This window comes from Aedes albopictus, chromosome 2 (assembly GCF_035046485.1).
Source record: "Aedes albopictus strain Foshan chromosome 2, AalbF5, whole genome shotgun sequence".
Classification (NCBI taxonomy): domain Eukaryota; kingdom Metazoa; phylum Arthropoda; class Insecta; order Diptera; family Culicidae; genus Aedes; species Aedes albopictus.
The window spans coordinates 114337869-114482047 of NC_085137.1; the positions used below are offsets into that span (position 1 = coordinate 114337869).

The window sequence follows — 144179 nt, forward strand, 5'->3', positions numbered from 1 at the left end:
GAGTTACGACAGCGCAAGTTTTGGTTGTATAGAAGTTTATTTTACGTGATTCTAACATTGTGCTGAAATAACGTAAAATAAACTTCTATACAACCAAAACTTGCGCTGTCGTAACTTTTATATAACATGTGTGTTACTTGGGGAGAGTTCCTGCGAGAGCTATTCGAGTCAACGAACCAACCACGTCGACCTCGGGTACCAGCTAGAGCAATCGACCCGGATGAAGCGCTCCTGCGTCGCTTCTCGAGACAGCGGCATACACCGGTGCGCTACGAACCGTACCAGCTCTACTAAAAGGGGAGGTGTTGGGGTACCACCCTATTCGCCTTCGCTCCCGGCTGTCACCCGACAGCGAGCCCGAGAGATGACACCCAACCGGGTGCTTTGTGTTAACGTCATCAGTACAATTGTATCACTACACGCCGGTCGCACATTTTTAATACGTTTATTGTTTCTCGTTATTATAGTTAATAAAAGTATATTTGTTTGTTACGTTAATCATCTCGGCTTAATCTCACATCGTAACAGTTTCTGTAGTTCAGGAAAAAAAAAACATTAATTAAGCTTGCATGCATATACAGCCATTCCATTGAAAAACGATATAGTGCATCTCCGATTGTCGTGAAACTTGGTGGGCTTATAGATCATCGGAAATAATTAAACCCATATTTTATTTATTTCGTCATTAGGGTGGCCGATTTTCATATAGAGTGGTCCAAAAAATCAAGGTTTTTCATAACTGAAAATTTTTCAAAAAATCGTAACTTTTGAACCATTTGGCCGATTTTAAACTTCTTTTTTTTCGTTTGAAAGCTATTGAATTGTAGTTTTCAGGAAAAATACGTTAAAGGGGCTAAAATGTATAGAGTACTATAAAATATGCAAATATAATAGTTTTTTCACGTTTTCATGGTCTCGGAACCAAAGAGGTACCCTGGTTTTATCTTTTTTATCAGAAAATTCAGGAAAATTGGCGTAACATATCAAAAAATCAAAAATGTGTGTTGTTTTGTTTGGAGGACATTGGTGTAGCAAGCTTTTTTTTTCTTTTATTTTCCTTGATAGGGCTGCAAAACGGTTGGTCGATAAGCAGAGCGTCCAACATAGCTCTGGTCCTCACACTACTTCCACGGGTCAAGCGATGAATAGCACACCGCCAGCTTAGAGTTGTGTGTTTAGCTGGTAGTGCAGCCTGGTCACTGATGTCCTTCTGACTTCAGCTAGATTGAGGAGGTACATCCCGAGCGTCTTGTTCACCAAGGAGCCCGAGCAGAAGGGAATAACAACAGCATAAGAAGTTGTGTTATTTTGGCAAAATAACTGAATAATAAAATTGATTATTTTCAAGTTATTACCATAACATATTGTGTTATAAACTTGTCTGTCATAAGCGGCAAAATAACAAATTCCATAACAAAAAAATGTTCCTGGAAAACCATTTCAATAACTTGTTTTGTTAGTTTCAATTACAACTTAATAACAGTGAATGCGGAAAATATTTTGATAACAAATTTTGATATTAATATGTTATTGATAATAATCGGAGAGCAGAATTTGCTATGATATCAAACTCGTTACTAAATAAGTTATAATACTTATTATATAAAATTATTCGCTTTGTCTCACAAAAATAACATGAGGTTCATCACTCTGACGTAAGAAATATTTTCAAATGATTAAAAAATACTGTATTCAGCTTTTAATTCAGTCTAAGAGATTTGAAGTCGCAAGATAATCGAACTTTAGTAATTTCTATATTATCAAATACGACGAGCTTCGATTTCCACCTGTAATTTATAAACTGTTGTACTTTAATTGTTTTCGGAGCAAGGTTTTGAAATCAGCACGTGTAAAAAGTTTGATCGTCGATAGCAATTTGTGACTTTTGTTTTGTTTTTTTTTTTTCAGCATGGAAACTGATTTTTTTTTAGAATGCTCAACAGTTTTGCAGAAAATTTTTGGGATATTGGAAAGATTGTTTTAATTCCTCCGATTTTTCCCTGGATTCAAGAATTATGTCGAATATTCCTCCTGGATTCTACAAGGATTCCTGCAAAAAATCTATATATATAAAAATGGATTTCCGTCTGTCTGTCTGTCTGTCTGTCTGTCTGTCTGTCTGTCTGTCTGTCTGACCGCTATGCATTCGGAAACTACTGAACCGATCGGTGTGAAATTTTGTGTGTGGGTATTTTGGGGGCCGGGGAAGGTTCTTAGCTTGGTGTGAAACCTCTCCGGTCCCTGGAACGGGGAGCTCCCATACAAATTTTGTGTAATGACTGTTACAGTACAGTACTACATCCCCCAAGAACTTTTCTTGGTGGGTCGGCCATGACTTTCACCAGAAATTTTTGCAATATTTTTTTTCTAGAACTCTAAAATTCTTCCAGAAATTTGTCGACAGATTTGGTCATGAACTATTCCATAAATGACTCCAAGAGTCTTCGCCGAAAGTTCTTTGATGGAATCTTTCATGGATTTTCAAAGACTCCTCCAGAATCCTGCATAGAATCCCTTCAAGGGTTTCTCCAGAATTTCCTGTGATCATTAGTCCTGAACTTCATCTTAAGATTTCTCTGAAAATTTCTTTGAAGATTTCACCAGAAGTTTTTCCGATGGATTCTCCAGGAGTTTTTCAAAAGATTCTGCCAAGAATTCTTATAATTGCTCAGAAGAATTACATTCGGAATTTCTAAGAAAATTGCGCCAGTAATTCTCTTGAAGATTTCTCCAGGGATTTATCGAAAGGTTCCTCCAGAGCTTCCAAGTGCTTATCCAAAAATTACACAGCGTAACAAAAAATAACTTTTTGTCTGTCTCAAGAGCAAACTTATGTGTCTCCGAAGGATTTTGGGCCGCTGAATCCGAATCCGGGCTCAGATTTGCTCTAACACGTCACAATTTTGAGCTATACCTGAATTTATAGGGCAAAATATGCGATTTTGAGCTTTTTTGACTGCAAGCCATTAAGCAAGGAAATATTTATTTTAAGCAATCAAAAGGTTAATTGGACAATTAACATCTAAATTAACGACTCATGCAAAATATTTCGTTTTACCAAATCGAATTTGATAGTTTTAAAGGATTTATGTTAGGTACGATATTTCCCATACAAGTCATCCTTCAATAGTTGCATGCAAGTTTTCATACTAACATAAAATGCTTAAATCTATCAAATTTGATTAGGTAAAACGAAATATTTTGCATGAGTCGTTAATTTAGATGTTAATTGACCAATTAACCTTTTGATTGCTTAAAAAAAATATTTCCAAGCTAAATGGCTTGCAGTCAAAAAAGCCCAAAATGGCATATTTTGCCCTATGAATTGAGGTATAGCTCAAAATTGTGACGTGTTAGAGCAGATCTGAGCCCAGATTCGGATTCAGCGGCCCAAAATCCTTCGGAGACACATAAGTTTGCTCTTGAGACAAAAAAATATTGCGCTGTGTTATGTAAGGAATTAAGGAGTCGTTTAGAAATTTCCTTCTTAACTGAATACAAAAATGGAACAACACAAAGGGGCAAGTCATAATTGTCGAATTGTTGCTGTGATTTCAAAACTTGTTACTGTTTTGCGTGGTTTTGCTATTGCTGTTAAGTTGATCAATATAGTACAACAATAACTAAACTTGTACTTCAACAAAACATGTTATTCTCATGTTATTTAGTTAATGTATATCAATAGCTTGATTATAACAATATGAGATTGTCCAACAAAATTTCTTATGGAAAAGCTATGCCTTGATAATTTAATAATAACAAAACAAGATATAAAAACAGGTTATGTTATTTCGTAGTTAATAACTTGCTATTCTCATCTGCTCGGGAGGTGCGGCTCAGACATAATCTGTTCTGGCATTCAGCGGCTGAGTATGAAATGCTTTTCCATCGGAAGCTATCCCTAAGGTTGCAGCCCCACCATGGTGGATAGGGGACCTTAGGTCAACAACCTGCTGTTCTCGAAATTCAAAAACCGTTACAGAAACCGAAAATGAAAGATTACGAACTGATTTACCGGCAACGACTTTTACACGAAACAACGGACAAGAATTGGAATTTGGAATTGATTAACCCTAGCCCAGCAGGGTAACCTGGCACAACTAGCCAATGGGGTATGCCGTATGAAGCTTGAGAGCTAGGACTGAGCGAAGTCCGTTGGCCGAACTTTGGAGAACACAGATTGGTGTTGGGTCAAATTCTGCTATACTTGGTCTACGAGAAGAACACGCTTTCGCCACCGTGAAGTTGGTTTCCTGATCAGCGCTCACGCCCACGCTGCGCTAATGAAGTGAGAGGATAATTGTAGCCAGTTTCAGAAAACGGGTTCGAAACCCTACCATGATCCAATGTTACGCACCTACCGATGCTGCCGAATTGCAAGATAAAGAGCACTGCGGTGAAAAGGACCTTCGTCGGAGAGCTAGAGAACCGAATATTCCAGAAGGTGGAAGCGTAGAAGATCACTGGAATTCCAATCAAGAATGCCTTCATCGCCACCGGCGAGAATAATTTGGGTGAGCTACGCACCCGGAGAAAGCAATGGATCACTGATGATACCTGGAGAAAGATAAAGGAGCGAAGGAACGCTAAAGTCGCGATAGAGCGAGCGAAAACACGAGAAGCCAAAGCCGTAGCCCGTCAGCTCTAATCCACTCTCGAGAAGGAAGTAAAACGCTCATGTAGACAGGACAAAAGAGCTTGGGCGGACTCCCTAGCCGACGAAGGCGAGAAAGCCGCAAACACCGGCAACATCCATCCTCTGCGATGTTTCACGTCGCCTTTGTGGGACTAAGGTGAATGCTACGATGCCCGTGAAAGACACGTCTGGACAGTTACTGACCGACCCGGCTGACCAGTTCAAACGCTAGTTCGAGCATTTTGGAAACCTTTTTCAAGTGTCGGTCACGCCATCGACACCTCAGCATGATCCGCCAAGAGTTCGACGCATTACCCGTGTCAACACCGAAGCTCCCTCAGTGCAGGAGATAGAAACAGCCATCCGTTGTTGCATGAAATCAAACTGGGCCGCAGGAGTCGATCGCATATCAGCTAAGATGCTCAAAACGGACCCCGTAGTATCCGCACAACTACTGCATCAATTATTCTGCCACATATGGGAAACCGCAACATTTCCGGCCGACTGGATGCAAGGCATCTTAGCAAAGGTACTCAAAAAGGGTGACCTGACTTGTGATAAGTGGGGGGCATCATGTTACTAAGTATCGTTCTCAAAGTCCCCTGCAAAGTGATCCTAAACCGGATACAGGAGAAGATTGACGCAACTCTCCGACGGCAGCAAGCAGGATTCCATGCAGGACGATCCTGTGTGGACCATATTGTCACGCTCTGTATTATTCTGGAGCAAATCAATGAATTCCAAGACTCTTTCTACCTTGTGTTCATTGATTACGAAAAAGCTTTCGACCGTCTCCATCACGAAAACATGTGGGAAGCCCTCAGGCGCAAGGTTCTCCTTGAGAAAATCATTGGCCTCATTGAAGCACAGTACAGGGCATTTTCGTACAGAGTACTATACAACGGGGTTTGCTCAATCCCATCCGGGTCGTTGCTGGAGTGAGGCAAGGATGTATACTATCACCGCTACTGTTCCTCATCGTAATCGACGAGATCCTGGTAGGTGCGATTGACCGTGAACCAAATCGTGGATTGCTGTGGCAACCCATTACTATGGATCACCTAAATGACTTCGAACTGGCTGATGACGTTGCTCGTTGCTCGATGATCTTGCCAATCGCTCCTCAGCGGCAGGTCTTACCATCAACGTCAACAAGACCAAATCGTTGGATGTAAACACGGTCTACCCTTCCAGCTTTACGGTAGCTTGGCACTCAGTGGAGAATGTTGAAAGCTTCCAATATCTTGGTAGCCAAATGGCGGCCGATGGCGGTACCAAGATCGACAAAGGTGCACGGATCAAGAAAGTGAAGAGCTGCTTTTGCGAGTTTAAGAAATATATGGAAAAACAAACAGATCAGTTGACGCACCAAAATCCGAATTTTTAACTCGAACGTGAAATCTTTGCTGCTATACGCCTAAGATGCCTGTGGTATATAATTCCTGCATGGTATCCTCACAATGTCATCAAAAGCCGATAGCGACAGATATTTGGGAGCGCAAGTGGAGGTTGGTTGGCCACACTCTACGCAGGGGCGGAAACGAAATCTGCAACCAAGCGTTAGACTGGAACCCAGCAGGACATCGCAGCAGAGGCAGACCCAGAGGCTCATGGCGGCGCAGCCTCATCAACGAAATCAAGCAGTCGACAAAAATTTGACCTGGCCACTGGTCAAGGCGATGGCTGGCAATCGCCCAGGATGAAAATCTTTCAATTCGGCCCTCTGCACCACCGTGGGAGCCCAGGACTGAAAGTAAGTAAGTACATCAGCGTACGCACTCAATCCTGAATAGGCGAATCTGATGGAGGCTAACGATCCCTCCGCATCTGGTGGCAGAAATGAGAACCCTACAAAAAACGTCCGGCGGAGTCCAAAAAGTACCATGGCGCAGCATAGGCAAAGTGTACTGTTTTCACTTTCTCGTATCGAATTCCGCATCGTAGAGAAACAAACGAGCACTTTTTGGAAATAAAATTTAATTCTCGTTCAGATGCACTTAGATCCGGTAGGTACTTACGAACAATTTATGTGATTAATTTGAGGAACTCTTGCTATGCCTCCGGCGGGCGATCTTCCGGATTTTTTGTTAGCTGGCCAATCCGGTATCTGTCGGCGTGGGCATCAAGAATGATGCACGGTGTCAAAATTTCGATTATTATCGAACATTCATGTACCTCGGATTTTTCTTCGAAAATGATAAGTATTTGGGCTATATAGTCATAAACGGAAAACTAGAAAATATTTCATCGGCGAAAATTTTTCCATACATTTTGTATGGGGCGTTTTTTGGGCTAAAATAGTAATTATTGATTTTTAGTATGGAAAATAGCTAAAAACTCATCTAACTCAAATTTTCCCCGATAGAATATTTTCAAATTTTGCACATATAAATTATAGCCGAAATTCTATCATTCTATGAAGAAAAATCCGAGGTACATGAAAGTTCGATAATAATCAAAATTTTGACACCGTGTGATGATAATGGAAGCCATTGCAAATGGAAAATAGCAACTTCTAGAGCAAAAAATGAGCAAGAGCTCCTCAAATTAATCACATAAATTGTTCGTAAGTACCTACCGGATCTAAGCGCAACTGAAAGAGAATTAAATTTTCTTTCCAAAAAGTGCTCGTTTGTTTCTCTACGATGCGGAATTCGATACGAAAAAGTGAAAAAAGTGCACTTTGCCTATGCTGCGTAATGGCAAATTTTGGCGGAGCCACGTTTTTCATAGGGTTCTCATTCCTGTCACCAGATGCGGAGGTATCGTTAGCTTACGTTGGATTTACCTATTACCTGTTCAGCACTTTTTTGAAGAAAATAGAACAGCAGAACTATTTCGGTAGCTTCGATAATCAATTTTACTGAGGCTCAGTACATCAACTGTCAAAACCAGGTGCAAAAGGGAAACAATGTTCTATTTTCGTCAAAAATTTATCAAATTAAGTGTGTAGCGAAGTTACGGCAGGAGGAGCAAAACAATCAGGCCTCAAAAAATTCAGGTTGAAGAAGTCATCAGTGATGTTTTCTCAAAAGCAGTTTTCTTGTTTAAAACTCCAATCTTTGTAACGAAAATATATATTAGCTGCATTCCAGATGGAAAATGTCATGCAGTGATTATATTGTCATTACGAACATTTACGTTTTGAACTAGAAAACTGTTTACGAAATTTCAATAATGATGATGATATTAATCACGATTTCTTCAACCTTAAAAGATGGAAATCCGGCCAATCTTTGTGTGTAATCCTCATACATATTTCAATTTTTCGATTACACCTCGTCGTAGCCCAGCATAGTTGAGAATAAGCGATTTCCACCAACACCGATCACAAACATTGGCAATGAAAGCTACGTACATACCATCAAAGCAAACCACGTGCACGTCACATCCCCCTGGTGCCTGGTGTCGAAAACAAATCCCACATGGTGCTATCAGGGGGCTACTCAATGGTATTATACATTTTTAAACATATTGTCGGAATGGACGTGATACACTTGCAAAAATCCATTGTTAAGTGCAACAGTAAACCAATAGATCGCAGACGGGTGACCATCCACAAACCCCTCGGTTGCGCACCACTACAATCAACAAATGACTCACGCGCTTTTGCTCTGACGTTTTCCCAAACATCATCATCGTTAGACGATTCGCATCAAACAACATCACAGCACTTGACACTCGCGCGAATCGTTCCTCATTGCCACCAGTAGTGCCAGTTTACTTACGTCTTTAGCTCCGTTGTTCCTTACATAATGAAATAGGCAAACAGAGTGATGGTGCAAACTTGACCCGCAGTCGAAAATCGTTCTAGCGCGCGAGTTCCTTCCCGTTGTCTGTGCAGGATGCTGTTCTTGACGAGAACCTCGATCGGTGCCGTCGTCGCAGGTAGGCAATGTTCCTGTGTCCTGGCCAGGTGGTACAGCCAGCAGCAAACAACGACTACGACGGCAGGCGGCCACTCACCACTGGATGTGTTGGACGATAAAATCTCCCGCAATGAAATTCAATCCGATGACCATCAGAGGCGAGTGACGGCGGCCTTGCAGACCGTGTACGACAGTATTCAGGGCTATAGCCCTCCGAAGGCTAGTGGTGGGCTGGGGAAGTGGTTCAGCTTCGGAAAAAAGGAACCCAAGGTGCAAGCTCCCAAGGGGTTGTACATCTACGGTAGTGTTGGAGGTGGAAAAACCATGCTGATGGATATGTTCTACGACTGCTGCTCGGTGAGTTTGATGGGAAAGGGGGTGGAGGGTATGAGGGGTTGGGTTGGGTGAAGCGTTAGCGGATAGACACGGCAAGGCAAGCAGCTGATTCAGTGACGATAGAAAGGTGTGTGCTTTGCGAATGGGGTTGCTTATTGAAAAGATTAAAGTAGGAATTTGCGTTTTTTTTATTCCATTCAAGATAACCAATATAAATAAAAACTCAAAGGCTGAGTAACCAAGGCTAAGTACAATAGCATTGAAAAATGATATCATAAAATGCGTTTCTAAAAAATAAACAGAAATGTATGTTCATTCATTCATCCATTCATTAGAGTCAGTATATTTCAATACAGAGCCAAGCATAGTTCAGCTTTTAACAATATGAATTTTAAGTTTGACTAGATTTTTCTTCTAAACCAACATGTATTGCATCTGCTTATTTATTTTCAATATAAGCATTTTCTCATGATGATCGGCAGTGTCTAGAGATTTTATTTGTATAATTTCCGATACAAATGTATTCGGTTTGCTTTTTGCTCATTGATTACTGATTGTACTGTATTTGCCGAACGATCTTTCCGTACGAATAATGTAGGTTTGTACCCCTATCTGCTCGGTTGTTGCAATTATGCGATGTTCAATAAAAGTAAGTGAACCCAAAATTTTCAACATTATTATCACGGTCTCCGAAGAAAACTTCACAATCCAAATAATCATGTAACAGATCATCAGAAAATCTTCCATGTGTTCCTCCAGAAGTGTCACAAGGATTTCTGTTATGAAATTTGCCATGAATTGCTTCACCAATTCCTCCATGGTTTTTCACATATAATTTCAGAGGCTGTTTGAGATTCGTCCAGGGACTACTTCAAAAATTCATCTGGGTATTTTTCAGAAATTTCTCTACGCATTCGTTTGAAGAATTTAATGGAGATTCCTTTAGAAAATCTACCAGAAATTTCTACGAAAATTCTTCTGTAAAATCTTTCAAAAACAAATTCTTTCGAAAATTTGTCCGAGTATTCGACAAAAAAAATCCCTCATGGATTCTCTCAAAAAACGTTTCATGGATTCATTCGGAATTTTTTTTTAGTTATTTGTTTAGAAATTTATCCTTTTCTACAAATGCCACAAAGAATTCTTTCAAAACATCTCGCATGCTTTACTTCTAAAAATCCAATTTTTTTAAAAAAAAAGCTATATATGAATTTAAGCAGAAATTCTTCCAGAGATGAAACAACTCGTTCAAAGATTCCATCGGCAATTTCTTTGGGCGTTTATTTAGATATTTAATAAAACTTTCAGCGATGCCTTCAGAAACTATTTTAGAGTTTTTCAAAAAATATTTCAAAAAGTTCCGTAAAAAATATACTAAAATATTTTGGCAATTCTCCCATGCATTTCACCAGAACCTTTGGATTTCTTTGGAAATTCCACAAGAGATTCCTCCAGAAGTTTCACATAGAGTTTCTGCAGAAATACCTCATGGGATTCCTTTAAAAAAATCTTCAGATTTACCCTGTTTTTACGGGACTTTACTAGATTTTATTTCCACAACATCCTTCGGAAATTCCTTTACGCATTATCTCAAACGGTTTTCTGAGGATATATTCCAAAACTTTCTCCGAAGATTGCTTTAGAAACTGCTCCAGATATATATTTTTTTTAATGAAAATCTGTATTTCTGTCAAAAAATCTTCCTGGGATTTCTTTAGAAATTCCCCCAGGGTCTCTTTTCCAAAAAATGTAAGATCCATTCGGGAATTTCCGCAGATTCCTTAAGAAACTGTTCTAAGGGTTTCTTCACGAATTTTTCGAGGGATTTCTTCAGAAAATCTCCCAAGGCTTTTATAATGAATTCGACTAATATTTTCTTCAGAAATATCTCTTGATTTTCCTCCAGAGATGTTTTTACAAATTTCTCCAAGAATAACTTTGAAAAAAAAATCAACAGATTTTTTTTTTGATTCTTCAATTGACCCTTGCTGAAATCTTTCACGAGATCCTGAAGAAAATTCCCAGGAATTCTTAAAGAAATTCTTCCAGGAACTCCTTTGGAAACTCCTCGTAAATTTAGTTTAAAAAATCACCCAAAAAATCAGTAAAATATCTTTCATAAAGTCTTCTAGGGATTCCTTTAGAGTGTCCTCAAGAAATTACTCCAAAAACTACTTAAGACAGTCTTGCGGGCTCTTATGAAAGTCCTAGATAATCCTCCAAAGATTCCTTCAGAAATTTTACTACTGATTCCTTCGGAGATAATTATAAGGATTTTTTTCGGAAACGCTGGAAGACAATCTTGCAAAGATTCCTGTAGAAAGTCACACAGAGATTTCATCAGAAATTCCGCCGGGTATTGCTCTATGTATTTTCATAGAAATTCCTCGAGGATTTACTCAAAGCGTACCTCTAGGAATTTCTCTATGGATTCTTCCAGAAATTTATTAAAAAACCCATATTAATCCACCTAGTGGTGATGGTGTATACTCATAACCTTTCTCTCGAAGAAAGTCGGTGTTGCTGAATCCTGAAAATACTTTATTTAGAACAGCACGAATTTGATCATTGAAAGCTTTTTGATGGCACATATTCCGACGTTATGTTCAATGTATAGGTAGAGTTGAATAATATCATACCTCTTAGTGGACACCAAGACCACCTTCATTATCACTGGAGGCCGAACAATATCAAGACGATAACTTTATACCAAGATATCTTTTTCGCAATCTGCGGTTTTCGACAAAACTGTTTCTGTACACTTTAGGCTATATTTTACATAAATCTTGGAACCAACAATATTGCAAGATTTATGTAAAATATAGCAATCAAAATGCAAGCAAGTAAATTTTCTGATACTTAAATACTTTCAAATTTCAACCACCTTAGAGAGCGCAATCAATCGCATCAAAATATGCAGTATTTTAGATACAAAAGGGGTTCGAAAAAACTTTGTTCTAGTTTGATACAAATAAATCTTAATTTTCACATACAACATTGACCCATCATACGATCAAAACGATCAATTCTGACTATACATGTCAATGATTGCTCCTCCGTGATTGATCTGAACTGGTACCAGTTGCACTGTGATTCAACTGAATAAGGGGCTGGGACATTCCACATATTCTCAAAGTGCAATTTTAGCAGCTCATGCATATTTGATCAATAACGGCGCCGGCCAAGTCCTTATAATCAGCTGGGAAGGGAAAGGAATGTTAGAGTGTACTGGTTGTTGCTACTAGAGACCGAGAGCCCTCTGCGTCCCCACAACCCGCACGGACTGGGGTATTTGTTAGACGGAAAGGATGGGAGATCTGGGAGTCACCGATGGGTCGGTGATGCGATCCATGGATAGGGTTATTTATAGTGTTCGTGATAGATTGTGTGGTGAATAAGGTGAATAAGGTCAAGCGGCACAGCACGCTTTGGTTGCATAACTTATAGGCGTTATATATACACTGTGCTGTGAGTGGAAGTTTGAAGAGAGGGAAACGACTTTTTTTCAATTCGTTTCTGGTTCTAGCGATGGCTATGAACATATGAATATACATGAGTTGTATATGTAGAGAAGAGAGAGAGAGAGAGAGAAAGTGGATAGAAAGATACAAAGTAGGATGAAAAGGACGGGCCAGGGATTGAACCCATGACCTTCTGCATACGAATCAGAAGCGGTAGCCACTAGACCACCAAGCCCCTCTCCATACAACATTGACCCATCATACTGTGTATTAACACCTTAGGAATTTCTACAGCAGCATGTAACTAGATGTTCACTTGTTGTAATCCAATCATTGGAAAGAAGTTAACTTAGTTCATTGCAATCCGTGCATTAGGTTATCAAAAAAGTCACTATTTATTGTGCCGCATCCGCATGTATGGGTTTGGTTCACTTTTATATTTTTCCACTTTCGACGGGACACTCGGAATCGGCTTGGAACACTATTGGTTTTCCCAAATGTCGTCTGAATTGTTTTTCTTAGGTAACCATTCATCAGGCCACCTGGAAAGCCATTTGGCATGTCGCATCAATGGGTTTGGTTCTCTATTACATTTGACCACTTCGGGCGGGACACCCATATCCGGTTCCGAAACACTACCGGTTGTCCCAAATATGGTCTGGAACTATGTTTTTGCTAAACATTGATTAGGTTCTCTAAATCGCCACGATTTGATGTGTCGTATACATGTTTTGGCTTTACTTTTATATTTGACCATTTTCGGAAGCACACCCGGAACCGGTTCCGGACCACTACTGGTTCAGATATGGTCTGAGACTATTTTACCGCTTACCGTTCATCAGGTTATTGGAAAAGCCACTATTTGATGTGTCGTATGCATTGGTTTGGTTCACTTTTATATTTGGTATCTGCCGGAGGGACACCCGGAGCTGGTTCCGGAACACTACCGATTCGGATATGGTCTGAGACTATTTTCCTGCTCACCGTTCATCAGGTTATAGAAAAAGCTACTATTTGATGTGTCGCATGCATGGGTTTGATTCACTTTTATATTTGGCCACTTACGGAGGGACACTCGGAATCGGTTCCAGACCACTACCGGTTCAAATACGGTCTGGGACTATTTTCCTGCTTACTGTTCATCAGTATATCACAAATACCACGGCTAGACGTGTCGCATGCATAGGTTTGTAGTATTTTCATATCTGGCCCCTTCCTGGGGTACCGGTCCGGAACACCTAAATGGCCATAACTCCAGAACGGCTATAGACCGATCCGAATCATTTTCAATAGGAAACAATGGAACACACACAGACATCAACTCAATTTGTCGAGCTGAGTTGATTGGTACATTGGTTCATTGATTGATGTAATGGTGGACAGTGTAGTTTGTTTCTGCCGTGCAGCTTCAAAATTAATTAATTTACGTGTGAAATAGTGCAAGTGCCGCGGGAAATAGTGTTTTACCGTGTGCCAATTGGATAATTACGACGACGACACCAGGTGACCAATTGTCGGTGGGGTTTGTTCGCCTTTAATTTGTGTTTTTCTGCCACCCCAGCAGCAGTAATTGCTGGCGGGCGGCAAAGCAAATTTGGCATTTTTTATTGCTTCTCTGTGTTCTGTGTTGTGTTGTGTGCATGGTTTTGCATTTGTGTATAGGCTCCAGCGATGGTTGAGTGTAGTCTATGTGGTGGTAATGTGCTTCCAAGCGATTTACCCTTGTGCTGTTCGGGATGTGGATGTGCAAAAGTAGTCCACTACAAATGCACATCTCTGACCAAAGCAGTGGCAAAGGTAATAACGGAGAACGAAAATGTAGCGTTCAAATGTGATGATTGTTTATCAAGCCAGTGTTGTGGCGAGCAGAATGTACTGCTTTCTAACGTCCAAAAGTTTGAAGAGGAGATGAAGAAGATTTCTTCACTCGCCGATTCGCTTAGTGGCGTTCGAGAGCACATTGCTGCTCAGATAAACGAGACAATGAAATGCGGATTTGAACAATTGAGGAGAAATCTAAATTGTATATTGGATAGGGCGATTTCTGGCTTTCGGGATATAGTTAATAAAGAAATGGAAAATATGAAATGTTCATTTTCACAATTTAATTCGGTTAATGCTGCAATGAATGTAAGACAAGGTACTTCTAGCACGGCTTCGGAGCCGAACTCGAATCCCAGAGGTAAAAAGCGTAGAGTTCAGGATGACGGTGCCGATACGTCAGATGATGTTTTCATTGAAAAAGTTAGTTTTGCGGATATTGTTAAGAACAACTCTGGGAATCAAACTAACGGTAAAATTAGTAGAAAGAAAAGCGTGAAGTCTAATGACGCTAATGTCACAAAGAAGGTTGAGGTGACTCGTAAGGCTCGTCCAGTCATTGTGATAAAGCCGCAAGAGTCCAGCCAGAGTAGCGATGATACTCGAAAATTTTTGTACACTAAACTGGATCCAAAAATACACAAGATCAGTAACTTTAGAAACGGGAAAGATGGCTCTATTATTGCTGAGTGTGCAACAGGATATAACGTAAATGTTGTTAAAGATGGCATTCAAAGTAAATTGGGTGAAAACTACAAAGCTGTTGTTCCCTCATCGGTGCCAAGACTTAAAGTGATGGGCATGTGCGATCAGTTTTCTTCCGATGAATTCATTCAAATCCTAAAGGACCAGAATGAAGACATCGCTATCAATGAAGTGAAAGTCATCCGTATGTTTGAAAATCCACGTTTCAAGTACAACAAGTACAACGCGGTGATTGAAGTTGATAAAAATACGTACAGTTGCATGTTGACCGCTAGGAAGGTAAATATAAGGTTTGATCGGTGCCTTGTTGTCCCAGACAATAGTATTGTACGATGTTTCGAGTGTGGAGAATTTGGACACGTGAGCACTAATTGCAAGAACGGCACTAAGTGCTCTAAGTGCAGTGAAAGTCACAAGACATCTGAATGCACGTCAACTGTATTGAAATGTGTTAATTGTTGTAAAATGAATAACGAACGTAAACTTAACTTGGACGTTAACCACGCAGCTTTCAATGTTAGTGAATGTGAAGTCTATAAGAGACTTGTTCAAAGAAAAAAAAAGCAGCTTGCATTTCAATGAATAGCAACCAAGTTCCGGTAGTAATGTGACACAATTTGATATTTTATATTTTAACATTGCGGGTTTATCTACAAACTACGTTGCACTACGTCAGATTGTAGAAGTTAAACGTCCACTTTTAGTCTTTTTATCAGAAACACATATTGTTGATATGGATGCGTTTGAACAGTACAGTATTCCGGGATATAATATAGCTGCTTGTTTGTCACATTCAAGACACACTGGCGGTGTTGCTATTTATGTCAAAGAATCAATTCAATTCAAGCTTCAATTGAACGAAGTTTGTGAAGGTAATTGGTTTTTGGGCATTACAGTTGTGCGAGGCATGAAGGTGGGTAATTATGGTTGTTTATATCATTCTCCCAGTTCAAGTGATCACCATTTTATTGCTATTTTAGAAAACTGGTTTGAGAGTTTCGTAGATCCTAGTAAATTAAACGTACTTGCTGGTGATTTTAATATTAATTGGTGTGACATTCATAATTCGAATCAGTTGAAACGATTATCGGAATTTTTTAATTTAAAACAAAAAGTAAATGAGTATACGCGTATTTCCAGCCATAGTAAAACTTTGATTGATCATGTTTATTCTAATTTTGACTCTGTTAGTACAGTTACGTGTTTAGATTTAAAAATAACCGATCATGAAACATTAGTTATTAACGTTGAGGATACTCAAGAAGACGATAATGCGGTGAAATTGAAGTGCTGGAAAAAATACTCGAAGCAAGCAGTTTCAAGGCTTGTCGAGAGAAACATGGATTTTCAAACAACGGATTCCCTGGATAGGAAATCAGCTGTTCTTACCGACGTTTTGAAAACCTGTACCAATGAATTAGTTGAACAGAAGATTGTTTCTTTGAAAAACTATAACAGCTGGTACAATTTAGATCTACTGCGCCTTAAACGCACAAGAGATAAATTGTACAAAAAGTTACGTAGAAATAATAATAATTATAATTGGAAGAGGTACTGTGTTGCGCGTAATAAATATTCGCAATCGTTAAAACAAACGCGTTGCGAATATAAACAGAGGAAAATTGATCAGCATCAAAACAACAGCAAAGAGTTATGGAAAATTTTAAAATCTTTGCTTAAACCTAGTAATTGTAAACCGCGGTCTATAACTTTTAACGGCACATTAGAAGATAATGAACAAATAATAGCATGTAAATTTAATGAGTATTTCATCAATAGTGTTTCAGCAATTAACCAATCCATTGAGTTAGTTGATGAACCTGATGAAATAAAACAGCCGATAAACAATAATTGTAGATTTGAATGTTTTCACCCAATAACGATTGAAGAACTTAGGAATACTTGCTTTTCTATGGGAAAAACGGCTGGCGTAGATAATGTAAATGCAAAGATAATACAAGATTGCTTTGATGTCATCGGCCACAACCTGCTGGACCTGATAAATGAATCTCTGCAAACTGGGCACGTGCCTCAGGTTTGGAAGGAATCTTTAGTGATTCCTATTCAAAAAGTTGCTGGGACGATTAAATCCGAAGAGTTTCGTCCCATCAATATGTTGCACACATTAGATAAAATTTTAGAACTTGTAGTTAAAGGCCAGCTATTAACGTATTTAAATAGTAATAACTTGCTTATACCAGAGCAATCGGGATATCGGGAAGGTCATTCCTGTGAAACCGCATTGAATTTGGTATTAGCAAAATGGAAAGAAAGCATAGAGCGAAAAGATACGATTGTTGCTGTATTTTTGGATTTGAAACGTGCCTTTGAAACAATTTCTCGGCCCTTATTGTTACAAAAAATCAGGCGTTTTGGAATTTCGGGTTCTGCATATAAATGGTTTGAAAGCTATCTGTGTGACAGAACCCAAAGGACTGCATTTAACGATTCTGTTTCGAGTCCCTTGAACAATAATCTTGGTGTTCCACAGGGAAGTGTATTAGGGCCCATTTTATTTATTATGTACATTAATGACATGAAACGAGTCTTGCGATATTGTGATATAAACCTTTTTGCAGATGATACCGTGCTATTCATTGCAGCTAAAAGTTTAGGGGAAGCCATATCCCATTTGAATGATGATTTGCGTTCTCTGAGTAGATGGTTAAAATACAAACAGTTGAAGATGAACATAGATAAAACTAAATTCATGGTAATTTCGCGTAGCCGAGTAAATGAGAACGTCTCAGTGAAAATTGATGATGAGACACTTGAACGCGTTCGGGAGATTAAATATCTTGGCGTGATTATTGATGATAGATTAAAATTTGACTCTCATATTGACAATGTCATCAAGAAAATAGCCAAGAAGTATGGAATTCTTTGCCGACTCAAAAACGATTTAACTATAGCTAGTAAAATACATTTGTATAAATCAATCATCTCTCCCCACATAGACTTCTGCTCTTCCATTTTGTTTTTAGCCAATGGAACACAAATATCGAGATTGCAGCGATTGCAAAATAAAATAATGCGTTTGATTTTGAGATGCAATAGATTCACATCCTCCTCTTTCTTATTGGATGCCCTACAGTGGCTATCAGTGAAGCAAAGAATTGTGTTTTTAACTTTGGTGTTCATTTTCAAGATAGTAAATGGTTTGCTGCCTCGATATTTGTGTGATCGAATTGAAAGAGGAAGTGACATTCATAGGTATAATACTAGAAACGCGGATGATGTAAGAACACCACATTTTTTAAACGGTGCTTCACAAAATTCCCTATTTTATAAAGGTATTAATGTTTTCAATTCGATGCCTACACACATAAAACTAGCACCAACATTATCACGGTTCAAGAGACTATGTATTTCACACGTCAAAGCTGCCTTTTGAACAGCTACCCTGTCAAATTTTAAATACTTGACTAAATTTGTATCTTGACGAAGTTCCTGCAAACGGATATTTTTGTTTGAACAATTTTGTATTACCTTTTAATATTTATTGAGGCACCAATAAACTATAATGTTCGCCTCGATGATGATGATGGAATTTTATTGTATTGACGTAATTTATTCTATTTTTTGTGTAGTCTACAAAAGTTTGAGTCTCGCGCGCGGTGACAGGTATAAATGACTTTTTTGTATTTATTTATCATATGGAATATTTGTACTGTTGAAGGATTCTGTAGAGTAGTAGTGAGTTGTCTAGTTGAATGTCGGGAATTTCATGAGAATGAGAATATTGCCGACTGTTTTGACATCGCGCGAACGTTATCAATCCTCGCAATATTTTTGATTTTCTGATTTTTCATGATCACTAGTAATGCTTGCAAACATCTGTAGTTGAGAGCATCAGTATTTTAAAATTTATGTTTTTGCTGTATAGTATGACAAATTATAAAGTTGTTTATATCTGTGAAAATAATCAGACCGTATTAAGTTTGCAAATCTGATTACATTGTTTATAATTAATAATTATCTTAAAGATATATCGTCTTGCTCAAACCTTTGTAGGGGTATGTGGCGGGACCATCATCATCATCATCACATGTGACTCGACGCTCTGGACCTTCTATCAAAAAGTCATTTTTTGGAGTGAACACTTAGTGTATGAAAAGGGCAAAAATGGTTTAGGATTTTTATTAGGGGATTTCTAGAAGTTTTTTTTTTCAAAAACATCTTAAGAGATTTTGCTAGGTATTCCACCACAAGTTTTCCAGGTTTCCTTCTGGAATTTCTTCAGAAATTTTACCAGTAGATTCTTGAAATATTCTTTTTTATCAGAAATTCTTTCAGGGATTTTTCTTATTTTTTTGTGAATTGCTTCTGAAGCTTCTTCAGCGATACTTTCAGAAATATCTGTAAAGGAAGTCTCCAAAAAAATATTTCCGAAAGTATCGATGAAGAAATTTCGGAAAGAATGTTCCCAGAAATTTCATCAGGGATTTCTTCAAAAGTTGTTCCAAAGATTATTTCAGAAGTTGTTCCAGCGGTTCCTTCACAGATTCCTCCAGGAAAAATGTATGAAAGAATTTCTGGAGAAATCAATATGAGAATTCCTGATTGAATCCCTTAGTTACCTCCTGAAGAAACTGCAGGAGAGATTGCCGAAAAAATCAGTGGAATATTTTTAAGCAACTCATTGGAGAAATTTCTACATTAATTATTCTTGAAAAAATCCAAGGATAAGTGTTAAAACAATCGCTGGACGAATCCATCGAGACATACTCGGGAGAATTGCTGAAGAAATCCCTTGGCATTTTTTAAGTATCCCAGAAAGCATGAAGGGCTTTCTCAAAACACACTCTCAAAGCATCCTTGGAAAAAAAAACTCCTAGATGAATATCTGGAGAAGTTCCTGAAGAAATCCACAAATAACTTCTTAAAAGATTTCTTGGAGGAAAAAGAAACTCAGGATATATGGCTCAGGAAATCATAGGACGGATTTCTGAAAAAAGTATTCTTAAAGTAATTAGAGGATGGATTCCTGAACAAATCCTTGGATGAACTCCTAATGAATTTCTTGGAGAAAATTGTGAAATAATTCTTGGATGACTTCTTATACAATTTACTGACTTTTGTTCGCATCCTTGTGAAATTAGGCTGACACACATTATCTTATGTCGTTACCCCCACCTCCCCCCCCCCTCCTCTCCAGAAAATTTTGATTGGGCATTTTCAGGTGGGATACAAATAATTTATTCAAGAAATTTAAAAATTTTAAAGTTAAGAGTCGTCGAGAAAATTTCTTAACAAATCCGATGAGTTTTACAGTTTTGTCTAATTGTTAAGGTAATTTTTCATCAAGTACAGTTATTATTTATCATCCCCCTTGACGAGTCAACGAGCAAAGTGACAAAAGGAGATAATGAGATTTGTTGAAAAATACCAATATAAATCACTTGAGGAATTCCCCTAGAATATCTTGAAGTTATTCCAATTAATGTGCAGATATTCCTGAAGGCATCCTTGGGGAAAATCTTGGGTTCATCCTTGGAAAAGAAGGATTTCCAAAATATTAGAAGGAACCCCTGAATAAAGTTTTGAAGTGAGCCCAAGAGGAAGTTCTGAAAAAATCACAAAAGGAATTTCTGGAGCAATCCCTAGAGAAGTCTCAAGAGGAATGTCTGAAGGAATCCTTGGAGAAATTGCTGAAAAAATCCTGAAGAAATTCCTGGAGAAAATCTTGGAGGAATTTCTGTAGGAATCTTTGGGAATCCATGGAAAAATTCCTGGATGAATTTCTGTAGGAACTCCTGGATAAATTTTGAAGGAATTCCTGGATAATTTCCTGGAGGAAATCCAGAAGAAATCCCTAAAGGATTTCAGGGAGGAATCCCCCTCAGAAATTTCTGAAGAAATGCCTTGAGAAATTCCTCTGGAGTAATATCTTAAGGAACCCCTGGAATAATTCCTGAAAAAATCGCTGGACCAACTCCAAGAGGAATCCCTGAAGGAATTCCTGGAGAAACCCCTGGAAGAATGCTTAGATGAATCCCTGGAGCAATTCCTGGATGAGTTCCTGGAGGAATCACACAAGAAATTTTGGAAGAAATCTCAACAGAAATTTCCGATGAAATTACTTGTGGAGTTTGTGGAGGAATTCCTAGAGCAATTCTCAGAGGATATTTTGGAGGAATTCCTGGAGGAATCCTTGGCGGCATTTCTGGAGGAATCTCCAAAGAAATTCCTGCAGGAATCCTTTGAAGAGATCCTCAGAGGAATTTCTGAAGAAATCACAAAAGGATTTTCTGGAGCAATCCCTAGAGGAGTCTCAAGAGGAATGTCTGGAGGAATCCCTGGAGAAATTCCAGAAAAATATCCTGGAGAAATCCCTGGAGAAATTCCTGGTGGATTTTTTTATTCTTCAATCACTTAACCTAATTTACAGCTCTATTGTCCACTAGGGCACTGCATGAGCGATTCAAATAGGAAGCATTACTTACACTTTGTACAGCGCCTAAATGTAATCCATTCTAATTGTATTTACTATATCGAACTGGTTGCCGTTGCGCTGCTTTCACTTTCTACCCTATGATGGTAGAATGATGAGCACGAGGATGTTGATGTGTGGCTGTTGGTTATCCCTGTTTCCAGTCCGATTGGGGGTCCATTATGGATTGCCGTTCGCCGATGCCCAAGTATCCGAGTCCATTTGAGCCATGGGCTCAGAAGAGGGTCAGTGTCAGCTGCTCTCAGGGGGAAAGAGCAACTGACGAAAGTGCCGGGGCTGGGATCGAACCCATGACCATCTGCTTATGTAGCAAACGTGTGGACCACTGCGCCACGGGCCCCGACGTTTGGAGGAATTTCTGGAGGAATCCTTGGAGGCATTTCTGGAGGAATCTCTAAAGGATTTCCTGGATGAATTCCTGGAGGTATCCTGGGAGGAATCGCTACAGAATTTCTGATGAAGTACTTTAAGGATTTTCTGGAGGAATTCCTAGAGGAATCCCCTACATATTCCAAGAGTAATCTGGTACACCTGGAGGTATCTCCAAAAGGAATTCCTGATGGATTCCCTGGGGGGAATCTCTGGAAGCAATTCCAGGAGGAATCCCTGGAGGTATTCCGTAAGGAACTCCTGTAGAAATTTCTGCAGGAATTCATAAAGGCATCTCTGGAAGAAAAAAACTGGATGAATCCCTGGTTTTAACATATCGATTTCATGGTAGATATTGCTAGGAATTGGGATGCGGCTATAGAAAGTGGCCGCAGTAAATTTGAGTGTTTCCGGAAGATTTGGCAGGCCCGGAGACTGTGGAGGACCGAGGCATGCAGTTAGGTTAGACCAAAAGGAAGAAATGTGAAACGTTCAGGACTCAAGACGTTATCGCTGTAGGCAGGCTCATTGGAGAACTGTAAAACAATATCTTTTCTTTCTCCCTCAACAGATCGATCGCAAGCGGCGTGTTCACTTCAACTCCTTCATGACCGATGTCCACACCAAAATTCACGAGATAAAGTCGAAACAGGTCCGTGACGCGAGCAACACCAAACCGCAGCCATTCGACCCGATCAAACCAGTCGCCGAGATCATCACCCAAGACTCGTGGTTGATTTGCTTTGACGAATTTCAGGTGAGTAGAGCCAAACCTCCAACCATATGATTGTGGTTACCGGGTCACACGTCATTATAGCGAGATTACCTCTCGATGCCATGCATCGGCCAACACGCCCATGGACACGCGACCTTATCAGTATCAGCGTTTCGCTGTGCAATTTGATTAGCACACTCACGGCAATCAATTATCGTAGGTCACAGACATTGCCGATGCGATGATTCTGAAGCGGTTGTTTACCTATCTGTTCGACAGCGGAGTCATCGTGGTGGCAACAAGCAACCGAGCCCCCGACGATCTGTATAAAAATGGCCTGCAGCGCAGTAACTTTGTTCCCTTTATCGGGGTGCTGAAGAATCACTGCCGGGTGGTGACGCTGGACAGCGGCGTGGACTACCGGACGGCGACGCTCAAGGGCGAGGGGATGCACTACTTTGTGTAAGTTTGTCGCTGAAATTATAGTGGGCAAACAGTTCTAATATATTTCGTACAATTTCAGTAAATCTCAAGTGGACGCAGACGGCGCCATGGATAAGATATTTAAGGTTCTCTGCTCGCAGGAGAACGACATGATTCGGCCGAAAACTTTCACCCATTTTGGGCGCAACATATCCTTCGCCAAAACCTGCGGACAGGTGCTGGATAGTACATTCGATGAGCTTTGTGATAGAGTATGATTTCTGTAATGCATGTTGATTGTCGAACCATCCGACTGATCCTTACGATTATTTCAGCCCCTCGGCGCATCGGATTACATTCAGATATCGCAGTTCTTTCATACCGTACTTATCAGGGACATCCCGCAGCTGAACCTGAAGCTGAAATCGCAAACCAGACGATTTATCACGTTGATTGATACGCTGTATGATAATCGTGTTCGGGTGAGTAATAAACTGCGCGTTAGATATAATGATTATTGCTCCACTCAAAATTGCGTAGTTGTTTTCAAGGAAATGATTCAGGCATTTCAATAGGCCCCATCTGCATTTGAGAGGCTCTCTTTGTTTACTTTCTCTTTCAATTATTGCAATGTAATGGTACACTTTTCAACTATTTTTGCAGTAAATCAATACAAATCAAAAGACGATTGTTTTGACCATCGTTCAATGCAAGGAGACAATCATAATACAAATAAACAGCTGAGATATTAACGAAACAGAAGCAAACCAAAGAGTGCCTCTCTTCTGCAGATAGGACCTTTAGACATGTATGGCCTGAAAAAGAATCGATTATGTGTGATTAAGGGCACACTTTCACTAGATTTATATCTCTGTAAAAACGGTACTTTTTCATCACATTCGATTTCTCGAACCTCTGAGGATTTCAAACGAAGTGTGCGGCACGGCGCCGACGGCTCCCTTGGGAGAACTGTGGTACGAAAAATCAGAGGATTTTGGACATTCGCCAAAATTTAGGAATATCCTCTTGACTAGAAAATCATACAGCTAAGTATAGTTTTTATTGTTATTTTTCCAATTATTGCCTTTTTTGTAATCGTTCTGTGACGGAGTGTTCAACCTAGAGGAAGCGAAGGATTTTCTCTTTATTGCCGTCGAGCAGATACAGAATTACCGTATCTCAAAAACTCTCACGGCAATTACCAACCATCAAGGTCAGTGGCCTCCTCTAAAAGGGACTGGCTCCCCGAAATGATACACTGATTGTTCCCTGAGAGGTAATCGATCGAGATTCTAACTTGCATACATATAGTCTTGCTATAATAATTTTCGTCCTATGAATTAGCAATGAGAATTTTTGAATAGATGTACGCAGCATCGATGTTTTGAATCGACGTTTAAGCTTCTCAAAATTGTTCGAATCGATTTTTTTTATTCTTTTTCTAATTGATTAAGTTAGTATTTTGATTGCTTATTCGCTATTGGAACAAGTAGTGAACGTTAAAGTTTTCCAAGTAAGTTTACAATCATGTTTTACAACATTTGCATCATATTCATCTAATTTCGTTTGTTTCGAGTTCGAAGAAACTCTATGGTGCTGTAGAGCACACTTCGGAAGTAGGGAGCTTGGTAGGTAGTTAAAGGGGCACAAATGCGTCATAAAAATGACATGATTGAAAATTTATTCTTAATACTTTCTATTTCAGCGGTTAAGGGTAAATTATTTTTATTGATGTATTTAAAACTTCACCTATGGGGGCGCCGGTGATTCGCTGGCCTTTCATAAAGTAGGTATCATATCAACACATCCTTTCTTATCCTCGTAACGGAGAAGATGGGCGTGGCCGGCAATGGAAGTTTTCATGTCTTTTTTACTTCAACCTCTGATTGGATAGCTGTTCCTTCCCAAATAGCATTCCATAAGCAATCGGAATAGGAGTATTAAAGCTTTAGCATGACAACTTTCAGTATGCAATCTACGAATTACTCCGTTACCACGCAACGCAACGCAACGCAACATTCGATTTCTCGAACCTCTGAGGTAACAAAACAAGATCTGTACAGAAATCGATGCTCCATTGCCTCTCAATGACAATGCACTAAGGGCCAGAATCGCAATCTAGCGGAACTAAATTAATTACTCCAAAACGAAGCATTTCCGACACATGGTGTCTTCGACAAAGTTTTTTGCCGTCAGCAGAGGCATCTATTGCTTAGAACGTAATAGTTCGCAACACGACCGCATAGGTGGCGCCACCATCTAACTTCTTTGTTTTACGTTCTAGAGACTTAGTTTCTTCGGCAAAGTTGTTTATTTTGGCAAAATAAACAACTCTTTCTCAGACGTCAAAATTCCACAGCCTACTGTTTTCGAGTTATTTAAAAAATAGAAACCAATCAATGAAAAAACAGTTTTTTAAGCTTATTTTGACATTTTTTACTAGAAACCACGTGAGTTTAATTTTTTTCCTAATGCATGTGTGTCAAACCAAACACATTGTATGGGAATATGTTGAATATTATCATTAAAAACTCAAAATAAAAATACAAATTCGTAAAAATAGTGTGAATTTCAAGCCTTAATATCTCACAAAGCGCAAAAAATCGCAACTTCAAATTTTCAGCAAATACGAAGCAATACTAGGTGAACATACTGTAAAAAATTTGGAGAGGTATTTTTTGGTGTTTTTGAGATAATAGCTTTTTAGTAACAGTATAAATATATGTAGTGTCAGCATGTAACTTTTTACTGTTACACATTAGAGAGTTTATGTCTTCGAAAAAGTTGTTCATTTTGACTAAATAAACAACTCTTTCTTAGACGTCAAAATTCCATGGCCTACTGTTTTCGAATTATTGCATATAAATTAGATTATATTGAGAAAAAATGACAATTAAACACATTTTGATGCCATAGTATGAACTATTTTTATTGTTTTTACTTTTACGATACATAGTAGGTCATGAACATGTCCAGTTTCGTGGAGCTACAGTTTCACAATCTTCGACCAACGTCCTTTCCATCCAGGAACAGATCCACGAGCTTTCGACAAGATATTTCGCGCTCTAAAATTTAAAAAGGTTGACAAAATTGGTTAAGCATAAAACATTTTGAAAAAGACATGCCAAAAATTAAAAGATATCTTGACCCATGCTGAAATAGTAAACTGACATTTGCTTGACCTACTATGTATCGTAAAAGTAAAAACAATAAAAAAAAAGTTCATAGTATTGCATCAAAATGTGTTTTAATATAAGTTTTTATCAATAACATCTAGGTTATATACAATAATTCGAAAACAGTAGGTCGTGGAATTTTGACGTCTAAGAAAGAGTTGTTAATTTAGTCAAAATGAACAACTTTTTCGAAGACATAAACTCTCTAATGTGTAGCAGTAAAAAGTTACATGCTGGCACTACTTATATTAATACTGTTACTAAAAAGCTATTATCTCAAAAACACCAAAAAATACCTCTCCAAATTTTTGGCAGTATGGTCACCTAGTATTGCTTCGTATTTGCTGAAAATTTGAAGTTGCGATTTTTTGCGCTTTGTGAGATATTAAGGCTTGAAAATTACATTATTTTTTCAAATTTGTATTTTTATTTGGAGTTTTTAATGATAATATTCAACATATTCCCATACAATGTGTTTGGTTTGACACACATGCATTAGGGAAAAATTTAAACTCACATGGTTTCAAGTAAAAATGTCAAAATAAGCTTAAAAAACTATTTTTTCATTGATTGGTTTCTATTTTTTAAATAACTCGAAAACAGTAGGCTGTGGAATTTTGACGTCTGAGAAAGAGTTGTTTATTTTGCCAAAATAAACAACTTTGCCGAAGAAACTAAGTCTCTAGGACGTAAAACAAAGAAGTTAGATGGTGGCGCCACCTATGTGGACGAGTTGCGAACTATTACGTTCTAAGCAATAGATGCCCCTGCTGATGTCAAACAACTTTGTCGAAGACACCATGTGTCAGAAATGCTTCGTTTTGGAGTAATTAATTTAGTTCCGCTAGATTGCGATTCTGGCCCTTAGTGCAATGGAGTAGTACAACATGCACTTAATACTAAGGATACGGGCATTGCCACAAAAGATCTAAATACTGGTCGCAGTGACTCATCCGAACAGAAAAAAGCACCAACTCTTAGCTGGCGGTCTTTGTCATGGCTTGACCTATGGAAGTATGAGGTAGGAACTTGTGAGGACCAGAGCTATTCTTATCGACTCATCGTTTTGCAGCCCAAATTTCTTTGGCAACTTCTATCAAAATTTCCCGGAGAATTGATTAGGAAACTTTCTAGGAGTTTATTTTCATTATATTTTTAACAATTCCTTCGTAAACTGCTTCAGCATTTTTTTCAAGCACTTTGCTTGGAAAACCATTCTGCATTTCATTAGAGAACGCATCCAGAATTATTAAAGATTTGATTTGTATGCTGCCGATGATCTAGTTGATCATGGCATTCTAGAAATTGATTCTGTTTTCGGTTTGGAAATGCAGAAAGTCGGAGCGATATGTTGAAACTTCTAAGGATCGCGGGGATCAATATTTATCTTAGGAATAAGATCGACAAGGCTCTCGCTCCATTCCGAGAAGGAGAAGTTTTGTCATCGAGGTTGCTCCAAGTTACGCACTGAGTAACCAGCTTTTGAGATCCAAAAACAAAGTGTTTTAGTTCCCACTAGAGCGTCTTTGAAAGTAATTAGAAGAAAAATAACCTTTGTATTTTTCATTTTTTGCGCTTCTATACATGTAAGAAAATAGTTTCTCAGTCTCAGTGAAATAAGGAATTGTTTCCGCCCGACTGGTAATTTTTCGAAATCTTTGCGTCCTCATGAATATTAGATTAAAAAATGCTTTCTAATTGCATTCGCTCTTCCTTATTTGTATGAAAAATCGGTTTTGTTACATTTGAAAATTTTCTCAAGCTCAGTTTAATATAGGACTTTTTTTTTAGATTTTTTACCTATTTCAACTTTTTGCGTCTATAAACATTGAAAAAAAAGTCTCGTTTATGATAATGGAAATATCTCTTCCGCATTCCGAGTATAAGTACATGTAAATCGATATCAAATTTTTCATACTGATTTTTTTTTATTTTGCGCTCCTAAATTTAATAAAATCACAGAGAACTGACATCCAAGCTACAACATATTATCTCTTGAAAGCTGTGTAAGAATTCAAATGTTTTTAGCTTTGACAATACTAGCGCCACTATACAGCAAATTGCTACAATCAGTGGTGAATACGCATATCTAGATAAGTTTTATATTCACCACTGACAACGGCATGGGAACTTTGTGGTAGCAGCACCGCTTCGAAATTGCCACTTATGTTGCTATTTCCATTAACCGTTAAATTCCTTACATAGTTTCGACACTGAACTTGGTTGTCTGTTCTATGAAGTGGCCTATTCACTTTTTCTAATCTTTCTGTGCTCTCACAAACACATCACTCAATGTTACAATATAACAATTGTTTGTTCCTCCATGAAAATTTCACTTCCATAATATAAAAAAACATATACCTATGAGAGTTTTCTTTTATTTTTTTTTTGTGTTTTGTTGCCCTCACACGTGCAAAAAAAGCAACTCTGTGATACTGGGACACCTTTGAAGAACCTGTTCTGAATTCACTCCAAATAAAATAAACATTTCAGGAAACCTTTCAGAATCCGTCCCGGGATTTCGTTACGAATGTATTCAAAGAATATCCCACAAATTTCTGAACGGGATCTTTAAGAAAAATCGCTGAGATTCATTCTTCCAGGAATTAGGAATTCAGTTTCTTATAGAGATTATTTCTGATATTTTACCAGACATCAGTGCTTGAAATTGAGTGAATATGAATGGTACGATCAGTCATCAGCGCCAACCATCACTACGAACGAACACGCACAGGGAGCAAAGAGAAACCGAACCAACCGCGACCACTATTCCTCATCGGTCGGTTGGCTGGTGAAGCATACTGACTGGAAACCATTATTTCTCGCTTGCTGCGGTGAGGCTGAAGATGCGTAAATGATTCAGTGGATTTATTGTTTGCTCAAAACTTGTAAAAATAATCAATTTATCCATAAGAGAATGATGGATGTGACTATTATAATAGATTTAATTCGAGTATACAGGGGTTAGACAAAATGATCGGGACAGTCAAAATTTTTATTTTTCAAAAAATGTTCAACTAGTTATAACTTTTTGAAACGTGCATCAATTATTCTCAAATTTCTACTGTAAGTTGATCAACTAGTTGTGTATCAGTGGACAAAATTTGGAAAAGATCGGGCTATTCTGTACGAAGTTATAAAGATTCTAGAAAAAGGTAAAATTATCCGAAAGCCAACTTTGAGCTGTTATATCTCCGGATTGAATGAACCGAATGCAATGAAATTTTGACTATTTATGACTTATATAATGAGCTTTGAAAAACTTTTGACACAACTTAAAATTCTTAACACGGAAGAAAATTATAACGATTAGTTTATTTTTCTAATAAAACACCAAATTTTCTAAAACTTCAACATCGTTTCAAAATTCAAGATGCTAATTATAGTTCATTTAAATTCCTTCTAGTTGTCTTGAATATAAATATGTTTTAAAGGAAAGTAACAACATAGCCTTCAATTAATATAAAAAGTATTGGGATGCATATTAAAAATACATCAATTTACTAAAAAATCATAAAATAAATAAAATCGCTTTAACTTTTTCTCTTGTTAATAATTTAAAGTTGTGTCAAACGTTTTTCAAAGCTCATTATATAAGTCATAAATGGTCAAAATTTCATTGCATTCGGTCCATTGAATCCGGAGATATAACAGCTCAAATTTGGCTATCGAATAATTTTATCTTTTTCTAGAATTTTTATAACTTTGTGAAAAATAACCCGATCTTTTCCAAATTTTGTCCACTGATACACAACTAGTTGATCAACTTACAGTGAAAATTTGAGAATAATTGATGCATTTTTCGAAAAGTTACAGCTAGTTGAACATTTTTTGAAAAGTGAAAATTTTGCCTGTCCCGATCATTTTGTCTATCCCCTGTATGTCATTTGCACTGTAATTACGAGATAAAAATCAAGTATATTCATTGCCGTATACACCGGCGAAGAGAGAGATTCAGAGAGCCGCACGGCGCTGAATCGTCGTTCCTCACTCTCACTCATATTTTTTATTGCTCCCGCTCCCACTTGCTTCTGAAGCATGTTAGCCAATGAAGGCATATTGCTACCGCTTTGGGTTGAAAAGCGCCGGTCAAAGAAGAGCAAATTTTGATTCGTCTGAGGTAAAACGCTTCAATTTTCAAGCGCTGCCTGACATCCCTCAAAATTTTCAAAATATTATTTTACAAAAATCCTTAAAATATTCTATCAGAAATTTATCGAAGGATTTATTTTGAAAACCATCCATGGATTTCCTCAGAGATTCCTCCATGAATCCCGGAAAAAATCTAACATTTATTCTAGAAATTACCCTAAAAAACAAATTTAAGATCTCGTTTGTAAAATCTTCTTTGGAATCCTTCCGAAATTTCGCCATAGATTCCTTTAGGAAATCCCCCAGGAATTCCTTTCAGAAAGTCTTTCAAAGATTCTTTATGAAAGCTCATTTGAAATATCTTGGCTGATTCAGAAATTCCCCTTGAAGTTGATTCACAATTTTCTAAAGAGGATCCTCCAGAAATTTCTATGAAAATTCCCTGTTTAGATATCTTAAGAGTTTTTCTTCTAGGGATCTCTACAGAAGCTTATCTATTATTTTTTTGGAAATGCGTCCACGGGTTTCTCCAGGAATTGTTTCAGAAAATCTTCCAAATATTTTATTAAAGTTTTTCTCCAGGCATTCTCCTTCATATTTCTCAATATTTTTTTTTCTTTCCGTAACGTGGGTAGATCACCTTAGAATGGTGTGTTGCGGCGTAAGATCTACCAAATCAAATTTTGATCTTGAAATTTTCCTGCCTAAGGTAATCAGGTAGTAGTTTACATATACTCCAAGATCAAAGTTTGATGTACTTTTTTAATGTTTATGTAATACTAGCTGTCCCGGCAAACGTCGTTCTGCCTGCCTACTGTGTTTTTTGACATGCAGCTCCATAGGGACGTCCCCGGCGAAGTCATCTGTATGGGAGCCCCCCGTTCCAGAGACCGGAGAGATCCCGCACCAAGCTAAGAACCTTCCCCGGCCCCAAAAATACCCACATACAAAATTTCACACCGATCGGTCCAGTAGTTTTCGAATCCATAGCGGTCAGACAGACAGACAGACAGACAGACAGACAGACAGACAGACAGACAGACAGACAGACAGACAGACAGACAGAAATTCATTTTTATATATATAGATATATATATAGATAGATATAGATTTTTGTTTCAATTTTGCTGCTAATCAACGTGTTTTATTTCAGCAGGATACAGGTAAATTTATTGTATGATACAAAATATTGTAAAAATATATAACTGTAGCGAGCGTATCACTAATATGTAGCTTATTCGACGTCAAGGTTAATATTATCTAATATTTTAGATTCTCAACCGAAAAATCAATTAACACAAATAAATGCCATTTAGATGAAGAGGAAACCAGGACGTATTGGGCAGATAACTAATTCGAAGCAGTTTAATAATAGTGTGTCTGAACGTTGGAGGATTGCGTAAGTCTTGTCGAGAAGTCACAGATAAGTCTCCAAACTTTGTGTTTTGGTATCCGACAATCCTCATAACTGTGGTCTAGGACTGTACTACGTACGAAATCTGTGCGATTTGCTTATGTTTACTTTTTGAGTGGTAACCAGATAAATTATTAAACCATGACAATTTCTCATACGCTTTTTCGCCAAGGAAAGTACCCCATTAAACCCTATCCAATTTCCAACTCCAGATATCTACGAAGTGGGCCGAGTTCATGGAAATTTTCTGAGTAGATATCTAATCAACATTTCCTCCCCATACCCGCTGATCGTAAGGTCCTGGCCAGGTGTCGAGAGTTCGTTAAATGAAAGGTTTGTCAAGTTCCAGGCAACTTTTCTGGCGCATTAAACGTCTCTATCGACAGCCAACCTGGGATGTGTACGGTCGGCTATGCTATGCTATGCTATGCTATGTTATGCTATGCTATGCTATGCTATGCTATATTTCTCAATATTTTTTTATCGACAAAGGTGTTTTTACAACTATTTATCCAAGAAGTACTTTACAAATGCCTTCAGGGATCCTTCAAGAATTTCCCTGGAATTTCTTCAGGTCTTTCTAGTTTAGAGACCCATGCAAGTATACTTCCGGAGATTCCAGAGGGATTCTACTGAAGATTTCTTCAAAAATTGCTTCAGAGATTCTTTTAAAAATATCTCCAGAGATTCTATCTGAAATTTCTTAAGAATATCCATTAAACATATCTCCAGAGACTTCTTAAGAATTTCAAGGATTTTTTTTAAATTTCAGCCAGCAAATTCTTACAAGGTTTTTTTTTGCAGGAATTATTTGTGTGGTTCCGTCAGATATATATCCTGTGATTTCTTCAGAGATCCCTGCTAGAATTGTTTCAGATATTCCTCCAGGATTTTATTTTAAGTAATCCATCCACTTTTTTTATGGAAATATATAGAAAAATTCTTGAAAGAATCTCTGAAATAATGTTTCAATGAAAAATCTAGAGGATTGTCAGAAGGAATCCCTTAAAAGCTTCAGATGATACCTTCAGAAATTTCCTAAAGAAATTCTTTAACATTTTTTGGGGGGATTTCTGGACAAAATTCCAGAAGCGATTTCTGAAGTTATTTGTGGATCATGTTCGAGGCCGGCGAGGCCGCGACATCAGTGACGAAACCATCCGGCTCCAAAGGTTAAGCTACCTCCTGAATTCCTAGTGAGAAAGAAAAGGAAAAATTGCTTGAGAATTTTTTTAATATTTCTGTTTGAAATATTTCTGTTTATATTCAACCTTCCGTAATTCGCGCGTTCGGATACCATCGACAGCACTGCGCTGGTGTAGTGTATAACAAGCGAGCTTTTTTCAATGTGAGCGCCACTATTGGAGAGTTAATAGTATTTTCTAAGAAAACTCTAAAAAATGTCTCCATAAATTGCAAACAAAGGTACTGATGGAGCTCTTGAAAAGATCCTCCAATAAATCCCTAAAGGATCACTGCAGTTGCAGTTATCTTTGGAAAATCATCATAAGAATATTCTGAAGGAATTTATTGCAGAATTTCTTATACAATTTCTGACGGAAATCCTTATTTAGGATTTTTAAGAGAACCACCAGAAACATTTTTTTTTTAAGAAAGCTTTGAAAAAATACTAGAAGGACTGGAGAGCCCTTTGCAGGTATTTATGGAAGAATTTCTTGAAAAAATGATGAGGAATTTAGTAACTTTTGCAGAAATTATTGCGATAGTTTTTGGAGAAATTTGTTAAGCATATTCTAAAGAAACTCTGAAGAAAGGTTTTTAAAAATCCTGAGCAATTCCTGGAGGAATACTTAGAGGAACTTCTGGGGAAAATCTTGGAGAAAGTTCCAGAAGAATCTTTGATTATATCGAATAATAACTGAAGAAACCTCTGGAGTACTTCCAACAAACAAAAGAACTCTTGAGAAAATTTTCTCTTTCAAAGTTGTAGGATGAGTCTTTCGAGAATTTCTTGAAAAAATCCTTAAGAAAATTCCTGGTGAAATTCTTGCCAGAATTTCTGGAGAATTACCTGGACAGAAATCTAAGAAATACACGAACATGAACGGATTCTATAGTAATACTTGGAGGAATCTTTGGACGAATTCTTGCTGCAATCATTCTAGGAAATCCTGCATGAACCCTTTTTCTTGACTAGGCGCTATATTGAAGTCAATCCTGGGGGTGTACCAGTGAAGAAGGCGCTGAAATGTGGGAACCTTGAGTAACCGGCTCTGACGTTACTTTGATAGCACTGGGGGTTTCGGTAGTCCGTGATTTGTTAACTAGCTTCAGTAGATGTAACTTTCTCGAAGGGGGAATTTTTTAGGAAAGGATTGTCGATATTGTCCAGGTCAGTGGATTTAGAGCATTTCAGCGCGAAAAGGAGCTTACCGAGTGAGAAAGGTTGTTTGAAGCTTGATTGTAGGCTGTGTTCGGCCTTGGTTAAGGGAGGTCTGTTGTGGCGTGTTTTGGAGATAAAGGGTCAGGGGTTTTGTCTGTCGTTTCGCAATGAGAGAGTTTATTCGACATTACCTTCTTGCGTTCAAGGTGCGAAAATCAGTAATTCGCAGGCGTCTATAGGGATGCGCTTAACGGCACGCAGTGTTTTCCGTCTGGCTTTAACAGCCCTTCGACTTTCGTCCTCTCACCAATGGCCTTATGACCTGGTCGGTTATTTGACCGAGGAATGGAATGCTTGGGAGCTATGTACATTAGCCTGGTACACGGTTTATATGGGAAAATACAAAAAATGAAAAAAAAAAAACTCAAGTTCCTGTATACTTTTTGATTTCCACTTTGGTCCCATATCAACTGTGCAAAATTTCAGATCGATCGGAAAAACTATATTTTAGCGCCCGCCATTCTTAGTTTTCATACGATTTACTATGGGGAAATTTTACTCCTGCAAAGAAAAATCGCTAGGAGTCACCCCTAGATCCCTAAAAGTAAGTCGATGAATGATTTCTGTAGAAAACTTCACTAGGAATCAGACCTCTAAAGACAGCAAATCGATGCGACGTTCGTGGAAAAAGTTATTAGGCCTCATCCGATCGATAAAATAACGAGATTTTATTATTTATTGTTATTCCTTACATTTTAAACAGCGTTTGCATGCCATTCGATTTTCAGTCAATAACTTTTTTCACATGCCTCAGATCGCTTTGCGGTCTTCGAAGGGTTGGTTCCTCGTAAAGTTTCCAACAGAAATCATTCATCGATTTATTTTTAGGGGTTAAGGGGTAACCTGTGGCGATTTTTCTTTAAAAAAGTGATTTTCCCCATACTAAATCGACTGAAAACCTTAAATGGCTGGCGCTAAAATATAGTTTCTCCGATCGATCTGAAATTTTGCACAGTTGATATGGGACCAAAATGGTACTCAAAAAGTGTACAGGAGTAAAATGTCTGTGTCCCACGCTAATGTACATATATTGACTGTATTAACGTAGACTGTCTAATTCGTTTGCTCGTGATTTCGAGCTAGTGCCTTTTGATAGTTATCCCAATCGGAATTTCCGTATATTCACCTCGAACGATGAGTTATCACCGGCGGATAATAACACAAGTTTACAAAATAAAACGAAAGTCGTGAACTTCTGTCACCGACCAAAATTTTTGAAGCACAATTTAGTGCCGATTTCGAAACCGACCTTCAAAAAATTTTAAGTAGAACAGTTTTTGAGTTTAAGCTCAATATCGAGTTTTGAAACTTTTCAAATTATGTAATTTACTAAAATCCAAGTATATTGCGTTTTGTTCAACCAATTTTAAATCTTTTTCCATAAATTAAAAGCTGAATTCGATACCATTCGATCATCTGAATACAGGTTTTGCGTCAGATTGATAAAATTCAAGATACTGGCGAGTTTAAGGGACCATCTTCTTAAATTTTAGCAAAATTCCCAAAAATTTTTGAGGAAATGTATTTTTTTCAATAAGAATAAAACAACTTAAAAATTCTTTCTCGACGTTTATTTGACATATCATATGTAGGCGAGTTACAGTAAAAATTTCAGCTCAATCGGAGCATTGATTACGGAGAATGAGATGTTTGAAGTGAGCGACTTTGCTTAAAAATAGAACAAAAATCGATTTCAAATCATCAACCTTACCTTGTATGGAAAGTCGAAAAAAAATCCGCTCTGCTGTAATTTTTTTTCTTTCGCGTTTTCGAACTCAGGGCATTATTCTACACCAAAAATGATCATCAGCTTACCGAGTTCAGAAATGCTGTAAACTAGTGTGATTTGTATGGGGAAATGATCACTACCGTGTTCGCAAAATCGAATACTGGATTTTTCATATCAAGTATATTTAATAAACCCCTTCTTTCTTTTTCATCTCCTTATCCCCAGTTGGTCGTCTCGTCGGACATGCCGTACAAGAGCCTTTTCTCGAACGAGAAACCCGAAGACCTGCACACTTCGGACGAACACCGCATGCTGATGGACGATCTGAAAATCACCAAAGACTCCACCGACGCCACCTCCAATATCTTCACCGGCGAGGAGGAAGTGTTTGCCTTCGAACGGACCGTATCCCGACTGGCCGAGATGCAATCGGCCGAGTATTGGTCCCTGTGGGAGAAGCACCGATAGAGTGATGATAACGATAACGATGCGCACAATATGGCTACCATCGCTGCTGCTGGGCAGTTACGCTTACAGGCGGGTGACATTCGTCATCGCCGAACTTGAGTCACGAGTAATAGAATAATAAATTGAGGGACAAACTTGGAGAAGACCTGTACATATATTTATTCGAATAAAGAAGTATTGATGAGAGAGACGGAACAGCAACATTTTGTGGAAGTGTTTTATTGCTTAATGGGTTTGATATGAAAGTGCATTTCATTCATATTTTCTGTGTATAAACTACCAATACCTAACAAGACATAATTGATTGAACAAACGCTGATTTTCATACAGATTTGTTGACTTTGAAATGCAGGAAATAAAAAAAGACTGGAGAATTAAAGAACTCAGCCAGCAACGGCTTAACTATTCAGCAAGATCACGTTAATTTATTGTATCCCTACGATTGTCTTAGGAAAAAAAATGTTGTTAGCTTAGACAAGATAAGACAACTAATCAGCCGAAAAGGGATCAATTTGATGAATAGTTCAAGCGCTGAAAAACAAAACAAAAAGCTATAAAATGAGAAAGAGTCCGGCCCAATGTACCCTCAGAGGTGCTCATGATTGATGAGTGGCAGTGTGATATACTCTCGCTGGGGAATCATGCCACTGCTCTGTATATTTTTAATGTCAAATTGTTCGATAGACTGGAAACATAAAGAACACAAATCTTCCTTCTGCTCTTTTGAGATAAATATGTACCTAATACATATTTTTTACCTAGGTTTCATTTTTTTTTTTTTCAATGCTTAACATTTTACTGAGCTCATATAATTTTCAATAAATTGAGTCCAATAACAAAAGGAATTCCCTTATTCCAATCCATCTAAACAATTCCAATTGGAAATGAGCATTGTATCGCAGATGACGAATCCCTCGCTTTAGTGCGTACTTCTAGCTGGCATCACTGTCCACAACTTTAACGTCACCGTATAGCAGGTACATTAGCTGTTGATGTTGATAAGCTACAGAAACATTCACCATTATCGCATCTGTTTAGTTTGCGGATCGCTTTTACTATAACTTGCTATCAGTATTGCTTCAAGTTCAAGAACAACCAGTTCAGTGTAGTACATTCCTCTCAGTACAAATCATCTACCTCATTAGCAATATGGTTGAAAATAAGCAAATCCCTTTCGGTAAGCTCCGTGCAGTAGGAACGATCAGAAATGGTGCCGTTCACAGCAACGATTTTATTCATTTTACAGACCCCGTTCCGCTGGAAAATGTCTACGTCAATCTACGCAGCGTCGAGCAATCGGTTGACCTTTTGACGTCGTCGCTTATCAAGCGACAAACTCCGGCACAAATGCTGCACTGGACACTGAAGGCGCTGCGTCTGACGGATCTGACCACCCTGAGTGGCGATGACACGCGGGCCAATGTGGAACGGCTGTGCTTCCGGGCAGCCCATCCGTTCCCGGAACGGCACCTGGTCGGTGCCATCGAGGGAAGCATTCATACGGCGGCCGTTTGCGTGTACCCCAATCGGGTACGCGATGCGTACGAATCGCTGAAGGCTTTGGGCAGGGAGAGCGAGATCGGAATCGCTGCAGGTAAGATAGGGAAAACGAGTTTGTTGTGCGAAGTGCAGATGTGGTAGATGTGTTGATCTATGCTTACAGTTGCAACCGGCTTTCCGTCTGGTTCGTATCCGCTGAAGACCCGTTTGGCAGAGATCGAATATGCCATTGAGCAGGGAGCATCGGAAATTGATGTAGTCGTAGATCGCAGCCTGGTGCTGACCAACAAGTGGGAGCAGCTGTACGACGAAATTGTGCAGATGAGACATGCTTGCGGAGATCGTGCTCATCTGAAAACGATTCTGGGGATTGGAGAGTGTGGAACCATGGTCAACGTAAGCGCTTTCGAACAATTTTGAAGACAACAATGAACTTGTAACCATTGGAGATATTTTAGGTATACAAAGCATCCATGGTCGCCATGATGGCCGGATCGGACTTCATCAAGACTTCGACTGGCAAAGAAGCTGTTAATGCAACTTTGCCAGTAGGTTTGGTCATGATCCGTGCCATTCAGGAGTTCCACAGACTAACCGGAAAGAAAATCGGACTTAAACCAGCAGGAGGAGTTCGCACTGTAAACGATGCCGTAGCTTGGATGATTATGATTCAGGAAACCCTTGGCGACGAATGGCTTCAACCGGAGTTGTTCCGTTTCGGAGCTTCGGGGCTTTTGGATGACGTCGAAAAGCAATACTACAAACTCGCAGCGGAATACATAAGGATCGCTCACGAGAAAGCTGCCGCAGCAGAAACTGCCAGTATGAAATAAGTAGCATTTAACCGCTTTGACATAAGTGATTTGTTCACAACACACAGTTTCCAAGATTTGACGAGTTTTTACTTTGTTTTATTAAAATTTGTACAATGCAATAACAATAAATAAACTAGAAAAATTGCCTCTAGCTCTCGACTCGAAAGCCCTTCTCAGGTGATGAACTATATTTCACTGTCCGGAACTTGCCGCTCTTGGTGTAGTATCCGTACCGACCTCGCACATTCCCATCGTTGTCGCGCTCCTCTACGTGAAACTGCCGATTCTTCCTATTAAAGAATAATAAGAGCATTATATCGATATTCCAGCAAGACTAATGATAACACAAATGTCACACAAACTCCCAAACAAAAATGAAAACATGAAGAATGGCCACTCTTACGATTGCTTGGCAGTATTACGAGGGACCTCCGAAGAAAACTTCCCAAATAAAATCATCAATTCATTATGTTACAGATTATTTCAGAAAATCTTCCTTCAGAAGTGTCACAATGAATTCTTTTACGAAACCTGGCATGAATTGCTTCACCAATTCCTCCATGATAATTCACAAATCATTCCAGAGATTGTTTGAGAAATTCGCCCAGGGATTACTTCAGAAATTCCTCTGTTTATTTATTCAGTTTTTTTAGGCAATCGTTTGGAGAATCTACCGGAGATTCTTTTAAAAAATCTAACAAAAATTTTTTTCTTCAGAAATTTTTATAAAAATTTTTATATAAAATGAAAATTTGTCCGAGTATTCGGCCTAAAATTTCCTCACTGATTCTTTCAAAAAATCTTCCATGGATTCATTCGGAAATTTTCTTAAAATTCCGCCTATTCTACAAATTCCACAAAGTATTCTTTCAAAGCATCGTGCATGATTTACTTCTGTAAGTCCTTGATTTTTTCCCAAAAAAAAAAACAACCATTGATTTGAGCATAAATTCTTCCAACGATTCTTTTAAAAATTCGTTCAGAGATCCCTTCGGAAATTTCTTGAGTAATTTATTCAGAAATTTCTTCAGAGATTCCTTCAATAAAACTTTCAGCGATACCTTCAGAAACTATTCTTTGGATTTTTTTCCAAGAATTTCTCCAGAAATTCCCACAGCATCTTACAATTTCTTCAGAAATTCCACCAGGGAATCCACCAGAAGTTTCCCAAAGAGTTGTGTAAGTGAGTTTCTACAGAAATTACTCCAAGAATTTCTTTAGAAAATCCTTTTATTCTATTTCTCCGGGACTTTTCTAGATTGTATTTTTCGAAAAATCTTTCGGAAATTCCTCGAAACGATCTTCCAAAGATTTTTTCGAAAATTTTCTCCACGATTCGCTTGTTTTTTTTTTTTTTAAATTTGAATTTCTGTAGTTTTCTAACAAATTTTTTAGAGGGACTCTTTAAAACAAAATGTGAGATTCATTCGGGTGTTTTTTACGGGGCATCCCCTAGGGGTACTTCCACAATTATGTCCTGCGGCATTGAATATAAATTAGACTAATGATTTCATCAGAAATGTCTTCAGATTTTCTCTAGAGCAGCGTTTCTCAAACTATGGGTTGCGACCCACTGGTGGGTCGCGGGCTGATTTTTAGTGGGTCGCGAAGTCTTTCTTAACTTATATCGAATGTTATTGTTAGCCATTTTCTAATTTCCAAATACCTCCTTGAAGAATCCTCCTCAATTATATTCATAACTAGCAGACCCGGCAAACGTCGTCCTGCCTGCCTACACTGTTTTCTGACATCCGATTCCATGAAGAAATGCCCCTCAAAATGGAATTTCAGATTTTCCCGTTTTTCTTGCCTTCCCGGTCACTTTTTCTATTTATTTTTTCGTACGAACACGTCGGAGCCCTGGCGGAATGCAACAGCGAAAGAAATATGTCGATCTGTTGACCCGTTCCCGAGCCTATTCGTGATATACAAACACCATTCCATTTTTATTTATATAGATTTTGGATTATCAGTCTTGTCTGGAGAATATTGAAAGTTGAAACTAAAGACTGTATTCGATAAAATTTGGACACAGAAAATATTGTATAAATTTTGATTGCCTTCGTCGCAAAAATAGCTAATTTTTTACCATGAATAGTATATAAGGTGTAGCTATAGACTGTTTCAGAAATTATAAATACGCTTTGTTTATTAAACTATATGAACTGTTCTAATAATTTTTACCAACTTCTTTCAGAGTATAGCATATTGTACTCCATATTTTTATGTTTCCTTTCAATTGTCTTGATATTTTAAATAACAGTCGAGTTCTCTAACAAATAACAAAATTTTTCATTTGCATTTGCACAAAGGTGTTTTTCAATGATTTCAACATAATTTATCACTAAATAACAAAAATTATCTAAATTTTTATCACATTCGCTTTCTCAAGTTGTCTGAAGAATGCCTTCATCAAAATTTGGGAAAAATCGATTAAGGCATTTCTTCAACATTTTTTCGGAGATCAAGTTTCTTATTTTTTAAGGTTTTCTACGGAACATAAGAACTACCACACAGTTTCTTAGCTTTCCTGAACGCATTTAATCTAAACAAACTTATTTTTTCAGCTCATCGATCCTTTAGATGCCAAAGCTTGTCATACCATAAAAACGAATGCAGTAAGCAGTAATTAAGACATTCGTTTGCTTAACGTTTGTTGCCACTGGTGTTGTTGAGAAATTTGAAACAAAAAATATTGTTTTGAGGAGGCCCGTAATGATGGTTCTTGATCAAATATTCCAGTAAAAGTTACTCTTACCATTCGAGAAATATCTTTTATTATCGATACAGCAATTTTTATTGTGTATGGAAATTAAATATTTTATCTGAGATTTTTTTCCTTTCTACTATGCTACATTTTTTGACCACTTTGTGCAACTTCAAATTTTAATCATCTAGTTTACAGAGTCCTATTTTTTAACTTTTACCAGAAACATCCACAAAATTGGTATTATTTGCTTCGTTAGCATGTTTACTATAAGAGCTAGAAGAAACTTTCTTGGATATTGTGCTCAAATGGAAATGGCAGTTAATCGTTAGTGTATTTATAATTTCTGAAACAGTCTATAATACCATAAAATTTTCATTTAAATTAAAATGGCGCAGATATTTTCGATATCATAAAATGAGATTTTAGAAAATTCTGACACCTATTTCAAAAAATTGCTCAGGCTACAACTTTTTTTGTTACCTCGTTAAAACATTTGAAATTTCACTCGATATCTTAACATAGTATCAATTAAGTGGTAAAAATTTGATCGAAATCGGTTCAGTACTTTTTCTAGTGAATATCCAAAGCTCAAATCGCTTCAAGGTAGATTTCAGGTATTTTTAACCCTTTTTAGTTACGCGTGCACTACTTTGACTGCTTTCCGTGAAAATTTCAGCCATTTTCGTTGAGTACTTTCGAAGTCAGAGCAGTTTGAATTTCACTATACCAAAAACCACATCTGCTTCTTGTGACATAGTGCGACATATATGGCTATAACTTTTTAACGGTTAGATGAAATTGGATGAAATTTTGACACAATACTTCTACTCACATACTTCACGAACATAAAAATTTTCATTGAAAACGGTTCAGTATTTTTGGCTCCAGAATTGAAACGGCAAAAAAGTGATATTTTCCAGAATGTTTGTTTGTCCAAGATTCTCAAATGGCAAGTTCCTTGTTTCAACGATATCTCCGCCAATACTCAACCGATTTTGATAAAAAAAATTTACAGTATAAGCTAAGCATTATATACTATCCGTGATAAAAAAATAGCCATTTTTGGGAACGCTAACAAAAGTTATATATTATTTTCTATGTCAAAATTTCATCGAATACAGTCTGCGTTCTTAAATTGATTCTAAAACTATGAGTTTTCAATCGGAAGTTTTAGGATTAGGGTAAACTTTCAGATTTTACTGGCGTTCTGAAAAAAAAAAGAGTTCAAGTTGTTGCTTGCAGTTAGCATTTTCTGTTAGATGTCACGCCAGTTTCATCAGTTAAAATATCAAAAAAAAAAATTGAAATGCATATCAAAAATCAGAAAAAAAAAATCAAACTTCGCCAATAAACCCTATCTTTAACCCGGGAGCGGTCGCGTCGTGTACTGAGTACACGCACCATGAAAAATGCACGCATGTGGTACACAGCGTGAGCGCGGCGTCGCTGTAGGTAGTCGAAGACGCGACTGCTCGAGGGTTAACGAACTTCAATAAAGCTAAACTTCTGTGAAATTCAGATGAATATCGATAATCTGAACTTTAACGGAACAACTGAAAATGGAAATAAAATAAGTGTGTATGAGGAATATCATTAAAAATATCAAAAGGACTCATCTGACCATTCGGCAGTACTAAAATTCTAAAAACTACTTGATGTTCACCCACTCGCTGTAAATATGTATTGCATTTTCAACCGATATTTCATTTTAAAGTTGATTTTAAAGTTTTGCAGAAGCATAACATAACCACTATATCTGGAGCCAGAAAGGGTAAATATACCAGAAACGTATCATCTTATCTCAAATTTTTAATACTAAGAGTTAACTGATGCTGCAAACCTGGGCACCTTAACCTTACTTAGACATTAAAAAATAGCACTATAAATAAACAAAAACTTGTTTTTAGTTAGAGGGCTACGTAAAGTAAGTTTATCACAACTTATGAAAGTGATAAAAAGTATTTATTTGAAAAGGCAGTGCAATTTTTCAAAAAAAAGGCTTATTTTTGTGCTGGTGGGTCGCCAAATTCAAAAGTGGGTCATAAGCTGAAAAAGTTTGAGAACAACTGCTCTCCAAAGATTACTTTAAAAAAAATTCACAGATAATTCTTTCATGGATCCTTGCTGAAATCTATCCTGGGATTCATTTAAAAATCATTAACGAGTTCCTGAAAATAACTACGATGGATTCTTCAAGTAATTCTTTCAGAAACTTTTTTGGAAACTTCTCGTAGATTACCTTAAAAAATATCCAGAAAATCCTAAGGAAATTCAGTCAGAAATGCATTCACAAAATCTATTAGTAATTCCTTTAGATTTTAGAATGTTCGCTATAATTTTTTCCTAGAAATCCTTAAAAATGTCTTGCACGGATAGCTTCGAAAAACGTTGCATGAATTCCTTTAGAAAATACTTCAAGAAATCTTTTCAAAAAAATCTTGCATAGATTGCATCCACGAATTTCTTCAATTTTTTTTCTATAGAGATTCCTCCAGATATTTTTCAAACCTTCCATGAAGTTTCTCAAAAATACTCCATGATTTTTTTTTAGAAAATGATTCACAGATACATTCTGAACTTCTTCAAAATTTTCCTAAAAGTTTCTCCAAGGATTGCTTTAGAAAATCTACAAGAAATTATTTGGGAAATTCCCAAGACTTCTTCACATTCCTTTAGATATTCCTTCAAGACATATCTCTTCCGGAAATTACTCCAATGATTTCTTAGGAAAGTCGTGGGAAATCCTCCAAGGATTTCTTCAGATTTTTTTTTCTACATATTCTTTATCACCCTTATTAAAACTCTGGAAGACATTCTTGCAGAGATTCTTCATGCAGGTATTCTTAATATTTTCTCAGAAATTCCTCCAGGATTTCCTCCAAGCGAACCAAGGAATTTCTCTATGGATTCCTCCAGAAATTCATTAGAAAAATTGTTTAGGTTTTTTATCAGGGGATTTCTCTAGATTTTTTTCAAAAAATATCTCAATGGGTATTGGTAGGTATTCCACCAGAGATTTCCAGATGTTTCTTCAGATATTTCCTCTGCAATTTTTTTTTTCAGAAAATCCATCAGTTTTTTTTTTTTAGAAATTCTTTCAGGAATTAGAATTTAGAATTTTTTTCAGATTTTTTTTTATTCCTTCTGAAATTTCTACAGCAATACGATCAGAAATCTTTTTACCCGAGCAGAAGAGAATATCATTAGCATAATAAAATATGTTTTTGGCATAATAACTGTATAATAGAATCTGTATTTTTCATGTTATTAGCATATCTTATTAGACAAGTGTCATAAGCGGCAAAATAACAAAAATCATAACAAAAAATTGTTCCTGGAAAACCAATTTAATAACATGTTTTGTTGGATTCAATAACAACTTAATAACAATGAATCTTGCAGTGAATTTGAAAACTCTCCTCTGCTCGGGTAGAGACTTCTTTTACGAATTTCTTCAGAAATTTCAGCAGGAATTTCTTCAAAAGTTGTTCCTTGGATATTTACAGAAGTAGTGCCAGTAGTTCCTTTAGGAAATGCTCAACAAGTTCCATTAAAAATTCTTCCAGTGCCAGTGAAGAGGCGCTGAAATCGGGGTAGCCTTGACTAACTAACTCAGATTTTACCATGACAACACTGGAAATAATTTATCACACATCTTGTCAGTAATCTGCCGAACCATTACAGACTTTTTAATGGAATTTGCTATACATTTTTGAATTTCACGCCATGATAGTATAAGGCATCTACTGAAAATAACAGAGATATTAAACAATTCTCGGTGAGGAATTCATAAGATATTTTGAAAGAAGTTTGTGAGAAAGCTTTGAGGGGGTAGTTTGAAGGTATCCGCTAAAAATGCTGTCACTGCCAAGGGATTTACAATAAATATAGAAAACGAACCAGCCAAGGGCTGAAAGTCTCTATACTAAAGATAAATTAATCAATTATAATAAATACCGCCAGAGAATCAACCCATATACTCCGCTCATCGTGATCATCGACAAAGCGAGAGATATGTATAAAATAAAAAATGAAGTCAGAAAGGAAAGTATAAGATAAAGCTAAATATATGAAACTAAGTATGTCATGCGGTATGCTTTAGCGGTATTATGGGTGCTCCACAAAACAATTTCATTATATGAAGTGCTCCGCGTGTCAAAAGGCTGAGAACCCCTGCATTATAAGTCATGATACAAACTGCGAGTTTTGAATTGATTTGATAAAAAAAATGTACATAAAATCGAGGGTTTATATAATCGAGGCTCCGCTAAATCGAGGTAATCCTGTATTCTTAAAAAAAATATTCAATTCAAGCTTTCGTTTTGCGTTTTACAAAATAGTAGAGTATGGAAAACTTGCACAGCTCTGGAATGACAAGACTTAGCAACATACAAATTTCGGAACAAATATGCGATATTACTATCTCTTCTATTGTACTGAAGGTCACATCCTTGAAAAAAATAAAAATAATTTATTGTAAAAACCCTGTTTTTAAAGGGATCACACTTAGTCAAAACTCAAAATTAACCTACTACGTTCCAATTAGGAGCTACATAAAATGTGACTTCAGCAAATTTGTTCGAAATAACATTGCCAACAACAGCACTGAAGACACCAAGCGTCTAAAACTAACGATAAAAATACAGGAAGATTTTTCCTTCTAAAGTGTGCAACTAAGGAATCTTTCTCTGTGGCTGTGAAATACCATGTTTCATATGAGGAAAATATACGCACACATTTGCTTGTATCCTCGCTAGCCGAAAACCAATTGTTAGGGGTGATACACAAATTATGTCACGCAAAAATCGACGTTTTTCAACCCCCCCTCCCCCCTATGTCACACTTTTTGTATGGGACCTCAAATTTTTTGTAAGGGTCGTCACGCTCTGCAAACCCCCCCCCCCCCCCCCCTCCCCCTTAAAGCGTGACGTAATTTGTGTACGACCCCTTATTTACATTTTACGAACGGGAAAAAAATGATTTATTTGATTTATTAAATCGCTTTTGCTGTATTCTGTAGCAGAGAAATCCAATTTTGAAGTGCCACAGAGCTTTTGTGAGGTATGAATTGAAGGTTTGAAGCATGACAGGAGGGTCTAAATCTAAGACAGAAGGTTCCTAATTTGGATTATCTGCAGGGCCGGATGTACGGGGGGCCGGGGGGGCCCGGGCCCCGGGCCCCCACATTTTAAGGGCCCCCACAAAGACCTTTTTTGGTTATTACACGCCAACTTTTTGTTTCATATTGCTCAAATACTGTTTGAAAACGACGAAATTTTGTTTAAGTCCTTCGCCAAGGGGCCTCCGCATCCGCTCGGGCCCCGGGCCCCCACAATCCTTAATCCGGGCCTGATTATCTGTAATTATTGGCTATTTTCCGTCTGATATGACGGGAATTGGCGCATAAGTAAATGTCTACTTTAGATGTTTTTACGCAATGTGTTTTTGAAAAGTTCGAACATATTGTTAAGGTGATTACAGAACGAAGTCACACCTTGAATTTGCAAAACCACAAATCTGAGGACCTAAACATTGCACCAAGCTGTAAAATTGATGGATTTATCACCCGCTGGTGGTGACCAATCGATCAACTTTTCAGCTCAGTGCGTTACTTGGTTCTTCAGATTTGTGCTTTTGAAAATTCATGGTGTGGCTTCGTTTTATAATCACCTTGGAAAAAAAATCTATCAGAGGTGCCATTCTACCTATTTCCATTCTCTGTTCCCGCCCTAACTTGCTACCATCCACCGAAAAACCCCATGTGCCATTAGTCATCCACGCACACACAAACCATCCTCCAATTTACCCGCTACCCGTGTCATATCCAAACGCATAGCTGTCCGGCCCCTTGTGGCCGTGCAGCTGATAATCAACTCGGGCACCTTCGTTCTCGCTCGGCAACCACCGGGTGTTCTCGTCCATCCGTCGCTGCTGACTGGGCATGTACTCGCCGGTGTTCAACTCGGCCACCGGCGCCGGTTTCGCTGGTTCTTTGGTAGTGATCTTTCCCTTGGCCGCTTCGGCATCAGCATCCGCCTGCGTCAGCCAAGCGGATGCCAGCAGCTTCTCCAGATCCAGTCCTCCGAGGAAGTCAACCTCGTCGATTTCGCCGCTGCTCGGTAGCCCGGCGTTCTGTCTGGATCGTTCGTTCTCCGTCTTCTCGATGTCCTCAATGTGTTCCGTGGTCTTGATGTTCACTAGCTTCTGGTTGGGGATGTATTTCTTACTCTTGCTCTTCCTTGGCTTGGCACTGTAATAGTTTGGTTCGTTCTGTTCGACCGGTGGCGGCAGCAGTGGTTCCGTGAGATCATCCTGTCGGGGACTATAGGAGCCGTAAGACGTCTTTTGGGGAGATCCGGCTAACTCGCTGGGCGAATCGATCTCCCCAACTGCGAAAAAATCCATCAAACGTTCGAATTCGTCCTGCTCCTTGGGGATCACGCGGATGAAGTACCCGGTGCCGGGCTTCGTGGGTGGGGATATGTCCTTATTGACGGGGCCGCCGTTGGCTATCGGGGCTACAGGGCTAAGGGAGCGGTCTTCGCGACTGGTGACCAAGGCTTGTGGCTTGCTGACCTTCATCGGTAAAGCGATGGTTTGAACGATGATGCTGAATAAGCACACCGTTGACTGAAACGAAACAATGGCAGTTGTTCAACATCAGGAAGGTTGTCAGGTAATTACAAAGGTAAGCATTTCATTCGATCCAGCACAATGGTGTACAGTATTACTCCGATGTGAGACGCACTTCTTCTACGCGGTTCTCATTATGATTATTCTCGGGTATCTTACATCCTATAGAGCAACGTAAAACAATCACAATAAATTTGTTGGTTTAATCTTAAATCAATAATAATTTAATTATTTCAATCAATAAACATTTATCAAATCTTTAGGAAACCTTATTACGAATAATTCCTCATGATTATCTTTTTGGTAAAAATGATAAAATGATAATTGTTCTATTTCATATGCTATATTAGATCTTCATATACACGATTCCCATCTCTTTGAATGTAGCACAACATAGCATTCCTACATCGAGGAATTGCTGTACAACTAGGTATTTAACACCCCAATGCATCGTGTTTCAAGGTAGTAAACATCATATCCAGATCAAAGACTGACGAGATCAATTAATATCAGTTCCATTTTCATCCATCTATCATCATTCGTCATCATCTACAACGCCAATGAAGGCTTTCAGGTGGAAAATTATGAAATTATGGCCATTGCATAAGGCAATTTTCGCCAATGAGTTTTCAATGAGGAATGCATGTGTTAGATTGTTGTGAAAAAAAAAATGTCTGGCGTTTGATTCGATTCTTCTCTTGCTGTCAGGTGGTTCTTATTTGGCGAAATGAAGGGTTCGGTACAAGGTTCCACAGGATTATCATTTTATGTTCAACCAAGGGTGAATTCAATCATTCAGGAGTAATTTGAAGAAGCAGTAAGTTATTAAATTATTTCATTCTGAAAGTTATAAGTTATTTCCCATTGTAGCGCGAAAGCACCATACCCGACCAGAAAGTAATATCAAGTTGGTGTCATATTGTACCATGATCCTATAATAATCCACCTATATATTTAAAAATGCAGTTGCATACGTTGGACCGCGCATAACTTGCGAACAAAAGGTCCGATTTTGGTAGTCTTAGTTTTATTCTGTTAGTTTTCAACCAAGCAAGAAAGGTTTATGAGTCAAAAATCATGGAGAAAAAGCGATTTCATGAAAATCGATTTTTCATACATTTTGACCGGGTACCTGAATTTAGAACGTCAAAAAACGCAGTAAGCAAGACAAAATTTGCCGAGGACAGCAAGTTTTCTATAACGTATGATGTTCTAAATATAAAAAGTACATATACTGGTGTAATCAAGAAAATAACTTAGGTATTTAGGGGATTCACAAAACAGGGTAAATGACTGCGTAAGCCCAGTGCCGCATTTAGGCCTCGGGGGGCCCGGGGCAAACACTATAAAGTGGGCCCCCAGACACAAAATTTCGAAAAAATGAACCATACAATTAAGTTTTTTTTCTTATGCGAGGTATGCACTTCAAACGGAATCGCTCAAGTAATTTTCGTCCAGTGATTATTTTTCCGTGACCGGAATGGTCAAGAAATTTAACACAGCAAGCCCCATTTGATTTGACGTTTCGTTTCAGCTCCGTACTAGGATTCGGAATAAAGCGACGCTTTCTCATTTCCTGAGCGATTGCTTGCCTGAATTTTCCACGCATCGAGATAGGCCAAGAAATTTCTGTTTTAGGCCTAATATTGAAAACTTTTAATTTCTGAACTTCTCCAAAATTCCGACAATTAGAAGATTATTCGAACATTTAATAGGATTTTGGCTCAAATATCAAAATGCTAGCGTAAATGACATCTTGTTCAGATAGTACATATATTTTAAATTTTGTCCGAATTGATTACATTTATGCAAGTTTAAGAACTTAGCATTCAGTCAAAAATCTACTAAAACATGGAGCAACTTTATTTGAGATTGCACGATATCAACGAGTATTTCAAGATTCAGATTATACAAATATTCACGCAGAAAAAAGCATGGTCAAATCAAAAATATTTCAGGTAAACTCAATTAAATTGTCAATTTGTTCTGGCAACAAAAATAAAACTGTTTGGAGCAAATCGAACGTCACATTTGAAGCAAATTCAATCCATTTTTGAATCAAACATGTATCTTCTGACAGGTTATGTTAGAAGCAAATGTAAAATTTTTTGTTTTTTTTGTGGCAGGTCGGCCCTACGGAAATATTTGTTTTCCAAATGAATTTACAAAATCATTTCCTTCTCTAGGAAAATCCACTTCCCGCGTGGCACTTTCAATGCCAACATCATGTAGATAACATACGCTCCCGAAATCAATGGGATTTCGTGGAAACTTTTGGTGAAGCTTGCCTTTTTGCAAGAGGAAATTTTGTTTGGTGATGCAGCTGGAACTTGAGAGTTTTGTTTATGTTCTTGACGGCGGAACGGGGGGCTCTTCAATGGGTATTGTAGAAATCAATATATAAATGAGTTTGTTTTAAAAATTAATATTTTAGTTTTTAATATTTTATCAGTTTACCGAATAAACATGAATATTTTTGTTTCAAACGAACGAAATTTGTCTCCGTGTTAGTCTCTTGGGAGCAACTGTAGCAATAAATCTTAATATCTTCAGTAAAACTCAACATAAAGACATGGAAAGCTACTGTTTCGAGGACACTCGGTTTTCAAAACTAGCCTTAACTCCTAAACATCTCCAGAATTCATCATCTTCTTTTTCCCATGAATTGATCGCGTCACCCTTATTATGGTCATGCTGAATATCCACGCGTTAGCAGCCTTGGCTGTAGGGGCCCTGTTTAAAATATTAACGCCCATTGACGTGAATTTCATATGGTTTCGTTGAAAAAAAAAATGAATTTCGGATTCTTGGGAGGCCCCCTTCATCGGCTTCAGGCCCGGGGCACTTGCCCCCTTTGCCCCCCCTTAAATCCGGGCCTGCGTAAGCCATGATTATCTGATTATTGAAATGTTTCATGAAATTGCGAATAACATAATCCAAAAGTACCTTGGTGATAACGACGTTTAATCAAGATAATGATTAATCAGCGATTTACACTGTTGAGTGAATTGTGTTATAATCAGATCAGATTTAAAGCAAAATGTGATATGAGTCTTACACCTTTAGTATAACTAGTTTTTATCTTAATTTGTTGCACATTTCTAACAATACTTTGTGAATGCCAAACAGTTGAAAATGAAGTACGATGACTTTGATATTTTCAGCAGTTCCCTTTTTCGTAAAGAGGGGTTTTGTCCTCCCAATTGTCTGAAACTATGTTTTTTTATTCTTAATCACTTAACCTAATTAACAGCTCTATTGTCCACTAAGGCACTACGTGAGCGATTTCAATTGACAGCTGCATCTACAGTATTGTGCAGCGCCTAGATGTGTTCTATTATACTTTATCGAACTGGTTGCCTTTCTGCTGCTTTCACTTTTCTACTCTACACATGGTAGAATGATGAGCACAAGGATGATGGATGGCCGTTGTTCCTTTCCAGTCCGATTGGGGGTCCATTATGAGTAGCAGTTCGCCGATATCCAGGTATCCGGGTCCGTTTGAGCCATGGGGTTCAGAAGAGGGTCAGTGTCAGTCGCTCTCGGTGAAGAGCAACTGACGAAAAATTGCATGTGCCGGGGCTGGGAATCAAACCCATGACCATCCGCATATGAAGCGAACGTGTGACCAATTGTCTTGTGTGGTTGTGTGTGGTTGAGAAAGATTTTTTTAAAATTTAAGTGGCTTTTCGCCGAAGGCGAGTTCACCACTATGCTGTTGATACTTATATGTTTTTTTTAAATATTTGTTTCTGATACAATAATGCTTCACTTAACAGCGTAAACCGCTGATTAAATATTTTTCTGATTAAATGTCTCGATAATCAAAGCAATCTTTGATTATTTCGTTCGAAATTTCAAAAAACATTTCAATAATCAGATAATCATGGCTTACGCAGTTGTTTAATATGTACCCTTACCTAACTAGCTCTTACTGTGTTTCGAGCTTTTCATGTGAATTGCTGTCCTCCCGTTTGAGTTAGAGAAGGTCGAGTTCTAACAGTGGAGGGCTTTCACTAAGATCGCACTGCATAAACCCGCGTCCTTAAGGCAAAACTGGAAGCATTTCCTCATTTTTTGGTTTTTGATTTTTTATAAAATAACGAAGCAATATTTTCAAAATCGGTTTTCGTACACATGTAGAGTATGGATCAAGGTATTTCCTGATTTTTTTCCGGGTGGAAAATGTTTTTCGTTTTCGCAAAAAAAAAAAACATTTTTTTTGTGAAATTTTGTTTTAAAATGGTTTCTGCAAAAACGAAAAACATTTTCCACCCGAAAAAAAATCAGGAAATACCTTGATCCATACTCTACATGTGTACGAAAACCGATTTTGAAAATATTGCTTCGTTATTTTATAAAAAGTAAAAAACCAAAAAATGAGGAAATGCTTCCAGTTTTGCCTTAAACCCTGATATTTATAACTCATTTTGTTATTAAATAAATTCGTCATGGGGTGTTTACTGAAGTTTGTTAAACTCAAAGTTTGCCTCAAATCTTTTCTTTCTGAAGGCGGCGGTACCGACTTCCGAAAACGGAATTCACAATTATGTAGAGCACTTTATCTGCAACTGCCTATCCAACGAACACCGGAAACAACAATACTGAATCATCCGTATCAGAACAGCTCTACAGAACGAACGAAGCAGCGAACCTTTTGGTGGATCGACTGAGGATTTCAATCTACAATTTAAACGGCTACGCACAAAACCTCAGTATCGAAACGTCTGGCAAATAATAAACTACGTTTTCCTGAATTCTAAGACTGCGTAGTCGTTTAAATCGTAGGTTTTCATAACTTTCCTTAATACTTGGTTTAATATAATTAAGTAACATTTTTGTTAGAATCTTCTATTCAAAAGATTACCTTAGACTGACTGCATATTTGCATTGCAAATGCGTTTTTGTATTGTTTATTAAAAACGGGCTCAATCAAATTGTTTGCTTTACGGAGAAGAAAATCATCATTTTGCAGTTTCGGTTACCAACTGATTTGTGTTTACTAATGTGTAGTTTAGGCGGTAGTCAAAAATGCTCAAAAACCAGTAAAACACCCATAATGTGATGGATAGATACGGTGACATTGAGAATAAGTGTTCCGGCTGCAAATATGGGAGATATTTGTTAGTTTTTGAGTATATTGAAGGTATTCGCTGTAAATCATTGTTTATGATTAAAAGGAAGTTTTATAGAAGAACGTCTCGAAGGGAAACATTTTTTCCTGGCTTGACGAAAGTTTTCTGTTTTCAATACTTTGTGGAGAAAGCATCTACTTCAGTCAAACTCATTCAAATAAAATGCATACATGTATAGTAGCTATGTTTTGTTTTCTCGTTATGCTGTCCAGTGTACGATTAGATTAGATGCGTCCACTACCAGGGGGTTCAACTTGAGCTTTTTGGTGTGGAGGATAGCGGCGGGTAAAAAAAAATGAGAAAGAATGACGATTGTACGTCGTTTCCCGGAAAACCATTTCCCGGAAACCCGTTTCCCGGAAAGCCATTTCCCGGAATGTACCATTTCCCGGAAAACCATTTCCCGGAATGACCATTTCCCGGAAAACATATTCAAGATCAAAAAACAACATTTTTATTATTTTCATTATTTTGTAAATATTTCTTTGCATAAAAATAATTAAATTATGTACTACTTTCAATTTGTATTAGTTTTTTTTATGACGAGTATTATGAATAATTGAAAGTTCTAAATATGCCACCACAGCTAATCGGAGGGACAAGAACATTGCCATTGTCTCTTTTCCAGTTTTTTGATCTTACAAATATCAAAGACTCCTTGTTGGTAGCCTAAGTATTTGTCAAAAGTATTGCGTTCCTCTTCTTTGAAAACTAAAGTTTGTTTCAAATAACTATTATAGCAGTGATGATGATGATTAACCTGTGCTTGTTAGGGGAATATCTGTAAGTAAAAAGAAAATCGTGTTAAGTACTGTTCCTTTGAATTCCACTAAGAATTTGCATCCTTTGACATGTCAAAGGATGCAAATTCTTAGTGGAATTCAAAGGAACAGTACTTAACGCGATTTTCTTTTTACTTATTATAGCAGTATAACTTTAAGTAACAGCCTATGTTTAACCCTCTAATACCCAACCCCGCCTTTAGACGGGGTATAGTTTGAGCATTTTTGTAATTTTTGTTTCGTGGAAAATCAAAATTTTTATATTTTTGGCTGATATTTAGGACAGTTTTGTATATCTCAAAATAGTTTTCGTGAATTTTAAAGCGTATTTACAAATAAAAAAGAAGAAAATCGGGTTAAGTACGGTTCCTTTGAATTCCACTAAGAATTTGCATCCTTTGACAGATACGTATTTCGACCTCAACTGTAAGGTCGTCTTCAGTGTCTTGTACTTGACTCGACAGTCGAGTCAAGTACAAGACACTGAAGACGACCTTACAGTTGAGGTCGAAATACGTATCTGTCAAAGGATGCAAATTCTTAGTGGAATTCAAAGGAACCGTACTTAACCCGATTTTCTTTTTATTTACAGATATTCCCCTAACAAGCCCAGGTTAATCATCAGCGTAGTTACATTTTTTTTAAATCATTGAAAAATTGATGTTTTGGTCACCTTTTAAAAGTCATTGTTTATTTTGTATTGAATCGCTACAATTAACATATTTTAAATTTTTCCCAAATCATTCTACACTAGTTTAATAGTTTAAGGGAATCGAATACACTCTAAAATTATTTTCCCTAAAATAACAGGGAAAAAAATTTTCTATGAAAAAAATTTAAAATAAAAATATTTCAACAATAATTATAGAATCTCAAAATGTTTTCATCTCAAAAAATCCGTAACCCAAATAGGCTTCCAGGAAAAATATAAAAGTGTGGGGATGTTCAAAAATAAAAATTAGAAAAATCAAAAACTAAAATTCACGAAATCGAGACTTAAAAAGAATCATCTTCCAAAACATGTTTAAATCGATTTTAGATGACGAAAAATGATATTTAGATCAAAATCAAAAATTTTGGTATTAGAGGGTTAAAAGAAGGGAAAATATTCGATGAAATAGTTAGCAGTTTGATCTCGATAAACACGAAAGAACGGCATATGCGTAAAAGAAGGGAATATATCATATGGAAATATTGCTAGCTTAATGTCAACTACTATTCTAACTGTGTAACTAGAAAGAACAGCCTATGTTTAAAAGAAGGGACAATACTTAATGAAAACATGGACAGGTTAATGCCGACAACTATTTTGAAAGATATCTCGGAAGAACAGCCTAGGTGTAAAAGAAGGGAAAATATCGATTGTGTAACATTTCGCCGAAAACCATTAGGCGGAATTCTTATTCGCGGTGGAACATTTCTGAAAATCGTTTTGCGGAAAATCGTTAATATGATACAAAAATTTAACTGATCGAGAGACTACATCATGATAAGATCTAAGATTCAAAACTCAAAACAGCAAATGAAGTGTGGAATGTTTCGTATCAACAATTAAATTTTTGTAAGGGTATACTTCGAAAGAACGGCTTATGTATGCAAGAAGGAAAATTCTTCGATAATATTAATTCAGCAGTTGTTATTCTAAAATCAGCATAACGCATAATATTTATCAAAAAACTGCCTTTGTTGAGAAGAAGGGCTGATATCTGACATCTGATTAATAGCATATCTGTAAAAAACAGCGTATGTTTGATAGGTAGGAAATTCTCTGATACAAAAATGAGATTTGTTTTGATTTATGTTATAATAGTACAAGCTAGTTGGAACATCAAAAAAAAGAGAAAACCGATCAAGTTACCCCTAAGGAGTGTTCCCAAGAGTGTTCCTTGACTTAAGGGATACGTGGTCACGTGGTTTACAAAAAGCAACATTTTAACATATAATGCTTTCAGTCAATAAGGGCGGACGTGAAGAAGCTGAGAAGTAGGCTCAGTGCGAAAATGATGATGCTGGGAGATTAGGCTCGATTGACATAAGGCGATTAATCACTGGGCTGAATAGATGTTAGACCAATTGGATTGAAAGATCTGCCTATTATTAAAAGAAAGAAAAATCTCATTCGAATGAGTTAGTTGCTGGTTTACTAAATAATACTGTAGCACTGCAACATATAAGTTAACAACTTATTCTTTAAAGAAGGCAAATTTTTAAATGTAGATATCAGTTTAATCACCACCAGTGTTATTTGAAAGGAGACCACATTTAAAAAGAAGGACGAACCTCCTACGGAGTTAGCAGAGGACCACCAATAAACAACATCACTGGGCAACTCGAAAAAAAACTCGATTTAGAGAAGGATACATTTCTGAAGGTAAAGTCAGCAGCCTGGGCACCAAAAAACACATTAATAGTGTTACTCTAAAAAGAACAACCCATTCTTAATAGAAGGAAACATGTTCGTTTTATTATCAGTTTGGTCGCTGGCCAAAATTTTCAACAAAGTAACTTGAAAGAACAGCCTATTATCAAAAGAAGGTGAAATCTACTATAGAGTGCCGGATTTCATCGCCGCAAACTTAACAACACATATACAGTCTTTGACGAAGAAGACAAATGATGGAACATTTAGCAATTCGGTATTTTGCTGGAAAGAACAGCCTTATTTGAGGGAAGGAAGAATCTCTGATGGAGTTACCAATATAAGCGCTCAAAACAACAATCTATGTGACAACGATTGCTTATTGATTATTGCGCCTAATGCCCATTCGTCCTGATGACGTTTGGCCTAATGGCCTTTGGCCTAACGTTCGATATTCTTGAGAACAGATTACTAATCAAACAAGGCAAATTTTTATTCAGGAAGGTATTAGATTTACGTTAGCGTTAGCGTTAGCGTTAGTTTTACAATCAATTAGTATAATCGGAGAGCTAAAGTTAAGCAGAAAAAATAATTTGTCATTCTTTTATTGTCAAATGTTAATTTCTTGATTTAGCTTTGGCTGACCAAGCCATGCGGAAATTACACTGTTGATTCTTCTATCGTTTGTAAAATATTAAATTCCGCGAAAAAGTATTCCGCGAAATGGTATTCCGCGAAAGAGTACATTCCGCGAAAAGTCATTCTACGTACTGATATTCTGCGAAATTGTTCATTCCGGTAAATGTTACACTGCAAATGTAATTCCGCGAAATAGTGTTCGGCGAAATGGTATACATCCAAAATATCCTATGAAATTATTTGCAGCTGGCTTCCAAGCTTAATGTCAACAACTCTTTTAGCAATTTAACTATAAGGAACTGCCTATGCTTGGAAGAAGGGAAAATATGTGATGAAAACTTGGCAGTTTGATTTCGTCGGTGGTTTGATGCCGACAACTATTTTATAAAAACTCTCAAATGAATAGCCTTTGAAATAAGGAGAAACTTACTATTTGTGAGAATTACAATAATTGTAAAAATTATAAACCCTTATGTATTCTGCAGTCATGCGCGTAAATAGAGCGCATTTAGCCCCCCCTTCAGCTACGATGTCGTGCTCGCTTGTCATACACTACAGGCGACGCGCTCGACATTACGGCTGGAGGGCTAAATGCGCTCTATTTACGCGCATGTCTGCAGTAAATGATTTTGTGTCCTTCTTATCGATTACTGTTCTTTGAATATCAATACTGTCAAACATTATACAAATATAATTCACTGCCATTATTTACAGAATACAAACGGAAAATTATTCTTATTTTTTTCCGGGAAATGGTGCATTCCGGGAAATGGTGCATTCCGGGAAATGGTACATTCCGGAAAATGGATTTCCGGGAAATGGTCCATTCCGGGAAATGGATTTCCGGGAAACGTCTTTCCGGGAAATGGTTTTCCGGAAAATGGGGGACAACCAGAATGACATCTAACATAAGCAACAAAATACATGTTGGATGATAAAGACTTTTTAGTAGCGTGATGAATGCATAGGACTGAAATTACAAAAAATCAATTAAAATGTCTAACCAAGAACATCTACTTTCATGAGCTCTGTGGAAAAGTTAGGGATAAATTTAATAAAAGTAATGATTGAACTTAGTTATCAAATCATTAAACTTTACGTTACCGAGATGATATTACTTGATTGAGGTTGAATTTGCTGCATTAGTTTTCACAGAGTTTCAAAATAAAAAAAAATCTGCACGAAAGAGCATTAGAAATTAATTTTCTTTAACTAAAATTAATTTATAGCTTTCGGCTTATAGCGACTCAGGCCTTCAGACTCTAGTTTAATTTAAAAACACTTCACTAATACTTCACTTTTGCAAAAGAAAATAAAAAATGAATAACTCTTTTAAAGAAAACTAGAAAGGACGAGCAAATTCCTTTTAATTCTACTACTGTGCTTATCTTCGGACAGATAGGCCTATTTCGTCTGTGACTTACAGACTTCTTCAGTGTCAAGTGCTCGACTGAAGAAAAACCTCGCATTCGTTGTGGTATTTATACTAGGAGTGTATGTGTAGGTACGTGTGTGGGTAAAAGTGTAGGTATAAAAATGTAGGTACAAAATTGTAGGTACAAAATTGTAGGTACAGATTTGTAAAAAAGGGGGTGTATCTACCTGTTAGAAAACAGGGTGTCAATAAGATACCTAAAGCTAGGAAAATTCCTACCGATTTGGTAGGTAGTCAATTGGTGTTTGTTGTGTTATTTTTTCCTGCCGATTTGGTAGGTAGTCAATTTGTGTTTTGTGTATTGTGTAATGTTTTGTGTGTGTTAGGTAAAAATTTAAACAGCCACGTGTATCCATTGCCCTGATCCTTGTTAAGTAGTTTTTTATTGTTTTGTTTGTAAATTTCTAAACTTTCTGCAACATCAAGTTTCCATGGGTTTGTAATGTGTCGTAAGAGTTTAATATTTGAAGTATTCAAAAAATGTCCTTCATTGAAAATATGTTCAGCAACTTTAGATTTAAAATGATGAATGAGTCCCTTGTCTGTGTCTTTGTGTGCTTTTGATACTTCCGTTATGTGTTCTTTGAATCGTGTGTTGAGTGTGCGTTTTGTTTGTCCTATGTATATTTTGTCACAGTGATTACATGTTACTTTGTAAACACCAGATTTTGTTAAGTTGTCCAACGGGTCTTTCGTAGATCCTAAGAGAGTTTGAAGTTGGTTAGCTTTGCTTGTGAAAACTAATTCAAAACCAAACTTTCTGAGAATTGGTCGGAGTTTTTTGGTGTCATTGTTGTAGTTCACAGTTATCCGTTTAAGTGTAGGTTCTGTCCGTGTCAGTGTAGTCAAAGAACGTCTGTATTGTTGTTGTGTCTTTTTGTTGATGATCTGTTGTATTGTTTGTTTTGTGTAACCGTTCAACTGTGCTGTTTCGAAAATGTAATTAAGTTCTTTCGTTTTTCCTGTTTCACTAAGTGGAAGTGTCTGCATTCGGTGTATCATGTGATTGAAGGATGCAATTTTGTGTTGATGTGAGTGATTTGATGAATTCGGAATAGTGCGTTGAGTGTGTGTCGGTTTTCTGTAAATTTCGAAGGAAAGTGTTGATTCTTGTTTTACGATGAGTATGTCCAAAAATGGTAGTTGGTTGTTCTGTTCAATTTCACAAGTGAATTCGATGTTTTTGTGTGCATTATTGATATTGTTCAAGATTTCAGGTAAAAGATGTTTCTTAACAATGCTAAACACGTCGTCAACGTATCTCCACCAGACTTCAGGAAGCTGTTTGTTGTTTTCTAAGCGTTTTTCCAAATTTGCCATAAAAATTTCACTTAAAAATGGAGAAAGTGGATTGCCCATGGGGGCACCATTAAGTTGTTTGTAGGTTTCATTTCTGAACGAAAAATAATTTTCTTCCATACAAAGTTTGGTTAATTTGATGTATGTACGAACTTTCTTAATCCAATCTGAATCTTCATATTGGTTCAGAAGCCAATCTTCTAGTAGGTTAATGGCCTCTTTAACTGGAATGCTTGGAAATAGTGATTTAACGTCGAATGAAACTAAAATGTCATCGTCGTTAACGGATAAATTCTGTACTAGTTCTGTGAATTGTTCGGAATTCTTGATAGATCTACTGTGAAATTTTTTAGGCATGTTTTGGAATTCTTGTACTAAATATTTGGCAATTTTGTGTGTAGGTGAACCAATGGCTGAAACAATCTCACGCATTTCATTTCCAGGTTTATGAACTTTGGGAAGTCCTTTTATTCTTGGCAATGAAGGGTTAGATTCTTTCAGGCTTTTAATGACGCTTCCTAAAACTGGTGTAGACTCTTTGAGAGTTTTGTCAACACGTCTTACTAATCCTGGAAGAGGATCAGTATGTTGTTTTCGGTAAGGTCCATTTTGAATCTTGTTATTCATTATTTCATCATAGTCCTCTTTGTTCATGATTACTGTTTTGTTTCCTTTGTCAGCTTTCAGATAGAAAACTGGTTTCTGGTTAAGTTCTTTGATTATTCGTTGTTCTTTCAGGTGTTCTTTGTTCAATTTGTTTTGTTGTGTGTTTTGAATAGTGTTAGCTGTTTGTGTTCTGATTTCTTGAATCTGTGGTGTCTGTAAATTGTTCGTGTTGATAGCTGTTTCAATGTCGATTATGGTTTGTGTTGAATCTGGTTTAGAGTGTACTGCGTAGTTAAGACCTTTGTTGAGAAGGGTCAACTGTTCTTCCGTAAACTGTTCGGAAGAGCGATTGACCACTAACCCAGTTAGTTCTTGTGTTGTGTATTGTGGTTGTGTAGAAGAACATGTAAACTTCGGATTTTGCATCTTTAATGCTTTAAGTTTTTATCTAGTAATTTCCTTTTTCTTTCTGATTCACAAAATTCTGCAACTTTTACTTTTGTTAGAAAATTAGGGAAAGATTCAGGATAATCTTTCGCTAACTTTAAATGGAGAGAATAACATTCCAAAGTTTTCATGTTGATCTTGTTGTGTAGTTTTTTGATGCTTTCTTTGATGAGTGTTTGTTCAAGTGTCTTTACTATGTTGGGGTTTGTGGCTGTTTTAACTTTTACCTTGTGACTTACGGGAGTAAGCCTGTACTTTATACACTCCTTGAGAAACGCGATATCCTTGTGTAATCCTGCGATGGTCTTCTTCAACTCGATGAACTTATTCGGCTCTGACTTTGGCTTGGTTGCCATCTTTACTTTACTATTACTTTAGAGCTTTTAGTAGAACTTGTTACTTCAGACTCTAGTTTAATTTAAAAACACTTCACTAATACTTCACTTTTGCAAAAGAAAATAAAAAATGAATAACTCTTTTAAAGAAAACTAGAAAGGACGAGCAAATTCCTTTTAATTCTACTACTGTGCTTATCTTCGGACAGATAGGCCTATTTCGTCTGTGACTTACAGACTTCTTCAGTGTCAAGTGCTCGACTGAAGAAAAACCTCGCATTCGTTGTGGTATTTATACTAGGAGTGTATGTGTAGGTACGTGTGTGGGTAAAAGTGTAGGTATAAAAATGTAGGTACAAAATTGTAGGTACAAAATTGTAGGTACAGATTTGTAAAAAAGGGGGTGTATCTACCTGTTAGAAAACAGGGTGTCAATAAGATACCTAAAGCTAGGAAAATTCCTACCGATTTGGTAGGTAGTCAATTGGTGTTTGTTGTGTTATTTTTTCCTGCCGATTTGGTAGGTAGTCAATTTGTGTTTTGTGTATTGTGTAATGTTTTGTGTGTGTTAGGTAAAAATTTAAACAGCCACGTGTATCCATTGCCCTGATCCTTGTTAAGTAGTTTTTTATTGTTTTGTTTGTAAATTTCTAAACTTTCTGCAACATCAAGTTTCCATGGGTTTGTAATGTGTCGTAAGAGTTTAATATTTGAAGTATTCAAAAAATGTCCTTCATTGAAAATATGTTCAGCAACTTTAGATTTAAAATGATGAATGAGTCCCTTGTCTGTGTCTTTGTGTGCTTTTGATACTTCCGTTATGTGTTCTTTGAATCGTGTGTTGAGTGTGCGTTTTGTTTGTCCTATGTATATTTTGTCACAGTGATTACATGTTACTTTGTAAACACCAGATTTTGTTAAGTTGTCCAACGGGTCTTTCGTAGATCCTAAGAGAGTTTGAAGTTGGTTAGCTTTGCTTGTGAAAACTAATTCAAAACCAAACTTTCTGAGAATTGGTCGGAGTTTTTTGGTGTCATTGTTGTAGTTCACAGTTATCCGTTTAAGTGTAGGTTCTGTCCGTGTCAGTGTAGTCAAAGAACGTCTGTATTGTTGTTGTGTCTTTTTGTTGATGATCTGTTGTATTGTTTGTTTTGTGTAACCGTTCAACTGTGCTGTTTCGAAAATGTAATTAAGTTCTTTCGTTTTTCCTGTTTCACTAAGTGGAAGTGTCTGCATTCGGTGTATCATGTGATTGAAGGATGCAATTTTGTGTTGATGTGAGTGATTTGATGAATTCGGAATAGTGCGTTGAGTGTGTGTCGGTTTTCTGTAAATTTCGAAGGAAAGTGTTGATTCTTGTTTTACGATGAGTATGTCCAAAAATGGTAGTTGGTTGTTCTGTTCAATTTCACAAGTGAATTCGATGTTTTTGTGTGCATTATTGATATTGTTCAAGATTTCAGGTAAAAGATGTTTCTTAACAATGCTAAACACGTCGTCAACGTATCTCCACCAGACTTCAGGAAGCTGTTTGTTGTTTTCTAAGCGTTTTTCCAAATTTGCCATAAAAATTTCACTTAAAAATGGAGAAAGTGGATTGCCCATGGGGGCACCATTAAGTTGTTTGTAGGTTTCATTTCTGAACGAAAAATAATTTTCTTCCATACAAAGTTTGGTTAATTTGATGTATGTACGAACTTTCTTAATCCAATCTGAATCTTCATATTGGTTCAGAAGCCAATCTTCTAGTAGGTTAATGGCCTCTTTAACTGGAATGCTTGGAAATAGTGATTTAACGTCGAATGAAACTAAAATGTCATCGTCGTTAACGGATAAATTCTGTACTAGTTCTGTGAATTGTTCGGAATTCTTGATAGATCTACTGTGAAATTTTTTAGGCATGTTTTGGAATTCTTGTACTAAATATTTGGCAATTTTGTGTGTAGGTGAACCAATGGCTGAAACAATCTCACGCATTTCATTTCCAGGTTTATGAACTTTGGGAAGTCCTTTTATTCTTGGCAATGAAGGGTTAGATTCTTTCAGGCTTTTAATGACGCTTCCTAAAACTGGTGTAGACTCTTTGAGAGTTTTGTCAACACGTCTTACTAATCCTGGAAGAGGATCAGTATGTTGTTTTCGGTAAGGTCCATTTTGAATCTTGTTATTCATTATTTCATCATAGTCCTCTTTGTTCATGATTACTGTTTTGTTTCCTTTGTCAGCTTTCAGATAGAAAACTGGTTTCTGGTTAAGTTCTTTGATTATTCGTTGTTCTTTCAGGTGTTCTTTGTTCAATTTGTTTTGTTGTGTGTTTTGAATAGTGTTAGCTGTTTGTGTTCTGATTTCTTGAATCTGTGGTGTCTGTAAATTGTTCGTGTTGATAGCTGTTTCAATGTCGATTATGGTTTGTGTTGAATCTGGTTTAGAGTGTACTGCGTAGTTAAGACCTTTGTTGAGAAGGGTCAACTGTTCTTCCGTAAACTGTTCGGAAGAGCGATTGACCACTAACCCAGTTAGTTCTTGTGTTGTGTATTGTGGTTGTGTAGAAGAACATGTAAACTTCGGATTTTGCATCTTTAATGCTTTAAGTTTTTATCTAGTAATTTCCTTTTTCTTTCTGATTCACAAAATTCTGCAACTTTTACTTTTGTTAGAAAATTAGGGAAAGATTCAGGATAATCTTTCGCTAACTTTAAATGGAGAGAATAACATTCCAAAGTTTTCATGTTGATCTTGTTGTGTAGTTTTTTGATGCTTTCTTTGATGAGTGTTTGTTCAAGTGTCTTTACTATGTTGGGGTTTGTGGCTGTTTTAACTTTTACCTTGTGACTTACGGGAGTAAGCCTGTACTTTATACACTCCTTGAGAAACGCGATATCCTTGTGTAATCCTGCGATGGTCTTCTTCAACTCGATGAACTTATTCGGCTCTGACTTTGGCTTGGTTGCCATCTTTACTTTACTATTACTTTAGAGCTTTTAGTAGAACTTGTTACTTCAGACTCTAGTTTAATTTAAAAACACTTCACTAATACTTCACTTTTGCAAAAGAAAATAAAAAATGAATAACTCTTTTAAAGAAAACTAGAAAGGACGAGCAAATTCCTTTTAATTCTACTACTGTGCTTATCTTCGGACAGATAGGCCTATTTCGTCTGTGACTTACAGACTTCTTCAGTGTCAAGTGCTCGACTGAAGAAAAACCTCGCATTCGTTGTGGTATTTATACTAGGAGTGTATGTGTAGGTACGTGTGTGGGTAAAAGTGTAGGTATAAAAATGTAGGTACAAAATTGTAGGTACAAAATTGTAGGTACAGATTTGTAAAAAAGGGGGTGTATCTACCTGTTAGAAAACAGGGTGTCAATAAGATACCTAAAGCTAGGAAAATTCCTACCGATTTGGTAGGTAGTCAATTGGTGTTTGTTGTGTTATTTTTTCCTGCCGATTTGGTAGGTAGTCAATTTGTGTTTTGTGTATTGTGTAATGTTTTGTGTGTGTTAGGTAAAAATTTAAACAGCCACGTGTATCCATTGCCCTGATCCTTGTTAAGTAGTTTTTTATTGTTTTGTTTGTAAATTTCTAAACTTTCTGCAACATCAAGTTTCCATGGGTTTGTAATGTGTCGTAAGAGTTTAATATTTGAAGTATTCAAAAAATGTCCTTCATTGAAAATATGTTCAGCAACTTTAGATTTAAAATGATGAATGAGTCCCTTGTCTGTGTCTTTGTGTGCTTTTGATACTTCCGTTATGTGTTCTTTGAATCGTGTGTTGAGTGTGCGTTTTGTTTGTCCTATGTATATTTTGTCACAGTGATTACATGTTACTTTGTAAACACCAGATTTTGTTAAGTTGTCCAACGGGTCTTTCGTAGATCCTAAGAGAGTTTGAAGTTGGTTAGCTTTGCTTGTGAAAACTAATTCAAAACCAAACTTTCTGAGAATTGGTCGGAGTTTTTTGGTGTCATTGTTGTAGTTCACAGTTATCCGTTTAAGTGTAGGTTCTGTCCGTGTCAGTGTAGTCAAAGAACGTCTGTATTGTTGTTGTGTCTTTTTGTTGATGATCTGTTGTATTGTTTGTTTTGTGTAACCGTTCAACTGTGCTGTTTCGAAAATGTAATTAAGTTCTTTCGTTTTTCCTGTTTCACTAAGTGGAAGTGTCTGCATTCGGTGTATCATGTGATTGAAGGATGCAATTTTGTGTTGATGTGAGTGATTTGATGAATTCGGAATAGTGCGTTGAGTGTGTGTCGGTTTTCTGTAAATTTCGAAGGAAAGTGTTGATTCTTGTTTTACGATGAGTATGTCCAAAAATGGTAGTTGGTTGTTCTGTTCAATTTCACAAGTGAATTCGATGTTTTTGTGTGCATTATTGATATTGTTCAAGATTTCAGGTAAAAGATGTTTCTTAACAATGCTAAACACGTCGTCAACGTATCTCCACCAGACTTCAGGAAGCTGTTTGTTGTTTTCTAAGCGTTTTTCCAAATTTGCCATAAAAATTTCACTTAAAAATGGAGAAAGTGGATTGCCCATGGGGGCACCATTAAGTTGTTTGTAGGTTTCATTTCTGAACGAAAAATAATTTTCTTCCATACAAAGTTTGGTTAATTTGATGTATGTACGAACTTTCTTAATCCAATCTGAATCTTCATATTGGTTCAGAAGCCAATCTTCTAGTAGGTTAATGGCCTCTTTAACTGGAATGCTTGGAAATAGTGATTTAACGTCGAATGAAACTAAAATGTCATCGTCGTTAACGGATAAATTCTGTACTAGTTCTGTGAATTGTTCGGAATTCTTGATAGATCTACTGTGAAATTTTTTAGGCATGTTTTGGAATTCTTGTACTAAATAATTTTAAAAAATTTCACAGTAGATCTATCAAGAATTCCGAACAATTCACAGAACTAGTACAGAATTTATCCGTTAACGACGATGAAATTTTAGTTTCATTCGACGTTAAATCACTATTTCCAAGCATTCCAGTTAAAGAGGCCATTAACCTACTAGAAGATTGGCTTCTGAACCAATATGAAGATTCAGATTGGATTAAGAAAGTTCGTACATACATCAAATTAACCAAACTTTGTATGGAAGAAAATTATTTTTCGTTCAGAAATGAAACCTACAAACAACTTAATGGTGCCCCCATGGGCAATCCACTTTCTCCATTTTTAAGTGAAATTTTTATGGCAAATTTGGAAAAACGCTTAGAAAACAACAAACAGCTTCCTGAAGTCTGGTGGAGATACGTTGACGACGTGTTTAGCATTGTTAAGAAACATCTTTTACCTGAAATCTTGAACAATATCAATAATGCACACAAAAACATCGAATTCACTTGTGAAATTGAACAGAACAACCAACTACCATTTTTGGACATACTCATCGTAAAACAAGAATCAACACTTTCCTTCGAAATTTACAGAAAACCGACACACACTCAACGCACTATTCCGAATTCATCAAATCACTCACATCAACACAAAATTGCATCCTTCAATCACATGATACACCGAATGCAGACACTTCCACTTAGTGAAACAGGAAAAACGAAAGAACTTAATTACATTTTCGAAACAGCACAGTTGAACGGTTACACAAAACAAACAATACAACAGATCATCAACAAAAAGACACAACAACAATACAGACGTTCTTTGACTACACTGACACGGACAGAACCTACACTTAAACGGATAACTGTGAACTACAACAATGACACCAAAAAACTCCGACCAATTCTCAGAAAGTTTGGTTTTGAATTAGTTTTCACAAGCAAAGCTAACCAACTTCAAACTCTCTTAGGATCTACGAAAGACCCGTTGGACAACTTAACAAAATCTGGTGTTTACAAAGTAACATGTAATCACTGTGACAAAATATACATAGGACAAACAAAACGCACACTCAACACACGATTCAAAGAACACATAACGGAAGTATCAAAAGCACACAAAGACACAGACAAGGGACTCATTCATCATTTTAAATCTAAAGTTGCTGAACATATTTTCAATGAAGGACATTTTTTGAATACTTCAAATATTAAACTCTTACGACACATTACAAACCCATGGAAACTTGATGTTGCAGAAAGTTTAGAAATTTACAAACAAAACAATAAAAAACTACTTAACAAGGATCAGGGCAATGGATACACGTGGCTGTTTAAATTTTTACCTAACACACACAAAACATTACACAATACACAAAACACAAATTGACTACCTACCAAATCGGCAGGAAAAAATAACACAACAAACACCAATTGACTACCTACCAAATCGGTAGGAATTTTCCTAGCTTTAGGTATCTTATTGACACCCTGTTTTCTAACAGGTAGATACACCCCCTTTTTTACAAATCTGTACCTACAATTTTGTACCTACAATTTTGTACCTACATTTTTATACCTACACTTTTACCCACACACGTACCTACACATACACTCCTAGTATAAATACCACAACGAATGCGAGGTTTTTCTTCAGTCGAGCACTTGACACTGAAGAAGTCTGTAAGTCACAGACGAAATAGGCCTATCTGTCCGAAGATAAGCACAGTAGTAGAATTAAAAGGAATTTGCTCGTCCTTTCTAGTTTTCTTTAAAAGAGTTATTCATTTTTTATTTTCTTTTGCAAAAGTGAAGTATTAGTGAAGTGTTTTTAAATTAAACTAGAGTCTGAAGTAACAAGTTCTACTAAAAGCTCTAAAGTAATAGTAAAGACTCAGGCCTGTTAAATAATTAAACAAAAAAAATATACATAATTAGCTTTGCAAAACGTTTGACGTAACTTAAAATTGTTTATAAAAAAGGTAAGGTGATTTCATTACATATAATATGCTTTTTAGTAAATTGGTCTGTTTTTAACATGCTCCAATAACTTGTTTCAATTTACTATCGGATATTTTGTTACTTTATTTTAATACATATCTATATTCAATTCAATATGAGGGAATATAACTGAACCATAATTACCATCTTGAACTTTGAATCGATGTTGAAGTTTGGCTAATTTGGCGCTTATCGCTATAATTTTCATCCATGTTAAACATTTTAAATAAAGTCAAAAGTTTTTTTAAAGTTCATTTTATACGCCATATACGCTCAAAATTCCATTGCACTCGGTTTATTGAATCCGGATATATAACAGCTCAAAGTTGGTTATCGGATAATTACGCCTTTTACTAGAATCTTTCTAACTGTAATTACATTCAGAATAGCCCAATCTGTCACAAATTTAGACTAATATAAGAATATTAGTTGACCAACTACTCACAGTTACAATTTTAGATTTGATGCACTTTTCGAAAAGTTACAGTTTTTATTTTTGAAAAAGTGAAAATTTTGCCTGTCCCGATCATTTTGTCTTCATTTGTTCTTCATTTTTAAGAAAGCAGTGGATCACAGATGACACCTGAAGGAAGATAGAGGAGCGAAGGGACGACAATGCCGCGAAAGAGCGAGCAAAAACACGAGGAGCCAAAATCGTAGCCCGTCAGCGCTATTCGGCTCTCGAGAAGGAAGTGAAACGCTTATGTAGACGGAACAATAGAGTGTGGGCGGACTCCCTAGCTGACGAAGACGAGAAAGCCAAGGGTTCAACGCATTACCCGTGTCAACACCAAAGCTCCATCAGTGCAGGAGATAGAAACAGCAATCCGTAGCAAGAAATCGAACAGGGCCCTAGAGGTCGATCTAATATCAGCTGAGATGCTCAAAGCTGACCCCGTATCCGCACAACTACTGCATCAATTAATCTACAACATATAGGAAACCGCGACATTTCCAGCCCACTGGATGCAAGGCGTCTTAGTAAAGGTACCCACGGAAACATGTGGGAAGCCCTCAGGCGCAAGGGTCTCCCTGAGAAAATCATTGGCCTCATTGAAGCACAGTACAGGGCATTTTCGTGCAGAGTACTGCACAGCGGTGTTTTGTCCGATCCCATTCGAGTCGTTGCTGGAGTGAGGCAAGGATGTATACTATCACCACTACTGTTCCTCATCGTAATCGACGAGATCCTGGAGGGTACAATTGATCGTGATCCAAATCGTGGATTTCTGTGGCATCCCATTACCATGGAGCACCTAACTGACTTCGAATTGGCTGATTACGTTGCTCTCCTAGCTCAACGATGCTCTGATATGCAGAGCAAGCTCGATGATCTTGCCAAACTCTCCTCAGTGGAAGGTCTTACAATCAACGGCAACAAGACCAACTCGTTGGGTGTAAATACGGTCAATCTCTCCAGCTTTATGGTAGCTGGGCAATCGGTGGAGAATGTTGAAAGCTTCATAGGTGCACGGATCAAGAAGGAGAGGGCTGCTTTTGCGAGTTCAAGAAATGTATGGTAAAACAACCAGATCAGTCGATGCACCAAAATCCAAATTTTTAACTCGAACTTGAAATCTGTGCTGCTTTACGCCAGTGAAACCTGGTGTGTATCAGTGGAGAACACTCAACGGCTGCAGGTCTTCATCAAAAGATGCCTGCGGTATATACTTCGTGCATGGTGGCCTCATAATTGGATCTCCAACGCGGAGCTCCATCGTCGATGGAATCAACAGCCGATAGTGACAGAAATGAGGGAGCGGAAGTGGAGGTGGGTCGGCCACACTCTACGCAGGGGCGGAAACGAAATCTGCAAACAAGCATTAGACTGGAACCCAGAAGGACATCGCAGCTGAGGCAGACCCAGAGGCTCATGGCGGCGCAGCCTCAACAACGAAACCAAGCAATTCGACAAATCAAGGCGATGGCTGGCAATCGCCCAGGATGGAAATCTTTAGCGTGAAAATGCATCACGCTAATTGTTCAGTGATTGTCAACAGCGTGATGCATTTTAATCCAAATCCGTTCAACGGTTCTAAAAAACGGTGCTCTAGAAATTTTGAGCAATGTACTCCAAATACCTTGTCCTTAAATTCGGCCCTTTGCACCACCGTGGGTGCCCAGGACAGAAAGTATGTAAGTAGATCATTTTGCTCTTGGGATCTTTTCGGCGTATCAGTCTTCTCGTAAAAATCAAAAACAACGGTTTGATTTCTTTCTTCAACGTTTCGATCCTTATTGGATCTTTATCAAGGATTCGAAATAGTTTTCGTTTTTTCGTCAAACAGAGTTTTAATTTTAACCGTCATTTGATGCTTTAGAACCGTTTTTAACCGGAAAACCATACTTTTTTACAAAAATTGACAGTCGGAATTCGGACCACTGTTCGCTACTCCTTGAACACTTTTTCACAACACTTTGACATAAGAGATAAAAGTCATCATCAGCAGCGAGCCATTGGTTTAATCTTCATACATCAAATTTTAATATTGGGCAGATGTTCAACGAATATTTTTTCGAAACTATTTTCAAATCTTTTATCTCATATCAATCAAATCAATATCACTTTTTGATCGTCAATATTTGACCTCTACCCGAGTTGGTACCAATCGCACTTAGATTCAAAAAAATAAGGGCTGGGAAACTGCTTTGCTCAAAATGCAATTTTAGCAGCTCATACATTTTTGGTCAATTACGGCGGTTCAGAAACAGATTACAGAGCTTATTGTATAGTTGTAATTTTACAAGTTTAATCTAACAAAGTTTAATATAACCTTGTTATGATTATAACCCTGATTGTAGAGTGACTCGAACTGGAAATTTTATGGCCACGCATCAAGAGAATGTACTATTTGAGCCATCATTGAATAAGAAAAGATTGATATTCCCTATTACTTTCCCGAAGACTTCAGCACACATATTCAAATGAATTTGTATTAATTATAAAATCTTTTAAAGAAATACAATGAAAGTTCCAGGAAGTATCCAAACAATTTCCAAATACAGTGTAAATTCCTATTTATCGAAATACTGAATAAATATTAAACAATTTTTTTTTCAATTAACTCTTAATACATTTTTTTGCAGATTCTTGGTCTTGGTGGAGTCCGTGCTTCCAGGGCCTGTGAGGAATAAGCTCTTAAGATTAAATTCACAAACATAAAAAATGTAAAAGCAATAATGAAGAAACGGTCACAATATTAAGTCCATCCGATTAAAACCCGTCACTCTAGAAAAGCAACAAAAATCCGGATATATTTTAACACATATTGTTGAAAATTTATTAAATTTTTTTTATGGCCATGATCAATGTCAGAAATATTATCGTCCGCACTTAGATGATAATTCAATTTAAAAGGCAATTTTCAGGTTGAGGATATAAATCATAAAACGAGACTATTGATTTACAGTTTTGTTTTGATACAGTCGCGAAGCTGAGTACAATAATGGCACCATTCATTTGCGACAATCACTTTTTGCTAGCTCACGTATGCACAGTGGTACCGCTATTGGCCAAAAATCAAAAAATGATTTTCAAATTCATGAATTTGAACGATTTTCATAATCCCAAGGATGCAGAAAAAAACATTTATGGATGTTTCTGTCGCATATTTTGTTTGAGAACGTGAGTAATGTAATGCTGTTTGAAATTCTCAAAATCTGTCCAAATATTACATTACATTTCAATTGTATGTCTCGTCTTCGTATAACAAAACTAAGTGAATTTTCGTATTTCGTCTAACTGTGACTGTCCTGGTAATATTTTGTTGGTACATGTGTCAGTGGATTATTTTACCTTTAAACGAACAATTTTCCACTAATAGTTCAAAACAATCCCCTGAGTCTTGTTCTAGCAAGTTAAACAAATTACAAGACCAGGACAACCAAGTTAATGCCCCGCTGAAGAAGACACCCATGCCGTGTAAGAACTTTGGGCAGTTTATAAACACCGTTTCTTTTTTAAAAGATTGCGCCGCCATTTCTAACATAAAGCCGAAACTATACACTGGACCCAAAAAAAGAATAATTATTTTGTTTAAAAATCCTTATTGAAGAAAATAAATCTAATGTCATTGAACTTTCAGCTTTTTAAAGTAGTTTCTTCATCACTTAACTTCATTTAAATAATAAAACATTGTACGCTCATTGCATTGTGAAATTCCCAGTAAACGATGCCAAATTGTTTCGAAGCACCCCACGTGCTGCCGGTGCGACATAGTTTTCTACAAGCTCAGTTCTTTTTTTTCGCCAAATTGAAAACTCACTCTCATTGGACCAATTAAACCCATTCACACCGCACACTTTCATTGCACAATAATGTTCTTCATCGCCGTCCACACAATAATCCACGAAACGAAACCGTTTCGATGCTGATGACGATCATAAACGGCGGGTAAACATTGGCCCAACCTCCATCACATAACCACGCTTACGTCCAATTACACGCAATAATTCGATCAAGCCCATCGATCGACACGCAGCCCGAGGTACGAGTCAACACCACTCAACTGGATCACTACGCCGCACCCGAAGAAACAAACAAATTCAAAATTACCAGAAGTATAAGCTTCATCTTGCAAGTTGCAACCCACTGCGCCTCTCCGGTTCAAGATTTTCGTTACTGTTTTCCTTCACAACAAAAGCACAACTGAATTTTCTTCCACTCGAGCACCACAAAGTCAATAAACTGTAGCACCAAACTCCAACTCCCGTCAGCGCAGCGCTTTCGGTTCTCCTTCTCTCTCCCGGCGCCGACCAACCGACCGATCGACCGACCGATCACTCTGAATTCGTGAGCTCACACGTGATCTCGGCGATCTGGCGAGGGCACGTTTTCAGGCTCTGGGTTGAACTGAGTCTGCTGCTGCTGTTGATTTGCTCACCATCGATCGACGTCCATCACTTTTCACCGAAGACATGTAAATAATCACGCCGATCAGCAGTTCTACCTTACTTATATAGATTAAAAGGCCGGCCCCGGGTGGTCGGCTGTTGGACACACGTGCACGATTCGTAAGGTGGAAAACCCTACCACACCGATCCGACGACTGCAGTATGCCGAGAAAACGCACACGAATGATTGATGGATGAACGATCGTAGAATCGCAGATATCGGGCCGGTACATATCCTTGTCGCGGAAATTGTCAAATTTCTCTTATATGGATATTCAACTAATCGAATTAATCATTGATAATCGCCCAATTATTAAAAATTAGGTGATAAACTCCATTCTCTAATTGTTTTACTGGCATTGTGTAATCCGTCAAGAGATGTTTGACCATTGACAAATACATTTTCATTTGCAAATTATTTTCTGTGTGAATGATTTACCGAAAATAAGGATGATCCTAAGCCCGTGTACAGTAAAGGCAAAGAGGGAAATGAATTTAATCAGTGCATAAAATGAATGAAATTCATGCAAAAATTGAATCAATGTGAGTTAATAGGGGAACTTACGTATTTTCGGAAGTTTTGTTCACTTCGTCATGGGGTGGTTTTTGAAACCTGTTGATCTCAGAGTTGACCTGAAATCCATCCCTACCAAGCTGAGTTGAATGCCCAAACTTCAAGCAATCTGGCCCACAAAAAAATGCCATGACGAAGAGAACATACCTGCCCATAATACCTTTTGTCACCCTATGTAAAATAAAAGATTTTAGTTTTGTTCCAGGAGTTTGTTTCTAAAACAGATTTTACTTCTGGTGTTTCGAAATGTGTTAATGAGGTTTTAGGTGGATGGTGGTTGGTTGAGGGACAAAGAAGTGCGAGTCTTCAATGGAAGACTAAGACTACACTGAAAATAAATTTTGTTTCATTGTACGAAAACGCTCGTCATGTTTACAAATGCCATTCGTTGTTTTCTGCAACGAAAAGCTTCGTAATGTGCATGAGTTCGTTTCGTATAAAATTGATCCGACAAGTTTTTCTGTTTCTTTTTTTTGTCGGAATAACATAAAACATGCTTTAAAAAAATACCACACGTTCATCCACTTGGATAACACCGGCTTCGATTCACGTATCTTCTAATTTATACCTACCAGTGCTAGCCACCCATCTGTGGACGCTTGTTGAAGCCGTCCGAAAACAACCAGAACGCTTTCTACTTTGGTTCTGTTTATAAATAACTTTAACTTCCAACCGAGAGCATGTTTCCTTTCCTCGTCTCGCAAACGCAACGTCATATGCTCATTGACACATGTTGCTTTGTTTTCGCTGCGATCCAATCAATCGTCAGTGATAACTGCAAAGCTTTGTTGCATTCTACGAAGCGAAATTTTCTTTTTACGCATGGTTGGTAAAAAATGTTTGACATTTGTTTATTTTGTTTCATTCTACAAAGCGGGAGCTAGAATCTACGAATGAGCAAGTTTAGCGTCTGTCGGATTTGTGATTTCGTACATGATACAACTCCATTTGTACTGTTTCAGCATGGTGGTACGAATGGACCGTACATTTTACGCAAATTGCTTCCAATTTACGAAAACTGGTTTTACGAAGCATATTCGTTGAGGTTTAACGAAAGAATATTCTGAGTGTAAGAAGTTTCAGGGAGATTGAAGAGAGAATGGGAGCTAAAAGTGGTCTCAGAGCATCTATAGACAAGCAAATTAGGTGGGAATGGGGGAATCGGAGTACAAAGGGTAAAAAAGAAGATGCAGGAAAGTTTTTATGGAAATACCTAGAGAGATTTGGCACGCTAAAATCTGACACACTGTCGGGGCCCGTGGCGTAGTGGTCCACACGTTCGCTTCATAAGCGGATGGTCAAGGGTTCGATCCCAGCCCCGGCACTTGCAATTTTTCGTCAGTTGCTCTTCCCCCCGAGAGCAGCTGACACCTGACCCTCTTCGGAGCATATGCTCCAACGGACCCGGAAACTTGGATATCGGCGAACCGAAACTCATAAAGGACGTCCCCCAATTGGACTGGAAAAGGAACAACAGCCACACATCAGCATCATCTCGTGCTCATCATCCTACTGTGGACAGGGTAGAAAAGTGATAGCAGCACAAGGCACCAGCTCGATATAGTTGAATTAGAATAGTATACATTTAGGCGCTGTACAATGTCTAAGTGCAGCGTCCAATTGGAATCGCTCACGTAGTGCCCTAGTAGAAAGGAGCTGTAAATTAGGTTAAGTGATTAAGAATAAAAAAACTAGGGGTGGGTAATGTCTGAGACATAACCGCAAGCTTGACGTAGGACAACTTTTAGCGTGTAATAAACTTTTTTGAAGCTTCTACCCTATCTGGTGAATGCGCAGCTATCTAGCAACAGCAAGGGTGTCTGGACATCATTTCCGTTACGGTCGAGGATCTTGACTTCCGTGTTTGTGCGTACGAACATGGCAGATTTGAAAGAAAATTCTCAGTTGTTAATAGTTGTTTAAGTGATGATTAAACGCTGAGCTGAGAGGCAGGCTCCGTTTCAGTTTGGATTTCTGCCAAGAAGAACAAAAAGAAGTAGAAAAAGAAGTAGAGAAGAAATAGAAGAAGTGTCAAGAACAGGAATGAAAATATTTGGATCTGGAATTCTCCAATAACTCTTGTGGACTATTTTTGGTGGTCCTGAAAAGGACCGTTTGGTGTTTGGTGGTTCTGATGTTCCTGGGAAGGTTCTTGTGCTACCGATGATTGTTAGCGACCAGGTGTTGTTTGTGGTGAGCATTTGCTGTGTATCGTATCGAATAACGTTGCATTCCGGGCTCCGGTTTCTTGAGCGTAGCGATGTATTTCCTGTAGATTAGATGTTTGATAGTTCGGGCACTTCTACTGCGAGCACAGACAAAATTGGACGGTGATAAGAAAAATAAGAGCAATAGCGTCTACACTCTGCGCTAATGTTTTTAATGAAGGTTAAATCAATACACGAACCACCTAGTGTGGTTGCTTCGTTATGAGGATTAGCTAATGTTAAATTTAAATGCTTCTTCATGAAGTTAAGGAAATCAAAATTTTCTTGTTTGGAAACGTCAATATTAAAGTCTCCAGTGACAACCATTGGTGTGTCCAGTCTAACATATCTGAACAATTTCCGCGTCATGAACAACTTCGTATTTCTTATGGTTGTTCCTGGTGAAATGTAAACCGACATTAGAAGTACTTCGGTTCCCATAACATTAACCTTTGCTGCACATATGTCTCCATAGTTGATCACTTCGGCAAACGTCTCGTCTCGATCCTCACCGAGTTGCTTGATGGGATGCGGAACAGCCACGGTTGATGCCGTTTCCTTCTGATAGATCGCGACTCCAGCCGCTCTCATACCCATTCGCTTGCACTGGGTGATGCGCTTATATCCATCAATCTCTATTGGAGAGGTAGCATCCATCCAGGTTTCATTCAGAGCGAGAAATTCTACGCTTGAAAGGATTCGATCAGTCGCTATGTCCTGCGCGTGAGCGTTCAAACTCTGTACATTGAGGCTCATCAATGTGCATGCAGAGCCGCTGTTTTCAACTACTTCACTCAGTTCATCTCCTAGTGTACGCAGTCGGTGATTACTCAAACGCAACAACTCGTTCCTTAAATCCACCATCTTTGGTGAGTTGCTACCCTTAGCATGATGAAATTTAAACGAGTTTGCGGAGTTCGTCAAGTAAAGGCCTTGAAGCGTCGTAACACGTGACAAGCCAACGTACACCAATTGCTGATCTTGACTCTTGTCATAATCATACACGACCTCGGAGAAAGTGCCACCTTGCGACTTATGAACTGTTAACGCACAGGCACTAACCACCGGAAACTGTATGCGTTTGCATTTAATGATGCTGCTTAGCTTTATGTTACCTGAACGCTTTGCAATAGGAGTCCAATCGGGTTGCAGAATTCCTGGCCTTGAATAGACAGTTGGTCGCGATTTGATCCTCAACGCAGCACCTATCGTCTCGTTGTCGTACTTGAACCATAGTTTCACAACTGAGCCGTCTTCATCCTTTTCAATATATTTCAGCTCACCTATCGCACCATTCACTACGCCATCTTCTACATCAACGTTGGTTGTAATCATGTATGGCATACCAACGGAAAGGCGTAGCAAATACGGTAACCCACCGGTTTCCACGACGCTCATCTTGTAGAGCTTGATGCGAGAGCTTGCCAGTTGACCAGCGTCCTTGTATCCCGCAAAAACGTCATCCGCTATACAGTCCAGAGCATCCTGATTATGCAGTACTTCGTTGTTGTATGCTTCAACATCCGCATTCCGATGATAAAGCCTTATTGCTCCTGGTGCGTTTTGTTTACACCACTCTACAGTACGGAACCGACTTTCAATCAGTTTGGTCTCCTCAGCAGTCATTTGCTGGCCATTACCAATCTTAGTGAGTATACTGGAGAACTCTACATCTGTCTGCCGCATAACCTTAATAAGCGGTAAGAAATCCAATGCTTGCCAAAGAACAGCACCGTGAAAAGAATTACCTGTAGGCTTGTAAACAGGCCTTGCATTGACGGGTGGCAATTGTCGCAAGTCTCCACAGAATACGATGTTAATTCCGCCAAATGGATCATCATAATTGCCACTAATGTCCTGAAGACGCGCATGAATGGTGTTGAGAATATCCGCACCAATCATACTAACTTCATCGATTATGACCGCCTTAATGTTTGCAAAAGCATTGCGGTACAACTGCAGCATCTCAAAGCTGAGTTTCGAATTGGCTCGCCTTGACATAGTAATCCGAAACGCTGAATGAACGGTTGTTCCTCCTATAGCAACGGCTGCTTTTCCGGTGGAAGCACACGCCACAAAGGCGTTCTTCTGCGCGTTGTGGGCTTGACTGTAGCGATTTATCGTCTCCATTAAAATGCGCAGAGTGAATGTTTTACCGCACCCTGCAGGTCCAGTAAAGAAAATCTGCATCGGCTTGCTGCTTTCATCGTAACTGTGCAAACTGTGGATCATTTGCAGGATGAGGTCGCGCTGCTCAGCATTGGTTGTCCTCACCATTGCACAGTAATCTTCTTTCGACATGACATTAGTACGTTGCCTGATGACAGCATTCAGTGCTCCTGTGGGCAAATGTTCAATATCGTCGTTGTTGGGCTCCATGATGATCGTTCGCACAAATTCATTATTCTTCTCTGTAGCGGCATTCTCCTGCTCACCAACCTCTTCGTTCTCACAAGTACGAAGGTATTCCTCTACAGTCTGTTCCAAGTTCAGCTCGCAGTCATATTCCCTTCGTTTTCTCAAGAGATCTGCCTCGTTCATATCATAAAGCTGAAGAAACTTGTTGCCATCCAGAATGTCGCAGACTTCGCTTCTGAATGGCCAAAACAAAAGTACCGATTCACGCTTGTACTCAGCCAACTCGTTCATGCTGTAGCCACGCCATCTCAATATTCGTGGAACATTCCGGATAGTGTAGGTGTTAGTACCTCTTCTTTGAGTGTACCGTGCTGCGAAGTCAGCTAAACACACATCTTCTAAGCCATCGCGCTCTTCGTATTTCTGGATAATGTTCTTGGTCCACACATCAGTCGAATCCTCATCGATTTCCTCTTCATCCATCTGCCTGTACTGTTTCCTAGATCTTATCCTTTCATGAGGCCACATCGTTGGCAAGAATTGAACTTTCCTGCTGGCTTCAGACATAGGCAATCGCAGAAGTACCCATGCAGCTTCCTGGGCACACATCTCCACAGAGTTCAGCATTTTCAAACTAACCTTCTTCAGCAAAGCCGTGTAATCTTGGTCCGGATACTGCTCTTGCAGAGCGATAAGCTCTCGATGCAATCCACTTATACCGCGGTTGGACTTGTTGACATAGTCAACCAAGTAACACGCACATGAGTACACGTCGAGGATGAACTGCAAATCCATGTTAGAACGAAGCTTTTGAGCAATCCATGGGTTGAAAGGATTCGTCCATAGCTCATTCATCACTCGCTTCAGGAAGATCGTTGGTCGCTTAATCGAAGAACGCAGAACATCAAGGTAGTACTCGTATGTACATTTACAGTCGTCTAGAAACTCCTCTAACGTGTCAAATGCCTTGGTTTCCAAAATTTGTCTCATTTCCGAGGCACGCTTCCTCAATCGATCACGGCGACTATCATCAGCGGTGAGAGGAATCAGTGTTCGCTCTTCGTTCATTGGCCAGTACGGTATGTTAAACCTGCAACGCTTTTCATTACGTTTGTAGCAAGTACGCGTGTGGTCATGAATCTGCTTCTTGATCGTTTCCGGCAAATGCACAGCGCTGATGGAACTAACTTTCCTAATAAGTTCCATTGTAGCAGGCATATCTTCAGAAACAGTTTCGTTAGGATCGTTTGCGAGCCAAAGCATGATATGTGCATGTGGGCTGCCGCGATGCTGAAACTCGATGCGCTTGAAGGAGTCCACGACGTAATGCTTTCCCAACGGGCTGAACCTTGGTGAAGAAAGGATCGTCATGAGAACATCGACAAGCTTGTTGAAGTACAAGCAGCACGTGACGGCATCGTCATTGACCAGCGTTGCTCGCTGTAGAGCACTCAGCTCCTGCAGCGGGTCCGTTAAATCAATGCCGTTATACTCACTGGAGAGTTTGTGTAGCTGCTTCAACAAAAGAGGCCATTGAGTTTCACTGGCGCTCAGAGTCAGGAACATTGTTGGCTTCCCCAACTGTCGTATCATGGCGAAAAGGTCCTGTTTCCTTTGATACCAATATTGCACTGAATTTGGTATCGACTTCATAAACGACAGGTTCCGTTCCATAAGACCTTCCACGAAAGCTCGGTCGTTGAGCTGTCCTCGCGTTATGTTCGCGGTTCCCACGCTTTTGAAGACATGCTGTAACCCTTCGGTAACTCGAAGACGCAGAATCTTCATAGCCATGTACAGCAAATGGTTGGGCTTGGCTCCTCGCCTATCACTCCGTCTCAGCTCACTGGTAGCCTTCATGAAAGGCGTGACGTGAGTCCCAGCCTTGAATTTTCTGGGGTGTCCAAGATAAATATCCGGAAAGGAAAGCTCCTCGGCATCATCATCGTAAACGATGGAAACTGGTCTCCTGTTTTGAGCTGGGGCGATTTCCAAACACTTATCCTCATTCCACATAAGTGTCTGTTGTTGACCAGCAAACATCTCCACATCATTGGTTTCCTCGATGATATCCAGCTGGATCGCGTCTCCATCCCGCGATGAACCAGGTTGAGGCTCAGAAGCAATAGCGCTCAATCGTTCCTGGTTAAAACTTACCCCCTCCCGTCTATACAAAGGAGTGGTAACAAGATATTCCAACCAAGCTTTCACCACAGACTTTTTGACGAATCCAGACAAGTAATTTGATTTATGAATAAGGTGCTTTTTAATGCACACGTTAAAAGCATAATCATCTTCAAGCTCGCGTGGAAGTGCCCTAACCATCTCATCTACATCTACTGGAACATTGATCACCTGACCAATGATCGTGTAACTGCCTAAAATTTCGGATAACATTTTATATAATCGAATAAAATGAGAAAATGTATATGTCAATCATACCTTGCGCTTGGCGCAGGCGACGAATCTGCATAAATGGCAGTCGTGGTGAAATAAGCCTTTCACTAATTGGGTCCAGCGGTGGAAGGCCCAAAGGATAAGGTGGATATTTGAACCCATTCGATGTTGACAAATTGGGTACAGCACCACGTTGCAAACTGCTGCGACAAGTCTGGCATACTTTGAATTCATTGACCGATTCAAAATGATTTCCCTCTATCAACACTCTCCCTGCAGCTTCGGTGATTGACTTTAGATCATTGATGAACCACAGCCTATCACATACGCTGCACGGTATACCAAATTCATTTTCAGTGAACCGTTTGTGGAACTCTCGATCAGCTTTATCGAATTTTGGTTCTTCTTGAATTGGTATAGATATGTCAATTCCTGTAAACATTAATTGATTCATTATGCGCACCATTTAGTAATGATAATACCAATAGTTTACTCACCCTGACCAAAGTGATCAGGAATTAGAACAGACTCGTTCTGCTCAGAACGAAATGGAACAAGTTCTGTGAAATGAGATTGAAAATAATGATTAAATGTTTGCCAAATCATTAATGCTTTTGGTAAAATGTGTCTGGCTTGGTGTCTGGCATAAATTATTTGAAATATTCTTGAGAAGAAAAATACACAAAATATTGTATACGTCAAAAAATGCTTTCTGTTGACAAATATGATCTTAGTTTTATAGGGGTATTCCTAAAGTAGTGTATATTAAGTATCGTCAATCAATAAACATAGGTTTCGTTGTGGAATTAATGTGGTGACAGGTAAACTTGAAAATCTTCACAACAATAATATGCATACAACAGTCAATAAGCACTTACCTTGGGATCGAAATTGTTCAACATGGGCTTCCCCATCTACATGAATAGATGGAGCGATTCCTAGGAAAAATGAGGAAAATCTTTAACTTACTATACACTTGCCATTGAATAATGTTTGGATTACAAAGATTATACAACGTTCACATTTCGAGCTCAACGTGTTAACGTCAACCGTCGAGTCCCCCATGAGTGCTACAGATTTTCAATTTACGAATTTGTCGCTAAACTCTACCACATTAAGCACAAAAGTAAAAAGTAGTGGAATTGGAGTGCTTTAATCATTGGCATAAACATCAATACGTGAAAGCTTTCCCACGATAAGCTATTCAAATCGATATATTTCATATCAAACCCTGTACATTGTACCGAATCGTAAAAAGTCAGTAAGTAAAAAAAAAGCACGTAACCGAAGAAACAAGCCGAGTTTCAATGGAAAAATAAAACCAACTAAGTATTATGAATTGAAGAATGGTATTATTTAACAACACTTGCTCACTTAAAAAGATTAGATACATGCACTTTTAATGCTTTCAGTCAGCTATCTGCTATTTTTGAAAGTACGACACTAGATAACAAACTAGCTTGCAGCAGTAATGCACAGCAGAAAACTTTTCCTGACAGCTGCACCGGGATCATACTATGCTAACGACTTAATGCTTGCGTGATACAAGTTGCATGACCGCGAATGCACTTTGAAAATGATAATTTTACTCACCGCTATATGAAACCGCACCATTTGGCAATGTACCGTTGACTGGGACTGCTACAAATCTCACCGGATCAGTGCTCCTGCCCGGAAGAGGTTCCAGCACAAAATTGAGCACCGGCTCAAGATTGGCAGCCGCAGTCGTACCGGCATTGACACCGGGCCCGACACCAACGCCGATAGTTTCCCGCGCATTTTTCCTCCGCTGCCTGTACTGCCTCATGCGTTCCGCATTCGTCACAGCAGGCCTCGGCGAGACTCCTTCGATTTCCTGCTCTTCACGCTTCCGCTTGCGGAAGTTCGCAAGATATTTTGCTTCCAAACGGCGCGGCATCCTTTCAGCAACGAACGGAATGTACTCACTATCACCTGTCACACAACAACCGGCACAACGAAACACTTCCTCGGAAGAACCACCTTCGGCGACTGAAGAGTCAAAATGGACAAAAGTCCATGCGAGATTCCGACTTTTATATCCTCAAAATACATAACCAAGATACGTTGGCAAATTTGGAATGGGCGGAGCTATGCATGGAGTAAAGTTGTAATGTAAACCATTTCGCTGAGCGTATTCATAAGTTATTCTAGTCAAAGTCGCAAGCTACCATGATTTCTAAATCGATGAAGCAAAATTATCCGATTCGCAACTCTTGAGCAATTAGTTTCGGTGGTCCTGAAAAGGACCGTTTAATGGACGATTTTAGGAAGGAAACGACATGAATTCACCATGCCGTGTTGGTTCTCCCCGCCGTCGGAAACTGATTGCTGCCGTAGATTTACTTCTTGCCTGGTGAGATTCCTGGCCGAGCAGAGATTTGTCGCTGTGTTAGTGTGTGCTGCTGCCGGGCTGGAGGCGCCACGAACCTCCTTGTCTGATCCAACGAAAATGACGCAAGAATGTTAGAATTACAACCATGTTTCACACAAAACGGTCTAGATATGATAATGTATCGATGACTTCCTTATACCATTAGCGGCCAGCTTGATCACTGTGTCAGAGCCATTTCACCAGGCATATTTTCAGCTTTCGATTGCACCACGTTTTTGCCGATCTATGGAATGAAACCTTTGAGGAATCAGGATGATTTAAGAAAGAAAATTACATGAATTCACAATTTTGCACAATGCATGTTGGTTTTCTCCGCGTCAAATGCTGGGCCACCGAAGACTGATCCACTGTTTGCTGCCGTGAATAAAATTAATAGCCGACCTCACTCTTGCTGAAAAACGACGATGTCTTTTACTTTTTGGGTGCAACACTATTCTCGATCGAATCCAATTCTCTTTTGGAAAGATTTTCGGTGGTCCTGAAAAGGACCGTTTATATTATGGATGATTTTGATGAATTCACCACGCCACGCAATGCGTGTTGGTTTTCTCCATGCTGAATGCTGGAAGCCGTCGTAAACTGGCCCGCCGCTTGCTGCCTTGGATGAAATGTCCCGCCGAGCCGAGCCGTCGCTGGGTTGGTCTGTGCTGCTGTCGTACTGGAGGCGCCACCAACCTCTTTGACTGATCCAACGAAAATGACGAAAGAAAACCGAGGACAAAGCTTTTATACCCCTAGATTAGCAGGCGAAGCTCCTCCCATTTGGGTGGCTTTACAGTTTATTTCGTTTGCATGCCCCGCCCGCTTGTACCCAGACGCTTCAAACCATTAAGCAACCGAGAAATGAGTAAATTTCCATTGAAAGGATTAAATTAAATTATCAAAATATTAAATGGTTTGGATCATTGTAATTCGAAAAATGTTAGAATTAAACCATGCTTCACACAAAACGGCCCGGATAGGATAATGCGTTGATGAACTCTGTATACCATTAGCAGCCAGCTTCATCACTGTGTCAGAGCCATTTTGCCATTTCACCAAGCATATTTTCACTTTTCGATTGCACCACGTTTTTGCCGATCTATGGAATGAAACCTTTGAGGAATCAGGATGATTTAAGAAAGAAAATTAAATGAATTAGCAATTTCACACAAAGCATGTTGGTTTTCTCCGCGCTAAATGCTGGGCCACCGAAAACTGATCCACTGCTTGCTGCCGTGAATAAAATTAATAGCCGACTTCTTGCTGAGAAACGACGATGTCTTTTACTTTTTGGGTGCAACACTATTCTCGATCGAATCCAATTCTCTTTTGGAAAGATTTTCGGTGGTCCTGAAAAGGACCGTTCTGGACGATTTAGATGAATTCACCATGCCACGCAATGCGTGTTGGTTTTCTCCATGCTGAATGCTGGAAGCAGTCGTAAACTGGCCCGCCGCTTGCTGCCTTGGATGAAATTTCCAGCCGAGCCGAGCCGTCGCTGGGTTGGTCTGTGCTGCTGTCGTACTGGAGGCGCCACCAACCTCTTTGACTGATCCAACGAAAATGACGAAAGAAAACCGGGGACAAAGCATTTATACCCCCAGATTAGCAGGTCAAGCTCCTCCCATTTGGCTGGCTTTCCAGTTTATTTCGTTTGCATGCTCCGCCCGCTTGCACCCAGACGCTTCAAACCATTAAGCAACCGAGAAATGAGCCAATTTTCATTGAGCAATGTTTCTAATTTGGAAAATTCGATGTAGAATTCCAGGTGGAATCATTAGTGGCCGGCTTTTTCATTGTTGCTGAGCCATCAAGCATTCAATATTTCACTTTTCTGTTGCACAACGCTTTTCCAGATCGATGGGATTAAACCTTCAAGGAATCTGGACGATTTAAGAAAGAAAATTACATGAATTCACCATTTCACGCATGCGTGTTGGGTTTCTCCGCGGTGAATGCTGGATACCATCGAAAATTGCCTCGTAGCTTGCTTCCGTGGATAAGATTGAGTGACCGTCTCCGCTGTTGCCAAGCAACGAGTATTCACTCTTTTACTGTTTGGTTCCACAACACTTTTCTCGACTGATGGATGAAAATAATCCGATTTCTAACTCTTGATGAATCATTTTCGGTGGCCCTGATAAGGACCGTTTGTTCATGAATTCACCATGTCACGCGATGTGTGTTGGTTTTCTCTGCGCTAAATACTGGACCGCCGAAAACTGACCCACTGCTTGCTGCCGTGGATAAAATTAATGGTGGGCTTCACTTCTTCTGAGAAGCCGAGCTGTCTTTCACTTTGGATTGCACTAAGCTTTTCTCGATCGATGGCGGTCCAACTCTTAAGGGAAGATTTTATGTGGTCCTGAAAAGGACCGTTTAAATTCTGGACGATTTTGATGAATTCACCATGCCACGCAATACGTGTTGGTTTTCTCCATGCTGAATGCTGGAAGCCGTCGTATAGTGGCCCGCCGCTTGCTGCCTTGGATGAAATTTCCAGCCGAGCCGAGCCGTCGCTGGGTTGGTGTGTGCTGCTGTCGTAGTGGAGGTGCCACTAACCTCCTTGACTGATCCAACGAAAATGACGAAAGAAAACCGAGGACAAAGCTTTTATACCCCTAGATTAGCAGGCGAAGCTCCTCCCATTTGGGTGGCTTTACAGTTTATTTCGTTTGCATGCCCCGCCCGCTTGCACCCAGACGCTTCAAACCATTAAGCAACCGAGAAATGAGTAAATTTCCATTGAAAGGATTAAATTAAATTATCAAAATATTAAATGGTTTGGATCATTGTAATTCGAAAAATGTTAGAATTAAACCATGCTTCACACAAAACGGCCCGGATAGGATAATGCGTTGATGAACTCTGTATACCATTAGCAGCCAGCTTCATCACTGTGTCAGAGCCATTTTGCCATTTCACCAAGCATATTTTCACTTTTCGATTGCACCACGTTTTTGCCGATCTATGGAATGAAACCTTTGAGGAATCAGGATGATTTAAGAAAGAAAATTTAATGAATTAGCAATTTCACACAAAGCATGTTGGTTTTCTCCGCGCTAAATGCTGGGTCACCGAAAACTGATCCACTGCTTGCTGCCGTGAATAAAATTAATAGCCGACCTCACTCTTGCTGAGAAACGACGATGTCTTTTACTTTTTGGGTGCAACACTATTCTCGATCGAATCCAATTCTCTTTTGGAAAGATTTTCGGTGGTCCTGAAAAGGACCGTTCTGGACGATTTAGATGAATTCACCATGCCACGCAATGCGTGTTGGTTTTCTCCATGCTGAATGCTGGAAGCAGTCGTAAACTGGCCCGCCGCTTGCTGCCTTGGATGAAATTTCCAGCCGAGCCGAGCCGTCGCTGGGTTGGTCTGTGCTGCTGCCGTACTGGAGGCGCCACCAACCTCTTTGACTGATCCAACGAAAATGACGAAAGAAAACCGGGGAAAAAGCATTTATACCCCTAGATTAGCAGGTCAAGCTCCTCCCATTTGGCTGGCTTTCCAGTTTATTTCGTTTGCATGCCCCGCCCACTTGCACCCAGACGCTTCAAACCATTAAGCAACCGAGAAATGAGCCAATTTTCATTCAGCAATGTTTCTAATTTGGAAAATTCGATGTAGAATTCCAGGTGGAATCATTAGTGGCCGGCTTTATCATTGTTGCTGAGCCATCAAGCATTCAATATTTCACTTTTTTGTTGCACAACGCTTTTCCAGATCGATGGGATTAAACCTTCAAGGAATCTGGACGATTTAAGAAAGAAAATTACATGAATTCACCATTTCACGCATGCGTGTTGGGTTTCTCCGCGGTGAATGCTGGATACCATCGAAAATTGCCTCGTAGCTTGCTTCCGTGGATAAGATTGAGTGACCGTCTCCGCTGTTGCCAAGCAACGAGTATTCACTCTTTTACTGTTTGGTTCCACAACACTTTTCTCGACTGATGGATGAAAATAATCCGATTTCTAACTCTTGATGAATCATTTTCGGTGGCCCTGATAAGGACCGTTTGTTCATGAATTCACCATGTCACGCGATGTGTGTTGGTTTTCTCTGCGCTAAATACTGGACCGCCGAAAACTGACCCACTGCTTGCTGCCGTGGATAAAATTAATGGTGGGCTTCACTTCTTCTGAGAAGCCGAGCTGTTGATTGATTGATTTGTCTTTATTAGAGAGACTTTCAAAGCCGAGCTGTCTTTCACTTTGGATTGCACTAAGCTTTTCTCGATCGATGGTGGTCCAACTCTTCAGGGAAGATTTTATGTGGTCCTGAAAAGGACCGTTTATATTATGGACGATTTTGATGAATTCACCATGCCACGCAATACGTGTTGGTTTTCTCCATGCTGAATGCTGGAAGCCGTCGTATAGTGGCCCGCCGCTTGCTGCCTTGGATGAAATTTCTAGCCGAGCCGAGCCGTCGCTGGGTTGGTGTGTGCTGCTGTCGTAGTGGAGGCGCCACTCACCTCCTTGACTGATCCAACGAAAATGACGAAAGAAAACCGAGGACAAAGCTTTTATACCCCTAGATTAGCAGGCGAAGCTCCTCCCATTTGGGTGGCTTTCCAGTTTATTTCATTTGCATGCCCCGCCCGCGTGTACCCCAACGCTTTAAACGAATAACCAACCCAGAAATGAGTAAATTGTCAATGAACGGATAAAGTAACCAAAATATTGAATTGAGTAGATCATTGTAATTCGAAAAATGTTAGAATTAAACAATGTTTCACACAAAATGGCCTTAATAGGAAAAAGCGTTGCAAAATTCCAGGTGGAATCATTAGTGACTGGCTTCATCAATGTTGCTGATTAATGGCATTCAATTTTTTTCACTTTTTGGTTGCACTGCAGTTTTCTCGATCGATGAAGAAACATTTTTCGATTCGTAACTCTTGTGGAATTAGTTTCGGTGGTCCTGAAAAGGACCGGGACGAATGTTGGGCAATTAATTCAAATTATTTCTCCACGCAATGCAATGCGAGTGGGTTTTCTCCGCCACCGAAACATTGCCGCTTGCTGCCGTGAACGGATTTCCAATGCCACTCGCCTTTGGCACTGGAAGTCCAAAGCCGAGGCACTCGCCAGCTCTTCCTCCGATGCTGGTCGAAATGGAACTGACGAACAGCTATCGCATGATCGCATTCCTTCCTGCACCAAAGTTGCCCATCACGATGCGCACCAATCAGAGAGCGTTGGTGGACTGAACGAGAAATTTTGTCCGCTACCCATATTTATAGATTTCAGCGTTTGCAATGTCAAACTTTAAAACAATTTTTCAACTATTTATCAATGATTTTCAGGTTCACCGAATGTTCCAAATGGAACGCGGGAGTTTCATCTTTCGTATAACGGGATTCTTTTATCATTTCGTTAAGTAGGGACGATACTGTGAGCGTTTGAAATCTTTCACTCAAACGTAACGCTCTCGGTATCATAAATTTTGAAATGACACCAGGTATAGAAAACAGAGACGTAGTCCTACGTCAAAAAATCTGACACAGTGAATCAGACTTCTTGTAAAGTTCCTCAGCTCCCTGACATGCCCTACCTCCTAGTATGAACCGGCCGGAATACGAGCAACCCCGGTAGAAACTTTGGTCGTATGCAGACAGCGACGAAGTTGATCCTGATGGTAGATAGCTGGGTTCATGGGGAAGTAACATTTCACCTGACCAAGGTCCTTTCGGGCCATGGTTGCTTCCGACAGTATTTACATCTACGGGTTCCTCCGAATGTCCGGTTTGTGCTGGTTTAGAAGAAACGGTGAAAAACGTTTTATTCGTGTGCCCGGCTTTTCGCACCATGCATGACTGCATGCTTGCCACACGTGGAAAGGACACAACGGACATTTTTTCCATTTTAAGTAAGAAATCTCTCAAAACGATGGACATAATAAATGAATCGTCCCCAAATCCTGGAAATTTCCGAAAATTAAAAATATTATACTATTATAAATATCAGATCAAAACCTGCTCCGAATTGGAAAAGAAAAGTAATACATAACTACGAATCTAGTCAAACGTGCATTTCAAGTAATTTGCACGAGCCCAACATTTCAATTTCCACTAATATAAAACAACTGCCACAGGATCCAGGTGCTAACTTGTGTGTATGTGACGATTGAACGTTTGAGCGGAGTTGTGTTGTCTAAATGACCGTGAAACCAAATTCATGTTTTGTTAACACAGAATGTAAATTAGAGACTGAAACCTCTGAGCATTTGTTGTGCGAGTGTGTTGCACTTTATCACAAGCGCTGAAGATTTCTGGAAAGGGGCCTAATGGGGCCTCAGGAAATTTGGGCTTCTCATCCCAAACATGTACTAAGTTTCATACGAAATGCGGTATCTGATTGGGACAAACGCCATTTGCTGTGAGGAAAGTCACTCCTGATAATGTCGGTTTTTTTCAGTACGACAAAAAAAAATGAAGAGGATGACGCTACAATAGATCAAATTAATGGTCGCAGAGGCATTATGTCCCCAACACGGAAAAAACACAGAATCACCAAACGTCGAACTATCGAGCTTATACGTCATTCTGTTTCGCGCCTTATCTGTGCATGTTTGTTTATGCAGTACAGTCAGTTTTTTTTTTACGCGGGGGATACATACCGCGTAAAAATAAAACTCAGTTGATGAAAACCGCGTAAAAAAGACCTGACCGTAAGTCATTTGTCTACTGTTTGATATTCTTGTAACCGTTTCTGGTTCCGCGTCTAGTGCGTAGTGTTTCCTCCGTTATTTCGACAATCGCCGTGTGATTGCTACTACCAGTTGAGGAAGTAAGTCGATTGAAATATTGTTTTATTGTGAATAAAAGTCTGATGACTTTTTTTTTGCAATGGCAGATGTTTGGAAGGAAGTCAAAAAACTTCCCGATGAGCGGGCTCAGTGCTTGAAATGCCCAACGGTTTGCGGTGCCATCAGGATGCCGATGAAATTCCGGCAAAACAATCCGGGTTAGGGGTGTTTCAGCACCAGTGTCCACCGTCAAACAATCGACGCTACTACCGTTTCTTAAACGAAGATCCCTCAGCGAAATTGTTGCTCTGCTGGTGGCATTGATGGGATTACGATTGCTGCTATCACCAAGAGCTAATTTATCCGGCAATCCGTGTTAGATCGAGGACTCACCCTACCGAAAACGAAGATCGTAGTTATGCAGCTTATTCACGATTATTTCGAGCTCGCAAAAAAAAACAGACCGTTGAAGACTTGATGCAGAGAACCCGCAAGCCTGACTACAGATGAGTGCACAAGTGTGGCAAACAAGCGCTACTTAAATGTAAACCTGCATTTTGCAGATGGTGCTTTTTACAACCTAGAGTTGGTGGAATCAGTGCTCAACGGTTGAACATTGATGTAAGGTGAAATTCGGAAGGATGGTGGCATATGTTCATCAGTTATGCTATAACCACGGTCTACATCTCGCTGTACAAGATGTTCTGTATCCAGGTGAGGCGATAGTGAACTGGAAGAGGTTTCAACGACAGAGTCAGAAACTTCTGTACGACCAGAATGACGATACCGACGGTACGGAAGATACGAGAGGATTCTTTATCCACCAGATAATTTTTGCATAATAAGATTTTGTTATATTAGCCATTATCTTATGGTTAACATTATCTCTGGGAGTGTGCAAAACAGCCGAATTTGTGAAAATACTGAAACGTATCCGAAGAATTGGTAATATGTTTTGTCGATCGCCGGTGAAGAATTCGGTTCTGCAAAGAAAAGTACACGACAAGTTTGGAAAACCGTTCCAGCTTCTCGTGGACTGTAAAACACATTGGAACAGTACCAAAAATACGTGAGCGCTATATAAAGCTTCAAAAGGTAGTGCGAATCAAGCCCGTGCACAGGGAGGGGGGATGGTTTGGTGGTTACACCCCACCTCCACCCCAAATACCGCCGTTCCATACACTAAGTGCCCCTCCGCCTTTTCCCGAAATTAGTAAAAACCCCTGCATTGGCGCCATTTCTGTGGACGGGCCTTGTACAAATCATACAACAAAAGAGGAAGTAGAGTCTGTAAAATCGTTGTATGAAGTCCTTCAGCCAATCCGATTGGTATCAGATGCGTTGGGGCGCCGGGATGGGTTAATGATGACGGTTGAAGGAATCTTATTTTTTTTTGCTGGCCAAACTGAAGAGCCACAAAAAAACCCTTCTCTGTAAAGCTCCATGATGCAATTCTGAAACGGGTAAATAAACGACGAAATACAAAGCTAATGAAACATATGAAGCGGCTACAAAACAAAAGTTCAGCATTCACTTTTACGGAACTACCGATCACTCCACGCAACCAATTGATCAAATTTACGAAAGATGAATGCGAGCACCTTTTCAAAGCACGTCCTAGGTATTCCGAACGCGATGCCCAATCTACTGAGGCAAATGACAAAGAACAGACACTGCAGGAGGAGCTCGAAGCTATGATCCAGCAGTATGCTGAAACGAGCAACGCACCGCAACGAGAGCCTCTACATCTACAGAAAGTTATTCAGGAGAAGCTGCCTTGTTCGAGCTCACTGGAGACTTAACGTCAGGACTGGAAAATGTGTACAAGGCTATATAGTCTATCAAGCTGACATCCACCGACAGCGAAAGAGTTTTTTTTTTCTGATTCAGGTATATTTGCACAAAGATAAGATCTTCTCTGACCAATTCCAGTATCAATGAGCTGAGCTTTCTGAAATCGTATATCAAACGAATCGATAAGCATTTGTAATGAAGTAGCAACTATGGTGGTCGGTCATGCTACGAGGCCTTTGCCGACCCCCATAGTTGCGTTCTTCTCTTCCAAAATCTCTCAACAATCATCGTCGAACTAATCGTGCTTCCGGCTCCGTTCCATGTACCCTACGTTGGCCTCAGCTTCGTCGTTGATGGCTGCTTTTATCGTACGCCAGTCGAAGCCAAAGTACGAGAACGTGGAACGATTCAGAAGAGCGTGGAAACAGCAGAACCACCACTTATAGGAGAAAAAGCAGAGTGCGAACTAGTGGAACATCTGTGCCGTTCCCAAGAAACACGGAATGTCTACCAGAAGATGAACGCACCTCGCAAAGGCATCATTCCGCGAGCCGAAATGTGCAGGAATAAGGACGGTAGCATCTTGACAGAGGGACGTAGGGTGGCCGAAAGGTGAAAGCAGCACTACGATGAACAGTTGAAAGGTGCGGGGAACGCAGATATCCTCCGTAGCGGAAGAAATCATTACGTCAGAGTAGCAGGGAGCAACAATGGCCAACTCACACTTCTAGCAGCTTAAGTAATAAGTCTGTTGGTAAGGATGATATCTGAGAGGAACTCATCAAGATGGGTCTGAAAAAGTTGGCCACCTGCCTGCAGCGGCTAATAGCTACCGGAGAAATGGCATGAAGGGGTCATATGCCCCATCTACAAGAGGGGAGGGCAAGTTGGAGTGAGAGAACTTCCGAGCGATCACAATTCTGAATACTGCCTACAATGTGCTATCTCAGATCTTCTTCCGTCGTCTTTCACCTAAAGTGAATGAGTTTGTGGAAGTTATCAAGCAAATCCATCATGAATTCTGCGAATATCAGGTCCACACGCACTACCTGTTCATCGACTTTATGGCGGTGTAAGTCAGTATCCTCTAAAAGTATGGCTTACAGTTTTGACAAAAATAAATATGCTGCTATTTTTATCTTGTCCGACGTTTCGATCCGTTTGAGACCTTCTTCTGAGACTCAAATTCTACAGTCTCAGATGAAGGTCCCAAAACGGACCGGCACGTCGGACAAGAGTATATATTTAACATATGAAAAGTAGTCTACGACAGTATCAACCACACAGAGCTGAAGCAGCAGGAATTACAGTCCCGGGGCCTGATGAACCACCCTCCCCCCCTCTCCTTCCCGCTTGCAAGTCAGCTGCGTAGTCGCCGGCTAAGAATAGGACTACTAACCCCAATTCAAGGTGTCAAGTGACCCGTGCCAAAAAATGAGTGATCGAGGGGGTAAAAAAAGATCCTCGATCGTAAACGGAGCCTGTGGGGCACATGGGCACCCAACATTAGAAAGGACCTTAAAACGGCCCTGTTGCGACTCCGTAAGGCGATGGACGATGCCAAGCAGGAACACGTCAGACTCGTAAAGGCTGCAGCAGCTGCGGAACCGGCGAAAGTACAGGTTACAAAGTCTAGACGGAGGCCTTCGCTTTCGCAGGAAGTCCAAAAGATGTGGCGGATATAACTGTTTGTGATAAGCACTCGTAGAGGCGGGTGAGGCATCTGTCAGGTGAGAAGATGTCTGGCGGTGCCCGCAAGGTTAGGTGAATACTAACCCCGACGGTTGGCGGTAGTGCTGGCAAGTCGGACCCCAGCCAGACGTCCCGGAAAGCTGGGAAGCGTGGGCCCGAAAAAGACTGGCCCGCTTCGGATGGAAGGGAATAGGGGGTTGCGACCGTTGTTGAGCCCTCAGCAACCACAGAGCAGGGTGAACCAAAGAGAGTACCCCCCTTGGACGGAAGTAGAGCGGAAGAGAAAGAAGAAATAAACCACAGGTCGTGGAGATCAGGGACGCCAAACCAAGAAGACGTAAAAGAGTAGGTGCCAAGCGCAAGAAGGCGACGTGCTCGTCATTAGGACCGAACAGTCTAAGTACTCGGCCGTCTTGAAGGCGATGCGAAGCGATGCCAAGCTCGTGGATCTGGGAGCCGACGTGCGCAGTATTAGACGTACTCGTACGGGTGAAATGATCCTAGAGCTTAAGCGCGATAAGGAACTCAAGGGCGGCGCCTTCAAAAGTCTGGCGGAAGAGGTCCTTGACGAAGGGGTCGAATTGAGGGCTCTGACAGCAGAGGCCACCGGAGGTTTGTTTCACGTGTCTGAAACCAGGACACAAGTCATGGGTCTGCAAAGGTCCTGCCAGGAGCCGAAGGCCATAAGGCACAAGGCTGCACGAGTCCACCCATCTGTCTGATCTGTACCGGGAAATCCGTGAACAACAGGCATCCAACGCAATTGGTCCAAGGTGCCCGGCCTTCAAGAAAGCCGCAGTGATCAAATCACAGTGCAGGTAACGCAGTTGAAACTGAACCACTGTGACGTGGCTCAGCAACTGTTTTGTCCGGCGGCTTCTGAGTAGGGGACGGATATCTCCATCATAACGGACCCATACCGACTACCCGCCAGCAACGACAATCGGATCGCGGATGGGTCCAGAAAAATAGCGGCGATATGGACGACGGGTGAGTACCACGTCCAGGAGTTGGTGTCTACTATCTATGAGGGATTCGTGGTCGCCAAAGTAAACGGGATCTTCTTCTGTAGCTATTATGCGCCTCCGTGGTGGCCAATCGAGCCGTTCAGGCAGATGACGGACTGTATGGCGACCGAGCTGACAGGGCGAAAGACGGCGGTAATAGCGGATGCTAGTCCTTGGCTTTCTTTCGTAGGACAGCCGGGAACTAAGACTGGCGATGAGGAGAAACTTGTGGGGTCCCTCAGCATAGGTAAGGCCCCAGGTCCGGACGGAGTTCCGAACCTGGTCTTAAGACTAGCTATTCAGAGGCTCCCGAGATGTTGAAGTCTGCTATGCAGATATTCCTGGACGAGGGAGTTTTCCCGGAGACCCGTCGGCAAATAGACCAATATGTTTAATCGACACGGCGGGGAAGGTGCTTAAAAAGGTCATCCTCAATAAAATGTTGAGGCACACCGAGGGTGCAAATGGTCTCTCGAGTAGCCAATATGGCTTCCGAATGGGAGGTCGACCATAGATGCTATGCTGCGGTTACAAAAACTGCTGGGGATGCACTCGAGCACAAGGATGTAGGAAACGCGTTCAATAGCCCCAGCTGGCCAGCTACTGCCGATGCGCTCCTGGGTCTGGGGATACCCGGGTACCTGTACAAGATACTCGGAAGTTTACTTCCAGAATCGAGTACTAGTTTAGGACACGGAGATGGATCGGAAGTGCTTTCCCATAACCTCAGGAGTCCTGCAAGGTTCCATCCTGGGTCCGGTGTTATGGAATGTCATTTACGACAAAGTGTGCAGGTTAGAGTTCCCGGTGGGGGTGGGTGAAGATCTTCGGCTTTGCTGACGTCATTACGCTGGAGGTCTACGGTGAAGCGCTCGAAGAAGTGGAATTAACTACTGTCCACTCGATCGCGGTTGTGGAGGAGTGGATGAGATCCAGGAAACTGGAGTTGGTTCACCACAAAACGGAGGTGGTGGTTATGAACAGCATTAATGCAACAATAGATGAATACTGTGGGATTCTCCCTGGTGCCCCAAAGGCTCCCCTCATAAGGCCCGTGTGGCATAGAATTAGCATCAATGATTACTCTCTAGTCAATGTGTAGTCGTCAGATGTTTTGGTGCATCCTTACCTAATTAACGGGATGTCAAAATTGCCCATACTCTCGATTTACCCGACGTGTAAATTTGTTATCTAGGTCGAGCGATCCAAGAATAGTGGCGGAGGATAAGTATCGCTTAAATTTAGATGGTAATAAAACATGGAGAAGCGAAGAACACGAATGTAATTAGCGAAGTCAAATATCCAGAGCAATTTATCTTGGTTAGGTAAAGTGTCGCACCTTGCAAATTATAACAGAAACAACAAATCCCTAAATGTACCTGATCGCGCCGATTAGTCTTACGCGATCCTAAAAGCAAGGAAGTGCGGACGATGAGTTTGATTATGGCATAGACTCCTGGAAAACAGGTTCAGAGAAAAGTTCGTTGGCATCCAACAAGCCTGCCAGCCAGCAGCGCCACCATTAGACGGCCAGTACTAACGAGTAGATCATTGCTGGAGAGCGAGAGTGTAAGCTATTGCGCAATTGAACGACTTTAACTAGATTAAAAGCGCGCAGCCGACGCGCGCGATATCTACGTAGTACCAAGCGTTGATGCTGTTTGTCTGCATTTCTTACCTTCAGAGAGTTGCGCGCACTGGCGTAATGAAGCCATAAACATGTGAGTTAGTTGGTCAGGGAAAATGGGTTATGCCTACTTTTACTTTCTTGCTTAGTGGGTTATCTGAGCGAGAAAAACTTCCAGCTGACTGGCGGCTGGTTGCATGACGTAGGCATGGAATCTCTTAGGTATGCCCGGGTTTGCTGCAAAGATAGCAACATGTTTTTGCGATGTTGATGGGTGATTACGTACGGTACAGGTATCTGCAACTAATGCAGAAGTTCTGATTTGGATTTGTTGTGTCATCAATTATTTCTGCGATTATTCAACCAGTGAACTTATTTTGCACAATCATGGGACCAGACCAACGTGTAAGTATTTTTCACTATGTGTGAGACAGTACACCAGTGCCGGTCATCTCCTCAGGCTAGAGCTTCTAAAATGGAATCAATTAAAGTTTCACAGTGTTCTGTCTGAGATTGAAGCATTATCTTCTTCTCAACTGCTTTTATATTTAAGATTATTCAATAACTCTCTCTGAACAGCTACGATCCAATCTTAAAGGGCAGAATTTTTAAAAATGTTATAGAGTACCAAACGCTTCGAACTGCATGGGGCACCTTCTGAAATAAAGATGGATCTTCAAATGTTTACATGACTGTTTTAAGTAAAAAAATCTTGATATGGTTTGGATCACCGCTTACTTAATCTTGTTCGTTTTGGATTGGTGACATAGATAATTAGAATTAAGTGAGCCGCCCCAAAGAACGAAGGCGCGGCGGAAAGTGTAAGTGTTTGTCCAATTAATTTGAAATTTGAAAATGTTTGTAATTATGTGTTAATATTGTGAAAATTTGTTTATTTATGTTCGTTTATATAGTTCTGATGATGACCGAAAAAATAAAAGTAGGTTGAAACGTGAACTAAAATTACGAGTCTAATTAAGATATCACCGAGAAACACTAATCCAAAACGAACAAGATAAGTTAAAAAATATATATTTTTTTACTGAATAAATGTGACCTAATAGAGCAAAATTAATTTTAAATGTCCTTGAACCAAGAATAAATCTAATTGAGCTACTATATAGCTACGAAAAATTAAGGAATGTATAATAATATCATATCCAATCCATATAAAATTCAAATTCAACTTATATCCATTTTCAAGCCCACATTCCTAGACTGGTTCTTCATTCCGAGAAAAAGATACAATAGTATGTATTTTATCGCTTTGGTTGCAACAAAAGAGCTACATGGCTCATCGCCACTTTGACTATTGCATGCCAAGTGCAAATTGAATCAGTTATCCAAATCATTCAACACGTCTAGCCACACCGCATTCTACAACTTGCTAAATTTGCCAGCAACAACACCACTGTTAATTATCCATGTTTTGCTTCAGTTTATAGCATGTAAACAAGTTTAAAGAAAACTCACGACGATAACTCGGTGGACTAAAAATGAACGAACCCGCCTTTGCCTTACTGCCCTTCAAGTCTAAGTCGGAGAGTGTCGGGAGCCAAGCACTCGGCGTGCATCGTTTTATAATTGGTTTTGTCACGGTTTACGATCTATACCCGGCGTTAAAAAACGTACACCAGCTGAGACCCGTGCTGCAGCCAAGCCATAACCGAAAATAATATTGAGAAATCGACCGAAAAAATTGTTCGTTTACTAAGTACCAGAAACATTACCCTCAGCCATGACTTGCCGGATACAGGTATGTTCCGTTTTTGTCACTATTCGTTTTTATCACTATCCGTTTTTGTCACTATCCGATTTCGTCAACATTTCATTCCGTTTTTGTCAACACTAAAGTGTTTGTCAAATTTGTTTCCTCGAACACGGGTTATTTATAGTTTAACATTAATCTTGAGGCAATGCATCCGTGAATGAATTTGAAGCAACCACCAATGATGACATAGAAGACGTATACGCCACTAGTAGCCTTCAACACATTTCAAATTCAACTGTAAATCATGTTAATTCATGCTTTCTCTCGCGCATAATTTAACTTCTTATTTGAACATGAGAAAAATTAAACCAATAGTCCAATATAAAAATTAAACCGATCCAATTTAATTAATGCAAATCTGAAGGGAGCTGGCAGGAGGTAACACATGACCATCTGGGTATTCCTCCAAGAACTTACTTTTGAAGATCCTTGTTCTTCTTTCTTCTTCTTCATCTTTACGGCTCTACGTACCAACCGGAACTTGACCTGTCTCTTCAAGTGTTATTCGAGAAATTTAACAGTTTATGACTTTTATGCCTATCATTGTCTGAATTTTTACACTACAATCTTATTTACCAAACTTGCGACCATTCATTTGCAAAGATTTACATTCATTTGCTATTTTCTCAGTTCAGAAGCATGCTATCGAAAAACAATGTATGGATGAATTTAACCTTGTAGTTTTATCTGAAAGTTTGCCGAATAACATTGGTATCGCAAACGTATACCAAAGTCGTGAGCGAGCTGTGAAGGCAACTCTCCACGCGGTGAATGTTAATTTCATTCACGCTGTGGAAAGTTGCATTCACAGCTCGCTCACGACTTTGGAATGCGTTTGCGACCCCAATGTTATTCGGAAAATTTTTAGATAAAACTACAAGGTTAAATTCATCCATACATTGTTTTTCGATAGCATGCTTCTGAACTGAGATAATAGCAAATGAATGGTTGCAACCTTGTTATTTACAAGACTTTTTTAAGTGAAATAAATTTCACGCGATTTTTTACACGATTTCCTTGAAATTACGCAATGTGCTGAATTCTTCTCTCCTTGTTGCTATTTCTTTAGACGGGGCTTAAATTTCTACCGGAGATCTCTCTTGTTATTCGTGGTTTTCTTTAGTAATTCCTACTATGAATTCTACCTTGTATTCCTCCAGATTTCTAAATGGATTTCCTTTGAGAAATCGCCAGGAAATAATTCAGAAGTTTCTTTATGTGAATTAGTCTTTCAGAAATAAGTTTTTCTAGAAAAGAGGAGTCTAGGATCTTGGAAAACAATCTGGGGATTTCTCCAGCAACTTCTGAAGGGTTCCCAGAAGAAACTAAGGATGCCCAAAAAAGAAATCACATCAGTTCTGAAAGTATCCTACGAGGAACAATTGGATGATTTCTTGAAAGAACTTATACAGGATTCCTAGAAGGAATTTCTCAAGGATTCCTACAAGGAATTTCTGGAGGATTTTCAGGAGTAACTCCCCGAGATTTCTAAACAGAACATCAGTAGGAATCCCTGAAGAAACTTCTGGAGGATTTGAGGAAAGAATTCCTGAACGATTACTGAACTTCTGGGAGATTCCCAGTGAACGCATCAAAAAATCGGGGAGAATTATTATTATTATATTATCTTTACGAGAATTTCAGCCCAAGGCTGAATCTAGCAGACATGGGGGAATAACAAAGATGAAAGATGGAATCCTCTTGGAAAAACTCTAGGAAGTATTCCTAATAAAAGTTCCAGTAGGTGTAGGTGTTTCTACTACGCATAAATACCAAAACAAAGTCATGAAGGAATCCTTTAAAGAAATTTTTGGATGGAGGACATTCCAGGGAAACATATTATAAGAAACTCCTTAAAGAATCAAAGAAAGAACTTCTGATGAAATTCTAGAAAAACTGTTGAACGAATGCCAGAAAAAAAGAAATCTGGAGGAACTTCAGAAAGAACCTTTGGAGAAATACCAGAAAAAAATTCTGGAGGGATTTCTGAAAATAATCTTGAAAGAATTCCCGTAGGAAATTCTAAAGAAATGGAGAAACTCCTATATGAATTTCAAAAGAAAAATCCTGGTGAATCTCCTGAGCAGTTCTTGGATGAATTTCAACTGGATGTCTAGGTTAAATCCAAGAATGATTTTCACTGTCCACCTTGTGCATTAGGGCAATTTAAGACCCAAACCGTACACTACGTCAGCGAGCTGTTCCCTATATAATGCAAAAGGAAGTTTAATAAATTCCAACTCGTGGTAAAATATTTTAAGGGATCCCCAAAGAAACTCCAGGAGAAGTTTAAAAAGAGACACCTAGGATGATCGAGGAGAAAAATCTGAAGAAATCATAAGGGGCAGAATCTATTTTCTCGAAATTTTTTTATCGAATTCCAAAAGATAAACAATCGGCATGGTACAAGGTAACCTAGAAGAATTATGGAGGAACTTCTTGGGGAATCCAATATTCTGGAAAAGTTACAAGTGATTGCTTTGAAAAATTCCTCGAGATTTCCTAAAAGTATCCTAGCCGAAATATTTATAGGAATCTGTGAAGATGATACTCGTGGATAAATGCCTTCAGGAAGGAAGTGAACATAATCATTTTTGTTAGGATATCGAAATTACGTTCCTGGAAATTTATCATTCCTGGAAGTATGTCATATTTTAAAACGTCCATCTGGTACTGCAACTATAACATGCATTCAACGAAAATGGATTTCAAAAAATGTGGTCACAAATATGGTGAAAATTGGGTGAAAACCTCTTGTCAACGTCACAGTTAAAAAATGTTATTTGAACTGTGCTGCAACCAAGCTGTGCTAAAAGATATTAAAAATTTATTAAATTTCATAGTAAACTGCATATGTTAACTTTTCGAATGTGTTCTATAGTAAAATTTCCATTTCATATAAAAATGTTGCAAAATGTTTTGTCAAAGAAAATTATTCCGTTTTTATCACTATTCCGTTTTTGTCAACTGAAAATCGCGGACGGTGTTGATAAAAACGGAACATACCTGTAGTTTGAATGACTTCAAAGCTGGGGACATTCTGAAATAATTGGATTTTCTACTGCTATTGGCAAACCTATAAACCATCCTGCCTACTCCCAGAGAAGAGGTTACATAAAGACCAAAACAATTCGTTAACCGAAACCCTTTAAAACAACCGTTTTCGATGTGGTTCGATGAGCATTGCGCTTTGTCTGCACAGGTCGGAGAACACGAGCAAATCGTGTTCAAAACCAAACATTACAGCTTTGAGAGTGCGGGTCGGGTCCAACTACGTATAAGGCACGCAACTTTGGGGATCACAACATTTTCAAAGCGGTGTAAACACGGTTATGAATATCGTGCCTGCTGGTTACACTTGCTTAGCAGGTACCTAGGGTAATTGTTCCCTTCGTTGTGATAGTACCTAATGTTGCGGTAGTGGCAATTGAGCACTTTTTCGACTGAAATGTTACCAAAAGGCATTTTTAATAGATTAAATTATGAGATTGCACCATTTGTGTGCTTAAGATTTGCCCAAAAACCTATTTTTTTTTTACATATAATATTTTCTTTAAATTTTTTTGCTGCTGTGTTCCTATTGTTGCGGTATCCCATATGATTTCAATGGGATACCGCAACAATAGGAACCAAAATTAAATTTTACCTCCATAATAGGAACAGTGTGCCTAATGTTGTGGTAAGCGATTTATGATCGAAAACAGAGAGAAACGATAGTTTTTATATTTTTCCAAGCAAATTTGGATAGAAAACTACCAACTAACGTTTTGCAACCCTTCATTAGATGGTACGATCATTGTTTTTAAAATGAAATTACCTTAATACCACAACGATGGGCACACTTACCCTACATATGATGGAACAGGCGCTACCAAATCGGTTTCAATTAACCCTGACAAAGCAGATTTGTGTGCATTCAATGGGGTTGGTTGTGGCTGGGTGATCTGCAACAATCGCTTTTTGAGTCCATGATACTGAAATATGGTATGGTGCGTGTAGCATTCGGCAAAATAACGCAATCCGCAGGATGGGTATTGGGTACTCGGTGTTGATTAGGAAAGATGAGAGAGGTTTGTTTTAGGTGTCTAGTAGGCCGTCCTTACTTTTGCAAAAGTTGGAAATATCAGAAGTTCAATATTGAAAAACGATCGTCTTAGCTAAAAAATAATCAGGCCAAAATTTGGAGTCCGTATCTCAAGGCTAAGGGGTCCCCCATGGGGCCTAAAGTTCTCAAAAATTGTATGGGGTCACAAAACACATGAATTTTTTTCGACGGCAAAATAACAAATGTCTCCTAGAGGTTAGAGACAAAACGTCGATAGACAAAACATCGAATGCCAAAACGTCGAATGCCAAAACGTCGAAAACGAATCATAAAAAGCTGAAGGCCGGCATCGTAGTCATCCAGAAGGAAGTTGCGACGTAATGGTGAAGTTAGTGCGTCAGGGATATCTGAGGTCACTTGTAATAGCATATGGTTAAGGCCTTCATATCTACAACCCGTAACAAATTACATATCAGCTTAGGGACCGTTCATAAACCACGTAGACTTTTTGGGGGGAGGGGGGGTCTGGCCAAAGTCTACGCTCCATACAAATTTCAAAATTTTTGTATGAACAAAAGTTTACGAGGGGGAGGGGGGGGGTCTGAGATGGCCAAATTTTGGTCTACGTGGTTTATGAACAGCCCCTTAGGCTCGTGCACAAGAAAGGAAGGCAAGGGAGGGGGTTTTCGTAGTTTTGGTAAAGGCGGAGTGGCACCTAGTTCATGGAATTTCGGAAATGTGAGGGGTTTAACCCCCTAAACTCCTCCCTTGGGCACGAGCTTGCATCAGCTACATTTCAAACTTAGTGTAGAGTATTGCAGTAGACATATTAGATCAATTCAATCATATTTCTTGTATGTTAGAGCTGCCCAGATCATCCAAACCATGCTGATGATGAGATCAATTAAAATTGGTAATGACTTTTAAAAATAGAACACACATATCAGATTTATTACTTATTTCTATCTATGGACTGTAAGTAATATTATGCTTTGAATTTGTAGCTATTCTTTCAAAAGAACTTCCGAACAAAACTCAAAATAAAAGTTGTTGCAACGCCCATAGAATAACATGAATCGCTGGGGTTCATTTTTTTTTTCTTTGTCAACGAGATCATTTACCCTAGGCTAGTTTATATCGGGGCCCACAGCTTTACTCCCTTTCAAAAAAAAGAACTGACATTTTTATGCCATTCGTCGTGTAGAAAAAAGAGCAATCTCAACTTGTTGCATAAGTAAAACAATCAACGTATTTTTATGATTAACCCGTTAAAACCGGGACGATCTTTTTTTGGTAAAATGGCAATATCTTCTTTGTTTTACGCTGGAGTCATTTTTATAGTCAAGGGGAATATTTGTGCTAATAAATACATGGTACCTCCCCCCTTTTACTGGTAGCCGAAAAGCTTTTTTTGTAAATTGTACATGTTTTTGCTCAAATTTCATCGTTTTGCTAATCATTAACAGTTTTCACTGATCCTTGACATGCAACGTATTTACCCATCATAGTCTGTTGACGTTTTGATCTCAGAGCTTTCTAAGGCCTCCGAAGTACTCCGAAATTTGTGTTATAAATCTAACATTTTAAACCAAATTTTATACACGATGGATGATCACAGAACATGGTCTACGGTACTAGCCTCAAAGCATCCCTCGAAAATTCATGGTACATGAATTGGGTGATCTAGTTCATTCTAACTACTCTGGCATACATTTCCTTAAGATCTACAACATCTATCTTCATTTGTGTTCACTCTGTTCAAGAAATATAGTCACGTTCATGTCCATTAGACCTCACAATGCTACGAGTTACTCGATATTGTGGAACTTGGATATTTCGTGAAATAAAAATGGCCTCCAATACACTTTGAAGTTTGGGTTACAATGTATACATACTGCATCATGCTTTAAATGTGAAAAATATTCGTGGAATGTAGTATATACTGATGATGGAGCCTCAGTGTATAACTATGATGATTTTGATACATTCATGAGATATTCCAGACATTCCAAAATATTCTCGAATTAGGACCTTCAAGGTCTACAGGCTCTACTCTTGTTTCACTTCACTCTATCGGCATGATTCTTTCTGTCTGTTGCACTGCATAATATAACGAGTATGTCTATGTGTTACTATTTAGGAGTCCACTGGCATACAAATGGACCCAATATATTTTTAAGTATGGGTGTCAATATCTGTAAATCTATGGATATTTTTATTGTAGAGAATGCTCGCGGAACATAACGGTACTCTTACCTAGAGCCTCAGAGTATAATTCTAACTTATCCACATTCACTTGGTGATCTAGGCCATCCAAACTATTTTGGAATTAAGACCTTCAAGCTCTACAAGCTCTAATCTTGTATCTCTTTACTTTATCGATGTAATTCTTTCACGATTATTTCTGTTGTATCTCATAATATTTTGGGTATTTCGTTGTGTTATTTGTGCATCCACTGACATGAAAATTATTTTTATAGTATTTTGAAGAGTTGTTTACCCAAAAATTCCTCAGAAATTCATCGTAATGATGATGAGAATACCTCTACGAGTTTCTAAAAAATGCCTCAAGGAGTTCCCCTGAAATCTTTTACAAGTTTCCCGGCAGTTTCTTGGAAATTCATTCAGGAGCTGTTCTGGAATTCCTCAAGAAGTTCCTCGGGAATTACTTGAAGAACCTTTTGAAAAATCCAGCAGGAGTTCCTCGAGAATTCCTCCAAGAATTCCACGGGAATTTCTCCGTGAGTTCCCCTAGTATTCCTCGGGAATCCTCCAAAGATTTCTCCAGGAGTTCATGCAAACCATATGTCTCATTTTCGGAATAATTTGGATGATCCGGGAAGCTTCTAAGATGTATATTTAAGTATCACGTAAATCAACTGATCTTCTATGACTACCAAAACGCATTATAGTGAGTTTAACGTGTAGCAGATGCTTTGTTACGAGCGTTGATCTGAAGGCCTTAACCATGTAATATAAAAAAAATGCTTCAGATATCGCTGATGTGCTGTAAATTTATCTCCCACTACTTGTATTATATGTTTGAATCAAATGAGATAAATGCTGATATTAGTGCACTTAATAGGTCATTACAAATGAAAACCGTATATTTTAGCTTCAGAATGGTTTGGATGATCTAGAAAAGCTTTAAGTCATGTGATATATGATCGAACTTATCATCTACATACATACATTTATTTGTTCAACATCACATTTAAGACAAGACATAATCAACAATAGTACGCCACAATACGCCGTTCTCCATCCTCGGTCGCGCCCAACGCTCGCCAGGTCACGCTCCATCTGGTCCGCCCATCGTGCTCTCTGTGCTCCACGCCTTCTTGTGCCAACCGGTTCAGTTGCAAACACCAGCTTTGCAGGGTTGTTGTCCGGCATTCTTGCAACATGCCCTGCCCACCGTATCCTTCCGGCTTTGGCCACCTTCTGGATGCTGGGTTCGCCGTAAAGTGCAGTGAGCTCGTGGTTCATCCTTCTCCGCCACACACCGTTCTCCTGCACACCGCCGAAGATCGTCCTTAGCACGCGTCGCTCGAAAACTCCGAGTGCTTGCAGGTGCTCCTCGAGCATGGTCCATGTCTCGTGCACCGGTCTTATTAACGTTTTGTACATGGTGCATTTGGTGCGTGGGTGAATCTTTTTCGACCGCAGTTTCTTCTGGAGCCCGTAGTAGGCCCGACTTCCGCTGGTGATGCGCCTCCAAATTTCACGGCTCACGTTGTTGTCAGCCGTCGGTAAGGATCCGAAGTAGACGAATTCCTCCACAACCTCAAAAGTATCCCCGTCTATCGTAACACTACTACCCAGACGGATCCGGTCATGTTCGGTTCTGCCTACCAGCATGTACTTTGTTTTTGAGGCATTCACCACCAGTCCGACCTTTGCTGCTTCGCGTTTCAGGCGGGTGTACAGCTCTTTCACCTTCCAAATGTTCTGGCGATAATGTCCATGTCGTCCGCAAAGCACACAAATTAACCGGATTCGTGAAAATCGTTCCCCGGCTGTTGGACCCGGCTCGTCGCATCACATCTTCCAGAGCGACGTTGAAGAGTAGGCATGAGAGTCCATCACCTTGTTGCAGTACCCGACGAAATTCGAATGAAATGGATAGTTCACCCGAAACCCTTACGCAGTGTTGCACACCGTCCATTGTTGATTTTATCAGTCTAATCAGCATCCCAGAAAAGCCGTTTTCGTCCGAGTTTCCATAGGAAAGTGGAACCATCTTGGCAGGGGTCCTACAGGGTGCGGCAGGAAAAAATGCGAAAAGTTCAAGGCACTATTACACGCTAAATATGGGATATATATGACTATTTTTGCATGACAGTGTATCAGTCAATGTCTATATTCTAGCACTGCAAAATAAAAATAAACATATTTGATGTTTAACATGTGATAATGTAAGCCTAATAAGCGCGTTTCAAAAAACTGCGCGCCCAATGGTCATTAAACAAAATGACTATAACAGTAATAAAATTTGCTTAAATTCGATGAACAACCAGACCAAACTGATCCAGAGCCATGTAGTTTCACATACTAGATGAAATAAGTACATATATTTGATGATATTGTAGAGCAAATTAAAAAAAATGGTTTTACCAGATACGAAATTTAGCGACCTGTGTACTTTTCTGCGGTGTGAACATTTTGATTGTCTTCAGCTTCAGGCGCCGCCCTGTAAAGGTTAGTGACCAAAATGGATTTTTTTTAATTTACTTTTCAGAAAACTAGGCTATTAGAGATCATGGAACGTTGAAATATAGATTGGTTAACGTCAAATGGACGAAAATGAGGTTTGAAGTTGAAAAACACTTTCGCATTTTTTCCTGCCGCATACTGTATTTTGGGCACTTTTCTGCTATAACTCAGACAATTCTGAACCAATTGACACAATTTTTGTAACGCAATATGATACGTATAGTATCTAGCCGTGAACAAAATTTCAAGTCAATTGGTTTGGAATTGACTGAGTTATAGCGAAGAGTGCCCAAAATACCGGCCGCTGCCCAAGTGGTTCGTTACCCTAGCTCTGCGCGGTCGTAACTGTCGTATGCCGCTTTGACGTCGATGAACAGGTGAAGCGTTGGGACCTGGTATTCACGGCATTTCTGGAGGATTTGAAGCCAGCTTGATAGCTTCCCACAAACTCATTTGTTTTAGGTGACAGACGACGGAAGATGATCTGGGATAGCAATTTGTAGGCAGCATTCAAAATAGTGATCGCTCTGAGGTGCTCACATTCCAAATGGTTTCCTTTCTTGTGAATGGGGCAGATTACCCCTTCCTTCCACTTATCTGGTAGCTGTTCGGTTTCCCAGATCCTGACTATCAACCGGTGCAGAAAGGTGGCCAACTTTTCTGGGCCCATCTTGATGAGTTCAGCTGCGATACCATGCTTACCAGCTGCGATACCATGCTTACCAGCTAGAATTTTTGTGTTTCTTGGGAACGGCATAGCAGTTCCATTTCTTCGCACTCCGCTTCTTCCAGGCGGCGGTATTTCTTCCGAAAGGGGCGGGTCTGCTGTTTCCGCTTCTGTTTGTAACGTTCCACATTCTGTCGGGTCCCTTGCTTCAGCATTACCGCCCTCGCTGCGTTCTTCTCCTCCAAAACCGTTCTGCACTCTTCGTCGAACCATTCGTTCCGTCGATTCCGTTCCACGTACCCGTACTATCTTGGCTGCGTCGTTGATGGCTGCTTTCACTGTATTCCAGCAGTCCTCTAGAGGAGCCTCATCGAGCTCGCGGCCTCAAGATTCTGCGTGTATGCAAATGCGACATGCGATTGTTTCAGTCGCTCTATGTTGTACCATGGCGGTCGCAGAGATTTGGGCGCAGTTTGACCATCACCAGATAGTGGTCGGAGTCGATGTTGGCGCCACGATAGGTCCTGACGTCGATAATGTCGGAGAAGTGCCGTTCGTCAATCAGAACGTAGTCGATTTGAGATTCCGTCTGCTGTGGTGATCTCCGGGTGTAACTATAAGGGAGGCTGTGTTGGAAAAAGGTGCTACGTATGGCCATATTTTTAGAGGTGGCACAATCAATGAGTCGTAGGCCGTTCTCCTTCGTCTGCTGGTGTGCGCTGAACTTTCCATTCGATTGTCTGAATTCCTCCTCCAGGCCTACCTGAGCGTTTAAATCTCAAGTCGTTCGAGCTGCGCGTAAAGTGCGTCCTTGCCATCATCAGTGCTTCCGGAGTGTGGGCTGTGCACGTTTATTATGCTATTAAGTTGAAGAATCGGCCCTTGATCCTCAATTTGCACATTCTTTCGTCGATTGGCTACCAACCGATCACGTGCCTCTACATGTGGTTCATCACGATTCACGATAAAAGTTGTTCCCAGCTCACGTGTGTTGCCTCAACTCTGATAGATGGATCCTGTCCAACACAAATTCTGCAGCGCTACGATGCCGAACCCGCGGTCTTTCAGTAGATCGGCGAGTATTCGGTTGCTCCCAATGAAGTTGAGAGATCGGCAGTTCCACGTACCGAGTTCCCAATCGCAAGAAGTTTTTATTCGCTTGGGTCGTTGCCGTTGGTCTCGGTTCGTATTATTCTGTTGCTGATGTTACATTGTTTTTTACGGCTACCTCGTAGGGCCTGACACCTACCCCCTAATTTCCGGAGGACCATAGCGCACAGTTGAGCTTTGAGCCCTTCCCTGGCACCCAGAAGATGATCAGCCGCCCCTAACATGGAGATCAGACGCTGTTGTGAGCCGCACCTCCTGGAGAACAGACGCTCAGGTTTGCCAAAGCAAACCCCCCTTCCCTGTCAGCCTACGACCAAAGTTCCCACCGGGGTTGGTTACCCGATCTTCCCTAAGGTTGCTCGTAGTTTCCGGTCGGTACCACGAGGAGGTAGGGATAGGAGTTGCTGGGCAGAGGCTAGTGGATCACACTGGGATCTGTATTGCGTAGCATACCCAGCCTTTACCTTGCCAATCTCAAATGTAGTTGCGTCTTAAACTTGTTTGTTTTCGTCTGTAGCAGAAGCCCGCCGCATCTTCACTGATGAAACCACGCTTAATCAGTATTGCCAAAGAAAGATCTCCAGCTCTGCTAGACGCTCCAACTCAACCTGCGCGCCAAGCCCGTATAATGCACAAATCGGAAAATAATTTTCCCATTGGTGTGTGCGGTTTAGCCATCATCTCGTCGGTGTGAGTCAATCATAGCAGCACCTTTGCTGAAATTGGCGCAAAACGTAGATTTCCGGAATCCATCATGATCTGTATGATGCTGACTCAAAGGAAAATTATAGATTATCTAATGCTATTCAATTAGGTAGCAAATCGTTTGAGGCACATAATTGAACATTAACGCAAGACAACGGGCCTATGGATGCTCGCAATGGTGAAAATTGCTCTGGGCCGATATAAATGAATGTTGAAACCGCTCCTCGGTGACGGGCACTAGCGTGCGCAGGGTTCTTGCTTAGGGGGGGCACCATAATAATGGTGCAACATATGTATGATCATGGTGCAAAATAGAATTATGGTGTTACACCCTATATGAATTCCCAAGTAGGGGTTTCAACATGTTGTGGGGCTAACATCGCCAAGTACTTCATATTGGGATTCTGGAGAAGGCTTCGGATGGTGATGATTTCAAGGCATTACGAAACTTTAATATGAAGTCATTATCTCGACTCTTATAAATTTTTATAATCGTATCAAATACAATGGAGAATATCGAAAAAATTATCAATTATAGAAAAAAAAAAAAATATTGTCGTTGCGAAAGAATTTTCATCCTGGACAATTAGTGAAGCTAGAATTGGCGAATGTCAGAATTCCTAGATAGAACATTTTGATCGGAATCCTTGTTTCAATCTACAGAGATTCCTCCAGGATTTCTCCAAAGATTCGTGCATGATTCCTCCAGGAATTCCCCCAAAAAATCTTCCAATAATTCCTTCAGAAATTCCTCCAGGAAGTCTCAAATATTTCTCCAGGAATTCCTTAAATAATTCCTCCAAGAATTCCTCCAGTAAATACTCTTTCAAAATTACCTCCAGGAATTCCTCCTGAAATTTTTTTCAGGAAAAATCCTCTAGGAATGTCTGCCAGAATTCCCCCGAAATTTCCTCCAGAGATTCCTCTAGGAATTGCTCCACGGAATTCCCCAGAAAATTCTGAAGGAATTTCTGAAGAATATCTTCCTGGAATTCCTCGAGAAATTCCTCCAGAAGTTCCTTCAGAAAATTATCCAGGAAATTCTCAACGAATTTCTTCAGGAATTCCTGAATCCATGAATTATCTAAAAAAAAAAATCCTCAACAAATTCCTCTAGAAATTCCTTCAAAAATTTCTCGAAAATAACGACAGAAATTCCTCCCAAAAAATCCTCCAAGAATTCCTCATGTAATTGCTCCAGAGATTTCTCCAGAAAATCCTCTAGGAATTTCTGCCAAAATTTCTCCAGAGAATCCTAAAAGAATGTCTCCCGGAACTCTTCCAAAAATTTCGCGAGGAATCTCTACAGGAAATCCTCCACAGATTCCTACAGTAATTTCTCCAGGGTTTTTTCCAGGATTTTTTTTCAGGAATTCCTCCAGGGATTCAATAATGAATTTCTTCAGAAATTCCTCCAGATATTCCTTTAGAAAATCCTCGAGGGGTTCCTTCAGACATTTCTTTAGAAATTCCTCCAATATGCCACTAGTGATTTCTTTCAGGAATTCCTCCACGGATTCCAGCAGAAAATCCTAAAGGAATTTCTTCCAGAAATCTTCCAGGAATACCACCAGGGAATCCTCCAGGAATTTCTTTAGGATTTTTTTCCAGAAATTTCTTCAGGGATTCATAACTGAATTTCTTCAGAGATTCCTCAGAAACTTCTTCCAGAAATTCCTTCAGGAATTCCTTCAGAAATTCCTCGAGGAGTTCTTTCAGACATTTCTCCAGGAAGACTCATATATTTCTCCAGAAAATCCTCAAATAAATCCTCCAGGAATTCCTCCAGTAAATACTCCTAAAATTCCTCCAGAGATCCCTCCTGACATTTTTCTAGGAAAATCCTGAAAGTCTGTCTGTCAGAATTCCCCCAATATTTCCTCCACGGATGCCTCCATAACATGCTAAAGGAATTTCTCACGGAATTCTTCCAGGTATTCCTCAAGAAATTTCTCCAAGAATTCTTCCATGGATTCCTTCAGGAAATTCTCAAACAATTTCATCAGGAATTCCTCCAGGGATCCATCCATGGATTTCTTCAGAAATTCCACAAAAAATCCTCCAGAAATTCCACCAGGAATTCTTTCAAAAAATTGTCGAGGAAGAACTCCTGAAATTCCTCCAGCAGTTCCTCTAGGAATTTCTGCCTGAGTTCCCCAAGAATGTCTCCCGGAACCCTTCCAAGAATTTCTCGAGGAATTCCGCAAGAAATTTGTCTAGGAAATCCTCCACGGATTCCTTCAGGAATTTCTTCAGGATTTTTTCCAGCAATTTATCCAAGAATTCCTGCAGGAATTCATTCACAAATTTCGTCAGAAATTCCTCAAAAAATTCCTCCAGGTATTCCTTCACAATTTGCTCGAGTTGTTCCTTCAGACATTCCTCCAGAAATTCCTCCGAGATGCCTCCAGAGATTTCTCCCCGAAATTCATCCATGAACTCCACCAGAAAATCCTAAAGTAATTTCACCTGAAACTCTTCCAGGAATTCCTCCAGGAGTTCCTCGAATGATTCCGCGAGAAATTCCACCAGGGAATCCTCCACGGAATCCCCTAGGAATTTCTCCAGGTTTTTTTCCTGAAATTTCTTCAGGAATTCCTCCAGAGTTGTAATAATGAATGTCTTCAGAAATTCCTCCAGATATTCCTTCATAAATTCCTCTAGAAGTTTATTTAGACATTCCTCCATTAATTTTCCAGGAAGCCTCATATATTTCACCAGAAATTCCTCAAATAATTTCTCTGGTAAATACTACAATAATTGCTCCAGAGATTCCTCCTGAAATTTTCTTTTAGGAATGACTGTCAGAATTCCTACAATATATCTTCTAGGAATTTCTCTAAGAATTGATCCTCGCATTCCTCCAGATAATCCTAGATGAATTTTTAACGGAACTCTTCCAGGAATTCCTCGAAAAATTCCCCCATAGATTCCTCCAGGAAATTCTCGAGGCATTTCTTCAGGAATTCCTCCGAGGATTCATCCATAAATTTCTTCAGAAATTCCGCAAAAAATCCTCCAGGAATTCTTTCAGAAATTTCTTAAGGAAGAGCGCCAGAAATTCTACCAGGAACTCCTGCAGGGATTCCTCTAAAAAATTCTCTGGAAATTTTCACCAAAACTACAAGGATTTCTCATTGCATTCCTCAAAGAATTCCTCCAGAACTTTTTCTAGGAGTTTCTCAAGGAGTTCCTGCAGGGATTCGTTGAAAAATTTCTTCAGATATTCTTAGTAAAAAATCCTGCAGAAATTCCTCCAGAAATTCCTTCAGAAATTCCTTGAGGAGTTCTTTCAGAAATTTCTACATGAAGCCTCATATATTTCTCCAGAATTTCCCCAAATAACTCCTCCAGTAAATACTCCAGAAATTTCTTCAGAATTATCTCCAGGAATTTCTCAGAAATTGCTAAAAAAAATCCTTTATTAATTCCACGAGGAGTTCCTCCAGACATTCCTCCAGGATGCTTTAAATGTTTGTCCAGAAATGCCTTAAAGAATTTATCCAGGAATTTCTCTAGTTATTCCTCTAAGAATTCATAAATGAACTCCTCCAAAAAATTCTGGAGGAATTTATCCAGAAATATCTCCCGGAATGCAAACATGGATTCTTCCAGAAATTTCTCCAGAGATTGCTGAAGAAAATCATCCAGGAATTTCTCCAGGAATTCATCCAGGAATGTTTCGCAAAAAATACCTCAAATAATTCTTTCAGGAATTCCTCCATTCATTCCTTCAAAAATGTCTTCAGTAATTCCATCTTGAATTTCTACAGGGATTCCTCCAGGAATTTCTGCAAGGATACCTTAAGGAATTCCTGCTCGGATTTCTCCAAAAAATCCTGAAGAAATTTCTCCCGGAACTCTTCCAGGAATTCCTCGAGAATTTTTTCCAGGGATTTCTTCAATATTTCCTCCAGGGATTCTTCAAGGAATTGCTCTACAGATTCCTCCAGAAAATCCTAAAGGAATTTCTACCGGAACTCTTCCGGGACTTACTCCTGGAATTTCTCGAGCAATTCATCCATGGATTCCTCCAGGAAATTCTCAAGGACTTCTTCAGGGATTCATTCCTTTAACGATTTATTCATGAATTTCTTCAATAATTCATCCAGAAATACCTCCAGAAATTACTCCAGAAAATCCTCTAGGAATTTCTGTCAGAATTCCTCCAGACAATCTCAAAGGAATGTCTCCCGGAACTCTTCGAAGAATTCCTTCAGGGATACCTTCATGGATTCCTCCAGGAATTTCTCCAGGATTTTTTTTCAGGAATTCCTTCAGAAATTCCTCCCTCTATGGATTCCACCAGAAATTTCTCAAGGCATTCATCCAAAGATTTTTTCAGGAAATCCTTCACGGAATCCTCCACATAATCCTCAATCAATTTCTCCCAGAACTCTTCTAGGAATTTCTCCAGGGATACTTCCATTCCTGGATGAAATACCTCAAGGGATTGCTGCCGGAGTTCCTACAGAAAATTCTCTAAGAATTTCTGCCAGAATTCCTCCAATATTGTCTCCAGGGATTCTTCCAGAAATTCCTCGACTAATTCCTCCAGAAAATCCTAAAAGAATTTTTCCCGGATCTTTTCCGGGAATTTTTCTAGGAATTCATCCAGAGATTTCTCCATGGATTCCTCCGAAATTTCTTCGGGAATTCATCTATGAGTTTCTTCAGAAATTCCTCAAAAAAAATCCTTCACAAATTCCTCGAGGAGATCAGGAAGCCTTAAATATTTATCCAAAAATTCCTTAAAGAATTTATCCAGAAATTTCTCTAGTTATTCCACCAAAAAATTCTTCAGGAATTTATCCAGAAATACCTCCCGGAATGCAAACATGGATTCCTCCAGGAATTTCTCCAAAGATTCCTCAAGAAAATCTTCCAGGAATTTCTTCAGGAATGTTTCGCAAAAAATACCTCAAAGAATTCTTTCGGAAATTGCTCCAGGAATTCCTCCATCATTCCTTCAAAAATTCCTTCGTTAATTCCATCTTGAATACCTCCGGGAATTTCTACAGAGATTCCTCCCAGAATTTCTGCAACGACTCCTAAAGGAATTCCTGCTCGGATTTCTCCAGAAAATTCTGAAGAATTTTCTCCCGGAACTCTTCCAGGAATTCCTCGAGAAATTTCTACAGATATTTTTTCAGGATTTTTTTTCTGGAATTTTTCATGGAATCTCTCCAGAAATTTCTCCTGGGACAACTATAAAAATTTCTCTATTAATTGCTCCAGAAAATCATCTTAAAATTTTTCATGGATTCCTGCAAGAATTCCTCTAGAATTTATCCATGAATTTCTCCAGAAAAAAAAGCTTCTCCTGGAACTGTTCCAGGAATTCCTCGAAAAATTTCTTCAGGTATTGCTCCATGGATTTCGCCAGGAATTTCTCCAGGAATTACTTCAGGAATTCCTCAAAAATCCCTCTAGGAATTCTTTTGCTCGAGGAGTTCGTTTAATCATTCCAGGAAGCCACAAATATTTTTCCAGAATTTTTTCAAAGAATTCCTTCTGGAAATCCTGCAAAAATTCTTACAGGAATTCCTACATTTTTTTAGGAATTTCTCCAGAAAAACCTCTAGAGATTCTTCCAGAAGTTTCTCTAGTAATTCTCCAGGGATTCATCCTTGAATTCCTTTGCGGATTCATTCAGGAATTCCTCCTAGGATTTCAGCAGGGATTTCTCCAGGAATTTTCCAAAGCTTTCTCTAAGATTTCCTCTATGAATGTCTCCAAGGATTCAGCCAAGTATTCCTCCTGAAAATCCTCCAGAAATTCTCCCAATAATTATCAAAAGAATGCCTCCAGAAATTCCGCTAAGAATTTTTTCACGAATTCTTCCAAAAATTCCTTCAGGAATGTCTCCAATGAATTCCTCCAGAAATTGCTCCACAAATTCTTCCAGAGATTTCTCCAGTAATTTCTGCAAGGATTCGTCATTGAATTCCTCGAGTAATTCTTCCACAAATTCATGCAGGAATTTTTCCAAAAAATCCTTCAAGAATTTCTCCTTTATGGATTCCTTCTGTTACCCCTCCAGTGTTTCATCCTGTAATTCCTTCACGGATTCCTTCAGGAATTCCTCCAGGGATTACATCAGGGATTTCTCCAGGAATTTCTCAAAGCTTCCTCCATGAATTCTTCTAGAAACTCCTCCAAATGTCCCTCCAGAAATTTCCTCAGGGATTCCTGCAGAAACTCCTCCGGACATTCTTCCAGAAGTTCCTCCAGGAATTCTTACAAGGAAACCTCCAGGCATTCTTCCAAGGATTCCTTCAGGAATGCCTTCAGAGATTCCTCCAGAAATTCTTCCAGGAATTCCTCCAGGGTTTCTTCCAGGAATGCCTCCAGAGTTTACTTCAGAAAATCCTCCAGGAGTTCGTCAATGACCCCTGCTGAAACTCTTCAAGAAATTTGTCCAGGAGTTTTTCGAAATATTTCTCCACAAATTCCTCTATGAATTCTTTCACGAATTCCTCTACGGATTCCCCCAGGAAATTCTTCAAGGATTCCTTTAAGAATGCCTCCAGGGAATTCCTTCAATAATTTTCCAGCAATTCCTTTAGTAGTTCCTCCTGCAAATTCTACAGGAATATCTAGACTCTTATTCCAGTTTTTGAAAGCTTCTTTCAAGAATTCTTTCAAGCACTTCTTTAGTAATGCCTTCAGGGATTCCTCCAGAAAGTCCTTCAAGGATTCCCCGTGAAATTTCTCCAAGGATTTCTCCTAGAATGCCTCCACGGATTATTCCAGTCCAGATACTTTTCGAGCTGGTAAAGTGATTCTCAAAATGATCCACGGAATGCTATTTGGATGCGCGAATCACACAATGGTACATAAAATTCAAATGTGGATGATACAATGAACACCAAGAAGGTGTATAGAATTTTAAAAAGGTGTGTGATGTGAGTATGGTTCATTATATACCTTAATGATCAAGGGAACGTCGAGATAATGCATGCGTGGCAAGTAATTGCAATTTGATTTATAGAATGCTAAGATAAAACATGAGATTTGGAGATGGTGTAAACATAAAAATGTTGGTGCTACATAAAAATCAAATTGCGTGAGGCAATAAAGGTGCATGATGTCACCGTGGTGTATAGGATCTTCTGATAACAACAGTTCATGGTGCATTGAATGCTAATATGGAGCATGTCATTCAAAGATGGTGCTTGATGTCAGTATTTTCCATTAGAGTTGACATCGTACAAGAAATGCTATTTCGATGTACGAAACTTCATACAATAATAATGGTGCAATAGATGCCTAGATTATATGATTGTACACACACACACACAATAGATGCCTAGATTATATAGTGAACGCCACGATTACGCATTAAAAGCTTTAGTAATGCATGTAGTTTAACGATGGTGCATTATTTCGCAATTAGACACATATTTGATTCAAAGATGGTGCGTGAGATGTTCCCTAGATGATTCTGTGAACATCATGGTGGTGCATGATGTCTGTATGGTGCATTAGCTTCACCATGATTCTGTTATACTCGTCATGTTTCATATTATGGTGCACTTGCAATTCGTGCAAAGGTGCAGGTAACTCAATGTGGCACAGAAATCAACATGTTCCAGGTACGTGGAATACTATTTTGTATGCGAATTGCCAAAATGGTGCATCAAATTCAAATGTAAACCACATCATAATGGTGCATAAGATACCTAGATGGTATAATGAATGCCAAAATGGTGCATGGAAGGCTTGGAAGAAGGCGTATGATGCTTGTGAGCTGCATTAGTTGTCACCGTTACTCAAAGATTATCAACATGTTGCATTGTTTGGTGCACAAATTGCAAAAATGGTGCATAGAATACAAAATAAAAGTATTTTATGTGATGCTCACAACATAATGGTGCATCAGATACCTAGATGATATAATAAACGCTGAAATGGTGCTTGGAAAGCTTTGATGGTGCATGAAATTTAATGATGGTGCATATCAGTATGATGCATTAGATTCCTAGTAGATTAAAAGATAGTGCATGAGATCAGCATAATGCGTGGATACCTAGATCATTCCGTGGACGCTTTGAAGAAGGTACATGGTGTTAGTGTGCTGTATTAGTTGTCACCGTTATTTAGCGACACTCGACATTGTGTATGGCTAGGTGCACGAATTGCAAAAATGGTGCTTGGAATTCAATGTGATGCCGAAGTCACCATGGTTCACGTACATGGATTACAGTTTTGGAATACGAAATGGCAAAATGGTGCATGTTATTCGAATAGGGTGCTGACATCACTGATTAGTTAAAACATGGTGCGTGAGATTAGCCTAAAAATGATTCTGAGAACATCATGGTTGTGCATGAGATACTAAGAAATTGTATGTATCAGGGGTGCATTTGTTGCCACCATGATTCAGTGATTCTCAACATTGGGTGGTTAGATCCAAAATGAAAAATTGCAAAAAATGATACATAGAATTTAATGTGGTGCGGAAGTCAACATGGATCAGGTACATGGAATACAATTGGGAATAGGATATGGCAAAATGGAGCTTATGAAATTCAAATGTGAATTAAATGCTTAGATGACGCGTGAGATGGTGCTTAGATATTTATGGTGGTACATGGAATGCAAAGAAGCTACATGATGTCTGTATGGTGCATTAGTTTTACCATGATTCAGTTATACTCAACAAATTCCATATGTAGGTGCACGAATTGCAAAAATGGTGCAGGAAACTCAATGCGGCACAGAAATCAACATAGTCCAGGTACAAGGAATGCTATTTTGTATGCGAAATGCCAAAATGGTGCATCAAATTCACTTGTGAACCACAACATAATGGTGCATAAGATGCCAAGATGATATAGTGAATGCCAAAATGGTGGTTGGAAGGTGCATGATACTAGATAATGCATTAGTTGTCACCGTTTTTCAAAGCTTATGGTTAGGTGCACGAACTGCAAAAATGGTGCATAGCATACAAAAAAATGTATTTTAAGTGATGCTCACGGCTCAGTGATATGAAAAATGCTGAAATGGTGCTTGAAGATTTATGTGATGGTGCATGAAATTTCATGATGGTGCATATCAGTATGAGGTATTAGATACTTTATTGATAAAAAGGCATTTCATGCGATCATCATAATGCGTGGATACCTATCATTCTGTGGACATCATGATGGTGCATTGAAAGCTTTGAAGAAGGTGCATGATGTAAGTGTGCTGTATTAGTCGTCACTGTTATTCAGTGATACTCGTTATTTTGTATGGCTAGGTGCACGAATTGCAAAAATGGTGCTTAGAATTCAATGTGGTGCCGAAGTCACCATGGTTCACGTACATGGAATACAGTTTTGGAATACGAAATGCCAAAATGGTGCATGTTTTTCAAATGCGGTGCTGACATCACTCATTAGTTAGAAGATGGTGCGTGAGTTTAGCCTAGATGATTCTGAGATCATGGTTGTGCATGAGATACTAAGAAATTGTATGTGTCAATGGTGCACCATAGCTCAGTGATTGGTAAGATCCAAGGCAAAAATGGTGCATAGATTTTTTTTATAGAAGGGGGGGCAAGTGCCCCCCTTGCCCCCCCCTGTGCACGCTAGTGGTGACGGGCTGACAAATTGAGATGTTAACGAGACTATGGCAGACTTAATGACGAGAGGTCGCCGACAGAGGTGAAAGGGGTTTGTTGGATGTACAAAGCGGTATGTACAAGACATAAAAAAATGATAGAAATGCAAGGGTCGGCATATGCTTGCTTACGCTATGCTTCACAAACAATTTATCTCAAAAATTTTTAGCACAATTTGAAGAATTTTCCGTTTGACAAAAAGTTTTCTCCGACTAAAATGAGAATCGTACTCACACTTCGTGACTTAACAACACGCCTAAAACGGCTGACGCTGCTAAACGCACGGCCTCAAAGCTTACATTTTGTTCAAATCATTGATAGTTTTTCTAAAACGAAACGTCTATCATGAAAACAAGCAAATGAATTGTCCGATACTGTATGTTACAGATATGCTCAATATCTATCAGGTTTGCGCGATTTTTTGTATGTATTAAACTACCAACGGAAATAATAAGTATCTATTGGATATCCACAACTAATTTAAGTTACCCAAGTAACACAGAAAACATCTTGAAAAATAATAATCCAAAAAGATGTCATATAATTGTATTATAAACGAATTAGAAAACATATAGTGTTATAACCAAGTCTTTATAAAGTTGTTCGATAACAAGCAGCCAAAAAAAAATATCTGCAATTTCATCATGCCCGCAACACTTTGATCGCACAGTTATATAACACAATTAAAACTATAAACACATCCAATCAATCCAAGAACGAAAACAATCACTGTTTACTACGTAGCATCATCCCACTTTGCGAAATTTAATTTCAGTTTTCAACATGTCTGGGTCTGCATTATTTAAAAAGACGTCTCCTTCTATAAAAACAAATAATGCGAACTCATCAAGGTCTCAATGAAACTAGATTTTCCATGTTTTCAGGCCGATACAATGAGGCAGAATGTTCATCACGACATATGCAAGAGGAAACAAGAACGCTCGTTGCTCCAAGTTAACTTGCACTCTTTTCATTTGATGGCAGCTTGCCTTACCTGATGCCATGCAATTTACAATTTTCACTCGGGAGACACTATTTTATAATTTTATAATACAAAATGTACTGGCTTAATTCATTTCTTAGTAAAACTTTACTACATTCGGCAAAGATGAGACGAATAACAACAACAAGTTTTGACGTTTCGATATTTATTTTTCGCAAAAGCAGAAGCTCTAATTTAGTTATATTGATGTTTTAATGTTCATCACAAAACGGAATTATAACCTTTTTGTGAATATGTTGAAAATATGTTTTTAATACGTATTATAATTGTTTTGATATTTTTTCATGCGGAGTTGTTCGCAAAGCGGCTTAGAGTACAGTACCGACTCAAAATATGAATAAATGAATTATTATATATCGGCACCAACTGCATTTGGAAGTAATACCTTCTTTCAAAGCTGTAGGTCGTACTGCCTCCCTTACACTCAAACCACCGTGGTTGTCGGAAAGAGGAGAGTTTTTCCCATCTGGTACTTGTTGTGAAAAACATGGAAATCATAACACATGATCCACAGCTTTAAATGAAGGTGATGATTCCAAAAGCAGTTACGCCCTTTTGAAATGTTGGTGTCGATATAGATTATGGAGAAACTGGATTTTGCTGTGATATTTTAGTGTATTCTTAAAAAAAGGTTTTTAGTTTAAAATAAAATCGAATTTCTTCTGAGTCTCTCATAGTCAATAACGAATCATTTTCCAGTTGTTCATGAAACTTTTCAACTGCACTGTAAGCGTAATAAATAGTCTGCCATACTGTTTCTTTGTGTATGGTTTTAAAAATATCAAAGAAAATTTGCACAATTTGGCTTACTTTCATTTCATTTTTCAACTCAACCCTGAAGCGCGTTTGTTATAGATAAGTATAATCAATAATTTCACCATAAATCTTGAACTGCAGGTGAAACAGTTGAACCGATACTGAGAATGACCGTTTCTTCATTAGTCATTCAAAGTAGAAAAAAATCCAATTATCGAAATCATCATTCGGTTGAACATATTTGGATTGAAGAAGCTCTTTGAATATATAATTATGTTTTTTTAATATGTGTTTACTGTCATTTGCCATGACAGTTTAGATATGTTTGTTTAAGCTTGTTATATTAATGTTTTCTCCAAGTCATATTTCTGTCATGTAGCTTGATTCCAATTTTTGCTGATAATATGTTATATAAATGCAAGCTATATCGGTTGAAAAATGCTTATTTACAACCACATAAATGTATTAGTATAAAACGAGTATTTTGAACTGTTTCTGGACTGATTAATAACAGCAGTAGTCTTTAACATCTAAATGAAATGAAAATATTAGTACCATAAGAGTATTACAGTACATGTTATACAACTTGAAAGATGTTTTATAAGCCGCCATTTTTTGAGCTGTTTTGAGTATACAAGTGTCTAAAATAAAGTTTATAATTCAAGGAAAATACAGCAGGTTATGTATTAAATGTGAATTATAAACAGTATTATAACTAGATGTGTTGCTTGGGTATATCCAATCTATTGAGTGTACTCGAATTCGGATAAATAAATCATATCTTGTGATAACATTATCAATTTCCTTTCCTAGGAAAAACTACTTACCGGCAAGTTACACCACTATACAGCTACGAGTAAACATCTCACAAAGGATGGTGATGATGAGGGGCTCGATAGCCGCTTACCCATGGCTAGACCAACCCAGTACACCTTACCAATTGACATCGTTAGCAAGCGAACGGACTGAAATGAAAATAGCGGAAAATTTATTCCAGTGGGCAACAACCTGCTCGCTGCGCTTTTACTCTCCTTTTCGTCGCCCAGTTGCGCAACAACTTGGGCGCGATATCGGCCACTGCCGCCGTGTCGTGCCTGGTGATCCAATTGCTGTCAGCTGAGATTGATTGAATTTGTGCGCAGAGACGAATAAGTCACAACGAGTTATGATGTTAACACGAGCGAAAATTTTGCCTGCTATCAGTTACACCGCTGCTATTAGTCTCGGGGTGGATAATACTGTGATTTGCATTTTCCGGCGGTGTGGTGCAGTTAATCGAGACATTTTTAAACCACTGAACCACTTTCCACCTGAGTTGACGCGGAAATCTGCACCGTATTGGGGCCAAGTACCTGCGTTGCGGATAATGGGTTGTCGTCACGTCAAACGTTTTAGTAGGTTTGTGGGACACATCGATCTACCCTAGGACCTACGTATCAATGACGATGTTCTAATTATGTAACCTTTTAATTAATATTAGGTCACAGGCGCAAAACTATCGAGAGTGTTGTGAGTGCCAAGCATTTTCTAGGAATTTCCTCCAGAAATCCCTCCAGGTTTTCCCAAGGATTTTTTTTAATCTTCCGCAAACTTACTTACTTACTTTCAGTCCTGGGCACCCACGGTGGTGCAGAGGGCCGAATTGAAAGATTTCCATCCTGAGCAATTGCCAGCCATCGCCTTGACATGTGGCCAGGTCAAATTTCTGTCGATTTGGTTGATGGGTCTGCCTCTGCTGCGATGTCCTGCTGGGTTCCGATCTAACGCTTGCTTGCAGATTTTGTTTCCGCCCCTGCGTAGAGTGTGGCCGACCCACCTCCACTTTCGCTTCCGAATTTCTGTCGCTATCGGCTTTTGATGACATCGACGATGGAGCTCCACGTTGGAGATCCAATTGAGAGGCCACCATATACGAATTTTATACCGCAGGCATGATGAAGACCTGCAGCTGTTGAGTGTTCCCCATTGATACACACCAGGTTTCACTGGCGTATAGGAGCACAGATTTCACATTCGTGTTGAAAATTCGGATTTTGGGGCTAATCTGATTGTTTTTCCATACATTATTTAAACTCGCAAAAGCATCCCTCGCCTTCTTGATCCGTGCACCTACAGTGTATCAAACAATTGTCCGTACAACACATTTTTTGTCAAAATAATTTTTCATTCAAATGTTTATAACTTTTTTATACGTCAATCAAAAACGATGAAATTTTGACCAATCATGAATCATATATTAATGCTCTATTGGTGAAATTTTGAGCGAGATCGAATAAGTTTTCTGAAAGTTATAGAACATTTAGTAAAACTTATAAGATTTTTGAACACAATTTTAAAACATTTTATCTCAATATGTACTCGATGAAACTTTTCCAATTTTTTTTGTGTTACAACTTAAACCTAAGGCTTTCATATGCAGCTACGTTTAAGGTTTTATATTCACTACAAAAAAATATGAAAAATGTGCTTATGTAATTGACGATATTTAATAAAATACCATATTTTGCACATATAATCTGCCAAACGTTTTCCTCCAATAAAAGTGCATTAACTGAACGAAAAATGCATAGGACCTACTCTTCATATGTAGTAGGTCCTGTATAAAAATATTACATTAAGAGAGTTTAAAAAAGTTGAAAACACTTGGCACTTTTATTGGTCAAAATATAATAAATTTCCAAATAATATTCTGAACATATACAGATTTTTCATATTTTTCGTAGTGAATATAAAATCTCAAACAAAGCTGCATATGAAAGCCTTAGGTATTAGCTGTAACACAAAAAAGAATAAAAAAGGTTCAACGAGTACATATTGAGATATAATGTTTTAAAATGTTTTCAAAAATCTTATAAATTTTACTAAAAGTTCTATAACTTTCACAAAACTTATTCGATCTCACTCAAAATTTTAGCAATGGAGCTTCAATGTATGGTTTATGATTGGTCAAAATTTCAGCGTTTTTGATTGACGAATAAAAAAGTTATAAATATTTGATTGAAAAATTATTTTGACCAAAAAATTGCTGTACGGACAAATTTTTGATACACTGTATGTCGATCTTGGTGTCGCCATCGGCCGCCATTTGGCTACCAAGATATTGGAAGCCTTCAACATTCCCCACTGATTGCCCAGCTACCGTAAAGCTGGAAGGGCTGACCGTGTTTACATCCAACGATTTGGTCTCGTTAACGTTGATGATAAGACCTGCCACTTAGGAGCGATTGGCAAGATCATCGAGCTTGCTCTGCATAACACAGTGCCGTTGAGCTAGGAGAGCAACGTCATCAGCCAGTTCGAAGTCATTCAGGTACTCCATGGTAATGGGCTGCCAAAGCAATTCACGATTTCAACTGGTCAGCCGGGTCGGTCAGTAACTGTCCAGACGTGTCTTTCACGTGCACGTAGCATTCATCTTAGTCCCACTAAGGCGACGTGAAACATCGTAGAGGAGATGGATGTCACCGGTGTTTGCAGCTTTCTCGCCTTCGTCGGCTAGGCAGTCCGCCCATGCTCTTTTGTCCCGTCTACATGAGCGTTTCACTTCCTTCTCGAGAGCATAATAGTGCTGACGGGCTACGTCTTTGGCTCCTCGTGTTTTCGCTCGCTCTATCGCGGCTCTGGCGCTCCTTCGCTCCTCTATCATCTGTGATCCACTGCTTTCTCTGGGTGCGTAGCTCATCCAAATTATTCTCGCCGGTGGCGATAAAGGCGTTCTTGACGAAGGACTTTTTCACCGCAGCGTTTTCCAGTCGGCGTGTGTTGAGCCGGCGCCCGATTTTCTTCTCTTGTCGGTGAATTCTAGCAATACGCAGTCGGATCTCGCCGATTAGGAGATGATCTTCCACAGATTCCTTCAGAAATTCTTACAATGATTTCTTCAGAAATACTATCGGGGATTAGATTTGTTCATAAATTTGTCCAAGGAATTCCTCTAGAATTTCTGATAATCCGTCATGGGTTTCTCCAAAAAACTCACCAAGAATTCGTTCAGGTAGAGTTCTATGAGTTCCTCCTGAAACTCCACCAGGAATTACTTCAGAAACTCTTCTGTGGATTCGTTTACCACAAATCATCGGAAATTTATTCAGGGATTCATACAATAACTTTTTTCAGAGATTTCTATGAACTTATTTCAAAGATGCTTGAATACATTCTTCCCGTGGTTTCCTTAAAAAATCAGATTTGTTTGCGAATTGCTCTGGCGTTTCCATTAAAAATTCACACATGAATGTATCCTAAAATTTCTTCAAGGATTGATCCAGGAAATCCTGCAGGAATTCCTCCAGGAACTCTTGCAATTTTAATTTCAGGACAGAATATTCCTACAAGAGTTCTTACAGCGATTCCTCTAGGATTTCCTCTAGATATTCCTCCATGTACTAACCCCAGAGTTTTATCAGCATTTCCTCTATGGATAACAGAAAATTCCAATAATTTCTCCAAGAGCGCTTAAAGAAATTTATTCAAAAATATTTCTCAGTCTAATGAGAAGCCCAAACGTCGGGAAAAGCAAAACTACCTGTTTTTTAGTATTTCTATGGAAATTCCTTACGACATAACTCACGAGTTTATTTATGCTTTTCTCGAGGTATTCAGATTTTTTTTGCAGAAATTCGTCCATAGATTTCTTGAGAATACTTCTAGAAAATCCTACGATTTTTTAAAGGATGTTTCCATTAATATTCATATACATCCTATTCATATTTTCCAGGAATTTCCCGAAAGGTTTACCGAGAACCAGGTTTTTTTTTTCAGGAAGTTCTTAAGAAATTCCACCTGAGATTCCTTCAAAAACTTCCCTGGGATTTCTTCGAATATTTCTCCAGAAATATTTCTTTCGGAAATTTCTGAACAAATTCTACTGAAGATTTCTTCAGTAATTCCTTCAGGTTTTTTTTTTTTCAGAAATTTTATATATTCCGTTTAGAAGATATTTTGTCTATAGAGACTTCCTAAATATTTTAGGGATTTCTTCAGGAAATTAAGCAAGGTATTTCTTCAAAACTACTTCCATGGAGTATAAAAGATATTCTAGAAAAAACGTATTAGCAAATTCTACAAATTCTTCCTTATGTTTCTCAAAGAAATCTTTGTGAAGTTCCTTTCTTGATTTCAGCAAAATATATGCAAATATCTCCTCGATTACTGCAGAATTTTATTTCTTGGAATTTTCAGAAATTCCTCTAGGAAAAAATCCTACATCAATTTCTGAAGTTATCTCTTGTGCAATTCCTGGATGAATACCTTGAATCAAGCCTAGGTGAATATTTGAAGTAACACCTTAAGATATCTGATGCTTCCTTCATTTTCAGAATAAAAAGCAAGAGTGACTTATGAAAGAACTGCGAAACTAATTCTAATGAAGAATTTAGAGTAACTTCTGGAGGGACTCCTGGAAAAATTGGTAGAGAAATTCCTAAAAGAATATTTTGAAAAATTCTGTAGGAATTGCAGATAAAAATAGTGGTGGAAGTCTTCCTTTCTTTCCCCAATAAATGTCTGATGGATCCCTGGAAGATTTTCTTAAATGATCTGTGGAAAAACTCCTGGAAATACATCTGAAGAAAATATCGAAAAAAAAAACATCTTGTACGACATCTTATCGGATTAGTACACGAAAATTACCTGACTACTAACTGGAGAAAATTATAAAAGAAATCCTCCAGAAACAACAAATAATCTGGAGGAATTTTTTGGAGAACTACTGAAGAAATTGAAAAAAAAAAATTTCGAAGAAATCTTAGAAGTAATATCGAGGAGAACTGGAGAACCCTCTGCAAGCGTCCATAGAAACATTTCTTAAACATTTTCCTGAAAATTGCTAAAGAACAGATTTTATAGCAATTTCTGCAGGAACTGTGGAGTTATTTTTTGTGAAAATAAGGACGGAACAAATCTCATTTTCTTCATTTGTCACTTTGCTCTCAAGGGGGGGGGGGGGATGATAAATAATAACTATATTTGATGAAAAATTACCCAAACAATTAAGCAATATCGATTTATTAAGAAAATTTCTCGAAGACTCTAATTTCTCTTTAAATTTTTTAAATTTCCTAAAATATATTTGTGTTCCCCCTCACATTGTGGAATTCCAACAACAAAATTCCGAGGGGGAGAAAATAGAAATTTGTGTCAGCCTAATTCTGAAATAATGCCTGCAGGAAGGTCCAAGCAATATCTAGAAAAATACCTAGAGGAGCTTCCAGAAGAATCTCTTAAAAAAATTCTAGAGTAGTTTCCAAATTGATGCCTTCTTCAGGAGAAATTCAAGCATAAATTTTTGAAAAAGGTTCAGGAAGATTTTCTGAATATTTCAAGAAAATCCCAACAGGATTCTCCTGGGATTGCATCTTTTTAAAATACGTTTGTGGGAATTCCTGGAGAAATTCCCAGAAGATTTCTTGGGAAATTTCTGGAAAAGTATTCGGAGAAATCCCAAAACATATCTTCTGGAAATATTTTGACAATATTTCGGGAAGAATTCCTTCAGAAATGTTCGGAGAAATCCAAGGAGAAATTTCTGATGAAATTTCTGAGGATAGCCGTAGACCAGTTTCAAAATAAATTTTACGAGAAATTTCTTAATAACATCTGAAAATGTGTCAAGGAAAATTCTTGGGAAAAATCCTCAAACAATCTGGAGTAATCGCATTTTGAAGAGATACTAAGAGGATTCCTTGTTAAAAATTATTTGAAACATTACAGATTTCGATCAGATATCAGATCGATGAGATTAGAATTGAACCTTATGACAACTAAGTTGACGGGTCATTAATTGGCTCGATAGCTTAGTTGGTAAAGCACTTGTCTAGCGAATAAGGGTCGTGTGAGTTCAAATCTCACCTGAGCTGTGGATGTTTTCCCAATTTAACCAATAATTTACCCATCTGTACATATGTACGTTGAGTTATTTGAAATTCATAATTACAGAGTTGTTTTTGATGAATCCTCAAAGAATCCTCAAAGCAATGTCTGGCGGTGTTCCTGCTGATAATCCTGGAGAAATGTGTACAAATTTTAAGAAGAATTCTTGCTAAACACATAAAAAGGAATTCTAGAAAGAATGCCTCTTCCGCGATAGTTCTATAAACATTTGCGAATGCGATAGATGTTGCCTTCCATTCATTTCTCTGAACTGGTAGCTGTTCAGTTTCCTAGATCCTAACTATCACCTGCTATAGGCCAACCACCTAAAGAGAGCACTAGTTCTTAACGCCGCCACCTTGGGTGTGGCGATAGGTATTTGTTGACGCGTAAATTACGCTATTAACCACTTCACCTAATTTACAGCTCTTCTGTCCACTATGGCACTACGTGAGCGATTCTAATTGACAGCAGCACTTACACTTCGTGCAGCGCCTAAATATATGCTGTTCTACTATATCGAATTGTTTGCCATTGTACTGCTGTCACTTTTCTACCCTGCCGATACTTGTATGATGAGCACACGATGCTGCTGATGCGCGGCTGTTGTTTACAGACCAATTTGTGGATCACCCATTATGAGTTGCCGTTAGCCGATATCCAAGTGTCCCGGTCCGCTAGAGCTATATGCTCAGTGACAGGTGACAGTCGCTTTCGAAATACAGAGTAGCTGACAAAAAAAAAATGCAAACACCGGGGCTGGGCGTCGAGCTGAGGTGGTTGGTATATGTGACTCATGTCTCCGGATCTTCTTCATTGGTTTTACTTGATTCCTGAAAAATTTGACCTCCTCTTGAGAAAGATTAAAAAAAAACCTGAAATTTCCCCAACAAAATTACATTCAAATTTGCGATCAAAATTTAATTCTTATGTCGTCCCAGCATACGCGTATAATCTCGAGGCAGCGCTGCCCGACGAGTGCGAGCTCGATGTGTCCCCTCTGATGGAGTACAGTAAACGCAGCCATCAACAATGCAGCCGAGAGCACCATCGAGTTCATGGAACGGAGTCAACGAAAGAAATGGTTCGACAAACAGTGCAGATCGATTTTGCTGCAGAAGAGTACAGCGCGGACAGTAATGCTGCAGCATGGCACCCGGCAGAACGAGAAACGATACAAGCAGTGTCGCCCGCAAGAATAAGCTCAATACATCCTGCAACGACTTAGTGCCGTTTGACAGGCCCAGGAATAGTTTATGACCAAGGAAGCCAATTAAACTTTCATTGCAAAATGATCCTGAAGGGAAGGGAACCTGGTAGAGAATGACTTGATCAACATAGTATTATCTATATTTTCATCCAATTTATGTTAAACTTGTTGCTACTTTCCTCTGAACATTTTTCTAATGAATTAAATTAAATATAAGACACCTGCACCTACAGAAACAGCAGTCCAACTGCCGGCGACCCCCATTGATTAGGATGCAGCAGCCCGGCCAGCACCCAAGAGGCGTTATCTAAAACAGTTGCCTTTTCCTGCGTGCACTAGAGATGGTCGGGTTTCAGATTTTACAGACCCGAACCCGACCCGTACCCGAGAATTTTTTGTTCCGTCAAACCCGGACCCGACCCGAACCCGAAAAATTTTCGTCGATCAAACCCGAACCCGACCCGAACCCGAAAAAAAAATTGCCAATAAACCCGACCGAAACCCGAGTTAAATAATAATCATTAAAAGTATCGGATACAACAAATAAAACATTTTTCTGAATACTGATTTATCTACATTGGTACCAAACCCGACTTGAACCCGACATTATTCAAACCCGACCCGACCCGTACCCGAGAATTTTGAAATTGTTTAAACCCGGACCCGACCCGTACCCGAGCTTTTTTCAAATTTCCAAGCCCGAACCCGACCCGTACCCGTCGGGTTCGGGTTCGGGTCGGGTTTCGGGTTTGAAAACCCGAAACCCGACCATCTCTAGCGTGCACCCATCCATCTTGTGGTCCAGCCCAGCAGCCAAAGCTAAAGCCTAGCAGTTAGCTGCGTCTGCGTAGCTAATGATGATGCCAAATTGCTAATATTATGTTGCACAATATTTTCCGCTAACAGCTGCTGAGCAGTAGGTAACCACACCAGAAACTGATGCAGTTGTTGTTCCAAACGACTTTTTGTTTCCTTCTTCTCGGGTCTCACCGCGACAGACGCTGCCGTCATCCCAATCTCAGCTGGAGGAGTGGTGCTGCGATGATGGTCGGTGGTCGGCAGCTTGGCGGGGTGGGTTGCGTCCGATGCAACGAGCGTGAAACCGACTTAGATTAGACGCACCAAGCACTACTGACTGGGTGTCTCTGTGCCCTATTAGCTGGAAGTGCACCATGCGGGCTTGCACGAGCAGGTAAATCTGAGAAGAAATTTAATCATCTGTTTCATCACCTTTCCTCATTCTCCGGTTGCCGGGTTGTTGGGTGCAAGCAGTGGCAAGTGGTTTGTGACGGAGTCCAAAGCACTTGGGAAACGTGCGGACTTCCTAGATCAACGGGAGATCAGAGGTGATATGTATTCTCATTTTTCATGCATGTTGTCATGGCTGTGGAAATACGATGTAAGACTTTTCAAGCAACTTAGTTGCATACGATCAAGACCAAATCATAGTTCTTCCTCAGTTGTTCGCATAGTGTTCGATTTGAATGCAGATGGGAATTGAGTTGTCCCAAGTTTTTTATGTTATTTGTTACGCAATATTCTTCATCTAACTCTTGGAAAGCGCGTATGAAAAAACCTAATATTTTTTTCCAAGAATGATAACTCGAAAATGGTTTGTTCGATATTGATGATGTCTTCGAAGACACTTTAAGGACTTTTAGACAAAATACACTGAGAATAAGATGTCATATAGTGTAGTTTAAATTTTCCTAAAATCTTAACCTTCGATTTTTTATTATTTTCTGTAAAAAACTGACTTCAAGTTTTAAATTGGCCAACTGGTTCAAATGTAATGATTTTTTGAAATTTTTTAGTTTTTAAAAACCTTGATTTTTAGGACCACCCTATCCGAAAATTGGTCACCCTAATGACAAAATAAAAAATACGAGTCTAATTATTTTCGAAGAATTACCTTCGAACCCACCAAGTTTCACGGCAATCGGAGTTGCATTGTATCGTTTTTCTATGGAATGGCTTTGGCTACTATATGTATATAAATTGCATGAAAATTTAGATTTCGATGAAAGGCATGGAGTTCCTCGTAAAGATTCTCGCTAAATAACGAATAAACCACTATTTCACTAGCTTGTTACGATCGAAATCTTCTGTCTTCAAAAATATGTATGGTTAATTCAAAAGCCAACATTCTGAGCAATGGACACACACAATAAATAATTCACTAACTTCAATACAGTTCAGAAATGCAGCGCTTTTTCTGGCAAATCTGCACTGTTAAATGAATGTAAGTGAACCAAGAATTCCTAAATCAAATTATCATGTTACAGATTATTTCAGAAAATCTTCCGTGTGTTCCTCCAGAAGTGTCACAAAGATTTAAAAAACCCAGATTAAGCCACCTAGTGGTGATAGTGCCTTTGTCGTCGAATATGTACTTATGATTTCTCTCCCAAATTTATGTGCTTTGGTAACGGACGAGAAGGAGGAAATTCTCAAAACAGCGATCTGGGACTATACCACCTACGAATTCTGAATCCTCAGAATACTTTATTTAGGAAAGCAAGGCTTTTATAAAAGTCATCATCGAATTGAGGCACTTACTCCGACGTTATGTTCAACGCAGTCCTCTCAGTTCACTGCTTGACCATCTTCACTGGAGGCCGATCCATACCAAGACGACATTTACAAGCAAGGATTTACCTTTTTCCACAGATCACTTTGAGCTCTTCTACAAAGTATTTTCTGCACACTTTATGCTATATTTTATTATCATTGGTTACAAAATTCATGTAAAATGTGTTATGTAGTAATGTGAATTTCCTATACTAAATACCCTTCCAAAATTTCAACCATATTACAGAGCTCGCCCTTCAGTCAAATCTCCCATCTGAATTTTGAGCAGTAGTTTTTGCCGCAAAGGGGATTTAAAAAAAATCTCCAGGCTGACGAGCTTAAATTTGCTTTTTTTTTCATACAACTGTATATTTACATCTCAATTGGTGTGATTTCATGAGATCGCTTTAGTTTCTTTAGGTTTTTGGTTCTCTTACACTTATCTATCGCTTGCATTGATTTTGTTCACTTTAGTAATTCCGCTGAAGCACTCAACTCTGCCTCTGCAACGCCACCGGTAGCCTGTTATGTAGTCTGACCATATTTTCTTGCTAACCGTTCATGAGCTTATCGAAATGTCATGATTTGATGTGTCCCATGCATGAGTTTGGTATACTTTATATTTGGCCTCTTTCGACGGGACACCCGGAAATGATTCCGGAACACTACCGGTATATTTAAATGTGGTCTGAGCTTATGTAAAACTGGTCATTAGAATACCCGGTACTAGTAACACTACTAGTAGTAGTAACTTATGACTGTGACTATTTTCTTATTATCCATGCATCAGGTTACATTTTCTCGTTCATCAGAATATCTAAAAAAAGCCATTTGATGCGTCACGAATATTGGTTTTGTTCTCTTTTACATTCGGCCACATTCAGCGAGACACCTGGAACCGATTTCGGAACACCATTAGTAGTTTCCAATGTGTGATTATCCTATTTTTTGCTAATCGCACAATAAGGTTATCGAAAAGGCCACGATTTGATGTGTCGCATTTATGAGTTTGGTTCACTTTTATATTTGGCCACTTCCGGCGGGACACCCGAAACCGGTTACTACTGAACTGCATGGGGACTTTATGAGAGTCAAATGATTGTCCTTTGCTGCCTCATAAGGTTAGGCTTTTGTAATTCTCGAGGCTCGTTTCCACAGTAGCCAGATGAGAATCTAATAAAGCGCGTAAATAAATACCCAATTCCTCACATAGGGTCTTATACCATTTGGGCAGGTGTACCTATTTTGGACACTTGCCACTATAACTAAGTCAATTTAGGCACGTACAGTATCTAACTCTATACAAAATCTCAAATCAATCGGTTTGAAATTGACTTAATTATAGTGGCAAGTGCCCAAAATAGGTACACATGCCCAAATGGTACAAGACCCTACCTACGTGTGTTTGAGAACGGTTTTGACGACCGCCGCCCAGCGTATCACGCAATGCAAATCGATGAACCACCTAACCGCCTCTGCCTCTGTAGTCTGTAGCTCGTTAGCGCCGCTCCTTCGTCGTCGTCGTTTTCTCTCACATTCTCTCTTACTCTCGTTCTCGTGGTGTGCTGCGGCGACCGTCGTCGCAGTCATCACCCACGAAGAGCCTGCCCAAATTACACCTGTCGCTCGAGTGAAAAATATGCTGGTCCGGATCACTAAATTGGCCATAACTCCGGAACGCCTTGACCGATCTGAACCATTTTCAATAGCAAACAATGCGGTGAAATTCCAATTCGAATCAGATTTTTTTTGACCCCATTGTACCCTAAATTTCCAAATTTTATGGGAAGGAGAAATATTACTGGTTAGCTCTTCATCAATATTAACTCATATCAGGCATAGAAATTTCAAGTTAAAGTTGTTGCAATTTAAAAACAATAGAAAATAAGTTTATAGGGGAGTTTGAGTAAACTAAGCTCTAAAACTATATGCTGCCGTCACCTCCCGTCTATGCGGCTATGCACAAACAACATTTTGGATATTTTTGAAGTATATATTGTGGATTTACCGGCTACTTGTATTCTACCGGTCGCTTTAGTATGGCCTCCAAAGTAGCCGTTTTATAAAAAGAATAACTTAAAAACGATTTTAAACATTTTTATTGTATGCGCTATTCCTCGTTGTCACTAGCTACTCAGCGACATTCATTTTTTGACAATCAAGTTGATTTTTATATGAAAACGGCTACTTTGTAACGAATACTTAAGTAACCGGTAGAATACAAGTAGCCGGTAAATCCACAATAGGCAATGGCTCATCATTTGGAAATGTTTGGAATCGGTGGTATTAGGATGAGAACTACTCATATTATTGTATGCGTGAAAACTCAAATATTTCCAATACTTTGAGATCAAACTCGCCAAAAATGGTTTCTTCAGAAATATTCCATGTGTATTTGATCATTTATTTAGTTATTGTCACGTAAAAAATCATTAATAAAAATTAAAAAAAAAATATTACGTTGAAAATATACCATTGCCTAATTGAGCCCACAATACCCTAAAATTCCAACATTATGATGACTTTATGTATGTAACGGTACTCAATGGAGTTGAGGCGATGGTATCCCAGCGAAAAATCATTAAAATCTTAACAAATGCCGTAAAATAGCAGAAATTCTCAAATTTCAGGGGGAACTGGGGTAAAACGGGCTCAATAACTCGCTTCAGACGAGTAGTTGCCCGTACATGAATCATCCACCAACCAATTCTTGAGAAAATTTGTTTTCGAATAAGCCATCGATGGTCACATAGGGACTTGTATTAAGAAAGTTATTATTTTTTTCCACCTTTGGGCTTGATTTTGCCCCATGTGCAGCGGCTGTACAGACTTGAACGAAACTTAAGACTAGATAACGGACACACAGAGCATGCACCAGTGAAAAGTTTCATCGTCCGGTGCGGGAATCGAACCCTCACCCCTGTAGCATGGTGCGATAAGAAGCTTGGTGACCTAAACCGCACGGCTACGAGGCTCCACATTTTTACGAAATCTGGCATGAATTCCTAATTCCCTAATTCCTAATTCCTCCATGATTTATCACAAATCATTTCAGAGATTGTTTGAAAATTTGGCCAGGAATTGCTTCAGTAATTCATTCAGTAAGGAATTGCTTCAGTATGCATTCATTCGGAGAATCTATCTTCCACGGATTCAGAAATGTTCTTCAGGGATTTGTTTGAAAATTCCTCCAATTCTACAAATTTCACAAAGAATTCTTTCAAAGCATCTATTTCAGAGTTTTTCAAAAAATGTTTCTAAAGTTCCTTCAAAACATTGTACTGGAGTTACTGTGGAAATTCTTCCAAAGTATTGCGTAGGAAATTGTGTATGTGTTTCTGCAGAATTTCCTCTAGGGATTTTTTAGAATATTCTTCAGAGATTTTTTCTATTTATTCCAAAACTTTTTCAGGGAATTGCTTAAGAAACTTCTCCAGGGTCTCTCCAAAAAAGGTGTGAGATCCATTCGGAAATTTTCTGCAGGGACTTCTATAGAAGCTGCCCTAAGGGTTTCTTTACAATTTTTCCGAGGGATTGTTTCAGAAAATCTTCCATGGATTTTTTTATATAATATTTTTCAGAAATATCTCCAGGTTTTCCTCCAGAGATTTCTATTCAAATTTCCCCAAGGATTACTTAAAAAAAACTATTATCCGATATTTCGTGCATGGACCATTTCTGAAATGTATAGTAGGATTTGTTAAAAATCGTTTATGAGTTCCTGAAAAAATCTCCCAGGGATTCTTAAAAAAACTTTCAGGAACCCATTTGGAAACTCCTCGAGATTTACATAAAAAAAATCATCTCGGAAATCTTAGAGAATTTCAGTCCGAAATTCTTTCCCAATATCTTCTTGGGATTTCTTTAGACTTTAAAATGTTCTCCAAAAATTTATCTAAGAACTCCTTCAGAATGTCTTGCACGGATAGCTTCCACTAATGTTGCATGGATTCCTTCACAAAATACTTCAAGAATTCCTATCAAAAAATCTTGCCTAGATTGTTCTGAATTTCTGCATTTATGAATTTATTCAGGCTTTTTTTATAGTTATTCCGCTAATTTTTTTTCAAAGCATTCATGCTTCCATGAATTTTCTCAAAAATACTCCATGGGTTTTTTTAGAAAATGATTCACGGATACATTTCAAATCAGAAATTCAGAACACCCTCAAAATATACTGTGTGTTGTACAACACTTTGAAAAAAGATCGTTTGTTCACGCGAGTTACGGAATGTTAATGAAATTTCAAAAATGTTTTCAAGACGTTGCTCTTCCAGAAATTGCTCCAAGAATTTCTTATAAGAGTCTTAGAAAATCCTCCAAGGATTTCTTCACAATTTTTACTACATATTTAATGACACTACACCGTCTTCAACCAGAGGTTGTACAGACTGAACAAACACTAACATATGACAACGGGCAACACACATAACACCCAGTAGCCCAGTGGAGAATTTTCCGTTTGACGAAAAGTTTTCCCCGACTGGAGCGGGAATCGAACCCACACTCCGAGGCTTACGAAACGCCTAAATGACTGACGCCTCTAGCCACACGGCCACGAAGCCCACAATTTCAGAGATTCATACGAGGATTCTTATGAAAAGACTAGAAGACATTGTTGCAGTGATTCATGCAAAAATACATACAGGGATTTCATCGAAAATTCCACCGAGTATTTCTCTATGTATTTTCTTCCATATTCCTCCAAAATTTCCACCAAGCGAAAGAAAATGTTGAGGATTTTTATTTGGTGATTTCTCTAGGATTTTTTTTTTTCAAAAATATCTCAAGAGGATTTGTTTCCAGGAGTTTCCAGATTTTTCTTCAGGTATTCCTCTTGATATTTCTTTAGAAATCCCATCTATGGATTTTTCAAATTATCCTGTTTTTTTTCAGAAATTCTTTCAAGAATTCATTTGAAATTTTCTTTCGAGTTTTGAAAATTTCTTCTGAAAATTCTTCACCGATACTTTTGGAAATATCTTTAGAGACTTCTTCAATATTCCTAGAATACTCCACAAATTTCAGCAGGAATTTCTTTAAAAGTTGTTCCATGGATTCTTTCAGAAGTTGCTCCAGCAGTTCCTTCAGGAATTGCTCAAGCAGTTCCTTCAGAGATTCCTCCAGGTATTTATCCATGGGAATGAGGCGCTGAAATTGGAGAATCTAGACTTACTAACTTATCAATCATAAAAAATGTTGAAAGAAGTTTTTTTTTATTATTTTTTTTATTTCTGTGAATTTTAACTACTGTAAGGACCCGATTTTGTCAGCCCCTGGTAGCATGTTGGGCTGACAAAATCGGAACATTTTTTAAAATCATTTTTTATTCATGAAAAATTGTTCTGAGCACGTCAGAAACGGAGATACGTGTGAAGGGTCTGATTTGGGTTCGTTGAAATATTACAAAATGCCAATGAAGGGAAGGGAGAGCAGCACTGTGTTAAGCTTCATATGAAATTTCAAAAACTCTCTTTCAAAAATAGTTACGCGGGGAAGGGATAGCAGATAGGGTCTAAAATTGCCAAATTTTGCGTTACGTAATATTTGAACGGACCTTTTGTGGTAAAAAAAGTATAATGAGTGTTAAGGACACAAAAAATGGTATTTGATAAAGTTAACATTCAATGGTTTTTACAGCAGAACTATTAAATATTTTATTTCTTTTTCTTCTTGGAACACAACCTTCTCATAGCTTATAGGAATTGTGGTCTACAGAAGACTGTTGACACTGGTTAGCGCAGCTTAAATCATAACATCTAACTTTAGCTGTCAACGAATGAACATTCCTGAAGGAATCCCGTAAGTTGTTTCTGCAACCTCTAATCTTTAACCCTCTAATACCCAGCCCCACCTTTAGACGGGGTATAGTTTGAGCATTTTTATAATTTGTTTTTGGAATTTTCAAAATCGCATTTACATTTTTTAAATCATTGAATAATTGATGTTTAAGTCTTGTTTAAGAAGTCATTGTTTATTTTGTATTGAATCGATACAATGAACTTATTCAAAATTTTGCTCAACTCACTCTATCATTGTTAAAGAGAGTCGAATACTCTGCAAAATTATTTTCCTTAAAATTACCCGGAAAATAAAGTCAATCATGAAAAAAAATGAAATAAAAATACAGGGGATGGCCAAAATGTTCAGGATAGGCAACTTTTTTTCTCCCACAATTCAATTTATTCATGGACTAATGCACGGAATAATTCATATAGCAATCATTGCTGAAATATCTACAGAATTCTCTGAATACATCACTAGAGGAGTTCCTGTAGAAATTACTGGATAAAGCTTTACAGGAATACCAGCAAGAATTTCTGGATGAACCACAGCATGAGTTTCTGAAGGAATCCCTGAGAGTATCATAGGAAAAATGCATGAACAATTCTTAGGGAAATATTTGAAAAAGTTCTTATAGAAATTTCCAGAAAAAAATTTGGAGGGATTCCAGCAGAAGTTCCTGGACTAACAAAGCAGATATGTATGGAGAAATCCCAGCAGGATGTTTTGAAAGAATTGCTAGGAAAATCACTGGATAAATCCACGTAGCAATTGTTGGAGGAATTATTGGCGAAATCCTGGGAGATACCCCTGGATACATCTCTGTAGGAGTTCATGTAGTTTTTTTTTTTGGAAAAAGTCCTGCAGGAGTACCAGCAAATTTTTTTGGAGGAATCCTAGCATGAGTTCCCGAATGAATCTCTAGAAAAGCTTCTGGAGCAATCACAGGAGGAATGCCTGGAAAAATCCTAAAGAGACACACCTGAATGAATCGTTATAAAATCCCCTAGAGAATTCGTTGAAAAGTTTCCGGCGGAATTCTTAGAGAAACACCAGCAAAAATACTTACACGAAACCAAGCAAAAATTCTTGAAGCAATCGCAGCAAGAATTTCTTGGGGAATCCCACCTCGAATGTCGTAAGAGTTTCTAATGGATGAATCCCTGGAAGAATTCCGACAGCATTTTTTGAAGCAATCCAAGCAGGAAATCTACAACACAAACACAAATGATACACATCTGGAGCAATCCTAACAGGTAAACCTGGAGGAAACACAGAGATGCCAGAAAGAAAAAGTAAATTGGTAGACTTGTAATCACAACAACATGCAGCGTTTATTGTTTGTTCTGTTCCACAGAATGCTAAGAAGAAAAGTCTTTAATCCCATATAGCCGATGTGGTAAGCGCACGTGCAATCAGAAAAAACCATGCTGAGGGTGGCGAGTATGATTCCCGGTTAACCCAGGATTCGTTTCATAATCGACATTTCCTCAACTAACTTACCTTGTGTATAAAATATCTTCATGACTACTACACGATTATGCAAAATTACCATTGGCTGAGGAGGATCTCAGTTAAAAATAGTGAAAGTTCTCATGAAATACTAAGCTAAGGAGCAGGCTGTGTTCCAGTTGGAACGTTAAGCCAAGAAGAGACAGCTGAAATCTTTTAGCAATTTAAAACAATATTGGTTTGAAACATTGGCTAGGGTTGGGTGCTAAAATGGCATAAATGTGTCAGTTTGCAAAAAAAGTTTGACCATTTTCAAAAGTTACACGAGATTTTTTCATTGCGTAATTTTTCTATGACGCCTACAGACATCAACTGCATTGATATTGATTATAAAATTGAAATGCTAAATGAAAAACACATTTATTTTTCTACTTCAAAAAAGGCTGACAAAATCGGGTCGAAAACCTGACAAAATCTGGGGTAGACAAAATCGGGGGCTGACAAAATCGGGTCCCCACTGTACTGCTAATTCTACAATTATTGAAACAAATTGTTAGAAAGCTTTGAGGAAAAGTATGACAAATAGGTAGTTTGCCAAAAATATTGTCATTGCTAAAGAACCAGTAAAAAATGTCGCTAGAGAATGACTCCATCGTGAACATCGACAAAACAAGAGATATTTATAAAAAAAAATCAGAAAGGGAAGTATTAAGTTTAATATATAAAACTAAATTTGTCATGAGGTTTGCCTTTTGCTTTTCTTTCCTAACCCGCGATGCATTATTCATTGGCAAGTTTTTAAACCGGAGGGGGACTAAGTCTAAAATGCCAAGGTTGGGTAAAATGGTTAACTTAACTCATTTATAGAAACTTGAGTCAAAAAACACATAAAGTAATCTGTTCCAACCTATCATTGAACAAGCCTAAGCAAAAGTGAACTATTTTAATTGGAAACCTGAATCCAATAGGAAAAGCTCGTCCAATATGAAAACATTGCTTTAATTCACAGCACGCGGCCCGTAGTACACATACAAGCTCATGTGCCGGTTCCGTAGCCGAGATTGTTTTCAGTCTACTGTTGACAATCAACAGAGCAAGATATCGAGTAAGAGCGTTGAGTGATTCTCGTCCAGTATAAATTTAAATTTCATATACCTAAGAAATTAAGCTGCCTTACATTACAAGTGATAACCAACCATGTTTTATCCAACAAAAATGTCGCTGCCGGTCGTTATTGATAATAGGTAAATGGAAAGTGCTCAATGGAAATACCTCTCTCTCTGAAATTGAACGGAACGCACTTCATAGTAGAGTTCATAAAAAGATTTCACAATATGAGTCATCATCGAATAATAAAACTTCATGTTTGGTTTTGCAGTGACCCAAGATACATCTTCGTGAACGGCGTACGGTACCGGCGCTACTGGACACATCCAGTGACTGCCGAATCTCTTCCGGACTATGTAAGTGCATTTTAATTTTGAATTTTGACACATATTCAGGGGATAGAAGAAAATTTTACATTACAAATGGAATAGTTAAGTAGGAATATTTTTGAACCATTGGTAGAGGTTGTAATTGCTACTTGTTTCGAGTATCAGCAGTTCCAACATGGTGTAGTCTAAATATGAATCACTGGACGGAAGAAAAGATTCAGCAAAACCTATTGCATCATTTAAAACAAGCAACAATTCGCCTTAGATAAGCTACCTAAGATAAGATAGATCGTTATCACGATATTGCGAATTGCAGCATATCCCGTTTAACATTGAGGTTTGAATGTGACTACTTCTAGGAAAAGATAATAATTTGTATACAAAATTAACATCTGAGCTGGGTGGAAATGTTTTAATGTGCAATGTGGTAACACATCCCAACTGACATTTTCAGCGCTATAAGCTTCAGTCATTTGCTTTCTATTGTGTAACAATTGAATTGAAGCAGTCAACGCTGAATAAAAGAGAAGCTAGTAAAATCTAAGCCATAAGCTATTACACGGCTGCAAAACGTGCACCATACAGCTACCAAACTCGGTTTTCTGAAATCAATCATTTGTTACTGGGTCTGCCTTTACTGCACTCTATTCCAACTCCGGGAGATTTCCCGGAAGATGTGAAAACTTGAACAAATCGATTAGGAGTCACCACTAACAGAACAGCTGCTACTATACAGAACAATTCGCAATACTGACAAATCCACAAACCAGCAGCGCTTTGATGGCTTTTATGCAATATCATTACAACTAGTAGCTGTAATAAAAAAAACTGTTGGTATACCAACTAGGCTTGTCGGATGTAAACATTATTATCAAACCAAACTTTAAACGGAATATATTGCTACTACACAAATACTTTACAGCTATCCATCTCTTTGCTGTGAAATTATTTGGGTTGCTTTTATTGCACTTCAATCTAACTCCGAAAGATTTGCCGGAAGATGTGCAAATCGAATAAGAGACCCAACCAATAAAACAGCTGTTTTTATACAGTACGTTTTGTAATGTTGCCAAATACACAAAACAGAAGCGCTTCGTAGCTGTTTAAAGAACACTCTTTCAGCTAGAAGCTGTGACGAAGAACCTGTTGGCGCAACCACACAGCTTGGTCAATGTAAACATGATTACGTTTGATGTTTCACAAGCTTTTGCAGCAAGATGAAGTTGGGTAAGGTCTCATGTGACACAATTATAAAGCCTAGTCTGGAGTAAAACAAAACGGGCTATTTTCTATACTATTTATATATAACAGTGTGGCAGCGAGGACATCATCGGGACCAGTGGATGCGGAGATCGGCAGTTCGATTCCAAGTAGCGGCAAGTACTTTAATTATTCAATTTAAAAATCGATAATTCCAGTTTCACATGTATTGTGTCACGCTATCCATAACCTAATTATATTTAATCGAATAATTTGGGGATGTCGTATAAGTATTATTAAACAACTGTGAAAAGGCTGAAAAAGCGCCTTCTCAAGATGTTATTCAGTTAGTGGTTACATAGGAGCCGAGAAAAGAGCTATGACTTGGTGGCATAGAAGCTGCTCGCACAGCATACATATGGATTAAGTTCGCCAGATTCATTGGTATAGGGCTTGCATAGAAGCTTCCGTCCATATGTACAACACAGTAACTCAGCATCAAGCCGTATAGAGGACGCTTTGTTGACGTTTACATCCACAAAAAATGTTAGTTGGGATGGGCAAGGGGTTCTATATTGGACACTTTACGTTTATTACTCAATTATTTTTAAAACGATTAATTTGAATGTTTGTACATGGGTAGATGCTGTATCTCACTGTATACTTGCCAAATGGTTAAAAATTGATCGAGTTATAAGCAAAAAGTCCAGGATTATAAACAACGTAGCCTTCGAAGACGTGTACGCGTTGGAAACTCTTTACTGTTCAATAGTGCGTAGTACACTGGAATAGAAGCTTTATAGAATACAGTAATAACTTCAATTTTCTTCATTCCCAGCTGCTTGAAAAAATCCTGAAACGATTGGACTGGTCCGACGTGCAGTCAGCGATGCTCGTAAACAAGTCCTGGATGAACACGGTGCTCGGTGTTCAGCGATGGTTTGACGGCGGAGAACCACTATCAGCCGAATGGCGATTGAATGTTGTACCACATGCGGATGAGAATGACACAGACTATCAACATTTCAAACTTGAGGAATATCATCACACGCTCATGCAAACTCGTCGGCAGTACAAACATATGACAATCTATTGGGGTGATTGGGAACGATGCCTCAAAACCAATCTGGTGAAGGATCAAATGCTTGTAGATATCATCAGGCGCTTTCAGCAAACTCTGGTTTCGCTAAGAATAACGTCCGGAAGGTACGAAATGCCTCCTTGGATAATGAGTGATATCTTGAGAATGTGCACGAATCTAAAATGTTTGGACCTAAATGGAATGCAGGCAGTATCGAGATACGACTTTTGCAATTTAGATACATACAGAACTAGAATAAATACGCTTTACGACTGCAATCAAGTGTTCAGTCCCAATCCAAATGGTTCAAACATATTCGCCAACGTAACTACCCTACAGGTGAAAATATCTCCGTCAAATAAGCTGAAAGACCTGCTTCACAAGTTAAGTCCCCAACTGGTTCAACTTTCCTTGAGTTGGGAACTGGACAAGAAAGGGCAAGTCGCTCTGCCCAACGATGAGTTCCCACTTTTGGAGACCCTGATTCTGTCTAGCGAAAGAGTCGGACCCGACAACCAGCTTGGCCGGTTCTTGCAAAGAATGCCACAACTGAAGGCACTAACGCTGTCCCCACATAAGGAGGAACACATTTCCGTACTACACTGGGTGCATCCAGACAGCTTGCGCCATCTTGACGTGTGGACGGGGTCCTTATGCCCAAAGAAATTCGCGTTCATCGCGAAGTTTCCCCACCTTGAAGTATGATGCAAAAACTCATGAACAGTGGTTTTGTCTATATGGAAATTTCTATTTCAGAGTCTTTCCATCAGAGGATCGTATGCAATGCCAAATGGACCGAAAAAGGAAGGGATCGTGTTCCGGAATGTCACGCGACTGGCACTGTTTGGCCATGAATGGCGACTGCATTTGAATAGTATTATGGTATTTTTCCCTAACCTAGTCGAACTGGAGCTGGAAGCTAAGGAAACTTGGGGCCCGGCTGACGCTCGTTCCATCAGCAACTATACATCGCTAGAGCGGTTGATCGTTAATGAGGTGAACTTTGCAAAAAAAAAAAATAACATTAATAGAAAAATAATGAAATCTTTATTCAACAGGGACTTGATACGTTGGAAGCGTTCATGGAATTTTGCGGCGAGCTGAAAGTACCCGAATTGACTGTTACTACGCAGAGTAATGCCTTTGTCGTGAAGCCTTTATCTAAACCATTGGTTCAAGCACCACATATTCGCAAAATGTCCATCTACGCTTATATGGTTTGTATAAAAATATGGTTACTATATTATCGCAAATTCTAATTAAATATTCATACTTTTCCCACAGATTGACCCGGCCATTTACAAACCAATGATGCAATTAATGCCAAAGTTAAGAAATCTGGAGCTGTCGTTGGAGCTTCCTTGTGATAATAAAGTTTATAGAAGGATCATTGCAAAATTTCCATTGTGTGACACCGTACGGAAAACCTATCAAAAGTATAAGCCAGTCTTTGATAACACTTAGGGCCATTTTGGGAAATCAAAAATCAAAATTCTGCACTGAAATGTGATCATGCACTTTGCATATAAAAACATAAGATCCACCATGGGATAGTTTAACATAGTAAAAAGGAAACCAAAAAATCTATCTTCGTGATCATAAAGTCGAATAAATATATATTTTTCATCGCACCCGGAAATAATTAATCTTTTCCTAATATTGTGACAACCAATAGCATCACGTAATTTTCACGAAGCTTTGCAGAACAGCATCATCATTGGTCTTGGACGATGCTATTTTCAGAAAGCATTCGTGAGCTGCTTTGGTTTGTTGTCAACAACGAGATTGCTCTCACGGTGCACCGTCGTACCTATATGACTAGCGAATACAATGAGCGGTGTTTGTTAACTATGTTTCGTCGTTAAGTGAACTCCTTGCAGTAAAACCATCCTTATCGTCGCTATCGAGCGCTCATCATGATTCATCGTTGGCAGAAAGATATGCATATTTGTGTCAGACCTAGCGGCCGTGGAGCACCTTGACATTCCTCTTAAAACTCCCTGAAACTCTCTTGGAAACTCTGAAACAACTTCTTAACCCCCTAAAAATCTCTCAAGGCCTTTGAAACTCCCCTGAAACCCTCTAAATCACTCAAAATCTTTCTGAAATGTCTTGAAACCCCTTGAAAAACGCCTTTAAAACATACCTGGACTAGCCTTGCTGATCGACGGCCGAGTGCCCGTAGAGGACTCAAAGCTCAACTGTGACTGGATTATTAACATGTATTTTAACAGGTCAAAAGGAAAAATTCAGACCTACGATTGGGAAACTCAGCGCCCACTAGTTGACAAACACAAACGGCGTACGATTGATTGCGCAGCACCTGTTTCCAAACAGTCTCCCTTACCGTTATACTTGGAGATCACAACAGCCACGTTCTAATGACGGACGGAACTTCTCCGACATTATCGACCACATGACCTATCGTAGCACTAACATCGACTTCTACCATTGCATGCTGATGGCCAAACTGCATCCAATACTTCCCGACATAAACAGGGCAGAAAATCGTCACCATACGAGCAGAAAAGTCGACGACGAGAATGAAGTCATCAGGTATAAAAAAACTCTTTATGGAACGGGGAAATAGGAATATTTATTCCATTTTTCTAAGTATAAGAATATCAAAGATTTTCGATATTTTTGCGCACACGAAATAAAAACTTCCTTTCGGATATTTATAGTATGAATATTACACTTCTTTGTGCCTCCATACATAATGAAAATTTCTTCCCCAAAATTCCCACTCAAGTTCCTCCATGAGCTCTTAAAAAATCCATCAAAGATTAATACCAAAATTATCCCCAGGGATATCTTCAGTTTCTTACAGGGATTAGTTCGGATATTTTCCACGATATTCCCATGAATTTTTTGAAAAC

At 38.9% G+C, this 144179-nt stretch overlaps 6 protein-coding genes across 7 annotated transcripts in view; 4 read left to right on the forward strand and 2 right to left on the reverse strand.

The window, feature by feature from the left end:
* The window catches only part of LOC134286162 (uncharacterized protein K02A2.6-like), a 4708-nt gene extending 4414 nt beyond the window's left edge, over positions 1 to 294 (forward strand). The window contains exon 5 of the mRNA XM_062847734.1: positions 203 to 294. Coding sequence (XP_062703718.1) covers positions 203 to 294 — 92 coding nt within the window. The remainder of the gene's footprint in view (positions 1 to 202) is intronic.
* Positions 295 to 8272: 7978 nt separating this feature from the next.
* On the forward strand, positions 8273 to 36273 carry LOC109420710 (putative ATPase N2B). The gene is made up of 6 exons (XM_062850271.1): positions 8273 to 8862; positions 22223 to 22408; positions 22587 to 22828; positions 22890 to 23061; positions 23125 to 23271; positions 35830 to 36273. Exons 1-6 carry the CDS (start codon positions 8482 to 8484, stop codon positions 36070 to 36072), a joined length of 1371 nt encoding a protein of 456 aa, XP_062706255.1. The 5' UTR covers positions 8273 to 8481; the 3' UTR covers positions 36073 to 36273.
* A 746-nt stretch (positions 36274 to 37019) lies between these two features.
* LOC109419878 (deoxyribose-phosphate aldolase) lies at positions 37020 to 38532 on the forward strand. Its single transcript, XM_019694163.3, has 4 exons — positions 37020 to 37249; positions 37319 to 37666; positions 37736 to 37968; positions 38031 to 38532. Exons 1-4 carry the CDS (start codon positions 37222 to 37224, stop codon positions 38403 to 38405), a joined length of 984 nt encoding a protein of 327 aa, XP_019549708.3. The 5' UTR covers positions 37020 to 37221; the 3' UTR covers positions 38406 to 38532.
* Positions 38483 to 72544, reverse strand: LOC109419880 (uncharacterized). 2 transcript variants are annotated; one of them, XM_029852985.2, is made up of 3 exons: positions 72166 to 72544; positions 46904 to 47727; positions 38483 to 38677 (listed from the first exon to the last, which is right to left on the reverse strand). In XM_029852985.2, the coding sequence occupies exons 1-3, from the start codon at positions 72181 to 72183 to the stop codon at positions 38536 to 38538; spliced, it is 984 nt and encodes a 327-aa protein (XP_029708845.2). In that variant the 5' UTR covers positions 72184 to 72544; the 3' UTR covers positions 38483 to 38535. The 2 variants fall into 2 exon arrangements, with proteins under 2 accessions (XP_029708845.2, XP_029708847.2); XM_029852987.2 differs by having other exon boundaries at positions 38537 to 38677; positions 46980 to 47727; positions 72166 to 72540.
* A 2690-nt stretch (positions 72545 to 75234) lies between these two features.
* Positions 75235 to 91569, reverse strand: LOC109405238 (uncharacterized). Its single transcript, XM_062847735.1, has 6 exons — positions 91515 to 91569; positions 81633 to 82049; positions 80537 to 80599; positions 80085 to 80471; positions 75703 to 80020; positions 75235 to 75346 (listed from the first exon to the last, which is right to left on the reverse strand). The coding sequence occupies exons 1-6, from the start codon at positions 91567 to 91569 to the stop codon at positions 75235 to 75237; spliced, it is 5352 nt and encodes a 1783-aa protein (XP_062703719.1).
* Positions 91570 to 138647: 47078 nt separating this feature from the next.
* On the forward strand, positions 138648 to 142931 carry LOC109420707 (uncharacterized). Its single transcript, XM_062850272.1, has 6 exons — positions 138648 to 138827; positions 138962 to 139046; positions 141058 to 141999; positions 142057 to 142296; positions 142359 to 142517; positions 142585 to 142931. Exons 1-6 carry the CDS (start codon positions 138781 to 138783, stop codon positions 142762 to 142764), a joined length of 1653 nt encoding a protein of 550 aa, XP_062706256.1. The 5' UTR covers positions 138648 to 138780; the 3' UTR covers positions 142765 to 142931.
* The last annotated feature ends 1248 nt before the right edge of the window (positions 142932 to 144179 follow it).

Coding starts and splice junctions, on each gene's coding strand:
- LOC109420710 (XM_062850271.1), top strand. CDS start 8,482: ATGCTGTTCTTGACGAGAACCTCGATCGGTGCCGTCGTCGCAGGTAGG. Junction 22,829..22,889: donor GAGGGGATGCACTACTTTGT/GTAAGTTTGTCG, acceptor GTACAATTTCAG/TAAATCTCAAGTGGACGCAG. Junction 23,062..23,124: donor TCGATGAGCTTTGTGATAGA/GTATGATTTCTG, acceptor CGATTATTTCAG/CCCCTCGGCGCATCGGATTA.
- LOC109420707 (XM_062850272.1), top strand. CDS start 138,781: ATGTTTTATCCAACAAAAATGTCGCTGCCGGTCGTTATTGATAATAG. Junction 138,828..138,961: donor CCGGTCGTTATTGATAATAG/GTAAATGGAAAG, acceptor TTGGTTTTGCAG/TGACCCAAGATACATCTTCG. Junction 142,518..142,584: donor TGTCCATCTACGCTTATATG/GTTTGTATAAAA, acceptor CTTTTCCCACAG/ATTGACCCGGCCATTTACAA.
- LOC109405238 (XM_062847735.1), bottom strand. CDS start 91,569: ATGCTACCGTCCTTATTCCTGCACATTTCGGCTCGCGGAATGATGCCT. Junction 80,472..80,536: donor TCCTGATCACTTTGGTCAGG/GTGAGTAAACTA, acceptor TAATGTTTACAG/GAATTGACATATCTATACCA. Junction 80,021..80,084: donor TCGCCTGCGCCAAGCGCAAG/GTATGATTGACA, acceptor CCGAAATTTTAG/GCAGTTACACGATCATTGGT.
- LOC109419878 (XM_019694163.3), top strand. CDS start 37,222: ATGGTTGAAAATAAGCAAATCCCTTTCG. Junction 37,667..37,735: donor CGAGATCGGAATCGCTGCAG/GTAAGATAGGGA, acceptor CTATGCTTACAG/TTGCAACCGGCTTTCCGTCT. Junction 37,969..38,030: donor AGTGTGGAACCATGGTCAAC/GTAAGCGCTTTC, acceptor GAGATATTTTAG/GTATACAAAGCATCCATGGT.
- LOC109419880 (XM_029852985.2), bottom strand. Junction 38,678..46,903: donor GGATATGACACGGGTAGCGG/GTAAATTGGAGG, acceptor ATTCTTTAATAG/GAAGAATCGGCAGTTTCACG.